General features: G+C 39.1%; 1 protein-coding gene across 11 annotated transcripts; it reads right to left on the bottom strand.

Annotated features, from left to right (window-relative positions):
- Nucleotides 1-37,124: 37,124 nt before the first annotated feature.
- Nucleotides 37,125-118,612, bottom strand: LOC108669833 (ELAV-like protein 1). Of its 11 annotated transcripts, none has more exons than XM_018157253.2 (9): nt 114,536-114,658; nt 107,617-107,702; nt 75,133-75,371; nt 54,160-54,204; nt 52,019-52,122; nt 51,483-51,636; nt 50,563-50,821; nt 48,539-48,625; nt 37,125-45,067 (listed from the first exon to the last, which is right to left on the bottom strand). In XM_018157253.2, exons 2-9 carry the CDS (start codon nt 107,652-107,654, stop codon nt 44,743-44,745), a joined length of 1,251 nt encoding a protein of 416 aa, XP_018012742.1. In that variant the 5' UTR covers nt 107,655-107,702; nt 114,536-114,658; the 3' UTR covers nt 37,125-44,742. The 11 variants fall into 11 exon arrangements, with proteins under 11 accessions (XP_018012742.1, XP_018012741.1, XP_018012738.1 ...); XM_018157252.2 differs by having other exon boundaries at nt 48,533-48,625; XM_018157249.2 differs by having other exon boundaries at nt 37,125-45,085; nt 48,533-48,625.
- Nucleotides 118,613-144,179: the final 25,567 nt, after the last annotated feature.

The raw sequence follows: 144,179 nt of genomic DNA on the forward strand, positions 1-144,179 counted from the left end.
GACTCTTAGCTCAATTATAAAATAGTTCATGAATCCAGCCACTTGTGATCTTTGAATATGTGATATTTGATCTGCCACCTTACGAATCGACAGCCAGTTTTTTCATCATTTATGACACATGTTCATGAATCCGGCCACTTACGATTTTTAAATATGTGATATTTGATCTGCCACCTTACGAATCGACAGCCAGTTTTTTCATCATTTATGACACATAATACGCGCACTCGACATTCGGATTTAGCTAGCGAAGGATATGGTTAGGTGCTAGATATAATTTGATTTAGAACTAATGGAATCAGAATTGCAATAGGTAGAACATTGGATCCGAATAGTGGCTTGACTTTTTACTCCGTTGTTCGAAGCTGTGGTAGTAACATTCAACAATTATTATCTGAACATCATACACATTAATGGACTTGTAGCATAGTTGGTATTTCTCCTAACTTCACCTGTTTCTTCCGATCTGATAATGTCAATATCGATGTTCTGTTGTTTTCAGTGTACAACCGTCAGGCAGAACGTTATTTTATGTCCATGTATGCGGAGTCTGCTTATTGTGTAGATTCAATTATTTCGTACCTCTTTTTTTGTATGTTGAAACGCTTCGTCAAGGGTGGGTGAGCTAGGTTCATTTTTTATGTCTTTTTGGTGCATTTAAATTTAAATATAGTGGAGAATTATTGACCTAATGTTCTGCAGCACTTTGATCCTGCTTTTGTTGTATTCAGATATTTAGGGCCGTATTCAATATGCCTTTCAAGTGGGAGGAGTTTACGTTTCACTCTATGAATTTTCCTATTGGATAAAGTCAATCTTCAATTACTTATCAGCAATTCACGCTGTTCTTCAAGAAATACGGTTGAACTCTCTGGCATATCATGGGCTGGAAGCGACGTGGGATGACCGTGACAATATTCGTTGAGCTCTCTTTAACATCAAGAAGGTGCTATAGGTTTTGTGTTTTAGCTCTTGCGCAGCAGAGTGTTTCAGGAAGGAGTGTTGATACTTTAATGTATGGTGCTATCATTATATCATATCTATCATTGAATATATATTTCGTTAATATAAATATTCGGGAAGTTGTATTCATTGCTCATTAACTACTGTACCTACTGTAACTGCAGTAATGTAACAAACAAACTGCTTATCTTCTTCTATACAAGTAAGGATATGTAATAGTTGGTTGCTTCATCTGTTAATATCAAGCCAGACTTGACGAAATCAGCTTTTTTCATGATTTCGGAATTAAACAATTAAAAAAAATTTCTGGTGTTGTTCCGCACTGCAAAATCCGCAATACAAACATGAATGTCTTTATGTAAAAAATCTGTGCACAACTAAAGTTATTGCGACAGTTATACCTGTTCATTAAATGCTCGTGCATCTAATTTTATTGTTTGTCGCATCTCATGTTGCTCTAATTAATTCTGTTTAATTATACTTGATTGGTGTATTATCAGATATTATTAATTAGAGAATGATGGGATATTTGCTAAGCGATTACGATACAACTAGCCTATCAGACGGCTTATTTAGCTGAATGCACTTTAGATTGCAAGTAAATTCTAAATATGTGAATAATCAAGACGAGACGTTAGACTTCTTGATCCCCAGCCGAAACGTTTACCAGGCCCGAATTTTCCAATAAAACTTAAAGCCACTTACGTGAAAATCTGCATAACTTTTGAATAATTTTGTCTATATTTAAATAAATTCAAAGTTTGGAAACATTCTGCGATAAATGGATGGCGTCGAAAAGGGTATATATGAAATTGAACTTCAATCCGGCAGAGTGGAAATCCTAGTCCATCATAATATTGATGACATTGATCCGGCGCGGAGAGCTTTGGGAATGCGTTTCGAATTATTGCCATAGAAATATGAGAGGATTATTCACACCGAGGACTCCGTTAAATTATTATTTTTGAAACGTCAATTATTTTAGAAAATTTGATCGTAAGCGAGATGTTTTAAAAGAAGAAAGATGAAAATGATTATCTTGAAAATTTATTATGAAGAAACTTTAAGATCTTCACTGTCTTAAAACGATTTTTGATTTCTTTCGAACAGATAAATGGGAAATATTTGCATTCGAAAAATCGAACTGTTAAAAAGCCCGAAGACTGAAAGTCTTACGGTTCTGAAATCATTGGAGTTAGCATAACCCTCCAAGCCCAAAACCCGACTAATCAGATGATGGATTCGTGGGAGTTTTAAGAGCGGCGTTAGCACATAGTTTAAAAAAATCATGTCTCGTCTTTTCTCATTTAACGCCTCTCAATCTTTAAAAGATTATTTAATAGTTACCTTTCAATAGTTTCCTTATTCACAGATATCACTTCACACATATTAGTAACATTCAAAAGATATATTATTCGTAAAATGATCACTTAAATAAAGACTCTTGGTCTAAGACCTTTGGAGTCGCCGTGCAATGGGCTACAAAGGTCTGAACGATTTTAGACGTTATATAAATGAACGAAAAAATATTTATTAGAAAAAGTAGGTGTATATGTACGGTTATTTACATATTCATTTGATTTTGTAATGAATTTAATAATGTCCTTTGTCATTACTCGGTAAAGTTTCTATGCCTTTTTCAAATGAGTATTTTACTTGTGCCTAATTAGGTACAGGGTACTGCATATTTGCATTGTTTTCATTAAGGTAAGCAGGCCAAAAAATCAACACCAACTCAAAATAAAGGAAATATGATAATAATTACATCCAGTCAACCATTTTACATCAGCAATTTTGAACACGGCTCAACTAATTAAATCGTTAACCTACTTTATTCCCCTAAATTAATGACTATATGAGGATATTTAACATATATTGCACGAGCATCATTATCGGCGTGGAACAGCACAGAAAAATTATCTTTAATCAGCGCGAGCTTTATTATTTCTGAACTGAAATTTTCCTAAACTTTTACTCCATAACAAAGAAAGCTGCACCGTTACGAACACAAATAACTTTCAAGAATGCACCGTGACATTGATCCCCAGGTTCGTCACCAGCTGATCCACAGTGCATACACGATAATATTGTCACCGTACTCGGACTCCAGTAATCGGATTTCTACAATTACACTTATCGTCTATCTAAAAATTAGTCGAAATTTGTACGAATTTGACAAATTCTTCCCACTTGTCAATGTAAATGCCTTCGCGGCTTTCATTCCAGATGATTTTCACTTTATGAAGCAATATATTATATCATAATGACAAACCAACTAAGCTCAGTGAACCCTACCGTCGAAAGCGTGGTGTGTAAAGCGTACAATAGAAATAAAAGATTTATTAGAAGAATAAAAACCTTTCCGCTGTCACGAGGCTGCCATAAATTTTGTCAATGTACATAAACAAAATACTTTGGCACAGAAGCATGCGCAAGTTCGGCTTCAGTTTCTAATCTAGCTGGAGTATATAGCCTCCATTTACATAGAGACTGGCATATTTCGATTCACTGTAGCAGCGGTAGCCAACAAACTTTATGCCATTCACGAACTGGTCTCAGAGCGTAAGCTTGTCTAAATTACGGCCCAGAGGTGTTCTAAAATATTTAAGAAAATACAAGACTCTTGAGAAAGCTTGGTGTATATATTAGAGAAATCTATCGATTTGACAGTCTCCCCACAACACGATCCCTAGCTAGCACTGTAAAGACCGTTTGCCACGCTACCATTTGGCATGCGGGAAATCTTGTTTGTTATTTCATATGCCTAAGAACATGCTGATATTTACACTGATGAAATAATAGTTCACTTGAGCAACCTAAATGCATGTATGCAAATTAGTTTTAGTAAATAATAATTGTTGTAACTTCAAGAGCCATTCTCTATGACGTCACTGCCGCCGTATAAGTGTAGATCGAATAATTGTATTATGGGGCATTGAAGTTTCTGTGAAATTTTTCTATTGCAACAGGTAAAATTGTCGGCTGTCACAAATAAAGCAAAGATATTTAAATTGAAGCCTGGAAGAAATATATCATCTTATATAATGTTCAAAAATAGTCAGATGAGCACCAAGCGTCATCATTAGAATAAACACAGCTAATCAAAATAAAGGTCTTCCAAAAGGAAGCACGCATTTTGACGAAATTCAAATATGAAATCCATTAACGAAGTTAATGGATTTGCAGAAAAATTCTTGTTAAAGGTGCAGAAAAATTCTTGATCGAAATAAATCTTGCAAAAGGAGAGGACGCTCAAGCCCGTGAAAGTGTATTTCACTCATACTTTTCAGAGATGATACGAGAAGCAGTTAGAAAGCATTTGATGACCTACGATGATTAGAAAACTTAATTTTAATAGTTCGCGATGACTACCGCGGAAAAAGGGAACGATTAAAATATCGTCATTGTCTCATAAGAAATCACGGCGATCTAAGACGACCGACAATTATTGACCAAGCACTTACATTTTCCCACTGAAAATCATTTGATTTTTAACAATTGGTGAAATTCCGTTGCAAATTTCCATAAATTAGAAATGATTTGCGTGCATGAAAATTTTTGTTAATAAAACCTAATTGTATAATACATAAAACTACACTTGAACTATACAATAACGTTTGTGGAATTAGATACTAATGCTGAGTCGAAAACATGAAAACCTTTTAAAAATTCTTGATCGAGTTAAATCTTGCAAGGGGAAAGGACTGCTCAAGCCCGTGAAAATGTATTTTCACTCATACTTTTCAGAGATGATACGAGCAGCAGTTAGAAAGCTTTAGATGACCTACGATGATTAGAAAACTTAATTTTAATAGTTCGCGATGACTACCGCGGAAAAAGGGAACGATTAAAAAAATTGTCATTGTCTCATAAGAAATAACCGCGATCTAAGACGACCGACAATTATTGACCAAGCACTGACTTTTCCCCACTGAGAATCATTTGATTTTTAACAATCGGTGAAATTCCGTTGCAAATTTCCATAAATTAGAAATGATTTGCGTGCATGAAAATTTTTGTTAATAAAACCTAATTGTATAATACATAAAACTTCACTTGAACTATACAATAACGTTTGTGGAATTAGATACTAATGCTGAGTCGAAAACATGAAAACCTTTTTATATTTTGAACACAGTTTGAGAGGAATCCTGGGTGATTATTTACAAACAAATTCTCATCTGTCTTAATGACAGCTGAGAATAAAAAAATGACTATAACAGCTAAAGTTAAATTTTAAACTTAAAGCTAATTTTTTTTAAATTAAATTGGAAAAATTTTTCAGAATATATGAGCAAATTAGACATGTAATGTAAAATTTGACCGATAAAAATAATACTCATCGAGGAAATATGATCATATATTTTCGACACCTGCGAATTTTCCTTAAATTTAAAAATTAAGAACGACAAAACTTCGGTAAGTTACCCTGTAGATGGGCTGCATATATGCTTAATCTTCTTAAGCTCAAGTCATAAATTAATAACACGACATTCAATTAAGATTTATAGGAAGAGCTCGTACAGCTCCGCCCAGCAACCGACATGCCCGCGGGACACAGAGCTTTCGAAATTCGACGTCGAAATTTCCTGAATAAAATATTCGTTTGTATTGAATTTGGCTGGGAGACTCCGAGGTCGACTCAATTATGATTACTTGTTATTCGGGGAAGCTTGAATTTAAGACTTCCAAATCGCTGCCGGGCAACTGCAATATTCAGAGGCAATTATTGGGAGCTTCAACGGAGTTGAGATTTAGTCCGAGCGGTGAAGCGACACGGAAATGAAGCGAGCGCCGTGCTAAGCGTGGACTGTGATTTGGTGCAGAATTTAAAGTTCGTGTACTCAATTTAAATTATAAATGAATTCGATGCTCGACTATGAGCGTCGTTTTCAATTACTTACCAATTAATATGCAATGCTTTTGTAAACAATAGATGTTTTTCCTTGATCCACATGTACAAAGGCAATTGAACAACACACAAACACAATTAAAAGCCGACCAACATACATCACAAGATTTTTTACTCATGTTCATTCATAGTTCCGCAAAAATAACTCAATATGTCGCCACACAAAACGATTACCCTCACGTGCTAGTGTACTGTAAAAGTTTTAAATTAAGAGGTTTTGGGGCCGAGAGTCGTCAACTTAGTGGGCAACATAATTTTCATTCCCAAGACGAATCCTATGATATACCAGTTATATACAAATTATATATACCAATTAATAAAATCACTTATGAGAGCAGATTATTATTTGAAATTGATGCTAGTAAAATATATGCATTTACATTTGAGAATAACGATGGGAGCCCGTTTAATGCTAAAAAATTAGTGAGCTTACCCAGTCAATCAGGTCTTGATCGATCGATGAAGATTAGGGCGGATCGCTGAAGAAATTACTGCAGATTCTTGCTCGATCGACATGGGCAAACCTCCATTTGGAGTGGGCAACGGAGAGGGCAATGTCGCGGGGCGCAACGACGATTATTGAGGAATTTTCTATGCAGATTCGGCGAAGATCGTCGAAGTTTCTGCACCTGATAACTTGTTGAATCGAATAATCTGCGCCGATCGATGTCGAATCTACACTAGCTGAAGTCGAATCTGCATTAATCAATGTCGAATCATCATTGATCTTCGTCGAATCTACATTAATCGATGTCTAATCCATAAAATTTTTTTTCTCTCTCTCCGAGATCATCGACACGTTACCGTTCACTATGACATGTCAGATTTTATGGTCTTTGCTGTCGAACATTTGCATCGTATATATCAATTACAACCTCACAAATTCAATTACTAATGATATAGAGAAGTTACAAGTAATTCACAGCTAAGTTCTCTTACCGGATAAATGTCGACTGCAGCTCCGAGATTCGAACGCGGGAAATTCGCGTCCAAGTTTATGCCTCAGCCCACCTGACCACCAAGACACCTTACCACAGCGAGCTCTATCAACTACATACTGTAACTACGAAACGAATGGCTTGCAATCGTCAGGTAAATAGAGGAATAGCCACATTTGTGGTGAAACTGTTTAAAGATTATTCATTTATATATATTTTAGAGGAATGAACGCAGTTTCTATTCAATCGATAAAATAACATTACTCGTATTGTAAAGGAGACAAGCACTATTTCTCTTGCCACTTTTTATTATTTTCGGGCAATCGAAATGCCGTTACTTCTATATTTCGTAAATTTATTTCCAAGTAAGTTCTCTAGTTTATATAAATTTTGTATTAGAGCTGATTAATTTACTTCGAAATTTATTTCTCAATTATTTATTCCTTCAAATCAGCCTCGTTGAAAAACTGATGCAAATTTGGCATGATTAATAGAACACGCTAGAGCAGCTGTAAGAAAATGTTTTGAATATGAACTTTGAAGAAGTTTATGATGGGATCTTTTTAAATAAAAATATTGTTAAGCTTTGAAGCAGTTTATTTATACGACTGTCAGTCGATAGCAGGAGATTTATATCATGCATGTAAAAAACGTTTTCTTTACACTCACGTTAGAAAAAAAAAATTTTAAGGCAAACTAATCTATATCTCCTGAACATTATTAAGGTCAAGGTAACCTTAAGGCTTAAACGTTCCTCTTTGCGGAAGCGTTCAAACTTGGAAAGCTAGTAAAACACTTACGTATTTCAAAGTATTGAAATAATTACGTGGTATAATAATCGTAACTGACATCAGAAATCTACCCGACATAGCGCACTCTATCTATTGAACTAGATTGAACGCAATTTTGAATAAAATTCTAACTGGTAATCATAAATTAAAGTGCATATCAATTTCCGATCAATTATTCTATTAGATTGAAGAGCCAACCGACATGTTTTCGCATGAATTTTTCGGTTTGCTCTTTAAAGTTGCCCACACTCAGATACTTCGATCTGCAACGATAAACCCACAGTCGATAGTTCGCCATGCATCTGCATAGATTATACAAGGAAATTCGACTTCTAAATCTTCGAGTGGTCGGATCACCCGCGATATGCAGTAACCCACACTAATCGACATCGTTGCCCACATTGGTGATTGACTGGGTAGTTGTTGATTGGCTTTATTAACTTGACCTTCAATATGCTTAGAAAATTTCAACTCATTGTCGATATTAACTCCTAAATCCTTTTCCGTTGTCGACTTCGACATCATCACTCTGTCGTTGCAACCGTGTCTTCTCATACTGTAATCTTGCTGTTCATTATTCTTGCCAAGGTGGATAACTTTACATTTGTCAGCGTTAAAACGCAGCTGCCACTTATCAGCCCAGTCAACCAGCCTGTCAAGATCTCCTTGCAACTGTACTTTTTGCGACGTATTCATAGATCATCACTATAGCCCTCCTGTCTCCTCATCGCACTTAAGTTCATCACTATATGTCTCCCGTTACTGTATTTTATCACAATAGTCCCCGTCAATAGGTCATCACGCTAGTCCGTTACTATCCCCATTACTAAGGGTAATGGGGAGTTACTCTAGTTCATCACTCTATGCCCCATCACTCTAGTTCATCACTCTATGCCCCATCACTCTAGTTCATCACTCTATGCCCCTTCACTCTAGTTCATCACTCTATGCCCCCCATCACTCTAGTTAATCACTCTATGCCCTCCATCACTCTAGTTCATCACTCTATGCCCCCATCTCTATATAGTTCATCACTCGATCTATGGCCTCATCTCTACAGTTCATCCCTCTATGCCCCCATCACTCTAGTACATCACTCTATGCCCTCTATCACTCTAGTTCATCACTCTATGCCCCCATCTCCCCCATCACTCTAGTTCATCACTCTATACCCCCCATCACTCTAGTACATCACTCTATGCCCCCCATCACTATAGTTCATCACTCTATGCCCCCATCACTCTAGTTCATCACTCTAGTTCATCACTCTATGCCCCCATCACTCTAGTTCATCACTCTATGCCCCATCACTCTAGTTCATCACTCTATGTCCCCCATCACTCTATGTCCCCCATCACTCTAGTACATCACTCTATGCCCCCCATCACTATAGTTCATCACTCTATGCCCCCATCACTCTAGTTCATCACTCTATGCCCCATCACTCTTGTTCATCACTCTATGTCCCCCATCACTCTAGTTCATCACTCTATACCCCTATCACTCTAGTTCAACACTCTATGCCCCTCCATCACTCTAGTTCATCACTCTATGCCCCCATCACTCTAGTTCATCACTCTATGCCTCCCATCACTCTAGTTCATCGCTCTATGCCCCTCATCACTCTAGTTCATCACTCTATGCCCCCATCACTCTAGTTCATCACTCTATGCCCCCCATCACTCTAGTTCATCACTCTATGCCCCCCATCACTCTAGTTCATCACTCTATGCCCCCATCACTCTAGTTCATCACTCTGCAGAAGCTAAGCCGACGCACGGGCCGGTCGTCACGCGCGGCGCAGCGCTGGGTCCGCCTGAAGACCGTCTCCCGGCCCCCGCCGGGCAAGTCAATATTGACCATTAAACTTGCCTCGATGGGCTCACGATATTAAATCCATTGATATAATTCCCGTAAGTTGATAGCTCTGGCTCAGAGAGATAGAGGAGCTGTAGATACGTCAAGACTCGTTCCATTGCGACCGGTAAATGGGGTTTTTATTTAATCAAAGTTGAAAGGGTATTACATTTCAAGAGTAATAATTAAAAGTCCCTTGTTTTCGTTTAATTTTCAGGTAGCATTAAAGCTATTTTAGATCACGTGAAAAGTAGAACATTACTGCTGTGTATTTTTACTTTTGATTTCGGTTTGTTATGCATCGCCGATTATACCCCCTAGTTTAAAATGATTCTGCTATTTCAACTTCGAGGCTTCTAAGCTTCTATCAATTATTAGTTGTTACAACAGTTCTCTAGTCCCTGATCTATATTCCTTCCATATTATTCATATTTCAGACTCCATTTAGTTTCAAAAGTTTTCTTTCCTTGTATTCTCTGGTCTCGACCAACTTGCCCAACTCAGCAGGCCCCAACTATTTTGCTCTTAATCACCCAAAAGTTTTTCAATCGCGCCCTTTTTACAACCAGCGCCATATCATCGCTGCTCGTCAAGCAGGCTACGCCTCACTAAAACAGACTTATTGCAGGCTACGGCGCGTGGACCTTCGTCCTGCTTTCTGACTGCTGCATGTCCTGCAGGCTACGGCGCTGCGAACCGCTGTGTTACAAGCTACGGCGCAGCAAACCGCTGCGTTACAAGCTACGGCGCATACGGCGCTGCGAACCGCTGTGTTACAAGCTACGGCGCTGCGAACCGCTGTGTTACAAGCTACGACGCTGCGAACCGCTGTGTTACAAGCTACGGCGCTGCGAACCGCTGTGATACAAGCTACGGCCCTGCGAACCGCTGTGTTGCCTCCTACGGCGCTGCGAACCGCTGTGTTGCAAGCTATACGGCACTGCGAACCGCTGTGTTGCCTTCTACGGCGCTGCGAACCGATGTCTTGCATTTTACGGCCCTGCAAACCGCTGTCTTGCCTTTTACGGCACTGCGAAATGCTGTCTTGCATTTTACGGCCCTGCGAACAGCTGTCTTGCCTTATACGGCCCTGCGAACCGTTGTCTTGCCTTTTACGGCACTGCGAACCGCTGTGTTGCCTTTCACGGCCCTGCGAACCGCTGTGTTGCCTTCTACGGGCCCTGCGAACCGCGTTGTTGCAAACTATACGGCACTGCCAACCGCTGTGTTACAAGCTACGGCGCTGCGAACCGCTGTGTTGCAGGTTACGGTTTTGCGGGCAGCCATCCAACAAAATACGGCATGGTTGAACGTTGCCCTGAAAGATATACGGTTCAGCGAACAGTTTTCCCTGTAGACTACAGATTTGTAAGTTTTCTCCTGCAAGATACGTCCAGGTAAGTCTTCGTTCTGTAGGCCGCAGCCCCGCGAACCGCTGTCCGCTGTTACCCTGCATGTTATGGCTAATCATGCAGACTTAATGCTGGGCTTAGTGATCCTGCTTCCTGAAATCTTGATGTTCATACGGAAGGTTTTTATGCAACTTGCACCCTGTCTTTATGCAACTTGCACCCCCCTGATTGCTCATCCCTCATCACTCCAGCTAGTGGTAGAATTTAGCTGCTCAGTGTATTTTCAGAGTGTACCTCTTTAGCCCCCTGCAGTACATACTACAAATAGATTTTTTCACAACAATTTCACTCGTGTACTTATTTTACAATGAAAATATATCTAAATGCCTCACATATTTATATCAATTTTTCAAGAGGCACGGAAACAGATTGCGCTCATTAACCGAGAGTCAGTGTCCAAATATCCAGTATTGGGAAATTTTTTGGCGCAAGTTACTGGTGCTAAAAATGCATCGCGTGAATGTCTTGAAGCGAAGTTCTCCCATCAGCGTTTGTGGCTGAGTCGTACGGCTATGTAGGAAGTTTTCCAACGTATGTTGTAGTCGCTTTCCGAGTTGCTGTAATGTGACTGTACAATATCGTTGAAACGCTCAATTTTCTCTCATTTATTGTAAGAAAATTTCTAATGTCTAATAATTCTTCTAATGACAGACTTCTGTTCAGGTCCTAAAATTTTTCTAATCAATTTCATTGTTGGTCTTTCTTGCAAAAAAATGTAAATTAAATATGAAGGTACCCTCAATCCAAATTATTTTTCAAGGGAAGCCTTATTCGTGGTACGGCATCTCATACAGAGTAAAAGTTTGGCGTTGAGTCACAAATGGAAAACTATAAGCTAAATCCTCCTAGGAAAATGTATTCGATTTTACTTTTCTAGTTCTTGGTAAAAGCATCGAGAAACATTTAAGGTGATTCAACTAAATCTAGTTTCGTTCACAATCTCCCAATTTGAGACGCGAAAAGAAAGTAACTGACTCTAGTTGAACTTGCGATCATCTAAATCTTTGGGATTATTATCTTATCTTAAACCCTAGGATTTTGTTCGCCAAAGAATTTTTGGAAATTTTGGTTCTAATCAAGCTGCAAACGAGCGTCGCCGGCCCGCTAGGCCGTACAGACTTGTCGTTCTGAAGACATTGTCGATATCGGCACGCCGTGGCAGAGGCGTTATGACATTTCCGATACAGAGGCTCTCGCGCGCACCCATCGACTTGCATGGCACAGCCAAGCGCCCCATTGTTGTCTTTACATTGTTTTCTTTACGGCAACAATTGCAGGAATCTTCCTGTCCGAGCTAACATTCGAATCGAATCAATGCAACCAGAAACAGCTTACGATCCGACACAAAAGTATAGATAGAAATCTGTATGTGTTTAACTTCGAGATGATAATCTTGAATTTTCTATGTGATAAGCAAAAATATATTTTCAATGCATGCATGCAATCTAAGAAAGGTATGCTTTCATACTAATCTCAGACAGACGTTATCGGCTAAGTTGATCGTTGTTTCGACAAATTATGTGCAGGAAACTGACAGATTAAACGGATAGCTTATTTATATTCAGTTTAGGCTTGATGAATCTTATTTAATTAGCATTTCATGCATAACTAAACTTACAGAACATGACGTAGGTTTGCCACAGATTCACGCGAGAGCGTCATTGACTACGCATTTTGAACGTCGAAGATCGCCCAAGGAGCTGAATGATTGCAGCTAATATATCCCTTTAGAGTTATTCATCATAGTTACTTATGTTAAATTACTAATGATTTTTCTTTTGTTCCGTGTTTAATGATCTGCGGTTTCTTTGATCTTTACTGACTTTATTCAATGATTTATCTGATTCGGTTCTATGACAGCTTAACGTAATTTTATTCATTCAATGACTCAGTGACTCATGCGGTGTCATTTAACTTACAGTTGCCTGACTTTTTATCATGACATTTTATTATTGAAATGTCAAATTTACCCGTAAAAGTTTTTTCACTCGCTTCAAGATTTGAACTCTAGTACGTTTCTACGATTTACAAACCTCTATACGCACTAGTCTACAGTGCATGTAAAATTCTATTCGTAAGAAACTTATTGACTTGGAACGCATGATCCTGCATAATACAATTATCTTTGTGCCACGCCTGAACATCAGAAGGAGACTGATGGATCTATTCGAGTGTCATTGACACGTGAGATCGATTATTGACCAACGTGTGTCTCAACATAGACGTCGCCGCCCCTCAAGCCCAGACGCTGGTCTCGCCTCAGTGATCACAAGCCAGCATCTCTTGACACGATCTCTTCCTGATGTTTGCTTCAATTAACTTATCTCGAACAACAACGTACGATTTATCGATTCACGTATCGATCATAATAGCGTAATTGAACGATCGCGCATCGGTAATGCATGTAATAACGTACCGATTTATCAGTGCGAATAACATAGAAGGTATTCAGAAGGGGGTGTGAATATTGATAGTAATAAATTTTATGCATTGTTCTCCTTGGATGAATATGCAGGTTGGTCTGATATGGTTAAGATAAAGATATGGAAGTTGAACGACACGACGCTGAAAAATGTGATATCTCATCTAGATAAAGTAAAAAATGCAGAGAAAATAAAATATTAGAATGAAACTGAAATCAAGTATTAAATTAAAAACCAATCCATAATTTAAGAAATAAAGATATTTCGTCGATAGCATGGCCGCGGTCATTCGGAATTTTACCAGAAATTCAACGCTGATCGAAAATTATAAATGTTGTAATCGTAAACCAAATCCGATAAGCTGACTTATTTTAAAACCCGTCTGTCCAAATTGATTTAGAACCTCGTAATTATTGTTGAGGATCAGGCTTTCGAAAGCTCGAGTCCCTCAGAAAAGGGGACGAATAAGGGGGCTGGTGGTAAGTTAGATACGAAGTCTGGTGTTAGCTTTATGAGGTCGCTGTTTTGCTGATGTGGCTATCCTAAATTCCAATCAACTGCAGTTCCTTTTTCTTCATTGGCGTTTCCAAATCGTAAGTGCGAACCTGATGTCCAAATAACCCAGTATTAAGAAATAATATTAATTTATGGTGATGATGGCTGTGATGACACTTATGAGTCAGGCCACGGCTGAGTGAATCCGAATTCTCGGGAATTATTAAAAGTTTGTTGATAACTGCAGATTTCATGTGTATTTTGTTATAAATATTTCAAGCCAGTGATTGATTATGTGACAGAATTTATTTGAGTAAATTGACGTAACATTAATATGTAGTCACCAAAAAGTAGACATGAAGTGCTTGACTTTGCGTAATCGATTAATCTATTCAAAGCCAGGTTGTTGGTCGGAATATGACCGACAATATTAACGACAAATTACGAAAAAACCTTGAACCCGATGGGGTTCAACTGCCGGATACTCGGGCGACTGGTAAATAAATCTCACGGTTGCATACCAGCGGAGCACACTCATATAGCGTACTTCAACGGTGTAAATAGTGAACGAACGACCGGTGGGACAAATTGTGGGACAATTTCTGGGACAAATTGTTCTCTGCTACAATGCACACGATTTTTTACTAATTAACAAACTGTCATGGTTCGTTCAACAACGCATCGACTTATGCCACTACGAACCGTTCACTTTAATTGTACTTCCAACAACTCTAAGGCCTCAGCAGCAATGAATTAGTCACGGCAACAGGGCTTCGGTCTCTACCACAAGATTCAAAATTCCTTGTTATGATTTTTTAACGACTGTCTGAAGTCGAAAGAATTAATGCAAACCTAAATTAGCAAATTTTGAAAGCATTCATTGAAGTGGGCTAGCAGTCGTTACTACACTCGAATTACAGATTGCGGGCGGCAATTACTTATTCATTTCAAGTACGGCGAGTGATTTGGAAAAATAAATTGAAATATAAGTGCGATATAACTTCAAATATCTTGAAAGTTCAGAGGATTATTAAATGCTGGTTGCCGTGATCTAGAGAATAAATGCAACGAATTTCATGAAAAAATCGTGTCCGAGGGTAATTTTATCGACATAAAACTTAGGTCTTTTATAGACATAGACATATAGGCGCACAACTTGTATGGTTGCCGCAGATCGCATTTCACCAAGTTAGCCTCCATGATTTGATGAAATCAAAATGTTGGCTTCTGAGAATAAGGCCGGAGAGGAGGCGAGCGCGTGCTATACAAAACCTACAAATTTTCTCTATAGAAAATAAAGTGAAAAACTTCTGCTCAACTGCAGGCGAGTTCTGAGGAAATAAATTTTCCAGTTATTTTTTAACAGACTCGGAATTCATTTTAATTTGTGCACCAAGTTTGCTTTAGGAAAATAGCTATAGAGAAAAAGCGGCTTGTTCCTATATAGTTTTTTCCAGAAATGTACAAATATTTGTTCAGCCCAGGATGTTGCTTCGTTGTATAGTTGACTTAACAAAGCTAGAAAACCACATATTAAATCCTTACGTGCATGATACGTCCAGAATTTTAGTCGGTCATTTGGTTGCATTTTTGCTATTGAATGCGATTGCCGAGAACAAGTGCAATTGAGCCCGAGCATTCAAATTTATAATTTAAATGAGCATGCCGGAGTGTGTTGAAAGTTTTGAGTTTTGAACATGCCATGTGCACATTCTCGGAATTATAAAAGGCTTACTGATAAGCCCCTTCAATCGAATTTGAAAGTGCTACTGCACTTCCAAATGCATGTTGCGCATTGCATTGCAAGTTTGCAATGCAATGAGCATACCGAAGCGTACTGAAAACTCGGGGGGGATCACAACATATGGGCATCACATGACCATATGTTCTTCACAAGCGCGAGCGCACATGCAATCCAGGCGCGAAAACCACACTTCATCACTCACATCTTCCAGTTCCAAGATCATAGCTTCTCTGTGGCTCTTGCATTTGGCGAGCAAAGAGTGACACGACGAGCGTATTTCTCTAATTTTAGCGAGGTTAGCGCACATCATTTGCCGGGTATTGCTGCTTTAGGTGCAATATTGTGGCGGGCCAGAGAAGGCTTTGTGTTGGACCCTTTCTCTAGACCACAGAGTCAGTATTTATGGGACACAGATCTGCAGGATCAGCTTCTTCTCGAGGCGGATGTTGGCTGCACATGCCACAGCCTTTGTCTCCGGAGACGCGCCGTTGCCTCCTCTATATCGCGTACGTTTTACGTTTCCCTGTTTTACGTTCATGGCTTCTTTTCAAGCCAAGGGCACTCAGAGAATGGTATAAATTCATGTTCTGGACGGATCTTGAAAGTATTATATCACTAGTTCACTTATCTCAAAAATTAATCCAAAAGTTTCATATTAATGAAAAATGTGGTAAATTCTTGCTTCCTCAAATTAGGAGTAATTGCCTTGGTGATTTGTTGCTATTAATAGGTTGATAGTACAAAGATTCATTATTTTACTTAGACATTCTTTAGCTTCAGTTCAGAAACTATGTCCCAATTTTTCAAGATTTTATTAATGAAAATAAAATACTATTGGATTGTTGACTTGCATGTATTATTGATCAATAGTCACAAAATAGGATCGTTCTTCAGGTATGAGGATGTTATTCCTGTCCTGATGCGATCCTCACTGCTTAATGAGTAGCAGTGCGCTGTGCATACGCACATTAGTGGACGTCTCCATAACATTATATTTGCTTAACACCGTATAATAACCTAAATTCTATTATACACCTTCACGCTGAACAGTGCGACGTTTCTGTGTCCCAGAAAGATGTTGCGTCTTGTGCTTCAACTCTGGTGACTCAGATTTGAGGATATAAGAATTTCTGGAGATTTTTTGAATCTTGCCGTAATCTTGGCATTATCTTAAAAACATTTATATTTCTTATCCTCTTGAAATTGTTAATTGATCAGATTTTACGCCGCTAATACGTTTTTTATTCTTAAATCTATTTATTTAATTAAATATTTTGGCTAATTAATTCTTCTGTTCAACACTAGTTTGTGACGTCGCATTCTTCCTCCACTAAAATGAGGCCACATTTGATTACATCAGCAATTGATAGTATATCTCGACACAATAAGTATCGTGGATACGCGCCTGTAAAGCTTCTATACATTTACTGCATCATGCTTACTAACAAACAAACACACCAAAAATCGAAAATATATATAGAATAGTAAATGAGATGAAAAACAAGTCGATTTCAAGTTATCTTACATTCTTAAATCTGGTCGTCAGATATGATGAATTTCACATAAATAAGAGAAACCATGAATCTAAATTAATTTTGTAGCAAAACTTTTTGTTCTTCAAGCACAGCATCTTTATAGCTAAGCACTCATCATTTTAGATGCACTTAAAGCGAATGATTTATTAATTTTATACTTATAAAATGTGCTTTTTACTTTGAGCCTCGTTACAGCATTGTGTTAGCCGCTTTAATGCAGTTCCTACAACGCATTCTCATCATTTACCAGAAGCGATTTCTAAGAAACGCTTTTATCAAATCTTGCCCGAGACTTCCCTTATTTAAATATCGTGTTTTTAACCAGTGAGCAAAATCCAATTATGAAAGTCTTGTTAGTGTTACAATAAATTAATTTTCATACTCAGTAAACTGACATCAGAACGAGATAAAAGAAATATAAATTGGCTGAGCAATTAAAATATTTATTTCCCGTAATTAAGATATGCGTTTTCTAAAAATATCACTCAACTGTGGTAAGGACGATGACCAATTATTCATTTTCACTAAATTTTATCTTTCTCAATAACAAATAATTTTACTGTTTGTGGGATGGAGTGGATTTTTAGAATTTGTAATAAATTTTATTTATGTATTTACTATTCTGGAATCTTTTTATTTAAAGTGGAATATGTAAAAAAAAGAAATGAATTCAACTATAAATTTAAATCGATGCTTAAATTGAACGCTGGAAAAAGTTGTATTCACAAATAGTCGTAAAAAATATTTTGATGAATATTTTTGACCAAAAATAAATTATGTAATCGACAGAAATCAATATAATAACTTCACCTTAATTTTATTAGTTGATTGAACATGCATTGTGATCCTAAAGATGTTTTTTCCGTAGTTTTCCAGAAAGTTATTTATTATTTTCCATTGAAGATGTGATTTAGTTGATATTAAGTTCAAATTAATAAATATTATGCGAGAATTGAGGTATATTATATTGAATTTTCTTCAATCAGTTTTTTACGATCATATCTTGGATTCTTTTTTTGAATACCTTGATATATTAGACAACTTCATATTTTTAGGTATGCAAACGTGTCTATAACAATATCCTTCTATTCCTATATTCTGGTACTTTTAAATTTTTACAATCACTGGATTCTAATGATAGGTTCACAAAGTGAATGAATTTAATTTAAGAAGCATTCAAACCAATCCGTAATCCAAATGTTCATATAGCCATTGTAAATATCTTCATTGTGTTGTGCTATTTATTTACTAAAACTTTCATCCATATTAATCAAGTGACACCGCAAACATTCTACAGTTTTTTTGTTACTGCGTGGAATTCTTGAGAAACAAATGAAATCTAACATTAACACTTTTTAAATGTTGCCCAGCCCGTTACACAAATGGACCGTTGCTTGTCGCAGCGCAAATGCCATGAATTTTGCGTAAGAGATTTCGAGGCAAAGCAGAAAAGTTGAGGCGAGTTACGGTTAGGTGGCGTAGAGTGGCTGTGATCAGGACACCTCGGCAAACAGACGCTGTTAGCGAACAAACAGAGCTGTTTGTCGCTCTATACGGTAAACAATGCTCTCTCTAAACCCTTCCTGCTTCGTCGCGTCAATGGAATCTTTACTCATGATGACTAATTACACTCAAGTTTTGCCGTATCATGCACATTATATTTAGGTAAAAAAATTTTATTGTTAAAAGAGATTTGAGTTTTATTGTTGAAAGAGTTTTGAAAGGAATAATTTATATTATATCTTTTTAAGGCTCGGATTTTTTAAGTTAATTCATTATGGATGACCATGGAATAATAATAACAATAACGCATAAGTGTTTTTTTAGACGTGAACATCATTCACTCATTTGTTTACTACGTGAAATTTGCCTGCGCTAACACTCATTTATTTCTATTAATCGTGCAATAATATCTATCATGATTATAAGTACCCTATAATTTTTCCTCGTGATAATATTTTATCCCTGATAGTTATAATTTTCTGTCTCACAGAATTGTGAATGATTAATTTACATATCACTACTGTAGTCCATCATCAGGCGTTCCAAATGTAGTCCATCATGAGGCGTTCCAAATGCTAGCAAGTCTACGGATAATGATTCCACTATTTCAATACCTCCAGATCCCCAGCCATCTCTCATTGTTCAGAGGACATGCACAAGAATCAATGGTAAAAGCCACCAACTTATCGTCCGTTAATAATTTGAATGCATTTGGCATTGATTTAACGAATGGATTGAGAGCTCTTGACTCTGAGATGATCTCAGGTTTAAAGGGCCCTTGGAAATCAGCCAGAGTTCGTTATTGCGAGCTACAACAAGCGCTCAGCCTGGCTAATGTTGGGACTTTTAAGTCCCCTTTTATACTACAATTTTTTACTTGCTTTGCAGCCTTTGAATTTTAGACAAATATCAATGAAAATCTAATTAAAAGCAGAGCGTCAATGGGATGCTTGACCATCCGTCATGGTAAAAGTAAATTGATACGCTCACATATTTAGTTGGTAAGTAGCTATCAATCATAGGCTAACGTGTATGAGGCGAGAACAGCAAATTCGTCCCGCGTTGTTTGGTAATAGTAGATTAAATAGGCATACGTTTAATATTTTCATTAAACTTGTTGCGAAAGATTTTACAACAGAATGATTTATAAACCGAAGATAATGCGTGTTTAATATTCGAAACAAATAACATTCTAAATTAAAAATCACTCCGCTCATGAATGAGAATTATTGTCTGTGAGGGAGAAAAGGGGTAAACCAAGAAAGGCTGTACATGGGCCAGCAAGGAGTGCAAAGGGTTGGTATCATAATTGATCTTGTAATAAAGCATTGTTTGCAGACAAGCATCGCATGGTCTTAAATGTGTTGCTCAGGGTAGCGGCACGTTCAAATACGCACGCGAGGGTAGCTTTGGAGTTGGTTAGCTTGAAATTGAAATCTCTAGATTTTGGTTCATTAATCTGAAACATTTAATACACGAGATAGCGTATTGTGTTGTAGAGGCGAATGGGAGTTGGGCATTATTAATGCATTATAATGACCTGGTCAAGGTTGGCCTTCGTCGTATTGAAGCAATAGGTCCAACTGGGCTTAGAAAGCATGAGTATATATTTAACAACAGTTCTTCAGGCCTGGATTTGAGCTGTGAGTGTTGGAATGAAATGTCCATTTTAAGACCCCTATGCTGAAAACGCAGTGTCGGTCAGTTGAAGCTGCACAGACGAGAGTACTGCACAGCGTTGTCAAGTTTAGGGGTGAATGTTCACTAGCGTGAGAATTACACCGCACCGGCCAGTTGTAGGTGCGCAGTTGCCAGTGTATCAACGCGGAGGCCAGTTGTAGGTGCGCAGTTGCCAGTGTATCAACGCGGAAGGTGCGCAGTTGACAGTGTAGTACCGCACCGGCCAGTTGTAGGTGCGCAGTTGCCAGTGTAGTACCGCACCAGCCAGTTGTAGGTGCGCAGTTGTCAGTGTAGTACCGCACCAGCCAGTTGCAGGTGCGCAGTTTTCAGTGTAGTACCGCACCAGCCAGTTGTAGGTGCGCAGTTATCAGTGTAGTACCGCACCTGCCAGTTGCAGGTGCGCAGTTGTCAGTGTAGTACCGCACCGGCCAGTTGTAGGTGCGCAGTTGCCAGTGTAGTACCGCACCAGCCAGTTGTAGGTGCGCAGTTGTCAGCGTAGTATCGCACCAGCCAGTTGTAGGTGCGCAGTTATCAGGGTAGTACCGCACCTGACAGTTGTAGGTGCGCAGTTGTCAGTGTAGTACCACACCAGCCAGTTGTAGGTGCACAAGCAGAAGTGTTGCACTGCGCCCGCCGGAGTAATCAATGCAGTAATGCGTTGCAGGAGGCAAGTAACCAGCTTCGGTATTAGCGGCGCCCGTTTGGCAGGATTGCCTCGTGTCGAGCTGCCCATTTTCCCGCCTAAAATGCCTCGGTGGAGCCTTGTTCGTGCGCCCTTGTTGTGATGTGGTGACGCTGTTGTGTGGTGATGCCTTTGGGTTGGGATGCTCTAGAGTCTAGATAGTCAATAGTCATGTTCATGGGTTGTTACACAGGCGATCTGTGATGCTTTTGAGCTTGCATGCTGGTAAGCCATGATTTGGTGATGCAATAGTGATGTGATGCCCAAATGCTGTAAAGATTTGCACCTCTGAGTCTGAATTGCTGTTCTTCTTGTGTTTGTAGGTGATGCAGTTGTTCTGTAAAGAAGAGTCTGTTTAGTAATAATACTATGGGGGTTGTGATAGTGCAGGTTAAAGACGTTGTGCTGAGGTGGTGCCGTTCTGCTATGGTGTTCTTTGCTGTGATGCATGTACATATGCTTGAGAAATGCGCTTCGTACTAGATTCCGTATGGTATTATGGAGTTTTATGTGATGGGAACCCACCTAAGTATGTCATGGATGACTACTAACTCCTGAATGGGTGTACTCAATACTCAATTGCATTGAGTATCCCCCCCCCCAAAAAAAAAAATATATCCCCAAAATTAGCAAAATAATTTTCATTGAATTTTTACTATTTTTTATTCCAGCAACGTTGTTAAGCAAAGGGGTTTACAGCAAGAGGCGAAAGGATTTAGCCCAAATTGAGGACAGAACGCGCACGGTGTGAATCGTATGATACGAGTATGTGGCCGCTCGTGATCAATTAATGAGTGAATACGAAATAGCAATAAGTCATTTTAAATTTAAGGCCATCACTTTGTGTCTATCCCAATCTTCACATTAGGCACACTGCTCAGAAACAGTACACCTTTGCGAAATCGGGGGGAAGGAAAGGTCGCTTACAATTAGGATTTCCCGCTAAATAGACATGTCACGTCACGCACGTCGGTTACAGACTTACAGTTGCGTTAGCACGTCGGTTACGGTCGCTACTCGCTAGGTCGGCCGAGTTTTGAAGAGGAGCACGCCTATGTGTTCTTTTCTGTCGGCGTTGCTCTGCCGTTTTGCTGTTTGTACCAGTAAGCCACATCGTGAATTTTACTTGTCATAGCTTCTAATAATTCTCTTACTGTGCCAATATTTAAGCTCGTATTACTTTGGGATGGCGGGGAATTCCAAGTTGTGGATGTGATTTAGATTTACGTTGCCTTAGTTCCTGAATTCCAAGGTGCGGTAAGGTCTGACGTTTTCTTGTCCTTCTTGCTTACAGTTCAGTAGGGCACGTTCGTAGTTCGTACTACGCTAGTCTTTAGTCGATTTGCGTCTGGTGTGAGCTCGATCGAGATGAGCCAACTAGAACAGCTTGAAGTTTGGTTGCCGCGTCAACTGTGTGCCGAGCGTATACATGCAAGATTGCATGAAAGCTAATTGATCAGGTGCAAGCTTGCACACTGATTCTGTTTGACAGTAATCACCAATATACTTTGTTGCAATCAGCTTTTTGTCCTGAACTGGTATTTACCAAGCTATCGGTCCACTTGCATGATGTTTATTCACAAGCCATTGACTACGTAAATACTTTGGTTATTTTAAAAAGTTGAGGGAAGCAAATAATGCTCATTGGTTTTGTTCTATATTCTTTTCAAATAATGAAAGCGCATTTTTAATCATCGAACGTAGTTTAATTTAATGCAATTTATTTTAAATAATTAAAAAATTGGAGAAAATACCTATGAAAATATACTAGAATAAAATTTTCTTCTCACTGTTCTCAGACTCATGGTTTGTAAGTTGTAAGCTCAAAACTGCTGCGGTCCTGCGGATTTAATTATTTAACTTTGCATGTGGTTAATTAAAAAAATTTATTTACTATATTAAGAAAACTCCACGATCTGAAAAGGTCGCCGATTCAGTATTTTTTTTTAAACTGAGACACCAGTCAGCGCTTCTGTGAACAATGAAAGGAAACGCAACTCATTGGAATCACGGAATGCACAACTAATCTACCGGTAGCTGTGAGAGGAACTTAATTAGAAGAGATCTTTCTCAATGTTGAAGAAGCACCGTTCTGGAAAATTAAAAAATTCATGTTTTAATAGCCAGGAGGAAACCACTAACCAGCAATGTAGAGTTTGTGGACTACTGAAGTCCACATTTCTTGCTCCCTGTGTTGCTTAGTCAGTTAGCCACATGTATTGTTTCCTAAGAGTCTAAGACCACTTTTTAATCTTTTCACTAAGACCACAATCGTCTAATTCAAGTTATGGGGGGTGCCTGTTCAGGCTGCTCTGTTGTCTGTTTCTGCTAACTGAAAGATTTTGACCTTCGCAGCAGAGTTGACAGTTGGTGGCCAGAGAAAGAGGCCAAACCAGCTCAAAAAAGCTGAAAAAGTAAAAGTAAATATTTTTTACAATTAGTAAAATTTCAATTTACAGTGCAAAAATATAATTTATACGTCTTCTTTTGATTTGAAAATAGCTTTTGCATATAAGAATTCTGATTACATTGGTCATTTTACTAAGGAAGAGGTGCAGAAGCAAGTTGCTTGCTTCGATCACTCACCTAGATAGTCACTAACCGAGTTGTATTAATTGTATTAACATAGAATGTATTGAGCTCCAATCTGCATGCCAATCATTATGTTCACTCCAAATCTCCAATCATAATGTTCACTTGTTCAAACAAGTGAACATTATTGTCAAAGTATTATGCATTGTTTGGACTCGGAGGATTACCTTAATGCTCAAGCTTATTGCAATCAGCAAGCATGATAGGAAAATTCAAACTTTTTCTGGAAATATTGGGCCTTCAAAGAGACATATTCTGGATCTTGGTAATTTGAAATCTTAAAACTTAGTATTGCAGTCTTATCAACAATTGTATAAGAGATAACCTGGCAAGGCAAAATTCTAAGAATGGTCCTTCATGTTATTCGAGATCAATTTAGACTTGCGATCTATTTCTCCTGAATTTCAAAATATTCTTTGAGTAATGAGAAAAAAGCTGTTTTATATTTTAGACTCCATATGATGTGCATATATGTTCATATATGTATTAACTTTCCTAAATTCTACTTTGAGCACTTGAAACTTGCATCTTTTCCACGCCGGCTTCAGGCTGTTGTTAGTTGTGATTTGTGACCCATAAGTGAATCGTTGAATAAGTAATTAAAGTTGGAGAATTAGTAAGTGTGGATTGAAGCTATTCAAAAGATGATAAAAGTAGGTAGGCTTTACTTCCTAGAAAGTGTTCCCATATCAACTTCTTCCCATTCATTGTTTCATATTGCAAGATTTAGAAATTTGGACATGCTGCTGATAGGTGTCAGCAATGAATGAGTGTTGTTAGCTGCGATTGGGGCCCATAATTTTTTGGAGTAGGTAAACAGTTGGGTCACTGGGTGGCGGGTGCATACCTATAAATCCTATATTGATTTTCTTGTTCCTAAAACAGCCAACTTTCTTGACTGCCATCGTCTCCCACAGAATGTGATGCGTTTGGCTTGGAAATATGTGGATCGCATAGTCGAGAGATAGATAGTTGAAACTTGATTGTTTCGGGACTGATTGTTTCAGCACTTGATTGTAATCAACGACGGTCTTCGAGCCAAACCCATTGATTACAGACGGGTAATCGGTCGTTACGTGTACTTGAGCGAGTTTTGATAGTACGACATCAGAGGCCAACTTTGAAGGAAATACATCGCATTATCCACAAATGAACAATTTCTATCTAGATCTTGCCGTCGAGTTCAGCGACAATTGGGGGTCGACGACGCCATGTAGTCCTGCAGCCAATGTTACTACCGACTTGAGACTGTGTATAAATTTAGCATTTCTTGCCTCATTACTTCTTTTACAATACGGTTTTCATCTGTCGTAACCCTCTGGAGTTGTTTAACATTAATTTTAACTCCTATTTTTCTTCATTAATTCTTTGTGAAGTGACGCTCGTCTGATTATTTTACAATAATACTTAGTTTTAAATTTCGCCCCGTTACGCATTGTATTTTGAACAGAACGGAAACCTCTAGACGACGGAAACATCTAGATTATTAGGGAGTCGAAATCTCAATTATTGTCCATTTGAGTGCCACACAGTTTCGGTGTATGTGGCGCTTGGGTCCGTTCGCCATTTTGTATCGGCACGGACGTATGTCCTAACCATAAGACACTCGTTAATTTATCTCAATAAGAATTTTTCTCTGCAATGCTGGGCTACATGACTAGCAATGATTAGTTGTGGCTGCTACAGTGCTGCAAAACTATGGTGGAACTTCCACATGAGCTGCAAGTGAGCAGGTGTTGACTGGGTAGTTGATTAGAGTGGTGTGAGTAGAATCCGGCGTAAATTGTCTGCTATTACGTCCAGTCACGTTGAAGGGTAGACGAGTCAGCGACCGTAAAAACTAATTCTACACTTTCCTTTCGATTTTTTGGTGAGATTTGCATTTGATTGGATTACTTATTCGAATGAAGCTGGCCTATTTTTACAAATAAGTGAATTATTCTTTTGATATCAATAAAAAAAACGTCGATGGGACTGGCTTCAGCAACATCCTTTTACGTCTAAAATTGTATTTTCAAACTATAGCTTCCGTGCATGTACAAACGCCCCCGTCAGAGGAGCTTGTGACACGTGTCAGGTGATCGATCTCTGAAGTATTTTTAGTGACAATTCGTCAAAGTAAATTTGCAGCGTTGGAATTTTCACTGTTCCCATTACCACGTTTTACTGGTTTTCGTTTTCAGAGCTGTTAAAACAGTTAGGTACTAATTAAACCCAGTTCAAGCAAGGGGCTTTATGGACTAGTTTCCAGTGCTCCTATAAGAATAAATAAGAAAGAGAAGAATTTGCAGCGTTTGTAAATCGATGCTAGCTCATACTATTCATGTGAATTTTAAGAATGTAGGGGAAAAAACAAATTATTTTTAGTCTCTTCTGTTGCCCGTGCACACGCGTCTAAGTTTGTACCTCGAGTTTTTTATGAAATTAAAAGTATCTTTTTCCTTTTCAGCATGCATTACCACAAAATTTTTCGTCTGTTGATTGTATCATTGTCAAGTGCGACGTATGTCTCAGAAGCTTCCAAGTAGCTAGAAGCCGTTGAGTAGAACGGTATGAAACAGTGAGAGCAGCGTTTAATCACCTGTTATAGACAGTATGACAATGTGATGGTGAATTTCGAGCAACTTGCAACTGTTTTCAACTATTATTTGGGACCGGGGTCAGAATCCAGACAGTTTGCAACTAGTGTGGAATCTGCGTGAAAAAGCTTCTCGGTGGGAGGCACAGCCTCTAAACTCGGCATGCTTTGGGCCAGATCCATTAAACGTAAAAGGCTTAGTGGCGGCCTTGTCCTGTGAGGCACGGAAGCTCATTACAGACCCCCTAATTAATAGGCTTATTGCTAAAGGCAAGTAAGGAAGCCGAGAAAAAGACGCACCCACTGAACCGTGACGCTGCTGCTCCACGGCAGCCTCCTCGTTGAGGAGCCGGACATATGGTTTCGTGATCTTGATGATACGAATTTATATACTCGTACATAAATTTTCGCCTATGTATCCTTCACTAAATTTGTCTTGCTCCGAAGCTAGCGGTCATCCTGTGTAAAATATGCAAGATGATTCCCTTCAGCGCCAAAGATTTTCTTCACACTACAACTTAAGATCGGTTTCTTATTGTCATTTCATCCTAGAATAAAATAAATTTTGGAGAACGGTTTTTTCGAGGCATGTTTTGGTTTCATTTCTTATCCAAGACTTTTGTGGAGGAGGAGCATGGGCTGATCCTGAGGTGTCGCGAGAACGATGCATGGATTTGTTGTGGATTTGTAGGTTCCGACGAAGGATTTTCCGTGAGCAGCAAGCCAAACAGATTTGTGGGCTTCAAACGCACTCTGAAGCTCGGGCCGAAGGAAATGAGGACAAGATGAAGCCAATAGGCGAGGCGGGATGTAATTTTAAGCGAGGCTTTGGGCCAGGCTCGACGCTCGTTCCCGCAAATGCCTTCTGGTCGACACAAATTGAGATGCGAGCAGCAATCGCCGTGCACTTCCTGCTGCCGTAACAAGAGTTCAGCTTCAACTGGACGCTAACCACAAAACTTGCAACAGGGTTGACTTTTCCACTCGCATGCATAATGAACGAACTTCTCATGTGAAACTTTCTGTACAGTGCGCGAGCAGCTAGGAAACGTTTGAAAGAAAAGCGAGCACATTTTTTCATGCCTGCTTAAATTTTTAGATTTTTGACGTTTACCTGTCGTTTATATTCAAGTCTGATATATCATTACATCGAATACTAACTTCTCGGCAGAGAAATTTGAAAGCTACTCTGAAATTATTCGCTACGTTCGCAATACCATACTATTTATGCTTTAATTGTTAAGCTTATTAGGGAGCAGTAAATCTTGATCTCGTGCGCAGTTGAGTGGAAAAATTCATAATACTTCTATGATCTTCCATTGAAGTGCGATTTTCCACTCATCCCGTCGGACACGTAGATAGTCTGAGGAACGGTTTTATTCTGAAATGATTTACTTGATTGTTTCAGTACTTTATGGTTTCATCACTGGATTGTTTCATTACTGGATTGTTTCAGTACTTGATTGTTTCAGTACTTGATTGTTTCGGTACTTGATTGTTTCAGTGCTTGATTGTTTCGGTACTTGATTGTTTCAGTGCTTGATTGTTTCAGTACTTGATTGTTTCAGTACTTGATTGTTTCATTACTTGATTGTTTCAGCATTTGATTGTTTTAGTACTTGATTGTTTCGGTACCTGATTGTTTCAGCATTTGTTTGAGTCCTTGATTGTTTCAGTGCTTGATTGTTTCAGTGCTTGATTGTTTCCGTGCTTGATTGTTTCAGTACTTGATTGTTTCGGTACTTGATTGTTTCAGTACTTGATTGTTTCAGCACTCGATTGTTTCAGCACTTGATTGTTTCAGCACTTGATTGTTTCAGCACATGATTGTTTCAGCGCTTGATTGTTTCAGCGCTTGATTGTTTCAGCGCTTGATTGTTTCAGCGCTTGATTGTTTCAGCGCTTGATTGTTTCAGCGCTTGATTGTTTCAGCACTTGATTGTTTCAGCACTTGATTGTTTCAGCACTTGATTGTTTCAGCACTTGATTGTTTCAGCGCTTAATTGTTTCAGCACTTAAATGTTTCAGCACTTCATTGTCGATTATTTCAATTGAACCTAATACTTTACCTAATTTTTTTTATAATTTAGTGGGTACACTCGCTTCTTCTTATCGAATATGTTTTTTTTTGGATGATACGTTTAATTGCTCATTATTGAAGTAGATGAACAAATGTAATCAGCGTGAACAATTCTTTTATTTTAAATACTTTTTCATAGGGACGTGCGGTTTAGCTGGAATACCGTTCCTAAAATGTTCTTTGTTCCTTATTTCCGTTAGTTGCTTTGTGAGGCTTCTAATAGCGTATTTTATTAAAAAGCTTTTGTTGGAGGGTTCACAGAGGTTCGTTCCTTCCCTCCTCTCTCCCCCACCGAGCCATGGTAGCTCTTATGGCCATTGACCGACTCATTTATTGGAGGAAATACAAGAGAAACAAAAGCACGGCCTGCGTACGCGGGAAAAACCAAAACAGCCGCTCGAGGCTTTTGTTTGTGAGGGGCCCTCGGATAGAGCCGCTCTTCAGGACCTCTATTGTCCTTCCCTTGTAAATTGCACGTAGTCTTCCAATGACTTCTTTTCTTCAGCGAGCCAAACAGGAATTTTTTTAGTCTACCGAGAGATCAAAGATAGCCAAAGTGAAGAAACCCACTGCTGACAGCGTAATTCGAGAAGAATTCTCAAAAACTTCGGATTGTTCTGCTCGCTCTATAGACATCGGTCACTCGATTTATCAGGATGTTTTATTCGAGTGTGTTATTCGAGTATTATTCATTTATAGAATGTTTTTACTCTAGTCACTTTCTGTTCCCTGTCGACTTATCCCATCATCATTATACGTTATTGTTCTATTGAGAGTATAATACCGCCTGAGTCACCTGTGAAGATTTTTAGCTTGTTTGGGCATTCACAAAGAAGCATTTTGTATTTTTTTTTTCTTCAAATTTTCAATGTTCTCTTGTTTCTTAATTTTGTGTGCTTCTATGTGAATAAAGAGTAAAGAATATATGTACTAAAGACATTAAGTGAAATATCCGTTCTTACCCATTGCTCTCCTGTGCTTTTGATTTTTTGCTGTATTTTATTTAAATCAACAAGGAAACGTGAGATTAATAATGCTCAACACTACAACGTAACCTGCATTACTTAGACAAATATATGTTTTATATCATCGATTGTCTTCGGTCATGCTCCCTAATCAAGTTTGTTTCGTTTGTTTTCTTAATAACTTTCAGTATGCTTACGTTATTCACACATAATTTTGTAATAAAGCTGAATACTTGGTAATTTCTAAATGAAATACACGGCATCTTATTTTGTTTTTGCCCAGGATAGTCTTGTTTAAACATTCTTAATTAAATTTAAATTGACTTTCCTAACGAAGTCCAGAAGATAAGCGTCGCCTTGCCAGTATGTAACAATAGTTAAACTAGAGCTTCAATTACTCCATCATCGATCGTTATTATGATTATTATAATGAAGAATTGGTCGGTATTTAAGTTCAGAAAACCGAAAATCATGCAGGACCACTTGGCTGCACAATTATCCCATAGAGTACCGAGTTTCTTATAATTCTTTCATCCATTCAAAATGATGGATCTCACCTCTTGAAATTAATTGCGCTAAAATCATATAATTCATCCGATTATTCTTTATAATATTTGCAGCATCATTCAAAATATTTGTTGCGAAACTCTCAGAATTTTTCCTAATTATCCGCTTTGTTGATATAAAATTTAAAGATATTTAATTGTGCTTCACATGCCCAAATTAGTTACACTTGTTTCGCATAAGAATATTTGACTTTTTAACCTGTAAGAAAAGACGCGCATGTGTCTAGTCGTTCGTTGAGCCATGTTTCTGTGTCCACAAGTCATGTCTATTCTCCCATAGAACGCTCTACTTATTTTAGAACTTTGCCCAAGAAGCTGCCTAGTCCAGTCGACCCTCAAATTTCAAGCTTTACGACTTTAATTTCGGAACGCCAGTAAATTTGCCCGCTTGCTCTTGGCTACCTGACCGGGACGCCTCACGAGGCGCACTTGTACTTTAGTTCAAGTGACTCGACTCACCGAACTTGGGGCGCAGGCTCCGTAGAATTTAGCTTTTCCTCCTCTTGCTCAGGACATTTAATGACCACACGGAAAATTATGTTTATGATTTTGCTATTATGTAATTTTAGGGCGGTTTGGGTAATTTTTGTTGCCGTAATATTTGTCTAATTGTCAACTGATAGTTTCGTTGCATAATTTAACGTATCCAAAAATTTAGATGAGTAATGATTTAATTTTTAAGCCAATTCAGTGACTCTGTTTTCATTAATTGGACGTTTCATTTCATTGTTTGACCATTTTTTTAGAAGACCGTGTATGCATATCAAAAAACAACAATTTTTTGTCCTCTTTGAGGGAAAAAAATCAAGTAAGTTAGACTTTCCAGGTCTGTTCTCCTTCATAATAACCCGAACTTTATTATTTTGTTAACTTGAAGTTTTGGGACTTTAAATAGAAAGAAAAAGTTCGTCTTGAGCATCTCGACTAATTTCCCCGGCACATTAAAGAAACTTGAGCCGCTTTGACAATGCAAAAACTTCTATGAAAAATTGATAACTTCAGAAGGCTGGCTCCAGTTTTAAAGCTTCGGGTAAAAAAACTTCTCAGAGTTGAAGAAAACAAAAAATGTCGACCTAAATGCGGTCTTTTTATTTTGCTTCCTCGCTTAACGAGCCGTGGAAGATGGATTAAAAAGACACACGTCTGTCCTTTCAGAGTTCCATTTTATCGCTGCCCTCTTTTAAGCTATCCTCGCTATTGTTCTGACTGCCGTCAAATGGCATTTGTTTCAAGAGGTATTTTAGCATAACATCCATAACGCTAATTTTCCTATTTTTTCAGGTTTGCATGTTTAACACGTTCCGTATTATTTAAAAATCAGGATTTCTTGATATAGTCTTTCAACTTTATCTCTTCTAATGTAAAAAAATGTTGAATTTTATTGATGGGATTCGATTACGTCATCTATAATGATGGTTATTTTTCAGGGAAATCGTTAACGCAGCTCCCACTTTTCTCTCGAAGTACATTCTAGACAACCTCAGCTGTCAGCGTTCTGCTTTAGAATATCAATCAATCAAGGTGCTAAGCGTTGATTGACTACAATGGGAATATCCATCTGATGTCAATTCAGAGATTAAAATTGCTCTCAGAATAAATGTAAAACGTGTCAGTGCAGCTTCTAGTGCTCTCGTCCGCTAAAAACGCAGGTAGAGATAAGTGGCCACTATTTCAAATAATGTGCATTAGCGGCAACTATGATACGTATAGAAAGGCTATTTACTGATAATTTTAATAACATTAAAAAGTGTTGGAACAGGAACATCGAATAGAATTGCAAGAGCTGGCATGCTGCATTCCGCTCTACAGAAAGCTCCAGCAGTCTGCATCTCATAGCATTAACAAGAGCTGCAGCAGTTCGCATACCGCATTCCACAGCACTAGCAAGAGCTGCTGCAGTTCGCATACCGCATTCCACAGCATTAGCAAGAACTGCAGCAGTACGTATACCGCATTCCACAGCACTAGCAAGAGCTGCTGCAGTTCGCATACCGCAACCCGCAGCAGTAGCAGGAGCTGCTGCAGCAGCAAACGCCGCGGCAGCTGCAGCATTAGCAGGAGCTGCTGCAGCAGCAAACGCCGCGGCAGCTGCAGCATTAGCAGGAGCTGCTGCAGCAGCAAACGCCGCGGCAGCTACAGCATTAGCTAGAGCAGCATCAGCAATTAGGAAGAGCCAGTCTGCCGTGTTCAAGTTACGACCAATAATCCAATTTGTTTGAATTAAGTGAGCCCGTGCAAGCAGCCTCGCCGTGACCTCTCAGCTGTAAACGACGTCAGACTCTGCAAGGCCTTAGACTCTGCTCACCTTCCCTGCAGATGGTCATGTCTAATACATATATATTAGATTTTTCAAACTTCGATTGTATTTTTTGCTATCTTACTGGCAAAGAATTTTGTGTCGCATGAATGTACTTTACAGGTTTTTTCATTTTATATGTATGTGGAAATGTCACATAAAATTGGGTCAAATAGCGATTTTCCCGCAGTGAGTAATAACATAGTTAAATACAGGAGAAGGCACAGAGATATTATTAAATTTAACCTTCAATTCTCGACAACGGCATTTTGGATACCGAGTAGAGCTCTAGTGCACTGGCTGACTGGCTGTTGTGCTGGTTAAGTAGGGTAAGGTATGCATTTCTCGCTCATGATCTTTATTTACCATTACCCATAATAATGACCCTTTGACATTTTATTTGCACACAAAAAATAGCCGAGATTTCTGACAAAAAATTTGAAGTTTTGGATTTTAACTTGAAATATATTATCTTTTTCATTTCGAATTTAATATTCAGGTTAGAACTACACTTGGAAAATAGTATATCAGATGACGCGAGTTGAGATGTCATGTTGGCAGTTGAGAGCTTTAATCGAAAACGCATGAGCAATTAAAACAAATTACAAGCAACCCTCGTGAGACTTGCGCCTTTCCGGTGAAGACGTCGCTGCTTCGGCCGTCCGTCAATGGAAGCAATTATTGCCAGGCCTTCTAAGCTCGTGGATAACAATCTGGTGAGAGGCGTGGCTACAGCTTTCCCCAAGCTGCTGATATATCCTTCATATTTGCCATTGCTCACGTTGGCCTTGCAGCGTAGCTTTGGACTTGCCACGGCTAGAGCCTTGGACTTGGTACTATCCTAATACTTGGACTTGCTGTCGAGTCTTGGACGAGCTACAGTTGGAGTTTAACGCAGCTTAAAGCTTTGGACTTCATGCAGCTCAAGCTTCAAAATAATATTCCTGCTGCAATTGCCTAGGAATTCATGCAGCGCCAGAGCCTGTGCCTGGCTTCAAGACTGGGGCTGGAAGCCTTTTAATATCTTACTTTCTACTGCTAGAGACTAGAGCGTTGGACTTTTTGTCGCTGAAGTAGGTATTTGACTTGCTGTGGCTTTGGACCTGGTGCTGATAGTTTCGAAAAACTCCCTGGTTCTCTTAAAAATGTGTTTGCTGTATAAATGTGTTTGCTGTCAATATTTCAAATTCTATTTGAAATTTGCTAAGAATATGCTGAAGAGTGTTACGTGTGATGTCATTCTGCTGTTCAGTATAGTTCGGTTTCCAAATTGTTAATAAATAATGGAAACTTAAATAATTAAAATATGCGTTTGCCGACTAACAAAGCATGATTCTTCTTTCCTGCGCGTTACGATGGTCAAATTTCGTTTATATTCATGCGAATAAATAAATTCGATTCCAGCCCACAGAAGTCTAAAAGAATGAAAAAATATGGATTTAGACTCGGAGCTTTGGCAAGTTTACTCTCGACAGTTAATACCGAAGACTCCATTCGATGTCCAGCCCGGAGCTCATTTATTCCGAGCTAATGCGGAGATATACGATTGAATGTCAGTTTATCAATCGTTGTCAGTGTTTGTATTAGGCAATGCAGTCAGTGCAACTGCAGTTCTCTCCCTCGCGCACAGAGCCGCGGCAAGGCGGCGCTCTCAGCATTGCATTAGTTGGGTGTTTGCAGAGCGTTCTGCCGGCATCACCAGAGAGCTCTTCAATCTGGTCAGCCAATTCACTAACTCATGAGGGATTTAGGCTTGAATGCAATTCACGTCATAAGTCACTGTATTCAGCTTTACCAGAGACCTCGTATGTGAACGCTAAACGACGGCTCTTCCATTTTCGTAGAAAGAAAAACCTGAACTCTATTCTCGACGACAGCGAGTCGAGGGCTGCTCTATTATTTTAAAAGCTACAAACACGGAGATAAGGCACGTGCTGCCTCGTCAGATTGAAGGACGCTTACATCGTTGGACTCCTATTAAGAGCGGACCTCAGTCGGTAGTTCAGCGCCAATAAACGGATGCGCTGCAAGGGCGGCGTGATGAAACGCGGGTGAGAGTCTTGAGTTTCAATATATAAGTGAAATATTCGTTGATGCCAACGTAGACTTCAATTACATTTTCTCTAGCGGATTTTCGTGGTTAACTATTGCAAATGAAGATTCAAATTTTCGGCTCCCTTTATTCAACGGAAATATTGTGTAATTATTTGGGGGCTAATATTAATGAACCGATCGATCAAAACCAATATTTAGAAGCATCATTCCATGCATGATTAATCATCCCCTAGACGTATGTTTTTTTTCCTTGCATTGGTTGCTTGTGATGTAGTAGCCGGGATTTGATTTTTTTATGCTAGGCTGTAGAGTATTTTAAGTATCGTATTGAGCGATTTTCATAGAACTTTGACACCTTTTTGACATGTTCTTTCTCTCGATACCTTTTGAGAAAAATCATGTTTCTTAATCGCGAATTGTAATTTTTTCATTACGTGCATAGCTAATATACAAGCCAACACCCCTGCATCATCACGCCTTGTACTGATAACTGGAGAACGAGCAGCCATTCACACGCTTTTAAACTTTATAAAACGCTTATGCTAACGGTTTTACAAACTACATTCGACAGTGAATAAATGTTGATGCTAGACACTTGTGGTTGTTCTCAGTGACAAGGGTGCTTAGGTAAACGACAAAGTGACTGTGTTCTCCAGGTGACAATGGAATAATGACTAAGCAGATATTCCTAAAATTCTGCAGCGTAAATATTCGCTAGTCTTCTGACAACGAATCTAACCTCGCAGACTGCAAATTAATTTTTTTGGCTAAAATGTTGAACGATAGAGGGCCGGTGTTTTCTTGCCATTGGCATGAAAGCAAGATCGCCTCATACCCTCCCCATTCCGGCAATATTGCGATATCCTGAAGTTAACGCAAGGAAATCTGAATTTTATTGCTAGATATTATCATTTGGGATCTGATTTGGATACAATACCGTTTGGCGTCTCAGTGTTGAGAGAACATCACGTGTTATGCAAATCAGTTCTGTTCGCTGGATAGCAGCATGGTTGCTATTCTCGTCGACTCAGTGGTGAAAGAGTGCTGAGAGTTGCGCTGATCATTTTATTCGGTGATAAGCTTCATGACTGCGGTCTTCTTCGGGTCTCGGTGGCGCAAAAAGCAGTGTTACGCAATTAGGCTCTTTTCGAGTATCATGGTTGATATTGTCGTTCTCTAAATGACCGCTGTGAATACTCAAGTAACTTTATAAAATCCACCTTAATTACAAACTCTCGCGCTGTATAATTCAACAGTACTCTTGGATATAATTTTCAACGCAAATTGATGAAGCGAATGAGCTTTATGAATTGGGCCATGCACCATGCAAATTGGTGCAAGTGAAGTAAGAAACTTCCGACTAATTTTCTTGATACGAAAAAATTGCTGGAACTATCAAGGATTCCACTTGGCTTTCAAAACCCCTTTTTGTTTTTAGCTAAATGCATCAACAACGTAACGTTGGTAAGAGGAAACTCGAAATTAACGTAGTTATCTCTACTGGTAGCTTATGCGTAAACGCCCACTTCAGTTACAGTAAAAATGACGTCTGGACCACAGAAAGCGTTTCGTGTTCTAAGTTTTGTAAAAATTGTTCTGCGAGACTTCCGTGCTAGGTTGGGTGTTTATGCTCCTACATCATTAAGCTCGCAACGTATGAACAACGATGGATGACCCGAGAAATCGCATAAAAGAGGACTTTTCAACTCAAGCTGATCACTACTCACTAGACTAGAGCGTGGGACGAGCTTTACAACGTAAACATATGCTGTGCATCTGATGATCGATACCCTGAACACTTTTGAATAGGTATGAGAAACGCGAGTTTCCCCTTGAGACATGAAATTAGTACTTGTTTATATGTATGTTCATTAGTGTTCAAAATACAGTTATGTTGATTTGAACGATTAATTTTAATATACAGTGCATTGAAGGTTTTTCCGAACTTGTTTATCCTTCCGACTCGGGGGCAGTGATACGAAGATTAGTCTGAAGTAGGTACGCCCAAATGGTGTGAGCGTGGCGTCGACTGGAGACCAAGAAGAGTCGAGCACAGGAAGACAGTTTAACACGATGATTTTGGAAGAAAGACAAAGTTAGATTTGGCAACAATTTATTGGAATGTCTCGTCAAAATACGGTAGTTTGAAATGCTGAGCTATCACAATTTTATAGTACCAGGAATGTTATCTTTATCACAGTTTAATGCGTGGACTGAAACTTCACCATTGCAAGGTCAAAATAACTACAGTTTAGATTGTAATGTCTGCGTACGAAGTTATAAATGAGAAGAGAAAAAATTTAACTTATCCAAAAATGTAAGCAAACTAGTATGAAAGGTAACCGATGTTCAAAAAAGTATACTGCAATCGAAATGTGCTACGAAACCAACAAATGCGTCATCCATGCGGTTATACCAAGTGCTCTACCCAATTATAAAAAAGCATTGAATAACCCAGAAAATTTCCACTTTCAGTACGACTTCGGTGTCGTTTTCAGCAAGTTTTTCTGCAAAATCTTGTCGATTTAAATTATCGGAAATGTACCAGATAGTAAATCGTGGTCCACCTCATCTTTCGATTCGTTGGCATTAATTTAGTGTAGTGAGTCGACGGTCAATTGCAGATATAAACAATTTAATCAAGGATTTTGATCCCATGAAAGAGCAATGAACTTCTTAAGTGTCTCGCAAGTTATACTTAAAATGGATTTGATAATTTGAGCTGATTCTCATTAAAACTATCGAGAGACCACATAAGTGAATAGATGGCAAATTTCCAACAGCAAAGTAAAAGCGATGCCGTATAAACTGAAGAACAGTAAGCATGAACGCAATTTTTTAATGAACGTTAAAACGAGTATCTAAAATAAATACGTTCATGTGTTATAAATTAGGAAGATAGATAAATTATATCCGAATAGTGGTTACGAAACTCATCATAAACCGTCGAACGGAATTCATCACAAAGTTCAACTTATTTGGTTCGATTAAAATATACGAAAATTGCATAGAACAACAAAAGTAACTCAAAACTTGAAGTGGTTAGTAAAACGAATATTAAACATATCTTGCAATAATTTATTGTATAAGGTTTCAACATGGAAAAGTACAAATATTGCAATACAACCAAAACTACCTTCGGAAACAACAAGACTTCTCTGCATCGCTGGTGTACAAAAATTGATCAGGAGCAACGCTAAGTCGAGGGTGAGTACAATAGTAGGGACACATGACAGACGAGGGGAGACCGCTGCATCCCAATAGCAAGGGGATTTAGTGAGGGAATCGATCAGTGTCGGAACAACGTCACCCAGAATTAACCCTTCCATCGTTTTTTCATTCCCTTGAGAGCAAGCAGTGCACTTCTAGAAAGTACTGCGTTTGTGCGACCGGGAGCATGAACGTCTTCGTAACGCTCGCACTATTGAGCTTCCTTGCCCGTATGTGCGTAACGACGACAACAGGAAAAAATGAGGTTAGAGGCACCAGGGACGCTAAGTTCCGACACTGGCCAAAGTGGTTAGGACTTGGTGCGCACTGATGGTGATCATCGTACCGAGCGATGAAGGGTCCGATTATAGCCTTACGAGGATCGAGTGGTTCCCATAGCAACACACACGCATCGTTTCAGTTTTTCTCCAAGCAATATAGGGTACTTTTGGACTTCGCGCTCTGATCAACTTTTTCTAAATATTTTCGGGTCTTGACCGAGAACTCGCTTGCTGATAGGGCCAAAATAAGCAAATAGCACGAGTACGCACACGGCGAGTATGAAGAATCAACTAAAAGATCCTAAATTTGTCGCCAGCTATATCAAGAACACCAGTGAACCGTAATGGGAGTTTATGCTGCTGAGTGTTGACAAAAGCTCTGTAGTGTTCAATCAATCTGTGTCAATATTCACTGTAAATTGCAAGTTTTTACCGGTTACATCATCAAATCATTGGCGAAGATCAATTGATTCACCTAAGCTCAATATCGGTTCGATTCACTGGTGAATGAATAGTTGGGTTGAAGAGATCTCACGACACGCAGTAAGGTATCATTGATAGCGATCCTTAAAGTGAATCGACATGATCTCAACAAGAGAGCCAAAAGGTGGAGGCTGGTACTTGAAAAGCAAGTGCCTCACTCCATCTGATGACCATCCTTTTACCTAACAAATGAGAACGGGCGCCAGATACAAAGGTCCGGCATGTACCACGAAAAAAGCACAAGATAAAGAGACGGGGCATCGACCAGGCGCTGAACCAAATGAGATAGAAGAGGCAAGGCTGCTAGGATTATCTGTAGCTACACAAAATGCCAATCATCCATATAATCTACAAGAGAGCGCTAACCTAAGATAGTGCCTCCGACTAGAACTGGGTAATCCAACACAAATGCACGACACAAGAAAAACTCATAGCTAACCAGTTATTAAGAAGGACACAAGCATTAGAAGCATAGTATTACACCTGATAAAAGACAAATAACCCAAGTTAATGGGACAGAAGTAAAGGCAGTCCAGCTATGGTGCCACAGTAAGATGATAGCAATGGTGGTAGGCTCTAGCACTCAACTAATCCTCGACTAACCCAACACAAAGTACTCCACAATTGTATCTATGATGGTCAGTCTCAATAGACTGATTCGATGGATGAGAGTGAATTGCAACTTTACATTCTCTTGGCTGTCGGTAAGAGAATCGCCTATCTCATTTCTCATAGTGCGTTGAAAATAAGTTATCAGCGCGCACAAACACCGAACGAATAGTAAATGAAAGAGACTGATGCCTCAGCACTTAGTAAGGTAAACAAGCAAACATATACTAATTATACATTAAATACAAGATTAATATTCTACGGTAAATTAGAGAAGCGCTGATGCTATATGCCTCAATACAAGATTACTCTAAATAATCATAATGATAATTACCAAGATAAAAGACTTACGTGCTAGAGACATCTGGAGACGAAATACCAAGAGGTGCAATCTTCCCTCCTCATGCCACTTCTCCAGCTCACGAAATGCGGAGATTTCTTACACCCGCGGCGATTTTTCGAGTCCCGTGCTCTTAATCTGGAATTGCTTTTCGTAGAGCAACGACGGAAGAGTACAAGCGCCTTTAGGAGTAGTTAAGCGAAGATATTTTGGCCTATCTCCAGATAGAATCGAAATGGCAATAACATTAATTGCTATCAACATTAAAAGAATCAGCTACTGCAGATGTACTAGACCTCAGTACCTTGAGCTGGAGTAGTTGCAAGAAGACTCTTACGCCAGGGACGAATAAAGACTGGAAACCATAAGTTACAGACAAGCGGGCAGCTTAGGAGCAGTAACGACGGCGGCAGCAGCAGCAGCAGCAGCACTAAATCAATGCATATGCATGCTCGAAACCAATAAATCGGCCATACCAAGTTCAAGAGAGCATTGGAAGAATTCCTGACTAAATTGGTCCTATACAGTCAGTCCTCTTACTATATATAGATCATCGAATGCTTCTGAGATAAATTATAATGCAACTACAGGAGCGTGGACTAGTAACAAGCCAGAAACTTTAAAGAACGAGTTCCGGGCTTGCTTACATTACGAGTATTAGCAGGTAGATGACGGTAAGTCATGCTTCGTTCAATGAACAGATATGAGAATCATACAAGGCATAACAGCTAATGGATTGAGCACTAATATTGCACGAATGTTTGCAAGCAGGCGCGAGTTAGTCAAAGAATATTAGATGGTGTAAATGATGCGGCTAGAGAGAGAGAGCAGACTTCGCTACCGCTGTCGCCGTTGACACCGCGTACTACTGCAGTAGCCAGGATAGAGCAAGGCGGCGTTAGAAAGAAGATGAGGATTTAACCTATAGGCTACAACACACAAACCGGAGAAAAGTTTACATTACATATACAATAAATAGAAGTGACACACGGAACAGCATGGCGCGAGGAGAGAAGAACTTGATTTAAAAAATTCTCAATGGAGCATTTAAAGCTCTGGACAAGGTTTACCGTTTTAATTTTGTCATTTATGTGCTGCTCTCCTCGTCACACGCCTTCCTCTCAGAATAATAGGAATAACAATATTCAAAACTAGACCTGAATAATATACAAGATGACAAAGAGACAATAATACATTAGAAATTACGTACGTACGATGCTAGACACGAGGTGATCCCTTGAACCCATCGGCTTTCGTTTCATAACCAGCGAGTGAGGTGCTGCCGCGTCAGCTGGCGCATCGTTTGGGCAGGAGTCAAAGTACAAAAATTCAGAACTCAGAATCTTGGCAAGGGGTGCATGTCGATTAAAAGAGTTTGCTACCGAATTTACATTTTCCTTGAAATGGTTGACATTGGGTTCAATTTTGGCTGCTTGACTTTCGAGCATCCGTAGTTGAATGAGTGTGTTCTACTTGATCCCCAGCAACATACAAATATGGATGACGACACATACACACCTTCGTAGAGACCATCTCACTCTCATGCAGATAATTAACTTTATTTCAAAATTGTATTCCCAACCAGCATCTGTTGCTCCGAGCATTTTACACAAGAGAAAGTCGAGCAGTTTGATACGGTGCTGGAGTGAGATGACCTCGACGTGGCGCCTAAAACAGACACTGCACAGCTGAGTCATGACCACTACAAGCAAATTTGCATCCATTATTAATGAGTTTTTCTTAAGAGCAAATACAACCGTAAACGGTGAGTATCATTTGTCGAGATCATTATCGTACGAGTGAACCAAACGACGAATTTGTCTTCGCGCCGGTATTAACATAACTCGGTCCGACGACAGAATTAGGCATTTATGAACTTGCTGCTCCCAGTCAATTGATTTACCAGAAGAAAAATCAAACTACAGAAGTGACTAACGCTCAATCAGTAGAAGAATTAGAGTGATAATAGTTAGAAGAGGCGTGACGTAACTTACACTAACCAAACGACTGGACTCAACGGAGGTCTAGCAACTACAGTACAATTAATTTGATGCAGAGATAGGACTTAATCAAACATTCCCTTATTTTTCAAAGCTTTCTTTGCGCGCGTATCAAACAAAAATGACATGACGTCTCAGAAAAAATTTATATCCTTTCCATTACAGAAGCCCCTAAAGCTAAATAGATAGTATATTGAAAGCATAGCAGAATTTCGATTAGCTTCTACGCATGGCAACGAACTAGCAAGAGAATACTGATCGGCCAGGCCACACTAGTTGATAAGGTACCTTCCACCAGTCAGTGAACTGGACCTCTCTTGAAGTCGACTTAACTAGAGTGCTTTGTGACGCAATCGACCGGAATGTTTGGAGACGGTCTGCAGCAGAAACATCACCAAGAGATTTATCATTCATAATTAGTTATACATAACAAGTAGCACAAGATTCAACATTAGTCTACTTCGTTGATTCATTCATAGTAGGGCGGGAAGGGAGACAGGGAAGAGGTAGGGACAGCAGCAGATCCTCACAGGGTCTTTAAAAGTCTCTTAGAAAAAATACCATCACGCACACTGGGTGTTGGATTTTAACGGCTCTAAACAATACACTTCTCATCGAACGCGACACTCTCATAAAGAATCCAGACGCTTCTCACTTTGTGCTACGTTTATACACATCCCTGTGATCGATAAAGAAATTCAATAGAGAAAATTTATTTTGAAACAGGACTCAAAAAATGGCTTGTCTAATCTACTGCCGTAATTACTCATGCCTTTTTTACTATTATAGCTGAACTACTATAACTTTTCAGAAAGTCAATAGAATGTCTACAATGAGTTACTTGCGACTAATGTAGTTGGAGCCGACTGAGGTAACTCGCATCTTGAAGTTCAACATAGTGGTCATAAATGGCTCTTTTCAAATAGGCTAAACTTGAAATATAGATAGCTCTCATCTCATTCGAGTAACACTAGCATTCAATTTAAGTACAAACATTTCAAGAAATACCAGTGAACATCTTTGGTTGGCATTCTTTAAGTATAAGAAGGTTTAATATTGCCTCCCGGTACCCCCAGTTTACTCAAGGATAGCCAGTGTGGGTCGGTAGGCAAACTCTGCCTAGAGAATCTCGATGGACACACGTCCGTTCCTGGCCCTACGGAGAGAGCACATTCAGGGGACTTATGAATGGAGTGTGCCGGGCTGTAACGGGTGCTCTGGCAAATATTGTTCAACACTAAACCTTCTACCTGCGTACGGACGTCATCTAGTACATCGTACTCTAAATGATCGCGGCTCATCAACTCGTTATCCTACATCATGACAGAAACTTGATCTGTTTGTGAAGACAGTTGCGTTCAGACATTAAGTGAATCGTTTGGTTTTAGATTCAGTAGCAAATCTGAAGAACAGCTGCATTTTTATGTTCCAATACGGAGGTAGAAAGTTCAACATTTCATTCGAAATCGACAACACTGCCAGCTACTTACTCTTAACTTACATATCAATTGATGCAGGAATGTTAAGTAGGGGTTCTTTATCTAAATTTCTGTACAAAAATAGATACATTTATCAAGATATCTTTAGGTTTGCATGGAAGTTTTTCTTATCGCTTACCATGATAGCAACTTACACGTGGTTGCAACCTTCCCTAGAAACAACACCATTAGAAAACCCTTCTTTATTTTCCAGATCAGTTTGTGACATAGCCGCTTAGTGACTCTGAGTTGGTATGTGTTTGTTATGAGATTCTTCTTCAAAACCCCTAACAATAATAAAACATAACACTAACCATCAACTAAACATATAGACATTAAATGACCGACAGGCTACTCTCTCATTCTCTCTCGTAATCGGATGTCAGAAGCGCCTTTGCCTGCGTGCGGTGAACTTATCGATTCCACCATCGGAAACAAATCCAGATTCGTCTGCTGCCTTCAAAGAGCTGTTGAATAGACTGCCATTTCTTCCATCTTACACACTATGATATAATATCGTCTAGGAGCTTGCGCTCAACTCTTCTCTTCCACAGTTCCACATTTCTTTTGTGCCCCAAAATCCGAGGGGATGTGGGTATTACAGGCTGTCAGACTTGGCTAGGTTAAGCGCAACAAGACAGAAACTTAACGACTGATTATCCGAGGGTGCAATTCTAGTCAAACTTGATGACTTAAGGAGAGAACAAGAGAGCAGGTTGTTGCGGCTCTCTCATCCTCATCTATTGTATAGCAAGAAAATTAGCATGCCAAAGCATAATGTCAATAAACGAAGAAGCAAAAATGACATCGCTATCATCAATTAACGTAATTAGTCAGCAATGAAACAAAATTAAAGGAACTGAAAAAAACTGCAAAGTAAAGAAACAAAAACTTTTATTTGTTAAGTATGAATAACATAAAAGTCTCGTTAATACAAGGAAAAGAAAAATGCTTCCGATGAAGAAATCATATCAAACTACTTAGAAAAAAGGAATAACACGTAAATGAATAAACTTAAATGCATCTAGAACTAAGAACTCATAATTCTATGACTGAAATGAAGACTAGAAAAATACTTCCGTATCACAAGCGAAACAAATTAAAGAAAAATCGAAAAATGTGTCCCTAAAACATCTAATAGGGAGCAGTATTCAAGAGCCATTTTAATAGCGAAAAAATACAACCACACGGAAAAGTGTGTTCACTATAATGACAATAAAACACATCAACCATCGCATTAAATACAAGATAAATACGTACGAAGAAATAAAACCATGACTTAGAGACGAATATCTTCCAAGTCACAACGCGAATAAACGCATCGATGGTTCAGAGGGGGTACATTGGACACCAGGGCGTCGCATCGATGCCACGGGAGAAGCAACGTAGCGGTTGCTCGCTGCTGCTGCTGCGACTCTCGACGCGTCACTTCACACTACTGAAATACTCACAAAATAGACAAGTCCATTGTGAAGATCTTCATGAAGGTGCTGATGGCGAGACCATATCTCGTCTTCGCCATGGAAGGGACAAGGCTCCTTCAGAGGTTAACAGACACTGAGGCAACAGGCCCATAGTTAACAGCCTAGCCATGACTGCGCGGAATCAAAATGAGTCAAGCAACATGGACGTAACCAATTCAAAAACTAGATTGGTATTTTAGCATTCTTTTGATGATTTACAAATGTTGATCTAACGAATACCAGACAAAATTTCGCAGTTGGAAACTATGTTGACCTGGTTATTTTTTAGCCTAAAGTTGTCAGACCTGAGAGCCATCAGGCATTTCCTTGATACCTTAGTGCGTAAAATTGAACAAGTTGGAGAAGGTTGACAAGTCGCAGTAGCCGCAGCAATAGCAGCGTCTTGTCACTGAGTTACAACCGTCGGCATAGGAGGTGAAGAGCAGCCTGTTATGTTAATATTTTAGTTTCGTGCTTCTCTAACTCCAAGTAGACGCTTTCAATATTAGCAGGTATATTACCATACTTCGTTTGCATTCTCGATTGGTCTAAATATACATATATTCGGATAGATGTAAGGAAAAGATGGACCGACCAGCAAGAAAAGTTGGCCAGGCAAGAAAAAACAAGAAGATAGAAAAGAATAGGGAACGTTAGACTGGTGGCCATTTGGATGGATCGTATCACCCATCAGAAGTAATGAGGATGAAGCTTATGTCCAAGTGGTCACCAGTTGACTAGCGTGGCTCAGTAGTGGTTACACCCCTATACATAAGGATGGAGGTCACGGAGGAGCAGCTGTAGCAGCACCTTAGCTTTTGTGTTTGTTGGTCTTGAACGACACTTGCAGGACTCTGTTGCCAAGTGTGTAGCCATTCAGAGACTGGATTGCAACGACTGCCTCATCATAATTGGTCATGGTGACGAAGCCAAAGCCCTTGCATTTGTTTGTTTGCAGGTCCCTGATGACTTTAACGTTTTGCACGGCACCGAACGGCCCGAAGAGCTGCCACAGAATGTTCTCTTCAGTCTCGGGAGCGAGGTTGTACACGAAGAGACACCAGCCCGAGCCGCTGAGCGCAGAGCCGGGCAGAAGCTGGTTGCCCAGGAGATTCTCGCCAGTGCCAGGCGAATACCTGTGGGGAACGCCGTCCCTGATCAGGCCAAGTAATAACAAGTTAGTTTAAAAAGCAACTACTGCAATGCCGCAACGAAGCAGAAGCTATGGCGACAGGAGCATAGCAAAGACAAGGCAGTTATCACAGAACACTCAAGCCAAATCACACACAACACTCGTAAAACATCATCTTATATGTTCTCAATGGGAAGGTGAAAAATTTCTCACACATACGATTGTAGTACTCAAACGGTGGGTGGAGATACGAATATTAATTGGTTAAGTAAGGGGAATATTTATACACATGAAGGACAAGTTGGGTTTGCACGATTTTAGAGACGATAGATAGTAATTAGAACATATATTTTAGGCAGATGCCAGGAGAGGGATGTGCAGAAAACGAATTCCGCTAGATAATATATACACCGGTGAGGATTTTACACTGATTATTGGTGACTGCATTGAGATTGGAAAAGAGTGAAATTGATTTTAATACTTGCTGGGTTACGTATAACAACAATGACTATAAAATCTGTGCATCAGAAAAATTTTAGACGCACCACTTGCCGACAGAAATGTATTGAGAAATATTTTCATCGATTCAAAACGGCAGTAGAAAAAGATCGCAAGTAGTAATCCGTATCAATTTAGCAGCCTTAGACATTTTATATTGCCCATCAATCATTCAGGAGTTCATTCACACTAAACTGTTAGAAAAGCCGAATTATTCAAGCAGCACTATAGATATTGAACACCATGCTGCTAGAGCAATGAAGAACCTACTGGCATGAAGTAGTACCACGAGTCTCGTATAGAATTGCTAGGAACAAGAGAATCATAACGCTAAGAACAATAATTCTCTGGAGCAATAGAGCGGCAACATAACAACGAGATGAAAGTGAAAGACACAGCAGTTGCGAAGACACTAAATGCCAGCATCGATACACTTCAATATTGTATATGTACTACATCACATCCACGAGTTTCAACATACATACTATCATGCTATTGGCCACTGAGTGTCTCATAAGAGATATTAATATGCAAATACAAATCTCATTCTGCCTTCGACGAGTTAGTGACTATCCGATTAGAGATAGCTAAAAAATCACAGGCATCGGAGATTCGCCAAAGACTTAGCTTCAGCACTAGAGTTATATATTCAAGTCATCTTCGTGACTGGACCATGATAATAATATGCAACTAGATATATTCCGTACAGCAAGAACCAAGGTGATTGCAGTTGAAAATACTGCTCCTACGACACACTGCAAGAAACATAACCTCTGGCATAAGTATTTTTTTCGACCCTCAAAGCCATTTAGTTAGCTATTTTCTAGTAGGAGGGTGTCAAGTGATCAGTTCGACGATACGGGTCATAATTCGCAAACTGAATAACAACATTAACACGCTCGGGTATTAGTGCTGAAGGCACTGAACGCCTATCAATCTCGAATGAAGAACAACACTATTTTGAGCGCACAAAGTTTAGTTATTATTAGTCATAACCACCACTTCAATTAAGTCACTTCAAACAAAATTTAAAATAAGAACAGCATGCAAAGTAGCAACTCAACTAGGAATGACCAAATCATGCAACACAAGCCACCAATCACAGTCATAAAAGTAGCTAATTATAATTATGAAATAAGTAACAAGGAAGCTTAATACGACTAATAAAATCTTCGAGAGGAGCTAGTGAATAATAGATTTTGTTTACTTAATCGTCGAAACGAATTATTCTGCATCACTTCAAAGATGTGGGTAATTCTTCGCCGCTTGTTTGAATGTTATAAGGCATATGACGCGACTGATAGCGTCACGCTTTCTGTGTGACCTTTTGACCAAATTATGGTTATTCAGCGTTCAAAGCGATACACACAATTAGTACCTACTGACAAGGTAAGGATTTCAAGTTAATCGTGTCAAATACGAAAGATCTGTGGCTTGTTAGTAGCTCAACATGAATAAACTTTTCTCACTTTAGAAGTTTAACATGTTCAGGCACAAAATGTACCGGTAATGAATAACATTGAACGAGAAGAAACAAAAAGGGAGTTCTTGAAATTATTTCAGAGCCAAAGTGTTCCTATAATTTTAAAACCAAACGTACAAGAGTGAGTAACCCTATAATTTTCTAAATTAAACTTGAATTTTGTTAGAAATCAAAAACCGAAAAGATAGTTGAGGCGCTTGGGTGATAATGAAAATTGCATGTAAGGCGTTTGTTAACAATTTTCCTCACACTCGGCAGACTGGGGCACACAAACTGGAGAGGTTAAGTCAAGAATTTAGCGCAAGAGGAAGCGATTTATTTACATATTATTTAGACGATAGGTGTCAACAATGGCGCACGTATCAGGGCGACAAGTGTGCATGAGGTTACGAGGAAAACGGTTGGCTTGATAAATGGATGTTTCAACGAAGATACTAAAATATGTGTTTGAACTTCCTATTTGAATTGTAATCATAGTCAATGGTCCAGGGAACATATAACAACTTCTAACGAATTCTATGCGTGGGTAAGTTCCTGAGTCGAGGTTGTGATGGGTATTAGTCAAGATTTCTTTCCTTCCGAATAGGCAGTGACAAATCTGAACATAGAAGCTATCTCAAGCAGAAAACGGCAGGAAGTCATCAGATACGAGCACACGACAAGGCCAATACATGAAGCAATACTCTTTTGTGCATGGGGAAACCACTTCGTTCATTAAACCACGGTTGGTTCAACATCAAGCGCTCTGCTCGCCTCAGAATATCTGATACATAAAAAATATATTTCGATAAGTGAATATATATCATCACATGAAAACCACCGTTAAAAAAGCGAATAATTTTTACTAGTTCATCTGAAACAAGACGCGCCCAATCAAGATATAGGAAAAAAGAGCGTCCAAAAATGACTTTTTCGAATACAAAGTGAAACAGAAAATGCATGAAAGAATCACGCGCTTTAATCGAAGGATTATTTCTCTTCACGATCAATCGAAACAAAAGAGGTACAGAAATTGTAAGGCGTAGCAGGTATACTTGAAGCCAGCACTCGTCAAGGGAGGACAGTCATCGTCAGTCATCAATGATACTAGAATCGTAGGTAAGAGTGGAGAATGAGGTGAATCTTCGATACATGTTGTTAGCAAGCAATGCATATTGACGAAATAAGAGGAGCTAATTCACAAAACTGTAGAGAAGGCAAACCTACGAGCGACAAGAAGAAATCGCAAATATTGAAAAGAATTAAAAATAAGAAACGACTGATATTAGAAAAATGTATAAAATCATATTAGTGAGAGATATACAAAACGGCTTGATTTTATATCGTCAAGTAAGCTTGTGTTAAAACCCTGGTGTATGCACGCACACGAAACAAGTGCTATTGATGAATGCTCGAGATGATAATGTTAGTGTACGAGTGTGTTGTAGTTCCATGATAGGATAATGTATATAGAGTGAAGCCAACCTTTTTTGCCTTTGGGAAACTTACACTAACTTGCTTTTCAAATCAGTGGTGACATTGGTCGGCTCCTCAGGCACAGAATCTATGGTTTTCACTTGAGGGAACACCATGGTTGAGTGTCTGAAAGAAACGAGTAAGCATACGATGTGGTTGGTTCACTTTTTGAGCCTTTTTTTTCTCCTGGTTTCGTAAAAACTAATGGAGAAAACAAAATAACTAATTCAAAATAAAACGAGAAAAATAAGACTTTCAATATAACTGATCACATTAATATGATAGGTTCGCTACGAAATCCCTAGAAGAGACAAGATAAAGTAGCTCAGAAAAATCAAGTTAATAACATAAAGTGACTTCACAAACTATATCTCAGAAGGCTTAAAATCATGAGTAGTATGTCATAGGAAAAACATAATTGAACAACAAGACTAAGATCAGCGACCACTTTTTTCCTTTATTCATTAAACATATTTGTAAAAACAAAGATTGACAACAGATACGGTACTGTAGCTTGCAAAGGAGCAAGCAATTTTAATTTTAAACTTCATACTGTGCTTTTCCCCAAAAAAAGTCGGTTGTAATTAGAAATGTGGAATAATAAAGAAAGCACAACTCATGAAGGCATCAAAGGTGTACATATCAATGATACAATTATAATAACACTAATAATCATAATAATAATAACAATAATAGCAACATTAATAACGATAATAATCATAATATAGAAGAGGCAAGTGGCAACTCTTATCCCATCACTCCAAGTGAAGAGCAAGTGATAGCAAATCAAGTTAATTTATAGATTGGAGAAACAAAAATTGAACGAATCCGGAGTCAACATTAATACAAAATAAATTGTTTACGACAAGATCAACTTGCCACAACAGCTATTGAAAAAAACTAAAAGAAAAAATGAATTAGCGATGACATGGGCACCAAGAAAAGTTGCAGGGTATATAATTACGATACCTCATACAAAATAAAAATAAATGATAGCATTGAGAATCAAACAAATATTCACATAAGAATAACAGGAGGAGTGGCTGCCCGCCCTTCTTTATCATCAAATATGAGCTGTGCACACAATAGCGGCCAGCAGTGCAGATCAAAGTGATCCCGTTGAAGTAAGGCGCCTAATATCATCCGTACACGAGCACTAGCTGTACCGAGTTTCAAACTGAGTCCAGTGAACTCGTTCATTCTTGGATTTTAGAAAAAAATCTGATCTCTACTAAGTATGGGAAGTTGAATAGTAAGTGACTAAATTCGACTTTGTGAAGTTACAACGTTCGATAATCAACGTTGATAGTCAAAAGGTTGTTGAGGGACGAAAGTAAGCGGCTTAAAGCGTCTCATTCTGTACACGCGCAGAATTCGGGGCTATGTAATAAATGCCAACATGTCATTATTCGTAACGCAATGTATAGGTTCAATATCTCTGATTAAGATGGCAAATTTTGTAAGTAGGGAAATAAATTCCAATGATATTACATTCTTCGGCGAGAAACTGAACTGGTAATCAATACGGATTTTTTTAATTCAGTCGACAACGAAATAAATAAAAAAAAAACGAAATACCGATGAACAAAAGTGGCAAAGAAACACATGTATGTCTCAAGGGATAAGTCATGATGCAATATAGAGGAAATGAAAAGGAAAAAATAATCAAACAGGTTAAGATGACCTTAATGAAGTGGTGATGATGGCCATTTTTCAAAGCCTGAAGATCAATTAAAAGGCTCTCGTATTGTCGAATGACCATACGTGATCATTTTGCGAGACCGGTGACGGATAACGATTTTGTGGCCTAATTTAGACCTTAAGTCGCATCAGCCGGGAAGAAATTGCGAACCAACAAGGCGCATATGACCGTTTCGAGATTACCGACGCGGTCAACGATGGTGGGAAGTTCATAAGATTAAGAAAGAAGAACTGCATGATCTGTATACCGACACAAAGCAACCTACAAACCCATAAGTCACTAGATCATAAACTATATAGGCGGCGAAATGAACCCTAAAATAACCGGTACAGTGCACAAGATGGAATGGAATAGCATTCACCTGGTTAGCGGCGACAGCGGAATGTAGCGGAACCTGCCCGCTGGATGATGAATTGGTCCTCCGAAGCGTCGAGCCAGGGGGGAGAGGTAAGCTGCCAAGGGAGGTACTCCCGTCTTGCTGTTGTTCGAAGGATTGTTGGCAAACTTGACAGTGATGGGTTCGCTCGCTCCCTCAGGGATTGACCCGTTCAGTTTTTGGATAGCGCGATCTGCCTCCACGCGCTGGTCGAAGCGGATGAATCCAACTCCCTTGCTCAGTCCTGCCGAGCCAGTGAGGCAACGAACCATCATTCCTTCAGTTCAACATGTTAACACAAAAACACTCTTCGGAGCATTTTGAGGTAACTGAAGTAACGATTCTTGCTAGATAAAAATATAAAAAGTTAAGAAAAATATGAATAATGTTTTTGAGCCAAAGAAGAGAACGACTGGCTCAAATGAACGTTACGTCGTGCCAGCGGTCACCATTAGTTATTTTCTGTCATCAACCGTCCTGTGCACGGAGATCGCTCGAGCTCAAACAATTGCTGTGACTTTTTTATACGTATATATGTTTTCAAATAAATATTTATAATCGCGTTGTAATAGTTTGATTTATATAACCGTTTAAAAAGCTACGTTGTGCAACGTCTGTTGGGATTACTACTGATACGGAGAGATTGTCCTAACCGCTTAAACCGGAAAATTTGTCATCGGTCCTAGATGGCTTGTTGCCACACGAGATGAAAACCTTCCAACTCGTCACAGAAAAATTCATGATCAACGTTACCCGACACTTCGCGATATTCAGACTAAAACATTCTTGCTATTCAAATGGAAAAGTAATGAAAAAATATATTAAGCGGACTTGGCCAATTAATTCCAAATAAACAAAACCGCTCGCTCAGATACAATTACGAACAAACAACGAATAATTCTGACCAGTGATGTTGTCACAGAGGATGCGCGATGTGATGATAGATCCGAATGCGCGGAACATGTTCTCCAGATCCTGCTGAGTCATGCTCTTGGGTAGCCCCGACACGTAGAGGTTTGCCCCCTTGATGGCCTCGCTGCTGGGTCGCGCGTACGACACCTGGTCATAGACCCCACAAGAGTATAGACTACATTATTTGTATGAATCTTTGGTGGCCTGTAATTAATAATATGAACAGCTGTGACGCAAGAAGTTCGAGCTAAATTCATACCATAATTAATTTAAATGTTTTATTATTATTAATTTGCTAGTTACTTTAACTATCGTGAGAATATTCAATAATCATAATATCGAGTAAAATTTCTATAAAAAGGTTTGAAAAATGAGATACTACGTTAACGAATTCAGAATGTAAAAAATAATTCGACAAATTCCAGCTAGCGTAAAATCCAAGAAGGAAGACAGAAATTCTTCAGAAGATTAAAGTTGGATAACTCCATGCAAGCTGGAATTCTTAGAAAAGACATCAGAAATACGGTACCTTGATTGTCTTGTTCTGCAAACGCAAGCCATTGAGCTGACTGATGGCTCGCTCAGCGTCGTCCGTACGTACGTAGTTCACGAAGCCGTAGCCCAGGCTCTGACCTGAAGCAAGAGCGAGACACGTTTCAGTATTAAACGCTCACTATAGACGATGAAAATGACGCGCCTCTACTATACACTGTGATGTTATACCATCACAAGACCTCTACTGTAAGCGGCGATGGTGACGCGCCTTCACTGTACAATGTACATTGTAACGATGTTATGACCTCACAGGACCTCTACTGTAAACGGTGATAGTGACGTGCCTTCATTATACACTGTAATGTTGTGATATCATGCGACTGTAATATTGCAGGCTCAATCTCAGTACAAGACGCAGCCACTATTCATGTACAATAAGAGGTACTTTTCTGAGTAATTATTTTCAAATCATTCACGGATTTACTCGCGCAGTAAACTCAGCTGGTGAGAGTGAGGAACAATGTATGCCCATCATCAGTTAACTTAGCGATTCGTGATATTTGTTTTAAGAAATTATTAAGGATACAACAGCTAAGAAATTGGTCACTTATAAGCGGTGTTACGAGGTATACGTTCCGGTATCGAAGGCATCTTTGCAATGGTTGTGTACAGTGAAGTCATAACAAGATAAGTTTAACAAACGGCACAGACAGCAACCATTTCCATAAAAGGCAAACGCACTGCAATTTTAAATGTACTCGACGTCATAAAATTTTATAGAAATTTCATCATTTCGAAAAAATTTAGAAATGATAAAAAACGTAACTCATATTTTCAGGATGAAGCAGAACATCGCCAAATAAATCTGACAAGAGAAATTTCTAACTAAATGAGAATGCGATTGAATAAAGAACACAAAAAATATGAGTAATGATCACTGAACACAGAAGATAGCATACATATAAATAGCCTAAATTATCTGTTCGCCCGCAAATAATTAGAAAATGACGTAATAAGAAACGACCATGACAAATCACAATCATGAAAAATAATATAATATTTCAACAAAACTGCTGATTTCATAAAGATATCCATAGCAGAACATAACTACGATGCAAAAATTTGAACTCGTTTCAACATGGGGGCGCTTGTGACGATATACTTGGGAAAAATCATACAACTCATCAAGTTTCTCCGCTTGGAAATTCATCTCATGGAATGCAAGTATATTTGTATATCATGAACTCAAAGAACGATGAGACAGTAACTTTGGTGATTGAAAGCACATATTCCGGTTTAAAATGTGACGAGCCCTGATTATGAGACATGCGCAGGAGTAACTCTGCAAAATCAGATCAATAAGAAATGAAATCTCAATACTTCAAAGGAAAAGCTGCCTGTACCGAAACACTGCTCAAAAAATATACCTATATTATTTGAAAACTGAATACTGTGAGCAACAAGGAATAAACGAACGGGTCCGCATAATATATTCTCAGAGTCCGGTGTTGTCAACCAAAGAAAATAAATACGTTCAGATGGAATAATAGCTACAAACGGACAACTTGGTACAACTTAGTAGTGAACTATTGAATTTACACGAAGAAACAGCGAACCACAAGCTAATTGCTCATGATTAAGAAATTAACGTTACAATTGCCGCCTCAATTACGGGCTTGTGCATTTAATAGAAAGAGTAGTGGGCTCGTTTGCAAAGGAAAATTACGACAATCAATGTATGAATGATCAGGTATTACTGAAAATAAAAATTATTGTTTCATTCGCTTTGTTTCATCAATGAAATGCAGTTATTTGAACTGCATAAAAAGGTTCTCATTGGTTTATTAAAGTCACGTCAGTTGAGCACGCACATATAATTCAAAACAAAGCTTTCACTCGAGATGGTTAAAATAGGCGCAAGTATAGTTTGCCGCGGGAACGGGGTTAGTTTGATGACCAACATCGAATTCTTATATAGTTGATTTTTACGTCAAAGGGATAAGCACGGAGCAACCATATTAAAGGAACTAACATCAGCTCGCATGTGATCGACATGAGACTTCTCGGGTTAAAAGGGTCGAATTTTGATGAGTGAGGTTAGAAGGTTTGAATATGCATTAGCTATGTAAATGTGAGCGATATTAACAAATTATGGGAAATGAATTGGTCACGAACCTGAGCCACGGTATCCCGGCATGCCCGCGCTAACATCCTCGCCACCTAGCGGACATATTACAAACTAAATACACTTTAATTTGATGTTCTTCTATCTTTACAAGGCAAACAGCATTAGCAATCGTATGGCACGAGTTAACTCAACACCCAGTAACGTTATTGATTGAACAAGCACGATCATTTTTAATAATGTCTTCTACAGACCTTTTGAATAATTGTGAAAAATTCGCAAAATGATATTGAGTTTATCTGAAATGTCATCAAAATCTTTTATACGAGCAAATTGCAGAATTTTCTGCATGAGCAAGTTATTCGTTATGATCTTTCAACCATCCGAAGAACCGATATGAACGTAAGTAAAACTACAAACATACGAAAACTCGAGCAAGTCTTCCTAGATCTGATATTTTTTTTTATCTTTGCATTTGCAATAAAAAAATGATAATGATTGAATGCATGCCCCTTAGGACACACGTTTCACAAAAATGAAAAGCATAGATAAGGTTTATGTAAGCTTATCATTGCCACAATAATTCAGAACACAAATATTCTTTCGACATTCTAATTATTGTAGAAAAATTCTACCTCAACGTCAAATGGGTATAAAATTAAGGAAGGTTTAGTAAGCATGAAACGAGGGAGTGCGAATTTATGGTTATTCAAGAATTCAGCTCAAGTTAATTAGGACAATAAATGTTAGTTAGCAAATGAAATCCCAATTTTGATATGAATTGCATTCATGGAAACACATGAAAAATATCTCAATAATTCGAAATTATATAAAAAAAATCACGGTAACTAATGTGTAAAAACAATAATGATCGAATTGAACATAGTAAAGAGAATAAATCACTATTCGTGAAAACCGATAGAAGGAAGGTAAAAATACCAATTAGTATTTAAATTAAAAAAAAAACGTGAAAGCATCTCATTATTTGACTCAAGGAGAACAGGTGGTCGTTGGGAATGAAGACATGACTATCATAAGCAGTAGCACAAGAACCAAGCGTAGCATGAATAAGAACAAGCATGGGTAAACGCATGGAAAATAAATATATAGAATTAGAAGTATTATAACTACGAAGAAATGCAGTACGAAAAAGACAAGCGCTGCCGTGCATCAAATAACCTCTGTTGAACATGGGTCATTACACGAGTCACCAGCGACCACTTGATTCGAACTCTGCCTTTGACTCAATGTAATTAAAAGTCTCAGTTCACACACAGGAGATCCGTTGCACGCCAGCAATGACTCATCGTCATGAGAGGCTACACTTCAAATTTGTAAGTCTTATAGTCTAGAAATACTTAGCCGAGACGATGTTCCCGCATCACTCAGCACCCACCTGTAACCAAATAAAATACCGATCAGAACAATTTAAAGCTTCTATTTAGACGCTAATTTTCAGTCTGAAACACAACATTCAATACAGAATAGATTAAATTATTGTTAGCGAGTTGATATAAATTTTACAAAGTTCAATAATTTTACAGCAAAATTAGACAAGCGAAACTAGAATTGCTAGGAAAGAAATTGCATGAAAAATCCTAGATACATGAACTATGAAAGCAGTTAGGTTAATAAATGTAATCCGGATGCAAAACTATGCCCGAAAAAAATTGCGACCCTTATACAGGAATGGAGGTATAAATAGAAGCCTGACATGTATTGAAAGCATGAGTACATCCCGCTCCAGAGCCAATGCCTTCTCAGGCTAATGAGGCGAAGAGTCTAAATGTACGGTAGGGCAGTGAGACATGGGATGTCATTACCGTAGACTTCCTCGCATTGAATTTTCAAGATAAACTCGAGCTGCACGTTATCGAATCTATGGAGTCGTTACCGCGGACTGATATCACTATCGTTGCTAATTGCACAGCAGCGATAAATAAAAACAATTCAGCCCTTGATAAATAAAAACAATTTACATCATAATGTAATTATGCGGAATATCATGAAGAACCTAAAACGTTTATTTCCGTGCTAACTCTGCCTATAGGGATATTAGCATAACTACGAATGTCCAAATTTAGCTACAAACTGACAAACTGCGCTGGAACTGTCGAGGTTGCGCACTATTTGGAAAAGCCAAGCGGATGAATGAAATAAGAAATTTCAGAACTATAATGCACAGTGAATCGAAAATTGTCTTTCTGGGGAGGCGACAGACCAACCCTCATGAATGCCGAGCGTTGCCTCGGTGACGTGTGCCGGGCAGGTCTGACAGACGGTAAAAGGAAGCGAGTGTCAAACTGCCATTGCTTTATTGGCGGGAAGTTAACAGGTGGCTCGTACATGACAGCTGGGCGACACGCCGCGTCTCACAGCCCTCAACACCCATCATGCTTTCAGGCTCGACATCGCCTACACCTGCTCCCTCCCCCCCCCCCCCTATCCCATACACACAACTTGCTTGAACTAACAACACTGCGATAAATTAGTGGGGTATTGACAAAAAATGATTACACAGCATGCGCAAAAGTGTGGCACTATGTTATGTCCCTTCGCATGGCACAATGAAATCAGAATGGCCCACAGAAAAAAAATTAATATGTGAAAAAAGGGCATCTCGTTTCCTCATCTTGAACCCCCAGATTGAGGCACTAAAATACGTCTAACATTGCGATCAGATTTATTTCATAAAAAATTTCACCCACAAACTTTATTTTCGATATGTTTGTTGTTCGTAACTGACGCTCGTTTAATAATCACGGCCTGCATGAGGTTTTGTCAATACTTGTGATTGTTAAAAATTGTGGTTGCTAAGAGAGGCGAACAAAAATTACCCAAATGTGAACATTTCCGCGGATATGAACATTCCTACGGACTGGAATATCACCTCTAACGGAGGTATTTAAATTAGTGCCTAGAGGACGCAGCACGACAGTTAATCTCACACACGAGAGCAACAATAACGGCATGGCAGTCGTAGGTACAGCTGAAGGGAGGCATGCAGCTGCAGCGTTATATAGGCAGGCTGCCAAGGTTGCATCAGACAAGCTAACACGATTCAGTACAACTGATGCCGCAGATTCACGGTATTTACATGCCGCATATTCACGGTATTTACAGCCATTTCTACAATTACAGTCTACCGCGCCGGAGATAGGAAGCCTGTCATAAACGAGAAAAAGTCAACGTTATAAAACAGAATTTAATAATTCGATTTTTCAGGTGAGCAACCTGATAGACCGAACGTATTCAGATTATAACATAAATTATAGTTGTGTAACATTTCAAAGTAAATTACCAAAAGAGCGACATAAACTCGCACAAAACTAGGGACGTGTGAAGAAGCATAATAAACAAAGAAAAGACAACGCAGCTTCACACATCCCACGTGTCAATACTTTGAAAGGAGAATAGCACACGAACGGCTCTTACGTGTCAAGCAAATAAATCAGCTACGGTACTATGGGAATACGATATTATTTGTTCTGTAAAATGTTTTGACAGTTGAATTGTGATATCACTTCTTATCTCCCTACCCGATTTCATTACGTTTTTGTGGAGCCAATAAATGAGGTATTACGTGAATAAATGGTTTATCGTTCACCTTGATGACGGCGCGTGGGTAATTATACTATAAGCTAGTCATCTCATCACTCAATCACGAGTAAAAAAATTAGTATAAATGAACGATGGTCTTGAACGCGGTAGCAAGTTTTATTTCCGATGATAGTACCATCCTATCATTCCTGAAATATAATCGCCGAATAAAGGACGAGATCGACGTCATGTAAGTTCCAGAATAAGCGAGCGAGTTGCCTGAGTGTGGCACTTGGGAGCGCTAATGTGCTTGTTCTCGCAACAAGCACTATAAGCAAGCGTGCTCAGGCACCAAGTTCCCTAGTTTCCAGCACGAAAAGAAGCAAAGCAAGAACAAGAGTTGCCAAGCGAGCAAGAGACGAGCAACTCTTGAGTGGAAGGAAGATATTAAAGGGCTGGTGTTCCGACGGAGGAAGCGGCAGCAGGAAGTTCGGCACTCACGAGTAACACAAGGCGAGCAATAGGCGAGCCGAGAAAGCAGATCTCAGTACCATTGTGCCGCCGAGTTATCGGTCGCTGACGGAACAAGCGCCAGATAATGTCTTTAATTCCAGCACGAATGCACCATAGAAGAGGAAGACCACAGAGGCTGTTGCCTCAGACGAGCGCTATCTTGGATACCATCAGCAGAATATCATCAGCTCTAGGAAATGCGAGCGACGCGAGATGAGCGGCAGTTTAGTCGTCACAGTGCTTATGATGGAGAAGTTGTGGCGTAAAGCCAATGTGCGCGTGGCTCAGCCAGCAATCATAAATGTTACAAGAAAGCGTGTATTAGATAGAGCTGAGGGAATAAGGCAGATAAGCTAAAGATAAATAAATATTCTCATTAGCACACGGATGATTGAGAGTTTTTCACGGAAGAATGTAATACAAGCCTCGATAATTCTATGATAATATTTCAGGAAAGATAGAATTTGCGTACGTATTCATTTGTAATTACATGCAAAGAAAAAACACTAAACCAAGAAACTAATATGTAGTCAGTATACAACATAACTGATAACAAGAGCAGCAGGAAAGATAAACGAAGCAGCAAAGATGAGCAATGAAATCAAGCCTGGCAATATTTCAGGAGCCCGAAGCAGCTGTCGTTATTCTGACATGAGCAATAAAACGGACCACACGGAGTTTGTGTTGAGCGTAAACACGTCATTGGGCCGCAGAATCGGACCGTTGCTCTCGGACAATCTGCTGACCCAGCGGTCGCCCGCATCGCGGTTATGTAGAAACTGATAAATGTCCAACAATCGCGGCGGTTCCTCATATCAAAAATATTCTACATTTTTTGAAACCTCGAAATCAACATATACGTCAAGACTAAGGCAGATTTTATTTGGAATGAGCCCAATCAATTTTCTGCGAGCAGAAGGCCTATAAATGCATGTTATAAATTCGTGCCGCACCTTCGATGACCCAAAAATGACCATTAGTTACCTATTCGCTGATTAATTGTGCTTAAAATATTTTGTGTTGAAGGATAGATTGTCCAGATAACATAAGCATAATGGCTGTGTGACGCAGAACTGACTGTAAAATATACACAGTAAAAGACAAAATGTAGTGTCCACATTAACTGAGCTAAGTGCTCGGTTTAGTGTCTGGACGAGTCACTACAGCCCCTGTCAGTGTTGGCCATCCCATTGAAAGACAAGCATGATATAGTGATTAAGAATAAGCCAATTATTTGGTTCTAAATGCACACAAGTGCATCTTACGTCACATATCCACTTTCAACGGATTTCAAAGCAAAATGCATATTCTTTGTAGTTAGATGTTATCGTGATTTATTATAAGTGAAAATTGACAACATATTCAAGACGCTAAGAATTTTAATCGATAATCTCATTGTTTTAATAGTTTCAAAAATCACACGAGTGAGCAAGTGATTATTCGAGAATATTCAAATAAACCATGACATACCATACTAGCTATGCAGTAGTGAGATTGTCTAAAAGCTCTGAACAAAAGTGATAAAATTTCAAGTTTAAACACAGAACACTCGAATAGATTCATACCAATTTGAGAATGACAAATTGCCTAACAAAATCAATTTCCTCCAAATATACAGGATAAAAGAGAACATTTGAATATTGTCGAGAGTATATTTTGAATGGCAAAGACATTTCTTGCCGCGGATTTACATAGACTGAAAAACGCAGGACACAGTGGATCGAATATAAGCACAACGATAAAAAAATAGGCGCCCAACAACAAAACATGACTGACGTTCGCGACAGCGGCATCCGAAGAGCAACAAAAAAGGACGACAGTTAAGCGCATATTTTTCCATTTTATTGAAATCTGTCGTGCAAAATTCTGGAAGCAAGTGTCTTACAGCAAGCGATATCCTCACCCTCCCTCCAAAAAAAAAAAAAAAATTAGCAATGATGCCAGTCAAGGCGCCACGACGTTGCAAAGTATCATTCAGGTTGACACGGAATTTTGATAAAAATAATGCAACGCTGCCTTCCTGAATATCAGGTTGCCACGCAAAATTAACCATTGAAAGTGTCATTGTCTTAGCAATCTCATAATGCAATAGACACAGGTCAGCGACTAAAATATATCAGTACCGATATCAAAATTCTGTGGTAATAGTTTCTGATTGTGATGCATACAATAAAATTCGGCATATTGTGATTCACATAAAAATGGGGGATTTATGCACTGAAATTGGACAGAATATACGATTCAGACTGGTATTCTCGTCCGTTACATAACATGAATAATACACAAGCTAAAAAATACACAGACTTCCCGGTAAAATCGTATGTATACAAGAAACTCGGCAAAAAGAAAACGGATACCATTCTTAACTTGCGTGCTCGTGACTCCTGCATTGATGATACGTCTAGGTTTCAAGTGAACTGCTCTAAGCTTACTTTTGAACCTACATGTAAATGTATTTACAGTGATTTTATTTGTATAGTAGTATCCACAATGATGCAATGTAGATAGATTTATTCACAGTGATGAAATGTAGCTATTATGTATCCACAATGCTACAAAAAATTTTCAAACGTATGGCCTCTGGACGGGAGTTTATGAACGGACGAGACATACGATGTCTGCAAGCTGCAGCAAAAACTAGAGAGAGGCGAGGCCCAGAATAGCAGCTCAAGGGAGGAGCGTGGGAGACAACACTCACTCAGATCATGCAAATAATTTGCATAACTAATGTTGATGAAAGTGTCCCGCTTGATGTGCTCTATAGCTCATGTAACAATAAGTTACGGATAATACGGTTTGAAGGCAAGAGTGAAGTTATGTGACGGATGAAGCAAAGAAGTTCCAACTTTGATGAACACTAACGAAAGCAGGAACACAGACAATTTTGAAGAATTATCGCATAAATGCAATAAATCTATATTATTTAAAAAATTCGACACTAAAAAGTTATAAATGCATTAAATTCGAGCAAGGACAGATAAACGATAAGTGATCCCAAGCGAAATTCGTATCACAGTTGGGCGCTAGATTATAAATGAAATTTAAACGCAGTTTCACTTAAACTATGCCACGGAATGACTCTGAACTGAACTAAATAAAGCCTGAACATGCACTGTATAATAAAGGTTCGGAATATTTCTAAGTTCATGCAGCGCAGCTATCAGAGAAGAGGAAATTCGGTTGTGATGATTATATACCGCATGAATCACAATTGCATTTTGTGAAGGCATAATGCATAAGGAGAAAATCGGCAATCGAAGAAACTGTTTAGCTCATACGGAGCAGAAATGCGGTTGTTATAAAATTCATACTGCGCGTCTAACAATGCTGTTGAGATATAGCTTCCAGCTGTCACGATTATGAATTTATTTCCTCTACATACGAGAACGCTCAAGACACGAAAAATAAAGGATAGTAATCAGTATTAAAGTCGAGTTGTCTCATCATAAGAGAAATAGATTGCACTCAAGATGACTTTATTTATTTCCAGATATGGTGGAAGACACATGCTCGAATGCTTACATTTCCATTCAAGACAATTTCCAGGTCCATGTCATCTACAATTTTCTCAGCACAAATCGACTCCCATCCGCTTCCTATATGCAATAAATTCTCTAGTACCATTCTACATCATTTTTTTCTTGCCCGGGAAATCTTATACATTGTACAGGTTCTCAGTGAAAATTTACAGACGCGTCAGCTTCTGATTTGGAGTACCAGAAGCTGGGGCGACTCTAAATTTTATTACAGTGAAAATTTACAGACGCGGCAGCTTCTGATTTGGAGTACCAGAAGCTGGGGCGACTCTAAATTTTGTTAGGATTTCTAGAGGACGATGCTGCCCCGCGTCGGTTGGATACGACAACAAGAGTGGCGTTCAGGACATCCCAACAAATTGAGACTGACTTCAATGGGTCGTAGGAAGCAGTCGATGGATTAGACTACACGCCCGGGACACTCCCGACACATCAAATAAGGAATATCTTCAGCGAATGGATCCCGCGCGGGATCTTCCTCAGAGTCCCAGCCCAACATCTAATTCCTAAAATGGAGATGCCGGCGAAAAGAATATTATATATACAAGTCCTCTCGTCGGGATTATTCGCTGGAAGAAATGCTTGGTCGATGGAAAAGAAAGGCTCATCTTTGACGTATTAAGATGCTATTGCAGAAAACTGACAATTGTCGAGGAAATTTATACGAAAGGGAAAGTAAATTAAATCTCGCTTTCCACGCAACTTCAAGAGTAGCGGAATACGCGGGCTGAAATTTTCGGTGTGAGAAAAATACTGTTAATTCTAAGCTAACTTCTTCATAGATAACTAAGAAAAATTAAATAGATAACGCCCCTCAAACTAAAACGATGAAAAAAAAATTCCAAGAATCAGATCTAGATATAGACTAAGAGTAGTATAGCATGTAGCAAATTATTGAACGATATATTTATACCGTACGCGAATGGTCCACAATTTCATTCCACGCGGGAACCATGACCTCAAGACCGCTCGTGAAGTGATGCATGATAGGCCAGAAGAAAGACGAGCTCTTAAAGATCTTTGAGTGTCGCAGGGCTGCCGACAAGACGAGGGAGGCGAAGGGGATATTAATGGCGCAGTCAGCAGTTATTATGGCACAAGAGAAGTCGGACAGCTCATTTGCATGGGGTGATGGCGAGGCGCCCCACCATCATATTCCCAAGCATTAGGCCGTGGATGAGCTGCAGTGCGCTATCCAACTCCCGCAAAAGGGCATCCTGGATGCAGAAGAGTGATCGAACCCCGGCCTGTTCGGCCGTGATTTTTGTCGCACACAGCGAACAAAAAATAAGCCTATTTCGGTAATACTCATCTGAATACTGATGGAGAATTGTGATACTACAATATCTACGAAGGATACACTAATCTGGAATGAATCATGATGAAACAGTAGCAGATATTTAAAAGACCATCTTGACATGGCCGTCGTGGCAACACAAATAAAGTCACATTAAGAAGTCATAAAAACGCAACTGGCGCATCCTGAGTCGTAAAAATTCACTTTGGTCTTCCATAGAGGCTCGTTAAATAAGCAACGATCATGCAGTCAGGGACAAAATCAGCGTCGACGATTCAAGTCCTAGCTTGGACTGAAATTAATACAAGAAAGAGAAGGTCTAAACTTGAGGATGAGACACGGAGCTTCCAGATCTTCCTCGTGTCATAAAGAGAACAGGATGAACGTAGGAAGGCTATCCCTTGTCAGGAGTGAGCGAAGTTGTGGTTCATAAGAACGGTCGAGGCGTTCTCGTGATGCTGGCGTTTCTGTAATATTCTCCAACAGGCGGGAGTTGCTCTTAGTAATTGCGCAGTTCGAGTTGGTAATTGTGCTTAGTTGCTAGTCATTACGAGGTAGGTGCAATGACTGAGTCGGGTTAACAGAGCGTGTGCCGCGTATAGTTCGAGTCGAGAGAAATCGCTTGCACCTAAGTTAAGAAACACATTTCAGTTTATCTGTAGGTTAATTAAGATATCAAGTAGATTGATTCTGTCGCCCAAAGCATTCGCTAAATAATTATTTTTCGCCGGCGACTAGATGTAACACACTTACAAAGCAAACAGGACGACAACTTTGTCGCTTCGTATACTGTAACGTGTGCAAGCGTCTTTATTGTTAAATAACTGAACCTTCCCATTCTTATTTCAAATAATTCTGGAGCTCAGGAGAGAAATAAGAGTACATTTTATCTATGCAAAGACAAAAATGAACAGTATCAACTATCTGTTCAGAACTCGGGCCAGTAATCCTCTAACGATGCCTGAAGGTAACGTGGTAATAGACACGAGACTCGCTGCACGTACTGGGGTAGGCAAGTCTTTCATGAACCAAGATCCAGCAGTCGATTAAGAGTGTCAGTGGAGCGAGTAGCGAGGCAATGCTCAAGGCACCGCGCTTCTCGTATGAAACAGGGCCGTAGGCACGACAGAGCAGAAATTCGAAGTAAACTGACGCAGCAGAACGAAACTAGGTTCCGGCCCTGCTAATGGATGCCTAGGAATGCTCCAGGGATTAAGCGGGAACAACGAGCCCAAGCTCTTACTTGACTAATGTGTGTAGCTTTATTTGTAACCTGACTGCGTCGGCAAACAGGTTTCTAAGAAATTCACGCAAATCACTACAGAAACGACCGAAGCAAAGCCATCGCCACTGAGATTACAAATGCATTTAATCAAAAGGAATGATGGCCGTTTTATAACTCGCATTTTTTGAGTAGATAAATTTTATCTACCAATAAACAAATCATGACATTATTAAAATATTTCAATGAATTTAATGCACGCGCAAAAAAACGAAGTTCGTAACACCTAGACGTTTAATTCCCTCAATATAATGAATGCAATGACGTTGTGACTGAACAGAAAAAATTTCAGTAGTGATTGTAAGCCCGGTGGCAGAACTGAAGGCATTATAAGAGCTGGAGGCAACGTGATGTAACAGATTTCATCGTCATGCCAAACCACAGGCGCAAGCATCCTGGAATGTAAGGGAGATTCAGTGGCGTCGAGCGGAAATGAGGAGATCTAGAGGCGCTCTAAGAAGAAAACTTTACAACTCGCACGCAACGGCTCGGAATTATATGTGCCAGGTATAGTGATGTCGACTTTAATATGCACAGTTTTGACGAATAATAATTTAGTCTCCAGGGTGCATCACATACGTACGTCATGGTATTATCAGACCACTACATAACTAAGCGGCATATTGGCTTGGAATTTCAATACATTTTCGAACAAAGTGCTACAGCGATACCTCCATTGCCCATTAGATCAATGCTCAGAGCACCGAAAAAAATAATAATGAAAAACGAGAATCAAGGAGCGCGAAAACTTTCCGACGAAATTTCTACAGATTATTTCATAAAAAATTACACCATTTATGCATTGTGAATTTGTGATCATAAACTCAATGAATCTAAGACATAAATCGAGATAAGTAAACGTGGAAACATCAATGGACTTTAAAGTGAAGCGCAAGATCTCTGTCGCACTGTTCTCGCGTAATAAACTTGTACACGAGTGAATATAGCGTCTTCAAGCTATTTCTAGTAGCATGCTTGAGGCCGCAACAAATAAACCAATAACAACCAAACCACTCATAGACCTTTATGCATATTAAAAGAGCGATAGTTTATGCGGACAATTTTAGAACCCAGGTCGTGTTACAAGTTGATCAACAGATATGTTCGCATATTTACACGCAGTTCAGGCAACGATAACAGTATGAACGGAACTACCTATTGAAAACGTCTAATATTTATAGAATATTAACGATTTTGTCAGCAGTTATTGTCGGAATGCAACCCCAAGAGGAATGACGCATTACTCGTACCGAAAGCAAATCAGGAACATCACGAAAGTCAAAATTGCTATCTGAGATGGCACATCAAGTTGGTAGCCGTTACTTTTTTGCGGGCAAGTTTTAATAAATAAAATTTGAAGTAGAGCTTAAAATTATCTTATTTCTCTAAGTTTGTTCAAAGAGCATCGTTATTCCGTATTCATCAATCACCATTCATATGCTTAGCTGGTATTACGCGACAACACCAGGACACCTTACGGCTAAAAATAAATAGGAAGTGAAACCAAACATTAAGAATAGCGCATCATCATTTCTCCAAGCACGTGGGTAGGAAGATCTAATCATAAAATTTCAGAAACTTCAAAACTGTGATAAGAGACGCCACAACTCAAATGCCAACTCCCCAGTTTGCGTCATAAAACAGCTTATTTTTCGGCGAATAAAAAGTATACTTCGTAATAAATTTAGCAATTCATAGTCATGAAGCTAAGCAAAGATAAAATATGAGCTGATGCGGTATCGGTAAGGGTTATACTTTTTCGATGCTTGTAAGTGATTGAGTAATGGTTTGAAGTAGTTTAAAAGAAGACCGTTTTTAATTTTCCATTTAATTCAAATGGAGTAGAGACGCGAAAGACGAGTGGCAGTACCGGCAGTAATGAGGCAACGCCGGAAGCTTCGTTTCAGTGGCGAGTGAAGCGCTGTTGCCCACCATATAAAGCAGCATAAATGGGAGCAAAAGTAGGTCGTAGAACAGCCAAGTGGGTCAGGTAACGAGCACTCGAACGTAACAAAATAAAGCACTGGAATCATTGCACGAATACCGCCGATAAAAGTAACCGAATGAACTATTGGACTGACTCTCGCTGCAATAAAAGTCTCAGGATTGGGCACGGTTTGCTAAAGCTCCAGTATGATCAGCATTGCAGCGATGCCTGCGCCGTTTTTCATCAGCTTAAGGCTCTCTTAGTACCTGTCCCGGTGCGATCAGGTTAATAGCCAAGCCTCGAATGGTGGCATTTACAGAGGCGGAACTTCTTTCCCCGAAAACATTAATGTTACTATAACGTGGCTTCAAAGAAGCTCGAGATCCCGACATTTGTAAATACCGCCTATATCCGATAGTATTTAGTCTAAAGATAATTTACAACACAAAAATTAAGCTGTGTTTTCTGTATGAATATCCTCCGTGCAATTTATTGATATCAGTATAGAAAAATCACCATACGAGTGGGAACCATGGCGATCATTATAATAGTGCCTAATCCATAACCAAACTGGGATGATTTTCAAACCGAGGCAACACTGTATTACGGAAAAGCTGTAACACGATCCCACTAAATTCATCCTAAATTCGCTGAACACGTGCTAGAAGGATGGTCTTGCTGCTGGCTGCTGAGGAACTAACCCTCAAATATCGAGTACGTGCATCCTTCCAAGCTGATTTGACGGCGACTCTAAATATGTTTTTTTTTTTCTGACATACTGAAAACCACTAATGAATGCTAGTCGAAGACAATATAATCAACAATGTAAAAGCCTTCAATTAACCATGATGTGATTCCTGTAATGCAGGAGTCAAAAATGTTTTACGGCGCGGACTTTGGAGCACGAGATGACGTCGCACGCTTTTTATTCAGGCCGAAGAAGAGTGTATATGGGGCGGCCGTAATGGGAGGATTTAAGAAGGCTTTGAAGTGGCGTCGTAGTGTCGTCGACTGCTCACGCCTCTTCGCGAGTTTTTTATTCCAGCAGAGGCAGGAGTAATGCGAGGCTTTAGTGAGGGTCATTGTGGGCTTTACGAGAGGTGCTGCTGCCGCCGCTGCCACGTCTCAAGAACCACAACTGCGGCAACACCAGCGGCTGATGACACTTTGTACATGCCGATGGTTTTCCTCAAAATGCGCGTTAAAATACAACACTGCTCTTACACGCTACTCATGCATTTATTTAATGACATCAGCAGTGAATACAATGCTAATGGAGCCATTTCTTCACATTTATTTAAGAGAGTCAGTCGTACGGGTCAGCAATTTCATGTGAAATTAGTATAAGGTCACAACTCTGAGGTTGCAGTTCACGTAAGTAGGTTGTTTGGTTTCTGTATCTCGGAAATATCCATACCTAGGATACATACAACAATGGCTAACAGAATTAAGCTGTAGCCGCAGCAACGATGTAGCGATTGTTGCAATTTTTTTTAGCGCATTTCCTCATTTATGGAAAAAATGCACTATTGTGCTCGCCATGTCAGTCTGTTCGTCCTTGACTTCACGTTTTCGTCGACGAGAAAATGCGCTCGCTGTCACTCACTGCAGTGAGTACTGAGTTATATATTTTTTGTATCCGCTGCACTACAGACTACAATTGTACCGACGAGGTAACAGTGCAGCAGCTCAACAGTAGTAATGTAGAGGCAAAAGCAGCGGTCGAGAAAAGCGCTCTAGGGATGCAAATTAGGATGTAGGAAGCTCGCGGCGCTGGCACGAGCTGATGCATACAGAGGAGATGCAGCGCTAGCAAAGCGTCCACATTACAGCGAGTCTCGGCTTCCGTACACCAACACACACTGCAACTCATCAACAAAATGCTGCTTCAAACTCGTCCTTTTTCAAGAGTGCCACAAGTTTACTATTTCCATCTTTTCAGTTTTTTTTTTTTTTTGAACCGTCAAAAAGGGCCGTGATGGTTTCGCGTACCATAAAATTTGCACAAATCGACTCCTTTGAATTCGACGAGTCTTTGGGTTCAGAAGAAAACGGGTAAAAATAAATTATAGGCCGAATAACAAGAACATATCTCAAATCGTAAAGAATGAAGATGTCGTTCTTTCTTATAAAATCACTTCAGGTTGCCACCCAGCACGCAAAAACCGATAAAAATTTTTCGAAGCATTTATATGCCTTCATATATTTTACTTGATGCCATACGCAAAACTAAGTCGTAAAAATAAAAAAATAAGGCGGTGATAGAAATAAATTCTGGCATCACCAACTATGGGATCCGATTGTTTAAATCGCCAATTAGTCATAATTTGAAGGAAAATGTCAGCGAAATTTATCATAACTTCATTGAAAACGCTTCGGTGACCAGTGGCGTTTTTTATTAACACAACTATAGGCAGATAACTATTAACGATTTTCTTTCTTATCCGCTCGAAATCTCCAGCTGAGATTATCACGAAACTATGCCGTCTATTGATGATCATTTAGGCTTCTATCTCAATTGTGTAAATACAGGTATCATGATTCGGATTATGTGTCTTTTCTTAACTTGTTCAATAAGTACCCTTGACCCTAATAAACTCTTGTGTCATGAAAATAGTCCCTCAGTCGGTATTATTTAAGGTACAACGGACAGCATTTAGGTTGTTATGCTGCGGATGCAGCAGGCACGAGAGAACCCGTACGTCAATGCGTTATGGTCTTGTACGTCAACGCGTTATAGAGCGTCATGCGCGCGTACTTCGAGGGTGTCTTGAAATGTCAAACTTGAGTGACAGGAACGCGCCCCTGACATTTGTGACAGCCACGCGCAGTCATCCGAGATATCAGGCAACACCTGACGTAATGAGCGGTTATGTGCTTGTAGAACTTAAATTATGCAGCGTTTTGATTTGCTTATCATTTTTTAAGTATCTTCATCCTGAACAGAATTTTCGTTTAGGAAATGACGAAAAAACGTGCAGCAACAGATAAAATTGACAAGCCTACGTACAGAAATAAGAGAAGAGTCTCACCTCACTTGACACTGTCAAGGGAAGTAGTTGAATATTTTTCTGTGGCGTTTGACATTATTACGGAACAGTAAATAAAATCAGGACCAAGAAAATGGCTAAAAACAAATAACAATTTTCACATTTTTAAAATCTATTATTTGCCATATTTTCTAACAATGAATGTTTCAAACAGAAATTGAGGTTTAGGGTGGTGTCGAAGTAGAGGGTAACCCTTCCGAGCCACCTCAGAGTCAACAGCAAGAGGCAACGCAGGATTACGAGGGCCTTCAATCAACAAGCCAAACTAATTGATTGAGATCCAACGTGATAATTGCAATGATGGCAGCCACGACAGACTAGCACATGCAATTTGACTTCACTGTCACCAGTAGAATGCAGTTCTCTGTGAGGAACTAGCGATTACGTTAGCAGCGTCAGACAAAGAGACGAAAGAAATCAATTTTAAACTAGAAAATCAAGAGCCCAAGATGAAGTTACTTTCGTTGAAAATAGTAGGGAGGTTTCAAAAGTTACGATAAATTCTTCACCATAATATACTAGACGCAGTTACTAATAGATTTACGTAAAAAACATGAAACCCGAGAGGTTAGTAGGTTCAGAAATTAACGGAATCATGTTTGTGATCGAATACGTGGTTTAGAACTGAGCTTGGAAGAACAATCGTGAGCAAGTGAATTTGAAACTAGAGTTCACACGAAAATGGCGAAAAATTCGAGAATGGTCTTGTGGATATTTGCGGCTAATCATCAGGGAAAAAATAATTTTCGTATCTCGTAAAATTAAATAGGTTTATGCATAAAATGCGAGAAGCAACCTAGTCGAGGACGGACGACGAATCATGCCGCTGTGCAATAGAGAATAGCACTCAAGAGCCACTACTGCGCAATAAGAGCTGGAAAAACGATAACACGCCGAGTTCTCCCTCGGCAAAGAGAAAACTTTGACGAGACGTCTAGGGCAACTCGTAAAAAATTTCGTTAAAAAGAATCTGAAAACGAAAGAAGGTGCAAACGGACGGCAAGTCTTTACCAGGATATCGATCCGCGACACGTGCCACACGTTCACGTAGTAGCGCGTGCCGCACATTCACGTAGCAGCGCGTGCCGCACGTTCACGTAGCAGCGCGTGCCACACGTTCACGTAGCAGCGCGTGCCGCACGTTCACGTAGCAGCGCGTGTCGCACGTTCACGTAGCAGCGCGTGTCGACGCGAGCCGCACGTTCACGTAGCAGCGCGTGTCGCACGTTCACGTAGCAGCGCGTGTCGCACGTTCACGTAGCAGCGCGTGTCGAACGTTCACGTGGCTGCGACGCATGGCACACGATCACGTAGCAGCGCGTGATGCACGTTCACGTAGAAGCAACACACAGTTCAAAGTTCACATAAAAATGCACGTTCACGTAGTAGCAAACGTTTGAGAGGCTGAGCGTGATGCACGTTAGTTTGGCACACATACAAGTAAATGCGCTTGGTGAACGATCGTAAAGCTGCGCGTGGTGTTGGTTCGATAAGCGGCAGGTGGCGAGCTTTCACGTATCTGTGCATGCCACTCATTTCTACAATGCCAATTCGATCAACAATATGTTGCAATGGCTAGCGTAGCACTAACATACAACACTGGATACTAATATTTGAATATCCTTTATATCATCTTACGCAGTAACGATTAGGAATGAAGCAACTCATTTGGTATATAAATGATGTAAAACACTGTTGTTCAATGAGAATAATGAGAGTCTGAGTGCATCCATTAAAACACTAACTACAGAAGTTGAGTAAGGAAGGAACAAAAAATAAAACTTCAAGACTAGGCCGCCAGAACTCGTCGTCACTCTTCCTCGCTCTGATAAGTTCACATAGTTCACTCGGAGTTAAAAACAATTAGGTGACCGCCAGTTTGAGAGTTTCTCTTATAGTGAAGACGGTAATCGAATCAGCACAATACTTGCTAACATGTTGTCATTAAAACTAGATTACTAAAAGGAACTTGAGCAAGGAGGGAATTGGATATGAAAAATAAATTATTAACGAACTCGGAACAGATTGACCTGTGGAGAGACCAGCTCAGGTCTAAATTGGAGCTCCAAGTTGGAGAGGCACGAGACAAGACGAGCAATTTAGAGGCGAGGGCAAGCGGCCTACGACCGAGGGAAGGTCCTCAGAGAACTTGCAGGGTAACATTAGCTAGCTGAGAGGGTAGGCGACGGTGAGCCTCACGGCAAGAGGGAGAGGGAGATTGGCAACGAGTGAGAAGAGAGAAAGAGAAAGGAAGACTTCAGTGCGGTCGTCATGACAACCTGGTGAAGCGGTACACGCAACATCTGCAGACGCTGAGCTCGCTGCAGCCGTCGCTACTTCCCGAGCCTCCATCGTGATTATGCCAAAATTAACCTCTAAATGCACACAGAAATGTGAAGGAGATATTTCAACACAAATCTACGTAAAGAAGGGCGTTATTTAATTACATTCTCGAATACAAATTTTGCTTTCATCATGTGTTTTTAGTTCATGATGGGCACTAATAAACAATAGGTATACAGTCAGGATAGTGGATACTGGATACTGTATCTTTTGCAGTAATTCCATCAAACTAAACGATGAGATTATTTGAGTACACCCGTTGGATCCAAGGCAATTATTCGCAAAAAAAACAAAGTTTTGCTTGATGCATGACTTATTACGAGCCCATTAAGTGCTCGACAATTATCTGCAGTGGAGCACAGTTATCGAAGAAGCCTAATTTCAATCAACGCCATAACTTAGCTTCGTCCGGTCATTGCAAATATTTTGAACGGGCCATGAAAAATTCCAGTAATTCTAGTCACCCGCGGCGAAATGTTAATAACAGCGTGCCACGTAGCTATGCACGTTGATCAACACGGCGCAACCAGAATTTGCTTCCTCACAATTTCGGTTCGAAAGTCCGCAAGACAAGTAGAAATACGAAACGTTCATTTTCGAAAAATTATCTATGATAATTTTCCATTAGTTCTTTTAATGACAGCGCGGTGCGGATAACGCCATAATAATACGCTGCGTTGTTACTAATAGACAAAAATCGATGCTAAACTTGACTATCATTGCGCATGATTTCAAGATACGCCGACGACGAAGGAATGATCGCAAATTGAAAAAACTTCATCATCTATGAACCTAGGACCCTTCGATGTTATCGAGGAAGAATTCAAAGCGAGCTTCGTCGTCGCTAAAAATATAGAGGCATGTTGCGGAGGAAGATGGCTGGAGAGGGGCGACGGCAATCGATAAATTGGGGGTTTTCTGCAATGAGCACAACGGTCGAGACTAATCTCCAATGAAACTCCAGCGATCGATTCATGGCTTTGTTCTGTGCAGCGCCAGATGGACTCCTGAGCCGGCATATAAGAATCCTTGCTTCGCAGCGCATTATTGAAAAAAATGCGTAAAGTTATATAAAAAAATGCGTAAAGTTACGCAGAAGATCGGATATTTCTTAGAAGGTAATCGTGAATCATGGCGCAAAATTTTGTCTGTAATTTCTCTGGACCAAGAATGTCACGCTGCTGGTATTAATAATCTATCAATACATGGAAATGCCACCAGTTCAATTCAGTATCGATGGCGATGCCAGCAGGTTCCCAATAAAATCGGCTCCATCGCATGAGCTATTCGATGGAGGTAACATGAGCATATCAGTAGTTTTAAATACAGCTCTAACGGCAATAAAAGTTGAAAAATATACTTTAAAGATGACAGTTTTAGCGGAGAGGGACGTTCGACGGCTGTAACGCCATGACTTAAAATCATAATGTAGCTCCGTAGTCCGATATTTTACTGGTTACGGAGAGGTTCTCAAATAAAATGGCCTTGAACATTTCATTGCATGAAAGCCTCTGTCACTTGATTTTATCATAGAATTTAAGCCACATTAAGATGAAGGTAATAGATACTGATTGGTTAGAAAATATTCCAGGAATAAGCACGATCAGAGTGGCTGATAATATCTGGACCAAACTTCGGGTCAAAGCTCGTTGGTGGTTAATAGAAAATGTGAGCAACGTTTGAGCAAGAAAATTTGAGTCGTTGTCCAGCATACAGGCTTAAGGGGGATTAAATGTTGAGTTTATTTTTTAGCAGAAATTCCGAAAGATGAATTAATAATGTGGGAAAGAAATCCGCAATACAGGCACGCGAGAAATCAAACAGCAGGGCAAATAATAGAGGAAAATTAGAGATCAATAGTAAAGGGGGAATAAGGGATCGATAGTAAAGGGAAGCGAGGGATCAATAATAGAGTGGACCATATATAAGAGGAGCGCCGGTCGATATCACAGCAACTAAGCTCGCCATCACATCGCTGCGCGCACGGCGGTCGATAACCGGCGACACCTCACGCACACACGCGCCGCTCTCACCCTCTGTCTCCTGAGGAAATGCGGCCTAGCATCACACTGACTTTCATCCTTTAATGCAAGTTTTGCGGTAGACCACAGCCTAATTGTCATCAACATTTTTCTTATTGTCCCTCTCAATTTGGCAGATTGAACTTTTTAAGGATTTGAAAGTTGAAATGTGAAGTTTCCTATGGATATTTATTATAAAATTAAGACGCTTAGAAGAAATACCGGACTTATTTTTGAATACTAAGTGAGGGAAACAATGACGCCAGACAACGTCTTCCTAAATGCATCCAAGCTACAAATGGGGAAAGGGAGGGGGTGGGGGCAGAGGAGGGGGCGAACGGAGGGCTTGTGCGTGTACAAATTGTTTTCAGTTTTTGCTTAGTCGGTACCTTGTAGTGCGCAATAGAGCGTGTAGTGAATTTCGGCGTCAAAGAAGTCTAATAATAATAACCGACAAAGAATATATGTGACCAGGTTCAAAAGGCTATTTGATATTAAAAAATCACAACAGTAATAGCAAGTTAGGAGGGAAAATTCCAGTGCAGCTCGGAATTTCTGACGTAGCATAGTCGGACCAGTTCTCTCCTGTGCGTGGATGCTTTGTAAAAACCACGAAATCATCAATTTGCACATTCAGAGAATCAACAAGCTTGAGAAAATATAAGCATGATATTTCGGGCATCATTTGAACATTTCAAATCTAAATAATAAACAGGAGACGGGCGGACAGAGATGACGACCGCACCGAGTAACACTGTTCTAGCGAGGCCCGAGTGTGTGCCCTCACCGTCACAGGGATCTCAAGACAGTAGCTCAGCTCGCCAATCTGCTAATGCAGGAGCCGGCAGAACAGCACGCACCTTACGACTACCGGCCTCCGTCGTCCCTTGTGGTTTCGATCATTTTCTTGCGCGTTCCTTAATGCCTAAACCTCGGTTACACGACAAAATCCGAAATGCATACCAGATACAGTGGGACAGAATGCTGAAGGAACGCATAAATCGGGTAGCATGATCTACTAAAAAAAAGCCACTGGTTGATCATTGAATGTTCTCGTAAAAAAAACGAAAAATACTTGCGGGTTCTTGCGCATTCAATTTGCAGGCTGAAACTCATGGAACCGGGAAATCTGCTTGAAGTCCCGAAGCTATACGATGCTGTAAGTTTTTCCTGTCAATTGCTGGTCGTAACGCAAACTTCAATTCGAAATGGACGTTCTTACGTATAATCTCATGTGTTTTAAAGAATAAAATTTGAAATAATTTGTAGCACAATGTAAGCACAGAAAACTTACCTGCCTTCATGCTAAGTAAACCAACGAATCAATGGACAGCGATGAAAACAACATACACATTTGTACGTTTTTAAAATTTCCTAAAGGTAGAAAATTATTGGTATACAAATCTGGCATCGAAAAATTTTCATATGAAATGGGAATTGCCTTATTAAAATATGAAATCGATGGGTTATAAATTTGAATTGTAATAACTATTAAGAGTAAAGTAGTTTCTCACCTGTTACTTTATCCTTGATGAGTTTGCATGACTCGAGCTCGCCTATGGATGAGAAGAGGGACCTGATTTCCTCCTGGGTCATGCTCTGGGGCAGGTAGTTGACGATGAGGTTGGTTTTGCTTTCTTCAACCATGCCGGACTGCGATGAGTTTGACGATGCCGTGCCGTTCTGTGCAGGAGCGCAACTGTCCATACCATTCATCATTCCGGACATCCACGATTCCACGCTCACCTTCAAGCTGAAACAATAAAGGATTAATAGCTGTTAGAAAAAGATATGGATCAACGAATAAAATTTTGGTTAATTATGATTTGTAGCAGCACATAATGTGATGAGAGTAGTAATTATTAACCTGTAAGGAACGAAACAAACCAAAGAGTCTGGCCTGATTGCATAACTGGTTAATCTCTACAATAACTGGTTAATCTTTGTCAGCTGAGTCGACCTCCCATTCGCAAAATCTATTTCATCAATAGAAATCGGAATGCTTAGAAACGTTCACATGAAATGAGGTGCAAATAATCCAATTAAGTAACCTCGTCCGGTAACAACAGCATCAGCTCTTCAAAGTAGTATTATATTTAGCAACCGACATCAAGTTAAATTTTACCTTTTTTTTAAATTTTATTGCACGGTTCTAATCAATGAACTCGTTAATTATACGGTTTTTTAAATTAAACAAAATCACTTAAAATTCAAAACCTTTAAAACCGTACATTGAGCAAAGTTTGAAAATTTAAAAGATTTTCGAATAATGAAAAATGACCGAGTCACAGGATACCAATTGTGTAACAACTGTAAATTTGCTGAACAATTGCACATTTGATTTATAAAAATTGCTAAAAATTCCAATTAAGTCTAATAAAATGCCTCCATCTGATGTAAAAAGATTCCATCATTTTACTAGGTAATCAAACCAAAATCAACTGACAAACAGGTCGGAGTCATTTAAAAAAGATGTTTAATAATTTTAATGCAAAACTTGTTACAAGCAATCAGGAATTCGTGGGCGTAGAGCGAGATAGGACTGAGTTCGTACAGAGGTGAAGCAGGTGCATCCGATATTCCAACAGGTGTTCTGAACACGTGCTGCAGCGGCCGAGGCGAGTGCAAATGTGAGTACCACGACTGAACGATGGAATATCGTTTCTTGTGCCACATAAACTACACATCAGCAGCAATTTCAAGACAGAAGAATTGGCTTATGAAACAAAAAATGTAACTACAGCCCTGGTAAGCATAAGCAAATGACTTCTGATAACTTGGCTCGCTTTATCAAATTCCGAACAACGACTCAGCAGCTCAGGCGTGTAGGACAAGCGATGAAATCGTTCAGATTAATCGCGACAACCTGATTAAATCGCAGACGAGTAAAATCAATAGGAAACACCCAGCTTTATGCAAAGACAACTAAGCAAATCAACTCTCTTAATTCGCACGTATTTTGCTTATTGAAATCGTTTTGGAAACAAATCAACAAAACAAGTCCAGCCTAAGACACAATAAGTACAGGTTGTGTAGGCCACAGCTTGAGCAGGGGTAACATACGCTGCTAAGTGACCAGCAGCAGCTGGGCTCTGCAGGATGTACCCAACACAAGGCTTAGGAATACTCTAGATTCTAGAAGGTAAGAGACCGCACCTCCGTCTACGGATACAATAAATTGATCAACGTTGTTCACAACTTATTGTATTGTTGTTATTAATAGCGCTGTACGAAATATACTATACTGCAACTTAATCGTGGTAGAATAGTTGGTGTGCTGTAAGGTTGAATAGGGATCGAAGCTGTCAGGAAAATAATAGCATTAAGAGCCTTTGATGTCGGGGGAATTGGAGATGACAAAGTGGATTTTTATTGGAAAAGTTCGTTATTCTCTCTACCTCTTCAAGTCGCAAGCCTCCTATATCAACTATCAACTTTATTAACAGAATTGAGCAAGAAATTTAATGCAAGATCTAAGATACAAGCTAAAATTTAAAATGTTTGTCTGATAATTCAACACTGAAGAACGTATTTCCCATCAGCATTAGACGTTTTATTGACGAGCGGGAAGTAAAGTGCGATGCCTTCATAGTGCCCAATCAACGATCTTTTTTACATGCAAACAAAGAAAAATTAATAACTGTGGTCAACCTTTACACAAGAAGATTGATAAATAAAATTGATCGGAACCCCCACCAATGACATTCAAGAAACTCGAGTGAAACGAACAGCTACCGAACACACCGATTGACGTTGAATTCGAATGAGCACTGGTTCACTGTAGATCACATTTGAAATACACGACACAACCAACAGGTTTCATTTGCAACGTAAATGCAGCTCCTGAAAGTGTGACAGGAAACGCCGACGCTGCCTAAACCTCTGCAGCAAACGGCTTTTAGCTCGTATCGAGATCAAATATAATGTTAAACGTACTGAATAGAAAGATAAAATTAAATCAAAAGAATACAGAGCAAAGGAAGGTAGTAAGTTTTTCTAGAAAATTAAATCGTGACTGCACCAAATTTTTCGGATCCAGGGTCAGTAATCTAATAATTTCAAAAGTTCGCATAAAATGGTTGAATAAACTTCATAATCGTCATATTGATAACGTGCGCACTATCTGGAAATTCAAAGTTTTTAAGCAGCACCAAGAAATGTTTGTTGATACGGTCGACTGACCACAATAAAAAACTAACCACAAACTTGAAATATTCAAAAAGCAAGTCCTAACAGCAAAGAGGCAAAATTGACTTTTATAGCTCGGGTTCAGTACGGCTCCTTTTTTAACATGGAGTTTTTTGCCAGAGTTCTATCGATCAAAGTGTCCATGGGTTGATAGAACCGTCCATTACAGGGTCTATCCCTAAGTCTACTTCTATCTTCGGACTAAGATCAAAGCTTCGCCTAATGGACTGATTGACAAGGCTTGACAATAGGAGGCAGCGCAAAAGGATTCACTTTACAAATAACTTAGCGATTTTGAAGAAAAAAGATGTTTCCAAAAACAAGCTACGCTTAGAAATGGATGGACGATCCAATATTACAAATAGCATCGGTTCATTTTCGCCATTTGTTTCTAATAAGAGATTAAGTTACTACTTAACATAATTGAAAATACCATTTCTTTTTCTTAACCGAGATTTAAAAAAATTTAAAAACGAAGAGACGTCAAGTACCTTCACCATATCTTCACTGAAACAGTTTTGAGTCCAACTCCATCTCAATTCTGAAAATTTAGGAAACTATTATAAAATAATACTTTTTTAATGTTTTTCTTTTGGTTCAGACCGAAGCTGCACCTTTCCTCTAACTCAAGAGGTTACGTTTCGAAGTTTTGATTGAGCAAGTGGATACAGATATTTAGGTATATTATATTCTACTATTATACTATATTATATATTATTATATTACATATTATACATGTAGATATATAATGTACCTATCACCGTTCGAACAATTCCACTCTGCGCAAAGCCTTACATAGTGCGCGTCAATATTCAACGCGAATTCACATAGCGAGAACAGAGACGGCTCAAGTCGTTGTGGCCATATTAATAATGAGCGGGTACTATATAGGTACTAGGAATGAGCGCATTCGAACTTTAGACGTGGTAATCCATTTAACATGAAACTCTTTTTCTGCGGATGTATTAAACACATAAGTTACTTTTCGAGACTAAAGGACTGGTTACTAGGAGATACCGAGAGAAGACCAAGCATAGCAGTAACACAATAACATCTGCCGGCAAATAAGTGAAAAAGAACGTCAAGTCGTGACTCATGTACGAGCCTTTTAAAAACTGGTTCCCACCTAACTGTATCATTAATATTTTCATATAGTTACCGTGAAAAAAAATTATTTATAAGTCTGAGGACTTGACACGCGGCGCAAGTGAGGAACCTCAATGTTTCCAGACTTTATATCAGATCGATCACCGGCGCCCACATACGCGGCTTCATCACACCCTCTCCGCACTCTGCAGCTGCTGACAGCTGTACGAATGCCTTGTAGAATCTGTACAAATGAGCTGCAGCAGCTAGCAAGTGTACAAATACGCTGTAGCAGCTAGCAGGCTAGCAGCTAAACAAATACGCTGTACCAGCTGTACTGGTCTGCTGAGTAGCTGCTATAGCAATTGTATGGTTCGTTACGAGTAACTTGCAACTGCTATAAAGGTGAGTCTACATGCCCATACGAGCGAAGTTCTAAGTATTCCAGAGGTTACTCTGTAATCACAAACGAAAGCATATTGGCGAACGCCAACAAAATTAAGGGGAGCGTCTGGGGGTAAAAGTCGCTACTTTTTACTCTTCCGGTTTTTATGCTCATCTTAAAGCTTACTTTCTGCCACATCGAACAGTACTAGAACCATCTCTGCACGTTGATTTATGCGTTCACGACAGATCCCGAAAGGGGGAGGGTGGTGGGGTCCCTTCACAAAATCCTATGGAGATAATTACGGCTAATATAAGCTCTAAAAATGTATATACACATAATATAAGCTCTATAAATGTGCTGTCGCTGGACCTACAGCTCAGTTCCCGACAGATATCATGCGGAGAGGTGCTGATAAAGTTGTCCTCTGCACTGCTGACTGACTTTGAAGTAAGCTCACGCTTACTTTGGGTATCTAAGCTACGTTACATGCCTTTACATAGCGCGCCACGGTTTTCCGCCTCTACTGAACAATTTGAAAACATGAAAACCTCTCTCACGCCAAACCTATCTCCTCCTACGGTTTTAAAGCTACATCAATGAGACATATACCATTCGATTCGCAAAGAAAAGATCTACAAATCGCTGGTTGCGTTTTTCTAATTTCGTTATAGTTTGGATTTTATTTTTTAAAAAGGGGGGTGTAGGGGGGGGGTAAAATCGAAAAATTTCCGAAAAATGTACAACAAATGCCCCCACACCCACAAAATTGAGAAATTAAAAAAACGTGTACAGCTAATTATAGATATGGTCTTTACGCATCGAATGATATGTGTCTTGATGTTGTAGCTTGAAAATCCTAGGAGGAGATAAATTTCTACGGTACCCCCTTTTTTGGCCGTTTTTTAAGAATTTCCCGTTTTTTTCATTTTTTTCGAAAAATTCACACGAACAAAAATTTCTTAGAATTCTGTTTTACATATGTGTACCAAGTTTCAGAATGATCCGTCTGTAAATAGCAGAGATAAATTTTACCCCAGACGCTCCCCTTAACAATAGGCTTCACTCGACAATATTAGCACATACAATTATAACTCAATTATAAGTAACTCAATTATATCAGAAGTCGCCATCGGTAGTGATCTCTGAAATCAGAAGAACGGAAACCAACCATCTAAATTGGCGAATCTTTGCAGACAAGAATGGCAGGTGGAAGCGCTGCATTTTATATCGGGATACACAAGACCAGAAATTTGTGATCAACAAAATATTATATAGCTCAGACTGCCAAAAAAATCATTATTCACGGCATAATAATGACAAATAACGGAGTAAATAATGTGACAGAAAATGACAGACGCGTGACAGATAACGGGGTAAAACAGCCAAGACGAGTCAGTTGGTATCACCCGCATTAAAACGCTACTGACAATGATTATAAAGAGGAAGAAAAATCAGCAATAAGATTATCCTAAGTAAAGCCTAGTTTGACAAGAGTGAAGAAAATAATTAAGGAATCTTCTCGAGTTCTTGTAAATGTAAAGCGTATGGGGAGCATCACTAATTACTTATTATCGTACTAGATTGACGAATAATACACAAGATTTGTAGCAGCAATAGCGAAGTCTCCGTCTTATTGAGCCGTGAAAAAAAACACAATAATACCGTGTGTTAAAAACGGCGTACAAGTAAGAGTAATCATCAGAAAGTTGATTAAATTTTCGCACAAATGATTGATATTATTAATGCCAGTACTTCTTTGGCATCAAGTCGATATGAATCAAGGTTGAAGTTAAGTGTAAAGCGACGAAGAATAAATTTCCTGAAAGACATCTCATGAATGATGTAAACAAGCTCGTATTCGATACCGTTCGTTCACACGCATGGTTAATTTGCAAACCTAATATTAAAAATGCAAAATAATCAATCAGAAATTATTGGGAGACACACGAAGGTGTAACAGCCATTATTATCAGTGGTCACGTCATGAGATGCTGTCAGTTATTTACGAGAATTACCCGTTATGCATGTTACAACATGATAAATTAATGGGCCGTCTCAGGTTTTCATCAGAGATAAAAAGAATTAAATACGATTTATTTCTCTACGATACAGTGCGAATATTAGAGCATGTCGACCCTTGGTCTGCCTGATATTCATCGACTTCAGAATTATTAAGAATTACCAGAATCAATTTTCTCCGACACAACGACATGCATGTCCGTGAAACGATCACCCCATGTCCAGTCTAGTACTTCTGTTCACGAAGCGTTATATTCGAATTAAGACGAGCTTGCATATAGTAATTATATATACATAGTAAATAGTAATTTCGGTACAATCACAAAATAAGATGCAGCTCGTCAACTGTAATCGGTTCCTTCCACAAAAAAATATAACTCAGTACTCATTGCAGTGAGTGACAGAGAGCGCATTTTCTCGTCGACGAAAACGTGGTCACGGACGGACGGACTGACAGACAGACGGACGGACATGACGAGCACAATAGCGTCTTTTTTCCGTCAATGAGAAAATGCGCTAAAAATTGAGGAAAACAATGAACCATCATTCCGCGATCAAAATAAAGTTTGTAATGGTGAGGCCAACTTAAAAACTTACATGAAAACATCATTGAACAAAATTTCTTTGCTCAACAGACGCATGATCGACTTTCACTTAATTTCCCTGGCATGCGCATAAAGATGTCATGAGATGTAATGTAAAGTCCAATAACCGTGAAACGTAACTTATTACGAGCGATATGCTGATGGAAATTCTGTTCTTTACATCATGGATGGCACGTTAGAATAAATAAAATGCTAATTTTAGAATTACGATGATTAAAATTACGCTGATTATAAGGAACAGTTATAAAGATTCCGCTTCGGCAGACGCATGCCACATACCCAGGCGTAAGGAGCAGTTATTTATAGTCTAAGTTTTATAGCCCACAATAAATGAGAAACATGTTCATTCACAGATAAATTATTAGTTCAAGTAAGGCCAATAAGAGAAACGACTTAATCACTTGACCTCTGCAGTCTTGTGGTCACAGAGATAACACCAAAGAGGATTTGGGTGACGAAATAAGAAGAAACCTGTCGAGTTAAAGATCAGTTTATGATGTCACTTGGAACCTTATATTTGAACTTTCCAATCCCACAAAAAACTTGATTCGTTAGAAAAAGAAAAAAAGCAATAATAAAATCGCCAATAAGGAATATTCTCTGGCCTTCAATGAAACGTGTATTATTCAATTACGTGCACTAATAAGCTAAATAGTCGCAACAAAACTGATGGCAGCGTATGAATTTTAATAATATTCGTCAAATTTTCATTTCCATAATTGAATGTGACCATGAGCAATTCAGCGACGCGAATGTGTTGAGAAATATTGTGACAAGCTGACGACAAGATGAAGACTTTTCTGAGACGAGATTGAAAAAGGTTTAGCGAAATCCTAATTTGGCGAAAGCTGCGTCTATAGCGAGCGGTAGCGGCATAAGAAACAAGATAGTCCATTAAACCTGAGCGATGAATATTCTAATATTGTCCATTAAACCATTAATGAAATGAATATTCTAATAACGTGGCGATTCAACAAACCAATAATTGAAAGATAACGAAATTCAGTGCTCAAAATATTTAACTAGATTACAACTAAGCTATTGACGAGGGAAAGTATTTTGAAAGCAAAATTCAAGTATCATGAACCACGTGTGAAGGACCAGCACAACAACCATTAAACACGTGTGAAGAACCGACATGGCTATCATGGACCACGTTAAGAACCAGGGCAGATACACTGAATTGCAACTTTGCGAATGCAGCTTCCATGGATTACAAGCAGAACCTTAACGAGTATTGCGACTCATTTGATAACGCAACAAATATCTGTCTATTCGAGAGTAAATCGATAGTGACCGGTATTAAAGACGAACGAAAACGAAAATTAAAGAAAGACGAACGAAAACGAAAATAGTACAATATAACCAAACTTAAATTCCGTTGTATTATTCATGTTATGCATTTGAATTCGTTACAGACCAAATGACGGACCAAACGTGAGAACCGCGCGGGAATAAGAAAAACTGGGTTCAAAATGGCGGATAAAATGCTCATTTGTCGATACATAATATAATCACTATCAAATTTCCCAAGGTAATTCGTGACAAACTAAACAGCTAATTTAATTCACGTACTGAAATTCATAAGGAGACATAACCACGTGTCCAAATTGAAGAGTGGAAATAAAAATCGCAGAGTCAGCAGGCAAACCCAGGCAGCTTCATTCTAATTACGTTCATTTTATTAACACTGATTAGGCATTAGGGCCCAGGAACAACAATGTATATCGACAGCAGATGAAGGATTTTGTGAGTGCACAATTTTACTACCCAGACACATGTATATATAAATAAGCTGACTCAGTCAAAAATATTAAAACACGAGACAAAAATATTCAAATTAAATCGGCACGCGTGTCAAGCGTTTCGAGAGAAACTAAATACCGATATTGCACAAAATAAATAAATTGTCAGCAAACGTTTTTATATTAATGTATAATAATGAAATACCTAACTTGGGACATTTTTATTTTTAAACGATTCAATTAGAGTTGTGTGGAGGCGAAACCGCAAGGAAAAACATCCAAATTAGAATATCAATTTACTCGCGACTTATTAACGTAATGAAATTAAGATCAATGGCGATCAAAATTATATAGACGCAAATTAACAATAATTATACTTAGAAAAAAATCCAGAGTCTTAAAACATGAAAGGGTTTTTCATAAGAATACTCGTAGAAAAACACTGAATGAGATATAGTAGGACATGCAAGGAAAATAAAAGCAGAACTGCTTAAGATAACTGAAGTCTTCTCACCTGCAGATAAGTCAAACGAAGGCCGAGCTAGCAAGTAAATATATTGCACAGATTCTGAGCGGCGGCTGGTGAAGCAACTATTAGCAGCCGTCCAGAGGTCAGTACTCAACGGTAATAGAGCTGTGTAAAGAATGATGCTGCATCTATTGAAATGGTCAACGGACTTTCACTGAGATTAATAAAAACAACTGGAAAAAAGGAAAAAAGTCTTAAAAGTAAAAAAAAATCAAGACAAATCAGAAACTAGGTGCGTAAAAGTAGCTAGAAATAGGGACCAGGCAAAGTGGTAAGTTTGGATCCCTTCAAGTGGAATGCGTTTTTTCCTTCGTAAATTCTTGTGCAAGTACTGTAATTTAGGCGGAAACGAAATAAATGCAAGTAATAGTTTACGATGCTCAATTGAGAATATCCTATTGCAAATTTAAAGTTGGGTGAGAGTAACTAAATATGATTGTGAGACGACCGTAACGAGACGGGATGTTTGTGTATCGAGCCCGCAATAGATAGATAATTCTCGAACTCGTTACCAGCTTTCTCCTCCCTTACTTCAAACTATTGGGAAAATGTGAGAGACAAATATTTAACGAAAATCGCTTCATAAGGTGGCGCGTCGGAAACAATTTCGCTGTCTAAGCCAACTAAAGCGGTGTTTTCATCAAGGGAATTATCGAGAAAGGGGAGCGACGAAGCCAGAATGAGCCGAGTCCCAAGTTAACAAAGTTTGGCGTCGAGATCACGAAGACGAGGAGACTGGAGCCAGAGAGCGTCACGTCAGATTACACCGGCACTCCGCCAAATACTAAGACCCATGAGCGAACGCGAGGACCGCCGCCGCTTCTCCACCTCCACTGATGCCGCCACCGCTTCTCCGCCTCCACTGCGCCTCCAAGCGATGCACCGTGCAGCGTTTACTTACGTACGCACGCATGCTACAACCGCTCCCCCCATGGTCGCGTGCGCACATGTGCACCGCACCTCAGCTGCCGCGTCTCACGAGTCCAGGGCCCCCATAAAAGCTTTCCTCAGACTCCAGCCCAGACCAGAGAATTTGGCTGGAGCTTCAAGCGACACTTCATTTCATGAGAACAATCATCGACTGAACGCGTTTTGTGTATTAATTTAGTGTTATGCAGAGTCGCGTTTCGAAGTAATTCTGCTATAAAAAGTTGAATAACTTATTAATTTAATCAGCCACTACGGCGCCCAAAAGAGCAGCTGAAATACAGATTACAGAAATACAGAATGATTACTCGTTCGATTACCAATGATTACTCGTTTGTAGAAAAAGTTGTTATCCAGTGAACAAAACTTAGAAACTTAGCATGACCTCTGACAATGATAATACTTCTAGTGTTAATAATATAAGAATGTTAGCATAAATTTCAGTTCTGGTTATGGCTAAGTAACCGAAGCATGAGCGGGTAATTTAACCAACGCGTTGGACGGCTAAACAGAGTATTGGACGGGTAACTCAAGTATTGGACGGGGAACCCAAGTTTTGGACGGGGAACTCAAGTATTGAACGGGTAACTCAAGTATTGGACGGGTAACTCAAGTATTGGAAGGGGAACCCAAGTTTTGGACGGGTAACTCAAGTATTGGACGGGGAACCCAAGTTTTGGACGGAGAACCCAAGTATTGGACGGGTAACTTAAGCATTGGACGGGGAATCCAAGTATTGGACGGGTAACCCAAGTATTGGACGGGTAACCCAAGTATTGGACGCGTAACCATAGCGTTTGAGAGGTAACGAAAGCGTGGAGTGGGGGCGGGTAACCATAGCGTGGGGTGGGTAACCAAAGCTTGGGGCGGGTAACCAAAGCGTGGGGCGGTATCACAGGTACACCAGACAGCGCCAGCACGCGTCGACGGTAAGCATATTTCAGAGCACAGTTTGTTTACGCGGAACGACTGCGCGTGTTTACGGTCTGCGCTGCCTCCCGTCTGTTGCTATTTCCTTCTGAACGCCTGAGTTTTTCCTTACAATTCTCTTGAAGCTCGAAAGAATACTTCTGTTTATTAGTACATGCCAAAATTTCCAAAATGGATCTCAAAATATTCGCAAGAGATACGAATACATTTGCATGATGTTACGAGTGAAATTATTTCACGTGAAGGAACATAAAAATAATCGCGATTATGATCATCCAATAATCTTGATTCTATTATAAATAATAGAATCAAGAGCCCAAAACAGGAGGAGAGTTCAGAAGGAAGGCATGCCAAATCCACGACGCGATACGGTGGTCGAACGCGAAATGGTGGCATCAGAGCACATTATCTGGACCTATCCCATGAAAATTATTACTACGAAAACAGATGCGTGCAGAAATGCTGCGTGCTGTAGGGACTGCAGGCGCTAAACAAACACTGTAAAAAAACATGAACAGTAAGCACTGCACACTCTGGTGGCACTGGGAGAGGCAGCACCAAATGCACTGCAGCGAAGGCGTCGCAGGCTGCGGCAGCGCTGCTCAAGCGGGCGAAGACAATGCGGACAAATGACTGCCGCACCAACAACACAAATCCCCACGTCGTCTCCAGACTTCCACAACAACAGCCTTCGCATCCCACTCACAAAACTGAGAATTCAGATCAGTACAGACCACAAGAGTTGGGCCACGTAGTCATTAGCTACCGAATTTACCCTAGCATGAATACCGCAAAGATTTTCGCCTTGACTAGATGGGTAAGCTAATTTAAGTTATTTGAAACCTATTAGGCGTTCTTGAATTAAGAGTATCATCACTATCAACGGAAGAATCAGGTTCTTTACGAATTATCAAAGTAAATTGCTAAGAAACCCATGAATATCGTTGTTCTTAGTAATTAATTAAACATAGAAACCTGGAAAAATCGTGAAACGTCCCGCAGTTCGTTCAAGAGTCACAGAGCGTTGATGTGTCATCAGCGCAATGACACACAGGAACGGCCGATGAAGAAGCGGAGCGGAACGGGGCGCCCGACTCTATTGGCTATATAAGAGTCCACGTCAGCGGATCAATATAAACGCCTCAACGACCACGCTGTGAGCGAGGGTATAATCAGTGATATGTGCGGCAAATCCCAAGGCCGAGAGTTATGCCTCTCCAAATGACACAAAGCAAATTTACGAGCCAGAGCTAGCAGCGCTCAGCTTTACGACTGAGTGAATACTGCCCTATACTGCGGCACAGTTTACGATCTGTTTGAAGGCAACACCGATCACTTAGATAACAACTCAATATGACAGTTTAAGCAAGTCTTAACGTTTAAATCTGTCATAAATCATATCAATATCAAGTTTTGAAGTTCCGAAGTGAAGCAGTGAGTGGCTGGCACGGAACACAACATCGCAAAAAAAAAAAAACTTTCATGACGACAGGCCCTGAGACGAGGAAAAAAGACCAGCTGTATGCCGTAAGGAAACAAACTCACGGCATTTCAATCAATTGCATGAATTTGGTAGCCTAAATAATCGATTCCAACTTGCCTATTCTAACATAATATTTTTTTTTAGAACAGTAGCGGATGGACCAACAGTAGCGGATGGACCAGTAGCAGTTCTCAATGATGCTTCAGATAGAACAGAGAAAGCAGTTGAAATGTCTTTAAAGACGCGATAAAAATGTTGATTTTAACGAAAAATAATACGATAAAAATTTAACCGACATTTGATGGGCGAAAAGCTGAAACGATGAAGGTGCTTAAATTTTACGAAAATAATCATCACTGTGGTAAAAAAAATGTATTAAGAAGTAAAAATAGCTAACTACTACATTGTGTAACCGAGAAATATTTATTTTAGGGATACACTATTTAGTAGAAACGAAACATATCTGCCATATCGAATGAACATTACTCGCGAGCCTTAAAACATGTTATGATGAGTGACGTCTGAAGAGCCCACACAGAAAACCAACTGTTGGTGTTGGATTAGATTAAAACCGTTGCACGGCTGAGACTGGATTATCTAGACTGGAGCCTGAGGCATCCACGTGGATACTGATGAATCCACAGGGAGGCAGAATCATCTACTGGGCAACATAAACATACTGGGGGAGACATGCATACAGAGGGAGACAATAGCATATTGAAGGAGACAGAGGCATGCAGAAAGAGAACGAAGCCAATTTCGGGCACAGGCGACAGCGCCATTGAAGCAGGGAGTGTATATCAAAGAGTGGTGCGCGAGATGCAATTCAGCGATTAAGCTCATAATATGAGAGTGTAATGGAGCAGTGATGCGTGGCGGCAGCTGCTGGAGCTACACGCACGTACACAGAGCAACCCTCTTCTTAAATCAAACTCGGTTCAGTCGTTGCAAATCGTATTCGTTGGCCAAGTAAATTTTTGTGGAAATTTGGATTCGTGTAAAATTTTTCGCAAGAAATAACGCACATGTGATTATTTTCGAGCCATCTTTGAGGCAAAAATCCCAGTAGAAGGATTGGATTAACAATAGATGAAAACCAGAATTCTAAATTCATAAATAATGTTCACAGCGTCATTGAAGCAGGGGCTGTGGTGACGACTTTACGCGTAAAAACAAAACTAAGCGTTGACGAAAAACATAGCTTGACATGCGCATGAACTTGTACCCTTAGTAACACGAGATTGCGCGTTAAAAAATTACTCTCGGATTAAAGTAGCAAAAGAAACAACTAAACTAGGAAGGAGACCACGACCACAAGAACTTCTGGAAGTCAAGCGGCAAAGCTCCTGCGTTGCCAAGGCCACAATAACAGCCGGAGATCTCCTAAAGAAAGCAACGTCGCACGATGAGCCCACAAAAAGTCGATATAGCTTTAGGGGAGGACAGGCCCGACGGGCTCAAGAAGAAGGTAGGGGCTCCGTACAGCCCCCGAGGGAGACGTCAACCAGGCTAGATCTTGCGAATACTGTAGGTTTTGTTCAACGCAATCTAAACGGATTGTTGTGCTACACTCAATCTATAGATTGTTTGCCTGAGTCCTAACAGAAATTTGTTTGGCAATAGAAATTTATCGGAAAGTGACTTCACTGTTTACTTGTTATCTCAATCTTGAGATAAACCAGACCGCTGTTCAACAGTGGAGTCGATTTGTCTGCTTAGTGAGAGGAAATTTGAACGTAGCTTCACTATTGAATTCACTGAAAGAAAATGATGACATCGGAATAGTTCCGTATTCAACTGCCAGTTCACACAACATGTCATCGTGAGTGATGGGAGAGAGGAGTATTAAATGTCTGCAAATAAATGTTTATGGCGGCATTTTTAAAGCTTCACGAAATAGCTCAACACACAGAAAAAACAAGCGTAGTGTATAAAGGCATCTAAACGGTAAAAATAAATTTAACGGTTGGCAGTTGAGGCTAGTAGAAAACCAGGGTAACAATCAAATTCGGGTATGAAGCGAACACAACTCGGAGCTTACGGTCTCAAACGCCAGAACTTTCTCTAGCCCGGAGGAAATAAAACCCAGAGTTATTGTCGTCCTACAATAACCGATGACCAGACGAGCACTACAATAGAAAGCTCCAGTCATGAACCTTCAATTCAATTGTTAGTTCATCGTCGGAATTGAGAGTCAGCGCGTCGTATCAGAGTGCAGAGCATCGAGGACGGTTGCTTTCGTTTTCTCATGAATTCTATTATTTCCAATAGCGATAAATTTAAATGACATTTCATTCTATTAAATATATGTGGTGCATTACTTGGACTGGGTACCATTTTTCTTACTCGACATACACAATTTTCTCGAACACACGAAATATTACTTCCAATTCTCCTAGTACTAATTCGCCCTCACATCAATTATAACGTTCTTAACATTAATCGTGAAATTAATTATCTTTTCAGGTTTTTTTCTAACCAAGAAAATACTAGTCACGATTCATTCAGTAGATTTGCGTCATCTTTCCAATTAATCTCAAAATCATAATACGTACTCGCAAAATCATATTCAAGTGTGAGTTTGACCAGTAACTAATACCTGCAACGCTGTAAGTGTTGTTTACTTTACTTGAACAATTTCAAGCGTGGGGTAATCAAGCTGTCATTCACGCATCAATCTTAATGCTTCGTAACACGACTCAAATTCAAACACTAAATTTCTGGGAACTTAGTTCATCTTACAAATTATACCGGCAAAGCTATGGATAAAAAGCACCAACTCAGCACTCTTTTTTTTAACGCACCATGGCTAGGAAATACCAAACGGCCAGGATTACTGAGCTGGAGTCACCCTCCTGTTGGACATTTAAATCGATCGCGCTTTGAGCCAGGCTCCAATCAGCTGTTATATGTAAACCAACAGCTGCTGCAGAGCAACGACCGACGCAAAAGCAGCATCAGCGACAACTGAAACAACAGCAGTATTGGCAACAGAATCGGGTAACGGTAGTAGCAGGTAGTATAAGGCATATCAGTAACAAAAGCAACTGTTGCGAAAACAGCAACCGTAGTAAAACGAGAGACATCAATGCAAGTATTCGCAATGATAGCAGCATCAGCAACAACAATAACAAAAAGAGTCCAGTAACAGCCATAGCAGCATAACTGAAGCAGTGGCAGCAGTTACTGCACAGTATCATCAGTATCATAAACAGTAGCAGCGCCAGCAGCAGGCCTGAGAGACACGAGGACGACGGCTATGCTAGCAATGCTCTCTCGCTCTCGCCACCAAATCAATATGACGGCTCCACCACACACAAAATGAAGGTTCGCGAGCCTACGCGCGTCAAATGAAACCAATTTTGTGAAGCAGCAACGACGGACTTGCATGCAACACATTGCTGGGATGCAGAGGGGTGCGGTAAAAACAATAAACTTGGGGTGAAACACGCATCTAGACTGTTCAAAATGATGGGATGTAGATTGCACAATGGCCGGTCATAGCCGAAAACAGCAGGATGAACATCCACTATGGCGCGTGACGTCATTGTGAACCTACATGAACGTAATAAACGTGTGATGCAACGACACGTTTTTCACTTTTTTCTTATTCTTTAGCCAAGAGCCAAGAATTATGCGCTAAAGTTTAACTAGTGTAAAATGCATAAAAAAACGGGAACTGGCTTCATGGATTAAAATGATTTACAATAATTGGTGGATTGATAAGCAATTTCACAATTGTAGAATATCGAATAGAGCAAGAGCAGGCGATGGAGTTATTCGTCGTTCACCTCAATTTAAATGTGGTTTCACATAATAAACATTTATAAAAAAAGGCCTATAAAGTCATGAAAAAGGCCTTATCAAGAATTTTTTATTCTAAAATTTGCGTTGTAATCAAGTTACGCTTTAAAGGATTTTTTTACCATTACACTATATAACGACATTTATATGTATTATCCAGCATATTGTAGTGCTACCCCACCCAAAGCACGTTTCAAATACCTGATTCAAATCTAAAACAAAACAATCATCGGCCAACTGTGACTGGTTCAGAGATCGCACCTCTGACGTGAGGGGGGCGTACGCAGGCCGTAGACGAGGCTAGACGCGCCACCGGAATAGACGAAGATATACAGTTTATGTGAGCGAGCAGCAGCTGCACGCATCACTTCACGTGTCAAAAACACTAATATGTTGCTTCACCCCAGGTAAAGTTTTACTCCTTCAAAAGTTTTATCTCTGCTAATTTCTATCTAAATAGTCCTAATCACAAGTTCAATTTATCTATTTAGATTACAAACAATTGGGTGTTGATTATTTGCAATGGTGTTCATTATTTGCAATAATTTTTTTTGCGAGAAAAACGTCTCTGCAGCTTACTTGGTATAATTGCAAGTAAAGCAAACACTATCAATAACAATTAGAACGATTCATTTTATCCAGTTACAAAGGAAGCAATATTTCATACTAACAAAATTTTCGATACAGCAGTAGCCGTATAATCGCCAAACCAAAAAACAATTCACTGTTTGACTTATTATCAAAATTTGACGCAATTTAGGTCTTGTAACAACAGAAATTCACCCGAACGAAAAACTTTTCACTGGCATTAAATAAAGGCAAACACTTCGACAAAATACTGACATTCAGTAATATCAAATTATGAGGAATCGTGCGGCTTTAACGATTAGCTAAACGCAAAAGAAGAAGATTCAATTATCAGAAATATTCTTTATTCGAGAGTTAAGCGGGCATTGCACGCGTTTGTACAACACGGCTTGCGTAACTAAGAACAAGTGACAGGTAATCAAGCTGATTAGGCACATAAGCTTTGGCTGAAAAGACAAAACCTGGTGGTGTACGAAATAATAAACATGAATTAAATATGAATCCAAGTTATTTATTCCTTTCTTCAATCTGACCAACAAAAACTCGTTTATAAAACTCAATGGAAACCCGAAACGATGTCGACAGAATTTGCAAGGGAATCTGTAGCCGCGAGGACGATCGCAAACACGCATGGAGGAAAAGAGCATCATGAATTAAGCAGCGGCACAGGATGGCTCCCGAGCGCCAGCTCTGCTGAATAATCGAAAGCAACAGAAGCTCGTGGCGACTGCTGTGAAAGGTTGCATCAAAGGTCAGCGAGACCTATAACCGTAGCGAAAATTCTCTGAGTCATACCAGCGGTGGATGATAGACTCCACAATGACGGTTGCCTCTACAATTCAACTATAACTATCATTCGGATAGCAATTAAAAAAAGCCCCGATTCATTAACCTAGCGCGAAAATCTAGCGACACGCGAACACAAGTCAAGAATATTTAGAGACCGCAACTCCAGAGTCTCTGGAGTTGCACGCTGCAACCTGATCGCTATGCGGTCTGACGCGCCCGGTATCCTCGGTCTCTAGTCATGTGATGCGCTTGCACTGAAGGCCTTGATAAGCGATTGACAGCTTGGGAAGCTGCCCGTCCACATCAATACTGCGCTGACAATGCAATGCAGCCATGGGCTTCAGCAGATGCATGCAGTGGCTGTCTGTCCATCTCAATGTAACGTTGACACGGCAAAGCAATTAAAAGCGCTCGAAGCGTAAACTACATAAATGCATTCAGCACTCGGCATTAAATAAGGAAACCCAAGGGAGAGCCGCTGCTTGATGCAGAGCACTGAATCACTAAGCCCCTAATCCTGGTATCAATGCAACAAAATCCCGAAGAGGGAAGGGTAAAGACAGCACGAAGTGTAGCACAGTGTAACAAGAGAGGACGACCCCAGGCACAATGGCACAAAAACCGCTGCGTCCTGCAACCGGTAGAAGGGAGTGGAGATTCAGCAGCCGGCGTCAATGGAAGGGTGCAGAGAACAAATTCAAATTGCTTTGCAGTCTTTCTGCATGCAAGTATCCTTCTGGCAAGTTTTGTTCTTGGCTTTTCAAACCATAACAATGGCACAATATGATCAATTTGCGATCATAGTGTTGTTCCTTGTTTAGCTGTGACAAATTTTTAAATTTATTAACATGGACAAAAAGCATATTCTTCACTCATTTTGTGCTTTGATGGCCAAATGGATACGATTTAATCGGCATACGCTTCTGTAAATACGAGACAAAACTAGCAAAGAATGCAGTTCAATACAAATTTGAATTTTACACGTATCATGAAATCTGTCGGCTGCAATATTTTACTTAAATCTGCAATGCCAGTGCCAAGAAGCACAAAATTAAACTAAGTAAAATTTAATTTTGAATTTAAAAATTATTATTATTAATATTAGAAATTATTAATTAAATTTCTTTCGCCTCGACATTCGAGGTGAAAGCAACCAATTTTGATGAAGCTTCAAGACGAAAACGAGTGACATATGGAGGGAACTTATTTCAAATCTTGAGCGAATAAGGCTGCAAATTTTAAACCAAAGTGGCAAGGAAATAGAATCAAGTCTTATGAGATAAAAAAAATCTAACTTCTTGAGAATCCGTCCTCAAAATATTTCACCACAAAACGGCAGTGCGAACGACTCAACAAGAGTTGGGAGCAGAAATGACAGTAGACAAAACGGGACACTGTAAACGATAGGAGCAAGAATGGAGGAGAGATCCAATAAAACGAAACAGTAAACAGGAGAAGGAATGAACGGAATATAATGTCCCTCGCTGCGACAAGACCGGTCGTTAGAGAACGTTAGCAGCAGCTGCTTACGCAGTCGCGTCCGCCCAATTAGCGAGGATTCGCACAGAGGGTGCAGCGCTTAGCAACGGCGTGGCCAACCCGTAACATGAAGCTCTCTATACAGCGAATTTTTAAAGAACCACATGTACAATTTAGTACCGATACAATAAACGGTTTCTTGATTCTTCTAGGCCTCCTAGGGTTCACACCTCACCAACAGCAAAATCTTTAGAATTCACAGACGAAAGCCGATAGATTACAGATGGAGAAGTAGGTGTGAACACTAAATTTTGATCCAAATAATCAATCTACCAATGAAGATTATTCAAATCTTCACATCAATCGTCCACTAATAACGGACGCGTTGACCGCTAGAAACTAAGGTTGATTTGAAATGAAAAAATTCCATGACGTTCAACCATTACAGAGATAAGAATCTTCCAAACAAACTGTTGAATAACATTTTCGAAAGGCGAATGGACCAATTTAATTTCTACACACAAAAACTTACGAGTAGAGAAAAGCAATAAGAAAATGTATTTCAACATTAGGGAGACTAATAAGTGCTTCTTTTGCGGCGTAGGGCCCGCCATAGGACGATATGAGGTTATCGAACTTCTGATCCAGCGCGTCAATTCCAATGAGAAGGCGTGGCGCGTGCGCGAACCCTGCGAATGACGGCCAGCTGTCGAAGACGTCATGCAACAGCACTGAATTGCCCACACATGGGAACTACAGCTGGATTGCCCACACATGGGAACTACAGCTGGATTGCCCACACATGGGAGCTACAGCTGAATTGCCCACACATGGGAGCTACAGCTGAATTGCCCACACATGGGAACTACAGCTGGATTGCCTGCACATGGGAACTACAGCTGAATTGCCCGCACATGGAACTTACAGCTGGATTGCTTACACATGAAAGTTACAGCTGGATTGTCCATACATGGGAACTCCAGCTGGATTGTCCATACATGGGAACTCCAGCTGGATTGCCCACACATGGGAACTACAGCTGGATTGTCCACACATGAGAGCTACAGCTGGATTGTCCATACATGGTAAATACAGCAGATTCGTTCATAAATAGTAAGTTATGCTGGATTACCAGCACACGGTAATCGCAGCCAGATTTCCCACTACGGCATCCGCACTACAGCTTATTTGTCCAAGTGCGGAAACCATGATAGTCTAAAATATTCTGGCATGGAAACTACAGCGGAATAACGAAAACGCGGCAACCAGACTGGATTCTATACACACCGCCAGCACTGCTTGAAAATTTATGCACGGCAGCAACAGCTGGAATAATGACTAGCGACAACCGCGTCTGGATTCAAACTCGTGTGTTTCCAACTGGGTAGCGTGAGGTAGCGGGATTAAGTACTTGTATCATCGCAGTTAGATAATTCGCTTATGAAAACATCAGCTGACGCTAATAAAATGTTCATAGCAAGGACGATACATTACGTCGTCTCCTCTTGCCTCTCCCGGCCGCAGAAGCGTGCGCCTAAACATTCATTCAAAACTTTACCAAGTTCAATGAGGGGAAAAAAAGTGCATTATACAAACTACAATAATGAATTTATTGAATTATATATAGCAGGCTGAATTTCAAGCCCATTGTAACAGTGCACCAAAATTAGTTATTTTTCAAGTTAACGGAAATCCGTCAAAATCGGTGAGGATTTTGAAGCATATTATTTATCATATGGTTTTCTCTACACAAACTCAAAGCTTTAGGTGCACATTCGAAATTTTCTGGAATGTGTAGATACTAATAGAAAGTATATTTACTTGGCAAAATTCCCATTGCGTGAATTTTATGCAAAATTTCCATTGCGTGAATCGAATTCTTACTGCGTGAAGTGAATTTCCGTTGCGTGTAGTATATTTACTACGTGGAGTCAATCCTAACCGTTTAGATACAAATTGAAGTAAATCTAATGACATGAAATAAATTCAGACCATGTAAAGTAGACTGTGGCAAAACCAAGTTAATTTCGATCGTGCGATTTAAATTTTAAAATTCTGAACAAGCAGCAAATTCTGATCTGTTGGGGTGAAGTTTGTTCGTGATCGCCCGCCTGGGAAACGCTTACACATCAACGTGTAGTCTTCTGAAGTGAGAAAATGCAGCAACCACTGGTGTAGGTTTCTAGAAAGCGACAGAATTGTAGACTAAATATCAACATAAATGTTCAGCAAATTTGTTTATCTCATCGCAATGACTTCGAATGTAGACAAGGATAACGTGTAACGACAAACTAACGTCAAGCAGCGACCTACCACCAGTGCAATGGCCGACGACAAATCGCCCTGGATTTCGATCAGAGTTACGTGGACGCGAGGCACGAGTTCTCGTGCACAATCGATCGGAGTCCCGCTAACGTCGCCTGTGTGAACATTTGTGTTGAGCGCCAGACGCAGGCTTGGGCGACGAACGGTGAAATAGGGCGGCAACTCACGCACGAAACTAGTTTAGTTTCAACTATATAATATATTTTTTGGTATTGGAGCAGGTTTAAATTTCGCCATGAAGAGTGATGGACACTCGCAGAAAACGTGTGGGAAAAACTGTTCACCAAATGAAAATGAAGGAAGGAAAAAATATCAACAGTAAGATCGATCATTATAACCAATAATAGGAGGAAATAAATGCGGAAAAAAGACGTGAACAAGTCCATAGATGAACAATAATCGACTTCATGATATACCATTAGAGTACTATGATGAGTTACTGTCATCAAACTCGACGACTAAGCTTCCCCAAAGAACAACTGGACCTTCTTCTATGCATGGCAAAAAAACGCTACAAAACGCACGGATATCGCCATTCAGGGCAGGATGGTAGAAGGGTTGGGTGGGCAGCTGATAATGACGCCAACTGTAGACCAGGTGGCCAGGGTTGTCGAGCAATGAGTGCAATGACCCCGCGCCTTCAATAACAAGCCTTGCTGAGGCCAATTGTAGATAATAAGCAAACACAAATAGCGCAAAAAAAGAAGGCCTCGATACATCTAAATATAATATATATCCTTGTCATTCAGTATCAGACGCTACCCTATGTTATACATCTTATTGGGAACGCATCATAATAGTTAAAAATTTTCATCGAGCGCGCCGATCCTGGTTCACTAACACCGCAGGTACAGCGGAAACTCTGCCGCCAGAACACGCACACGACGCTCGCAGTGGTTCCATACTTCGTCCGCACGTCTCGTATGCTCGGTTAATACAGATATACGTTGCTAACGTCACATGTAGACAGATTTTCGAGCTCTGCAGCGAGTTACGTCGTATTTGCATCAGCTTGTAAAAAATCTTTCACATGTAAATTAAATATAATTGCGTCCAAGCATTTGTACCACCATAACAACCAGGCAAAATCTAAGCAAGACCAAGTATTTAACACTATTTATGGTAGAAAAGCTCGGCCAGTAGTAATAAGGTTTTAGTGCAATAACTTGGGCCAATTGTGTTGTCTCAGTCAATCCAAAAACACATAATCGGAGTTTTGAGTAAAAATACAATTTTGAATCCCGACACGTAAGCAGGAATGGGTTTAATGATTAACTACAAATATAAGGTTACCGCGTTCAATATAATTTATTCAATTTAAATTGGAGCCTTAAAGATCCGTCACCTACACAGTCAAAAATATATACAATTTGACTCACAAGAACAAAGATCAAGCTAGAACCACATCCTGGGGAACCACATCCTGAAGAACCACATTCTGATGAATCACATTCTGAAGAACCACATTCTGAAGAACCACATTCTGAAGAACCACATTCTGATGAACCACATTCTGAAGAACCACATTCTGATGAACCACATTCTGAAGAACCACATTCTGATGAACCACATTCTGAAGAACCACATTCTGAAGAACCACATTCTGAAGAACCACATTCTGAAGAATAATGAACACATCTTGAAGAACGATTCTCTCTGAAGGCTATCCATGTGCTTAAACGTGGCCGTTACAACGGTTCTCAGTGACAGCTTTACAGGCAGGCATGCTTATTTCACAAAATGATTTTGTTCGCCAGCATTTCATTTGGCTAAACCTTCCGACAGAAAAATGTGAAAGTTAGTATGATGTGTATATTTTTATCGAATACAGCGTAAGGTGTCTCTAAATATGAATATACTGTAAATCGACTCGTTAGAAATTTTAGTTTATTTGGTTCTCTGTTAGCATGAACATAGAACAATATTTAGAATTTCTGTCAAGATACACGTTAACTACAACGCGAAAACCAAGAAGGGCTTCATTAGAGTTAGGCGATGGTTACGTGGAAGCGAGTCAGGAACTCCTGCAATGCAAGTCGTGTGTTGTTCCGAGGTTAAGCAATCAATGCCGTCCATATCCCTACTGAAATGCCTTGGTCCAGCCTCAATCAGACGTGTTCTAAATTCTTTACAGGTCAGTACCTAATGTAAGGCGAGAGAATGATTGATTTACAATAAAAAAAATCATTACTAGTAACCATTACTCCATGGTTGTCAGATAAATATTCCGAGTGTTGTTCACGAACACTAGTTATCGCAAATTAGATGTCGTCAGCGGTATACATCTGTTTATTAAAGAGTATTACTCAGCTAAGATAAACTGGCATTGTTAGAAGCAGTGGCTGAGGGCAGCAGCAGCAACGACAGCAGCAGCAGCAGCAGCAGCAGCAGCAGAGTCGGTGCAGTAATTGCGGCGAGCTGGTCGATCAAGGAGCAGTGGCGCTTCTACAGGGCAGTCATTACGTCGGTCAGGCGGGGTACACTGTACCAGCAGAGCAGTGACAGGCGAGGGCAGGGTAGTGACAGGCGAGGGCAGGGCAGTGACAGGCGAGGGCAGGGTAGTGACAGGCGAGGGCAGGGCAGTGACAGGCGAGGGCAGGGTAGTTACAGGCGAGGGCAGGGCAGTGACAGGCGAGGGCAGGGTAGTTACAGGCGAGGGCAGGGCAGTGACAGGCGAGGGGAGTGTAGTAAACGAGGGCAGAGTAGTGACTGCAGCGAGGGCAATGTAGTGATTGCGGCGTTGGCACTGCATGTAGTAAGTGCCCGGTAGTTAAGGCTCTAAGCTGGCAAGTAAAGCTATGAATCTAGCAGTAAAACCCTAAGTCTCCAGACACACGAGCTTCATTGGAAGAGCAAGTCGTTCCTCGCACACTGCAATGCACATCTGATCAATAGTACACAAATATACATTAAAAATCAGATTTCAATCAGAGCATCATTATTCATGATGACCAATTCTGTAACTTCCTATGTAGCATTAGAGTCTCCGGTGGTGAAGTCCTTAGATGGATAACGAGAGTTGTGCTGGTGCGGGATGACGATATCATTTTTGAAGGCCAGCTCCATTGTTAATGAAACCAGTACGCAAATACGCGTACTTCCTAAATTTTCAATAAGTAACTTTGGACGGAATGAATGAAAACATCTCCCCCAAGGATCCATTCAATAAAAATTTTTAATCGATATCATCAATAGGTCGGCCCCTTCATTATAATTAATTGGAACGAAGTGTCAGCCAAATGCAAACGTTTAATTACGATCGATTGCCTCATAGATTAAAGATTTTGTCCCAGGAATAGTTTGCAATGAAAAATAAGATTTATACGTGCATCTCACATACTATATTGAAAATTATACCACTGGAGAAAAAATTTCCAGAGAACAGCCCTGAATGCGTTTCGAAATAAAAAAAAAAGCAGCAAAAAGCCTCGGCCTGCAGAGGCCCACCTGGTGAAGCATAACTACAGTACGTTAATGAAGGCCGTCCTCGTTTTATATGTGCAGGCAAGCATTAAGACTCGACTCAGTCATCAGAGCGTCAAAAGGAACGCTATAACGTAGCTGAAATATGACAATGCTCCCTGCAAAAATCAACGCATTACAGCGACAATGGGCCAGTCAGTGGCCCATTCAAGCCATTACTTTATGGGCCACTAAAATGAATCAAAGCTTTCCTCAATAGCCCATAGGGCTTTAAAAAATCCGGGATCACGTCGGAGCAGCTCTATCCTGTTCGACTAGGACGACGTAATGAGATCCACAGCTCTATGCATGTCCGAATACTAAGTTTAATTGTCGACTTAGACTGCGATGTTACAGAAGCGAAGTCATGTTTACTGGAATTATGCTTTAAAAGGAAATTTAGCTCGATTTCAAAGTTGATATGATTGTGCCTTAAATATACTCACGTCGCGATAGATGCAAAATAAATCGGGGCTCAGCAAACGATTAGTCGAACAGCGCCCTATGGTGCAAGAAAGCTAATAAAAGAAGCAAAAATACGAACACTCGTTCGCGTCGTAGCCTTTAGTATCATGATCCAAGCTACTGAAATGGCCACGAATTCACCAGTTAATCGCTGAATTACAAGACGTAACCTGGGAGTAATCCGAGCCATAATATTGAGCAAAAAAAATATCTAAAATAAAGTTGATACAAGCGTGTACCGGCAGGATTGAGGTCGTAGTATAGAGCAGAAAATAACAAGAGTTTAGTTGATGACGTGTATAGGCAGTAATTTGGGCAGCGTTGTCGGGCTATTAGGGAGGGCGGCTGATGCCACGGGACAGACGCAAAGGGGTTGCGCAACTGCCAGCCAAGTGCGCCCTTGCATTACCAGGATTAAACCAAGGGATAACGGTACGACGCTGTAGCCTCTCATTGTTGTTCTTTAGCTCAAGATTAAACGTATTATGTTACTACTGCAACTCCAAGACGGATATTAAAAAAATTGCTGACATCAACAGAAGTACTATTTATACCATCATTCCATTAACAGCCAATTGCAGACGAGAAATCGACATGGACGATCACGCTGAAATTTCACGGGCATGCATTTTCGATTTGGCTGAAATAGGCTTATGTGATCTCCAGAGAAACTAACTACGAAATTATTTTATTCAAACAAGAACCCAACATATTCGCCATATTGACAATTTTTTTTTTAAATCTAGTTATCTGAGCCAGAAGTGATAAACAGTACGAGATTCGTCATTGGAAATGAAGCCTGTCATTTCATGGAAGACAGAACAAGATGTTAATTACAAGCATTTACTGCAGCATTTAATATACATTATTTACCAAGGTCTTTAATCTAGAAGTTGAGGAGACATGTAAGACTTGATTAGAATTCGATTTCACACTTTTCAGTTCAACTTGAAGCAACACGAAAAGACGGAATATACACGCTAAATTTAGAAGCCCTCTTATTCATCATGGTAGTAAGCCTATGGAAGGAAGCTTCACGTGCTATGTTAGCTATGTTCAACGCGCTCTATTACGTTATCTCTGCTTAAATCGTGAAATTCGGTTCATATGAATAGGTGGGCATAGTACAATACCTATCAATCATGTGTAGAAACAAATAGACATTAGATCTCGCCAGTTTCCGCCATTCGTAACAGACTACCCAGGAAATGGGAAGCGTATATATCCTATTACTCGCCAGCATTCATTACGTACAATCGTGAACATTACTATCAGCTTGTCACGTTATCCATCTTTCGTGGAGGCATTTTTTATACGAGAATAAACTGTTAAGTTTCCCGTCATTCGCGACGGTAATACATGTGGATTAATATCCACGTTTCACGTCATTCGTAACGCATTAGTAACGGCCCATATGTCAATAAATATTCACGTTTCACGTCATTTGTAACGCATTCGTAAGGGCCTACATGTGAATAAATATTCACATTTCACGTCATTCCTACGTTTCCCGCATTCATAACTAGTTAGTGAAAACGTGGAGCAGCGCGTCTTATTCGCAGCCACTCGAAACGGCCACGGCACAAACTCACGCGGGCCGACTGCGCACCCCGGTTCAAGGGAGCTCGAGGCACGTGCTTCGGCATACTGATTTTTTCTAACTCCGTCCTATCTCGTTAAAACTTTAGCCGGCACTTTCGACAGGCCGTCGAGATCGACGGTCGTCCAAAATGCAACCAGAATTTTATAAGAGGACGCGCAGTAGAATAAATTTAAACCAAGTTCGCGAACAGGATTTTCTAGAAGATACTTCACCGAAACTACTTCAGAATCGTTGAATGCTTGCACACGTGAACATTTACACTCATATAGTGAGGTGGCTGTTGCTGAAACGATGAATAATATACCAAAAATATCAAGATAATATGCCATTTTTTCGATTTTCTCTGTAAGACATATACGCACGTACGGGAGATTTCAAAGCTTTTTTTGTTCGACGCAGGTTATATCAATCACCAAATCTATAAAACGCAACAGGAGTACATCGTTCTACTTTGACAACGATATCTATAGCAAAATTTATAGAGCCCGGCAACACTTGCAACAATTTCAAGAGTAGAAACCCATTTCAATAGTAGAAACCCGTTTCAATAGTAGAAAAACGTTTCTACCCACTACTGAACTCGCGATCGTTGCCAGCTGACATAAGAGCCGTGATTTAAAAAAAAAAAGTCATGGATTCAGCGTGCCATGAGCGCTGCTGAATTAAACAAAAGAAGGGCGGTAGTGGCCGGGTCTATATGGGAGCTTCAGGAAGCTCTGGTCGACCTTTGCATGTTCAATGGCGAGGAAAGAAGCCAGTCGATACCTTTTGCGCTAGTCGTTCTCTAGGCTGACTGTTGGCCGACCCACCTACACCACCACGCAATTTTCTTCCCGCACCATAGATTTTCTGGGTCAACTACCCATTTGTCGTGCTTCATTCCTGGTAAAATGCTACGACCGAACAATTTTACTAACACGAACACACAAGTGCGCTCTTCTATTACGATTGCAGCGCTTGCTGTACACACATGGTTGAGTTCAAGGTAGAACATCTTAAACCAAAAAATAAAAATAAGACTTTCAATTCTAAATATACTCGTATATTTAACCGTCGAGTTTGATTAACATTTTTTACCACACATACAGCATTCGCACCCATCACATACATGAGCGGGTATTTTCTTCATAAGAGCTCACAAAGCGAAAGCCATAAAACCTGCGGTTTACGCGTCCCCCATACAAGCAGCAGTAATTGTTATCCCGAACAATAGAATTCAATGTGTTAGCAACCAAACATTGTAGCGCAGGTAATTGATTTCTATTAGTGTCGCGGTAGACAGGATACGGAGGGCCACCGCTTCAGAGACGAGCGAGAACTTCACCTTCACGGCCACGCGCTACCGGGTCTCGCGAGGACGCTGCTACCGGGTCTCGCGAGGACGCTGCTACCGGGTCTCGCGAGGACGCTGCTACCGAGTCTCGCGAGAACGTTACCGGGTCTCAACAAGTTCCCAGCCGTTCTGATCTCAGGGATAGATTAGTACGTGTAATGGGCGTCCTTCGAACAATCCCGACGAAAACATGATAAATTATAGCGTTTATTCAAACAGAATTGCATAATTAAAAAATTTGGTGAGAATTAACTTCAAACTATATCCATAAACCATGAATCGCTTGATATGTCCTTAATTACAAATGCACAAAATCAACTAAGGATTTAAAGCCAAAGACGGTGCAAAGTAAATGCATCACATTTTTATGGAGAACTTACCAAAAAACGAGCTCATACGCAAGTTAAAAACAACAATACAAGTAGGTATAATCAACATAATATACATTTAAAAATTACTTTTTAAAGACAACACTTCCAAAGAATCCAGTTTCTCCAATCTTACAGATGATGTACAATGAATTTCTCATCTAATTTTCGAAAATTAAAAAAATTTATTTTTCAATTTTTTAATATATATAAATTTTTTTAATATATAAATTTTTTCAAAATTATTTATTCTGTTAATTGATTCATGCATTGCCTCTGACTTCACACAAGTGTGCAAAATTTCAGATCAATTAAACAGGTAAAAGTGTGTCAAATATCAGTTATAAGATTTGTAGCTGACAAAATTATTTTTTCAATATTTTTAATATTAAAAAAAAAAATAAATTTTAAAAATAATTTATTTTGGCATTTGATTTATGCATTGTCTCCAACTTTAAACAAGTGTGCAAAATTTCAGATCAATAGTATAAGTAGAAGTGTATTGAATTTCAATTACAAGATTTGTAGCAGACAGACAGACAAACAAGAAGTGAAGTTAAAGAGAAGTGCTGTAAAAATAACAAGGCGGCCGCGGACCGGCAAACCTCTAAGGAAGAAAGCCTGTCGGGTTAAAGTTAATGAGTAAACAAATCAAATAATTAAGGTTTTGAATACTTATAAGAAGCCGAGTCACAAGTTTACCGGTTACTTTAGACGTATAGAGATCGCAATTCACACACGTGCTAGTAGGTACTAGGCTACGATAGTCTAGCGATCGCAATTCACACACGTGCTGCCACGGCAAACCCAACTGACTTCTTCTTCTTGTTACTTCTTATAGGAGCACTGGAAACTGGTCCATTTAGCCCCTTACCTAAACAGTTTTTGGTTTACGCCTAACTATCATATAACCTGATGCACGATGCTGTTGCTTGCTTCTCGCCGCTGGTAGTGTTGCAGGGGAGGTCGAGCTGGGATTGTGCCCAGGAAAACGTCCAGTTGTCTCTTGAAGGTCTCCAGGGTGAACTTCCCTCTCTTAGATCCTTTGGTAGGACGTTAAACAGCTTTGGCCCTGCCACGGAAAGTGATCCTTCCCGCAGGGATTGAAATCTGACTGCGGATCTGTTACGTAGTGGGGGGATCTTGCAGTCTCCCCCTTCTCTCGTTGTGATATATCTCAATCCTGAAGGTCTCGCTCTCGAAGTTTGGCACCATTCCGGTTATCATTTTCCATGTGTACAGAATGACATACCTCTCCCGTCTCCTCTGCAGTGAGTACAGACCCAGTCGCTGTAACCTCTCCCAGAAGTTAAACTTCTCCATCCCTCTGATCCTGGAAGTAAAGGTTCGTTGGACTCCTTCCAGTTGCAGTATTGCGCCTAGTGCGAACGGAGTCCAGAGCTGGCAGCAGTATTCAAGGATAGGTATTACAAGGGCTCTGAAGAGTGTGATCATCGGTTCCGCTTCTCTCGTTCTGAACATCCGCCAGATCCACCCCATCTGTCGTCTACCTCTTGCGGTTATTGCGATATGTGATCACCAAAATTGACCTGATTGTTCATCAACACTCCTATTTCGCGAACGAGTCGCTTCTCTTCGATTTCCGAGTTGTCAGGTGCCAGGTAGCGGTGATCCATTCCAGCTCTTCCCGATCATCTGTACCTCAGAACCTCAAACTTGGTCCCGTTGAACTGCATGTTGTTCACTTGGGCCCAGTCATATATTGCAGAGAGGTCTTCTTGCAACCTCTCACTGTCCGTCCTGTCCGTTATGGTCATTAGTATCCTGGTGTCGTCCGCGAATGACGATGCAGTGGCGTGGTTCACTGCTACATGTATGTTGGCGATGTGGATGAGGAAGAGGATTTGGCCGAGTACCGTTCCCTGTGGTACTACATGCGTGTAGGTGACGGCATCACGAATGACATTTTCTAGGAATACTTTTAGCACACCACGAGTCTCTTTATAAATGAGACCCGAAATACGCTTGACGCCACCACGACGAGCCAGCCGACGAATGGCGGGCTTGGTGATACCCTGGATGTTATCACGTAAAACCTTGCGATGCCTCTTGGCCCTTTCCGAGTCCTTTACCTCCCTTTCCGCGACCAGTCATCGTATCTGATAGATACTAGAGTCGAAATGACTAAATGTGATGACTACTAAATGTAATCATCACAGATGTCATACTAATTATAGAAAAGCTTCTGTGCTAATTTAACGCTTCCAAAAATGACATTAATAGAGGATTTAAGAGTTACTAAGACCTTTTAAATGGCATTTGATTTGTAATTTCCACTTTACATGATTAAAATGAGACAACTGGGAAGAATTAAGTAAAAATAATTGAAGTAATTACCCGTCTCGTATAGGGCTTCTGAGCGATGTCCAACGTAATGAATAACAGACCGAATTCAACACAGGTATCAAAAGTAAGTTCATCAACAAAATTAACGCGAATGCAACACTGAAAAGCACACAAAGATATTAACAGCACAGAGAGAAATCAAGTAAAATTTTCGTGTCATATAAATAATGGTGGTATGAATTATAACAATGCGGATAATCATAATTATCAAGACAGTTAAAACAATAATAAAGGTGAACACAATAATGCGAGTGTGAGGCTGTTTGGGCATTGGAGCCGAGACCTTTATTTTGACTTAAATTACAACCAATACAAGTTTCAACATACTGCGCTGTTAGCTATCAGGCCATCAAGGGTTTCTCGTTTTTATATTGTGTTAAGCACCAAATGAGAGGTTGAGATGAAAGCAACATATCACGAGGCTTCGATATCAAGAAGCATCCTAAGTTTTTATATACTTTCAGGAATTGGCTAAGTCACCTGCCGTTAATTCTCTCCAAAATCCCTAAAATAAATTGAAGTTTCAATTCCAAATGGAATTAGGCCTGGCAATCATCCAAAAACAATAACCGAACTGATTGGAATCGACGATGGAAGGTAGCCATAAAGTTTTTGCTATCCATTGATTGCGAGTAGGAAAATGTTTATACAATTAATTTCAAACAAACTATGATCCTAACTTCAGACGAGAAAATCCAAACGCTTTTTTACTTAATTAAAATGGAAAGGTTTTATATATTTATTCATTTATTCTGTTTTTTTACCTAACATCATGCCCAATAATTTTGAGGGTAGAAAAAAAGAGTTAACAGACCTTGAGCTTGCAACCTAAACATATCAAAAGTAAGCAAATGAAGGAGAAACTTGACACCAGGAGTGTTTTTGAAATCCTGATAAAGAGAAGCCTTATACAAAGCAAATCATGCAAAGAAGAGAACTGAACAATGGTAATAAAAAGTTAGTGCTGTGTGCAGGCAGCCTTAGGCATCAATTTTTTATCAGCCTTTCCCTTACAAAGAGAGGAAGAGCCACCAGGGTTTAGAGAGAGATGATCAAGACGAAGCTGTTGGTGAGATAATAAAAAGTCTAAGCAAACAGCAATTCATTGTCTGGCACCGTTTCAAGGAAGAAATGCATTTTTGCTTTCCGGCTAACTTGTATGTGAGAATTGATAGCCGCTTAAAAAAAGTTCACTGTTTGGTTAAGTCGGCGTTCAAATGAACCTTGACCGTAGGCCTTCCATAAAAATGACTGAATGTCTTAATAATCAATTTACATGTTCTTGATTGACCGTTACAACTGATATATACAAACGCTATTCACAATTCTAGTCATAGAAGAAACAACCATCAACCAGAAATAACAGCTACCCTCGAAGAGCGGATGGATCGCTAGCACTGAAGTTTCGTATTTTTAAATAGATCCCTCTGATTTAATTACAAAGTACTGAGTGGAGGAAATGTATATATACATGATGACAAAAGGGCTGCGGTGGGTGAAGGGCATCTCACTCACCCTGCACCCCCAGCACCACTGAAGGTCGCAGCTCGCATGCCCCAAACAGCCTTCCTCACACTTCAACTTTCTCACGCTCAGCCTCACTGCACGTACAAGACACCAACGTTAGTTAACTTCAAACTAAGAAACAATTTCTTACTTTAATGTTTTTAGAGTTCGGCTACTGGCAATAACAGCTGAAATCTGCATAGAAAAATCAACTACCTAATGCAAGTACTTGAACACATGAATATGGAACTCGCGTGGTATGAGGATGTCGAAAATTTAACAATGGGCAATAGAGATACATATCACGAGGTTTAGGAAATAAGTGTTAGAAAGCAGGATAAAATACATCACTGGATATGAGCGCGTTCCACAGAAAGTTCCCTAATTGTAAAGGAAGTAGAGTAGAACGCTAGGGCATAAAGCAAAACTGTTCAAAATAAAATGATAAGCATTACCGATGCTCAGACTAGACTCATCAATAGTGTAACTAACTCTCGTATATGGACAGCAACAGTAGTAACATGGATGCAAACACGCCGCGAAAAAAGGCACAAAAATGAAAGAAATAGAAAACTATCCTCGACATCAACAGCAACAACGCGGCGCGAGCAAGAGCGACGATGAGAAGAGCGACTAGCGTTGCCACGGCAGCGGCGGCCGAATTGCAGAAGCGTGGCCGGCGCGGCGGTGGCGTCACCGCTGGACTGACGCGCTGAGACGCGCTAAGAACTGACACGCCAGCCGACATTCAGAGCGCTGATTGCTTCTTGAATGTGCCCAATTAGTACATTTTTGCGAGAATTTGGAGATTATAATGAGCACAATCAGCATATCTGTACGTGCATTAGGAAGCTAAATGAGCGAAATTTGTACATTCGGACGTCGAATGAGCCTGATTAGAACAAAGTGTTCGAAGCGATTTCCAGGTTAAATGAGCCCAATCAATATATGTGTGCGTGCACGTGAAGGTTAAACGAGTCTGATTAGTGCAATGAGCGTGTGTTAAGAATTTAGATAAGCCCAATTAAATATACATACGTTCGGAGTTCAAATGAGCTGCAGTAAGTATATGTGCATTCGTGCGAGCGTTTGGAGGTTAAACATACGTTGCGAGGTCAAATGCACTTACATTGGGAAATTGATAGGGGCGCATACATCAGGATTTTTCTCAATTCGTAAGTTGAAGGTGACGAAATAAAAGTTTAGTTTTGCATTTGAAGGAGTGAATTGCTTCATTTGCGAGGTCGTGCATAAATTTGGAGGTCAAATGTGTCCTATCAACCAATTCCTGAACATTTCAAGATACCTACATTAGTTATGAACAAGTCAACACAAATTTGAAAATTTAAGACATAATTCGAAGTCATGCAGATGTAGTTGTTGGTGAAACGCGCTCTATCAACCGAAACATTCTTGGAGAATTGTTATTTCATTGCACTTAATTACCGCAGGGCCAATTTGGACAAATTGTCCCAAGTCCAATAGAATAGTGTCCATGAGTATAAAAGCAGGAAATAATTATCATCCTAAATGATCAAAACACTGCGCTCATGACAAATAACATAGAACGACAAAAAAGTGCGGCACTGTCATTATACAGGTAATTTTAGTGACCTAACTTTGACGGTAGTGCGATTTTTGACCTGACTTCAACAGTGACCGTAACCTTCTACGCGGCTACGGCCTTTGAGGTGTGCCAAGAGAAAACTCCTTTCACTCACATCTGACCAATCACAATCTTCAATGCTCGTCTTACATACTCATCACAATATGAACAGGAGCAGCAAAAATGATATACAGATTACGGTGGTAGTTCGATACTAAGTCAATGTGTACTGCAAACTCGAAGTTTTTAAGCGCCGATTAGTTGAGATTCATCATGTCGCAGTTAGTTTCGAACATCAGGCCCAGGTTCCTTGACTTTATCATCAGGCAGCAATTTAGTCTGCTCTGATCAAGATATTTAATCCCTGAAACGATCGAGAAACCCACTCCCACAATTCTGGCCAAAATAACTTCAAACTGACGCTGTGTCGACAATAAAAAGAAAAAACTCTTGCAAATCTACATTTTATACGGAACATCCATAATACTATCTTTTTAAATTTAACGGGAACAAACATTCATTTCTAAAATATATTTTGTCATTTTCAAGACAAAAATCTCATTTTACTAACCTAATCCAACCCAGTCCCACTGAAACTAAAATGGCATTCCCCGGTAATACCCCAACACGATCAGTATCAAGGATACGCACCAAAACAGTCTCATGTATTTCCGGTGCCAGGCTTCAACAACAGACGAAAATACAAGGTTTTACAAATACATGACTGATCATTACAAAGTGAACCAAGTCATATTATTGGGTCAGTTTAATAAATTGCATTTTCAAGTTAGAGATCATACCTAATGTTATCGTTGTTATTAATTAATATATACATACAAATCGATCGTAGTAGCGAACTATTGATGATGAAATGAGTATTTAGGGCCCAAGTGTGAACGCATTTACAGAGGCCGAAGGGTGAGTTCCCAGGAGCCTTCGACATAACAATCCATACATTACGCGAGGCAGTGACGGAAGAATAGAAGGAAGGGTGGCGCAAGCCAGGAGAAAGGTCCAATAACATCATATGAAAGGGTGAAACTATGTACCAAACAACTGGAGGAGTGGAGGACAAACACGCCACGGAGTAAAGTGATTCAAGTGTCGTGGCATCCGCAGTGTCGGTGCATCTATCGCTCATCAATACATTTTAAATTTGATGTATTTGGATTCGAACAAAAACCCTAAAACAGGTTGGAATACTGAAGTTGGAGCAACTAGACCCTGTCATGAGAAAACCCGCTGCACTGTTTATATTTCTTGTACCTTGCTAGCAACCCACCATCGCTAATGATATCAAACATATGCCCGTGCCATCTCAGAATTTCGTTTGAGATCAAATATTTCTTTCAACGAATCTACTGTCCATTCAAGCACGTTAACGAGGAGCTACTCTAGATATTGTGCGTGAAAAGTAGTAACTCAACCACAACCAAGTGACATTTACCCGCAGAGCCAAGTTCAACTACCTTAGATTGGGAGTTGCTATTTAGAGGTTTATACACTCTTGGGCAATGGGACAGATAATCGAGATTCAACATTATAATGGACTGTACATCTCGGATACCGCAATACAACGCAGATTTATCAATGCAGTGCCTGAGAAAACTCTTTAAATAGTAACTGAAACGCGATGTTACCATACAATTGCTACAATTACACGCGCTTAGCAAATTAGAAGCACACGGATCCAAGGCTCTGTCTCATATAGTAACAACTGAAGCATCAATGATGAGGTAATCATATCAAGACTTGTGTTCCTATGCATGTTATTGTAGCGCAGTTTTGAATATTATTGATATAGCAGATATCATAGTAATCAACGCGGAACCGAACACGTTATTCAAAAACATTTCATTTCAGAAAATTTCAGAAACAAAATTTAACGCCAAAAAACTTCCTCATTTCCTGACCGTTTTAACCGACGTAAAAATATTCAGAGCTTGAAAGCGCTTGAATCGTATTTCAGCGCATAAAAAACTATTTTCAGGACAGCTGGTGATGGCAGGACTTGAGTGCAGCAGAGACCTTGTGCTTCACGTGCACATATCGACCGGCAGCACCGAACACAGAATCTTCATGTATGCGTCATTATCGACCAAGCTGGTCCGCGTCTCTCCCCTTATACGCAGCTCCAGCCTTCATACGATTCCAATAGAAGCTTTTGCATACATATTATTCCGTCTTCCGATACGTTAAATATTCGCCAGCGACCAAAAGGTGTAATATTTACCAGCATCTGTCAAGATGTATATACATCTGCACAGTTCCACTACCAATTTTCATACGTTGGTTCGTCAATGTAAACCGACTCAACCGCTGGTCGCGCGCTTCACCGCAGCTGGCCGAGCGCTTCGCCGCAGCTGGCCGAGCGCTTCGCCGCAGCTGGCCGAGCGCTTCGCCGCAGATGACTGTGCGTTTGATGCGATGTGTAATTAAACGAAGATTGAAAATCAGAGTAAATGGTAATCATCAAAATTAGCCATTTATTTAAACTTTAAAGTATTAAGGTATAATAGCGTACTGAACTATTGTGATAAAAAATAATTGCAAGAAGAGGATAACGCCGACATTATATTAAATGACAGACGAATTCAATTGACGAAAGCTATGCGAATCGTAAAAAAGTATTAGCTTAAATTTACACATTTGAAATGAGGTTGAAATGAAACGTGAAGAGCAAAAAAAAATTGGTAGCAAAGCTATACGTCAAGAATAAAAAAAAAAAACTTCTCAAAATGTCGACAGCAAACAATATATTTGAATGTCAGACCTTGCGTTTGCAAATGTTTGGCAGTACAGATGCAAAGCTTTAACAAATGAAACGCTGCGTAGATAAAAGTTACAGCGGAAACAAATCAAATGTAGCCCATCTATTTCTTTTTTACCTGCATAACGTAAAGTGTAACGACCAAAAGCAGTTCGTGGCGACTGCGAACAAAATGCGCGTCGACCGTAATAAGGAGTCGTAGTGTTATCACTATAAATTATAATTGGTCATTAAGGGTATTGAGGAAGGAAACGAGAATTCCAAGCGCATCCCCGTGATCGCAGCGCCCGATCAATACACGCCAATGCAAATAATCAAGCGAGACCTCGTGGGGAATAGCGTTCTTGGGGTAGCGGCAGCTTTGTTTGGGCTTCACGGTCCAGCAATTACAGCACCAATAAAACGAGAGAACATTAAGGCCGGAAACTATCATTCGGAAATGATAAAAAACAAAGGTGAAGTTTGTTGATAAATTTTGACCTTATTTTGTCAAAGGTAAAACTGAGTGCAATATTAAGGATCAAAGATTGTACATTTATGAACTCCACTACCCAAGAATTAATATGTAAAATACATTGTTTTTAACCCTACCAAGTAGAATTGAATCAAGATTTATTACTCACTGTACTTGAATATGACAAAATTCGCAACTTTATGTACTTTTATTCTATTAAAAAAAAGTAATTGCAGATTAATGACTTGATGTCAATGATCAATGGGCAAGATCAATGTCCCAATGTGGGATAGGGCAATAACAGTTTAGGGACACATACTGAAGATACTGTACACATGTGTATGAATGTGAAAGATCAATGACTTGATGTGGGCCAATGCTATAAGAGATTCAAGACATCTTGTGTATGAATGTGACCAGTATGGAATTCTAGGAAAGGTGGTTCATTAATTTTGAATGGATGCAGCTTAGTAACTGCTTCAGTTTCAAGATATAAACTGGAAATGAAAGAAAAGTATCTAGTTGAAAACATTTAGATCTAATATAATATATGCACTTGTTCATATATTAATAATATTACCCCTCCATAATTCTACACTGATAATTTGAATGATTGATGGCTTGATATGGGATAAATAATTAGGTATATACTGGATGTCTATGGAGGTGACCTGAAATCAATGACTTAATGTCAATAAATGTTACTTAGATTTAAGACAAGTTCCTAAAATGTAAAGAGATTTTCAATTTAATATCTGCAGATGTTACCATACATGCCATTAAAAAAGATGGCACAATTAAAAAACAAATAAATTATTAAGGAAAATTAAGCAACAAAGAATTTTTCTCAGTCATAGTTAACAGGGATGGTGAAATAGTAATACCAAAAAAAGCTTCCAATAGTGATGCAAATCTTTATTAACTTGTTAAAATCACTCCTAATGTTAGATAAGCATAAGCTCAACTGAATTAGTTATGGATTGACCTCATGAGAGCAAATTTAAATTTAAACCTGTAAAATATAAGAAAAATTATTCTCAAAGAGAACTAAATATCAATCCAATGAAGTCAGAGAACAAACTCAGCTCTCAACATATAAAACAACCATGATTGAGGGAGTTGAGTGTTATCTTCAACAATTAAATTAATCATGAATGGATAAGGAATGCCCAAACTTCAATAATTAGAGACCTTGAGTCAATTCAAGCTCAAGGTATTTCTTTTCATATGAACTTCTGACGTAGTGGCTGCCCGCCACATGTGATGTACATCCTCCGTCCACCTCTGTTGAAAAAGGCTACCTAACTACTGAAAACTGAAAAGTAACTGCGGTTGGCACTAGGCATAGCACCCAATACTGAAATAGCGAATAGCGATAACTATGCACTTAAACCGGCTGAGTTGACACACTAAAGTTTGGTTGGTAAATAATAAAGAATTAGAAGTTGGCAATAAAAAGAAATAGTCACTGAATAATGAGCAACTGCAGTTTTCATATCAGTCAGGCCAGGGAAACACGCCGCTGCAGCGTCAAGCTACCAGACTCCAGAGTAGTACCAGTATCTGTTGCGCGCGCTGCTCCGCCAACCAGGTAAAGTGTAGCGGCTGAAGACTCAGATCAAAATACTGCCAGAACTTACAATGTACGTGAAAGTAGTGGCCGCAGAATTCTACTTGATGGAATTTAACTAGAAAAATGTACTCTCGCATAAAAAATCTGAGACATCAATCTATGAAAGCTCCGTCCGAACGTTGTCAATGCGCACGCATCCAGGTGAAGCCGCCAGCAGCATCAGGTCGGCTTGGAATCGGAAGGTAAACTGAGTAGTAACACATTTCAACAATGAGCGGTTTATAACAAGCAGCTGCACATTGCTGTCATTCTTGAAAGAAAGATTGACTTACATAATTGAACATGCAGTTGAAATGTAGAAATTACTCAATGTTAAGTCATATAAGGCAAAAAATCAAGAACACTTCTTTCAAATACCACCCGATGCAACTCCCACGTTGGTGGCAATCAATACGCCCCTCTCCCGCGCTCTAGGTTTTCACAGCCATGCTAAGCTATCTTATAAGTAAACGTTTCAAGACTTACCGAACTGGTTGTAGTTTCTAAGCAAGGTTGACAAACTGGATACAACCTACAACTGATCAACTCAGGAGTCGAAAAACCGAGGGTTAACACAGGAGAAATGGGAACGCACTTCTACACTTGTTCCACGCTCCAACTAAAATGAGCCGCAGCGTCTAGAACTGCGAATTTAAAACTAGGAATAGCCAAAAACGCTAATAAGTTCAGCGTGTAAACAAAAGAAAGTCGCCCACCTTTAGACTTTATGTTATATATCTTGTATGATAGATGAAGAATTAAGGATCAAACTTTCATAAGGCAGAATTATTTTTTTCCATGCAATTAATTTGTTGTTTAAAGCATTTTCTCAGGAGATACAAGATCATAATAATGAGAAGTTACAAGAGGAATTCCTACAAAATTATCTAACGAGTTCTTTCTCGAACAATGTGATGATTTTATTGAAGAGCTCAGGAGCAACTAGTTCTCAGCGCGCAGGTCAGAAAGCGGAGGAGCGGTCGATAGGCGAGTGCTGGAACAAGCGCTGATTTTGAACGAGCTTCGGAACGTCTCGCCTTGCACTGCCGTGGACGCCATCGCGCTGCCATAGAATCTAAGAAAATTTTCTGGATGTATAGAAAACCGGCGAGCCGTTTTAATTGCGAAATATCATCTTGCTTTGAACCGCTATTACAAATTTAAGACATTTACCCTATCTAGATTGTGCAAGAGCCACACTTGTAAGCGAGCCATAGAAAAATGATATGAAGATATCGTAACGTTTTTTGAACGAAAATTGCAATGAAACCGGAGTTGAAATTTTATGATATCGCGTGAACACAGTTGTGGGGAATCGTATTGTTTTGTGTAATTTTACCATCAATAGAACTGGAACCCTGAAGACAAATATGGGATTAGCTTAGTCGTTCGTTCCCCGCTAACAGACGCAGGATTTATAAAATAGAACAAACGTTATAGAATAACTCTGTCCCTCGTACAAAATTAGGCAAAGTTCATCCCTTTTTAAAAATTTAGGACGTATTTATTCTATATTTACTGAAAGTGACCCCTGAAGGTTAACAGTCAGCCTAGCTAAACCATGTTTCTCAATTGGCTTCTTGGAAGGCCACTCGGTATTTCATTAATATCCTCCACGGATGTCTTTCATCACTATTTTAGCTTCCACTCACTAAAACTTAAATTTTTAAAACTGATATCTGAAATTGGCACCCACATTAATCAGTATAACAATTATAAAATAGGCGATGCTCTTGCTGTACTGACGGCTGACAAAATAAAGTAAGAATAGCCGGCCTTAGTTTATTTAGAATTTTAGATCATAGTTGAACTAGTATAAGGTTGACCCACGAGAAGCTCATTGTTGCGGATGTAGCTTGTTGTTCGCCTGTGACGTCACTGATCTCAGTAACGTCACAGGCATTAACCTTTCACTGAAATGCAATCAAACAAGTCAACCAATCCGTCATGGGAATGATAGGATTGTTTACGTTTCTCGATCTCAGTGACGTAGCAAGGAAGCCGAACTGAAGACGGAAATCCTCGTGGGACAACCTTATATAGTTCGACCATGTCGAATCACATTCCGAGTCTAGCTCATTTTACCATTTATAGTCCAATGCCAAATTATGATATTGATTCCTAGTGACAAGGTACCCTTATTTAAATAAGATATAATGAAAATGTGAAGTCCAACTAATATGGTGATGGATTTTGAAAGTGTCTAATATTGCTGAATCATAGTTGAACTATATAAGGTTGACCCACGAGGATTTCGGTCTTTCAGTTCAGCTTTCTTGTTACGTCACTGAGATCGAGAAACGTAAAATTACATCATTTCCACGACGGATTGGTCGTCTGGTTTGATCGCATTTTGGTGAATGGTTAATGTCTGTGGCGTCAATGAGATCAGTGACGCCACAATTGAACAACAAACTGCATCCGCAAAAATTAGCTTGTCGTGGGTTAGGTCAACCTTATACTAGTTCAACCATGGTGATTCGACTTGACTCCTTGTGATAGCGTTTAACGGGGAATTTTTGGATAAAAAACTAATTTCGATCTTATGTCGTCTGAAAAATCAACATTCGTAGCGGCTTTCCAACACAGTCACGGTAAATAGATCACATTCACGTTCACAATAAATCGTAGTAAACTACACCAAGGAACATTACCAATAACCTGTCAACATCGAAACGAACATTGAAATGCATAGTAATCTCGCATGACACCCGGCAGCGGGCATGGCATTCCAAACGTTCCCGACTAACTGTGAGGTCCGAGTGGGCGCTATGTCAATGTCACTACGTCGCCGCAGCACTTGCGTCGCCGGTCTTCAGTACGATCAGATATTGTTTTAACAAAATGCAACGCAGCTTAACACAAACCAAAAAAGAATCTTACTCATTTTGAGGTTATCAAACCCTACAAATAGTAGTTCTGATTAGTATTATACGGTGTAGTGACAAGCGGTAAGGTTACGAGCAGAATCTGCTGAGAGTCGCCTAATGTTTCATTGACTGTAATTATAAGGCAATGGAAGTTCTACTGTATACCCCAGGCACACGGCTAGTAGTACACATCTACACTTCACGATTTACTTACGGCTCTTAGATCTAGAAACGGAATAGGACGCGTTCATTTCGAGGATTTGGATTAGTGACGCCCGTGATCGGATTAATGGTACGAGCTTCAAAATCGGCGTTGCGATTGATGAGATTCATTGAAGAACTGTGAGTGGTTTGACAACTAATCTTACTCGAAACGTCTATTTGCGCAATAACCTAACGGACTTATAAATTCCATCTATATTTGGATTCGACACATTTCAAACTGCAGTCCCTTTGCACTCCAAAACTTAGAATGAAAAATAATCTATGTTCAAATAAATGCATCAAATGATAAATGCCATTACAAACTCGATTGAGTTCTGTATTCAATTTTAATATATTTAAGGAAAACTGTGATCCATCTATCAGCCTGACCTCATCCAGCCACGTCGCATAACCGAAAGATCAAACCAGCCTACAGCCTTTAAACTATAACACGAGATGCATGAATTTAGGAGAAGAATAAATAATATAATCGAAGAATATACTTTTTCACAATCATCTCGAGTCTAGACTAATTACGCCGTACGTCGTACCTACACTCATTAGAATTATTAGGTCATGTTATACAAATAGTGACACTTTCTGCACGAAAAAACAATACGCCCTTTTGCCAACGGCAAGCTTGGTCAGGGTGACACACACAGGGTAAAATATGCATCACTATTTTCACCAAGTCCCGCTGATTTCACTAAGTATACAATTACGGAGGACAATCACGAGGAGAGATTTTTCCACACTGAGGAAGATGTAGCCTTACGAACACTAAGTAGGATCTAACATTTTACAAATCTTGAGCATGAACAGGACACTCCTGTTCGTGCTCAAGATTTCTAGAGGGGTCTCAAATTAACCAGTGCTCATAACATATAGAAAAGGCCATCAAACAAATCTATCAGTCTGGAGAGAATGACACTACATTCCCACAACTAATAATAGTCTGGAGTGGATGACATCACAACCAATCACTGCCTGAATATCGACATGAATCCGCTAAATAATGGCAAACTTTATGCACTATCCTAGAATTCCAGCCTGCAGGGAACACCAGAGTGGCTGGACAAAGTGTAGAAGCAGAAATAAACTACAATAAAGCACTACAGTCTAAGGAAGTATTCGTATAAAAGTCTGAAAATGCTAATGCCTGAAAATTAGGTACTACTTGGTTAATTGACAGTTACCAAAAAAAGTTCTAGGATGACCCTTTAGATATCCGTTTCTACTGTGAGCTGAACTCTTAAAGAACTACCAGCGAATGGAGTATAAAGATGCTGAAACGTATGATCGAAAACTTAAAATTTGTTCAATGTTCATTCCCTGACAAAAATATCAAGGTATTCATCATATTCGTCTAAGAATAGAATGTGCAAGTGCATGTCCTCACCTTACTTATATATCATAAAAGATCCTGTAAATCTTCCCTCGAGTATCGTAGGGCTTCTCTTGATAAGTTATCGATCAGAAACGTCTTTCAAATCGAGCGGTCAAATATGGACAACACAGATAACAATTATTAGACTTAGCCAGTCGGTCGATCAGGCCAAATTGGCGGCCGGGTGCGGCAGTTTTCGATCAAAACTTCCGAAAATGCGCATGTCTTACGTGGATGCTTCTAATTGGCTTATCTGTATGTCTGTTGCCAGGTTTATTTAAGGGGAAGTCGCTAGAATTTCCATTTATACCATTGCGTGGAAATTAATTCCAGACAATTACATTTAGGCAATTAGTTAAAAAAATTCGAAAGTTTTAAAAAGAAACTTTCGAAATGAGTGATGTTGATTTGGAATCGAGAAATTTTTTTGGTATTTATTTTAGAGTTACAACATTGCACCTTCGTTTGAAGCTTCTTGAAATCAATCAAAACGATCACGGTTACATCACAGTCCGTGATACAATGTCACTCATTATTCTACTGATCAAAGCTCAGCTTTTGTAAGCATGAGCCCACTAATGTAGTTAGGAACATTTACTTATAACTCTCGTAGGTGCAACTGCTGCCAGATTTTCTCCGTACTGAATTAAAAAGGAAAAAAACTCGCATTTCTAGCAGGTGTGTCATGTATAGCTGCTGTATCACGCCACATTACGCGAGTGTAATCGGAAATTTTCCGTGTCGCGTAAAGAACTTGCACCTACCCAAGCAGTCATTTCCCATATGAATTTTCTAATTCCGCAAGGAATCACGGGAAATGTTTCAGATTACGAAGCCACCCTGCATTATAAATAGAAGTGCGTACAGTTACAACGCTAACTGCATCCAAATTAAGAGAGTTATGTTATGCAGCTGAAATAATTATATTTTTTACAGTTTTCATATAAAACGAGGAGGACAAAAATTGAATACCGCTCGTCGCGATGAAATGTGCAAAACTCTGCGCAGTAAATCGTTTTCTTATGGATTGCTGATGGCGCGAGAACCATGCGCGATACAGTTCAATGAATGCTAGCCGTAAATTACTGATTGTTAACAGCCAAAGTATCGATCCCTGTTTACTGTCAATTACCAATACATAAATTATCTGATGAATACCTGAGATGATGTCATCATTAATATTTAAAAATGCTTCAGTGAACTATTCACCACAACAAAAATAAAATTAATTTCCAACTCAATAAATAATGAATAACTTGGTAGGACATTATTTAGTAAAAATTTGATATGATTTGTTGATTATTAGAATTATTCCTATATTTGTTGTTCGATTTATCACTCAAAATTTTTACTGGAAATTTTGAATAATCTGAAATTTGATGCACATCTTTGATGCTGTAAAATAATTTAAATTGGAATATTTGCAAAGTACTTGAACATAATTCTAAATATAGCTTCAATGGCTGTAATCTGATGTATTTTGGATAACGGTATTTCGTAGTACATCATGTGGAAAATCCTCTCGTATGAATTTCGTGAGAAGCCGTGATTGCATTAACTGTTAAAGTTTACGCCGTGTGGACCTTTTTCTCCAAATTTTCGTAAAAATATTCCGGTCGAATTCGAACAGCAATGAGATTTGCATTTACACAAGCAATGGTAATAATATTTAATATTATTAATAATAACTTTTAATATTTACTTATGGGTAATTTGGCCAAATTGGCGATGACTTTCGATTTCAAGGTTTATTTTTATAGGCTCGGGCAGCATTCAAAATTAATTTTAAAAAATAGTTTAATTGACACAAGTTTCCTCAGTAAAAGATTTTGCATCTTGCATCTCATTAATTTTCACAGTTTGCCGGCTAATAATTAAGCGGGTTTTATTACGAACCTCGTTGACTTTTTGCCGCTCAAAATATTCGTTAGAATAAGTTTAAGCTAAAATCTCCCAGCAACATAAATACATATTGCCAAGTTATTATAAATTGATAAAATTATATTAAAATTAGTACATCATAAAACTAAGCTCTGTAATTCCATCGTAATAATTATAAAGAATGTAGATTATAATTATAATAATAAATTATAATTATTGACTTCGTTCATCGTTGTGAAACTCTCAATAATTATTGAGAGTTTCACAACGACGAACGAAGTTCGTTGAAGCTAGTCAAGTCTCTTGTCGAAGAATAATGCATATTTTCACCACCCACATATTTATATGCACGAACAAAGTATTTCCTTTATTAAAATCATAAATCTTGTACAAGTTTCTAAACGTAACAACGTTTTATAGCCTCCCAGATTGTCATTTCCCTATTAAAAACCGGAGGCAGAATTTTCGCCGGTGGCCGTACGTCATACGCCCATAAACCACCCATACACTTGAACAGCCCATCCCTCACCCCCATTTTTTAACCCTCTCAATAAATATTCGCTTGTCCTGCAAAGTGCGTAGCACAAAGCACTTCCATTCGCTGTCGTCTTTCATTTGACGGCGGATTAGATTCTCCATGTTCATAAAATTCAAGTGCGAGCAACAAAAGCCTTGCAAGAATAAGAATTTTTGTCGGCAACTTAATAAAGGAAGTGTGGGGCTGCAGACTGAGACCTCCGTGGCTATATATAGGCTGGGTATTACAATAAAACAGGCATTTGTCTTTTTATAACGCTTGGTCATGGTCTATTATTAATTCTTTGTATTGGTCTTCCTATAATTTAATTTTTTTCTTTACTCATTATGAGAGTTTAAGTACTAAAATCATTCTACGTCTTGGTCAAGTTTGCACTTCCACTACTCAGTCTTCCAATATACTGTATTAATAACTAGCTTCACTAACCATCACGGTCACGATCTTATAACAGTTTCATACGTCGCTTTAATACCCATACGGGTCACGGTCTTTTAATATAGCTTTCTACGCCGCTTTAATGATCTTTCGGGTCACGGTCTTCTGATAGTTTCATACGTCGTTTTAATAATCATACGCGGGTCGCGGTCTTTTAGTAGCTTCCTACACCGCTTTAATGTTCTTTCGGGTCACGGTCTTCTGATAATTTCATACGTCGTTTTAATAATCTAACGCGGGTCACTGTCTTCTGATAATTTCATACGTCGCTTTAATAATCTAACGCGGGTCACTGTCTTCTGATAATTTCATACGTTGTTTTAATAATCTAACGCGGGTCACGGTCTTAGAATCATTCGAAGTCTCTTCATCGCATAATCTAATGTCTCTATGATCTTAATGATTCCACACCTAGGTCAATATTACCATATTTCGATTTTCTTCAATTTCAGTTCTCAGGCTTTTAATGATTCGTTTTATTTTTCTCAAAGCTATTTAAGGCCTTCGTCTTTCAGCGTCTCGGTTTTCCCTTTTCATGGGTCATTGTCGTTTAATAATACCAGGGCTCGATCAGCTTATAATTTCAAGTTTAGGTCTTCTTAAAAATTCAAGGCTGGTCTTCTAATAATGTCAAGTCTTGGTCTTCTAATAATGTCAAGTCTTGGCCTTCTAATAATGTCAAGTCTTGGTCTTCTTATAAATTTGAGTCTTGGTCTTCGTAAAAATTCAAGGCTGGTCATCTAATAATTTCAAGTCTTGGTCTTCTAATAATGTCAAGTCTTGATCTTCTTATACTTTACGACTCGATCGTCTAATAATTTCGGGCCAAGTCTTGTAATTCGAAGCTCGAGGTAATTTTTTAGATTACAGGCTGGTACGTGACGTCATAAGCAGGCTCGGTGCCTCATTATCTGGTATCCGTCAAGTTAATCGCGCTTCTGGCAGCCTAGGCTTCTGAAAGCCCCAGCCAGGATTCAACTAAATGACTTCTAACGTGCAAAGTCAGCTAATTGTGGGAACTGACACTAATGTTGCACTGATGTGAAGAGGCGGTAATGTGAGGTTAGGTGTAAACCTCAATGTTGGTTTTATATGTTAAAACTACTATAGATTGACCGTTTCACTGCTGCTTCAAGTGGCGACTGTGTTACGATCCCAAAGGTTTGGTCATACGCATACTTACAAACAAACATTATACAAACATTTGTGTATGTATTACTCATTTTAGATTGACTACCACGATATTGCTTTTATTTCGGATTCTCATGACACAGAGCGGTCACCACAAAGAATGTTGCTGAGGCCATTCACTTGCTCAGGCTTGAGGTCAATAAGCCTCGCAATATAAGGATTCTTAAGTCGACGCCTCGTCGTTGTATAGTCAAGTCTCACACGCATGCGTGCCGCATTGATCGCACTTAGTAATTGCGCGCAATGGCGACGCTGAACCAAGCAATCTGAGAATATTAGCGTTATGGCGTCGTTATTGCACTCGCGCCATAGCGTCGAGCTTCAACGTTCTCTCCACTTAGCGTCCGTTCCGGCGCTCTGACGCTGGCAAAACGCAGGCTCAGCACTTATGGAGTCGCTCGTTATATAGAACTGAACTCAGAGTTCAGTTGTGATATTCGTCGCGACAAATCAAAATTCTAAATGCTCTCCGTCTGTCGTTGTGAAAAGTGCATAAGATTCTAGAATTCCTACCCTATAGTGATTGAAATATATAATCAATTTGACAATTTTCGTGCTCTTTCATACTAGCATGTCCAAAAAATTATTTAAAAAAATTGTTCATTACTATAAAATGATTTAAATTATTATTTTACAACTCAAGCATTAACTACATGTGGCGTAAATTTATATTGAAACTTAGCTTTCTTATATTGTTAGCTTTCGTAAATTTTCACAAAATCGCGGAATATCATCGTGTGATGTTATAAATTAATTCATTTAACAGAGCAATTAAATTTTGCAAAAATACATCTATTTCAAAGGATTTTTCATCCATTAATGATAGGTGAAATTCAGATAAATTGTACCCATAACCACATATAAGCACGGAACACCACCGATTACTTCAAACTACTCGGCAGCGTCTTGCGTGACTTCTGACATGGCCCGCTTACGCTGAGTCGTCTAATTGAAGGCCTCATGTGAACCCTGCGTTGATATCCAGGGAAGTATGTAGTGTACGAATTGTGCATGGGTTCTGGCATTTAAATGCATGTATTACACTAAATAGTGTAATATGTGCATTACACTACTATATATTACACTATTTGTATAGCAGGGCAGAAGCTGTTTCTATGAAGATTTTCTTAAAGAGGAACACAGGCTTTTTACGTTTATGAAACCTTCTAATGCAACTGAACCTACTATAAAGGTTTTCTTATAATATTTATTATACATTTAACATTAGTGCATCTGCTCTGCCATTCGAAACATCATTCTTTGCTGAGATTTTCTTCTAGCCTTGATCTGAATTCTTTTAATAACATAGCAAGCATAGCCATCATCAAATTAACATTAAGCTTTTCATGTAATCAACAACATTGAACTCTAGTTAAACATCACAGACTTGCAAGTTAAATTGCTCCGCGCGAGACAGTGAAATGTGAAAAGATTTACCGCAGACATTTTTGCTCGCACTCTAAATCCTGCATTTGTTTGAAATGTTTTCAACAAAAATATTCATACAATTTTCTGCTGAAATTTATGTTTATATATAACACTATCAAATTATTGAAAATTCAATTGCAAATTCTAGCAAAGTATAATACGCATGAGTTACTCTATCGAATAAATATTGAATTAAGTAATCGATTGACAAAAACATAACAACAGAAATTGTTTACTGTAAATAATAATTCAAATCATATTTTTTACAGGGTATTGGTGATATTAGCTCTTGATTGCACTTTTATGCAGTGGTCGCCATTATTGTATTCTCATTGGCAGACAATTTTGTATTGCAGGATAATTCTTGAAATCCTAAAATGCTGATGCAAGAATTTCTTCCCAAGGTATTTAATTGGCACACGAAGTTAATCGTATTGTGAGCGTAATAACAAAGAGAATCATGAGGGTCTCATAAATGCATAAAAAATTCATCATTAAAATTGGTAATGGACATGTAGCAACATGTACTACTGTCATTGAGTATACATTTCGAGTTTTGGAGGCTAAACGGCTGATGCTACTGTTGTTACTACGAAGTTCCTACGAGACTTTCGTACACACTTTAGCGTCACATTACTCGCGCATACACGTTATCATTGTATGTTATGCAACCTTGTATACACACTTTTCTCCTACATATTTAACATTCATATCCACAATATCATTCAATAAAAACTTTCTCTAAAAATACTACCTTCATGTGCACGTTTCCCACACACACAAAAATCAATTTCACAACACGCAACGTTATTTATTATAACTTCACATTCGTTCTACTTTACCTCGTCATCAACATTGTTCACTCGTAAGCCTCTAATACACGATATCCAACTACACACGATACCGACTAATACACGATAGCCTTCTACTCATGATACCCTTTGTATACACGATAGCCTTCTACTCATGATACCCTTGTATACACGATACCCTCTAATACACGATACCCTTCTACTCATGGAACCCTTGTATACTCATTACCCGCTCATACACGATATCCTCCTAAATATGAGGCCTTGGATGCGTGCTAATTAAATACATACGGTGCCTCAGTAAAACTAAAATCCTACATTCCCATTGCTTTTTCAATCTGGAACTTTATTGCATTCTGCCAAATGCATGTAAAAATCAAAGGATAAAGATACACCAAACAAAAATTTATTCATGGCTGAGACTATCCCCGGGTTGAATTAAAGTTTCGTTTCACGAAATATTAATCCTCCCTTAAAACTGAGTCCAATACGAGGGCAAAAATACGGTGGTTGAGTGCAGGCTGCTGATACGCGTGTGCCTCGCAGGTGGGCATTGTGATGCTTATAATTACCCTAAGAAAAATTACCCTGGATCATGCAAGGCATTTATACGCGGACTGCGGCGAGTCTTTCACGCTGTTGTCCGCTGCAGAGACATCGATGATATCGATTATTACAATTACGAGTTGGCTTTAATGTTAGACATATTTTTATTTTATTATTTAGAAAAAAAATGATTTCATGAGCTGGAGGTGCAGTCGATAACTGCAAATTATAAGTCGGACATTTTTAGATGTGTATTGAAGGAATTGAATACTATTGGATTTTAATTCTTTCTGACAAAGGATAATAATGAATATTAACATGAGTTGAGGAAAAACTGTCAATTGCCCTGCTGGTTTAGGTATATCAATGAATATACATTGAGGCTTTCACTAAATTACAATTCGAAAATGTGAGTGAGTAAAATGTGATTTTTAAATTAAAACGTTTGTAAGAGTGCTTATAATATATAATGAAAAAAAGGTTAAATAAAAAAAATAATCCAAAAACATTTATAAATGCAAATTTGACATCCCAATCTGTAAATTCTCCAAATTTCGGTTATTACTTGCAAAGTTGGAGAGCTTTTCGATCTGTTGTAACGTTAGTTTAATAGTCAATTAATTCAATTTTTCATTTATGCAACATATTGAGGCCAGGTGACCACGTGCACCCTGTAGTCATCTAAACATAGAATTAAAAATAACAATAAAATATGCATCAGAAATCGATTCTCTCACTGAATGATGTAATGATTCTCTTCTTACCCAGCTGATTCTTGCGGTTGAAGGGAATTAATGAGGTAATGATTCTCTCTTCACTTAGTTAATTCTTGCAGGGGCAGTGTTGGAAGAATGATTCTTTCTTACTTGGTAACTCGTGCGGAGCAGTGAATAATGTAATGATTCTCTTTTACTTATTTGCCCCTTATACGAGGCAATGAATGATCTATTGATTCTCTCTTTACCCAGCAGATTCTTAAGGGTAGTGAATGATGTAATGATTCTCTTTTTAGGTAGGTGATTCTTGAGATGCAGTGAATGACGTAATTATTCTTTCTTTTCGTGCAGCGATTCTGGCCAGGCAGTGAAGGATATAATGAGGCTATAGCGTGCGTGCGGGCTCATGCTATGTCTGAGGTAGAGTGTACGGTTCTCCTCAGTAGTGAGTGTGTAGATAACATAGCAACCTAGCCATTATAACGTGATTTAGAGGGGAACTCTAACAGACACTATCTTATACTCTGCTTTTTAACTGATCATACTTCCTGACCTGGGACTTGACCTGGTACCAGATCAAATGTCATGACCTGAGACCTGATGAAACTATCTAACCCGGAAACTGTTGAAGCGACCTGACATGGGACTTTACTTGGGGCTTGGGCAAATTTCATGATCTGAAACTTTAAAAAATGACCTGACCTAGGACCTGTTAATTAGCACGATAAAACCTTGGACCAGTTAGCACGATCAAACCTGAGACCTGATGAACTGTTGAAACGACCTGACATTTGATTTAACATGAGGCTTGGTCAAATTTCATGACCTGAAACTTGATAAAATGACCTGACCTGGGGCCTGTTAGCACGATCAAACATGGGACTTGATGAAGCAACCTGACCTGGGACTTATTGAAATGACCAGACTGGGTGGATAGTTTCTAGTACTCGGACATTGACATTAGGTCGTCGAGGTTTGTGTTTATGATGCCTCACAATCGACCGTGGCACTTATAACATCGTAATCACTATAATTCCAGAGACAGGCCCAACTGAGGCACTCTATCGATCGATATGCAAGCTACGTTATTTCAGCTTCATAGCAACTGCATTCTTTTAGGGTCACTCGTGTGCCAATGATTTTATTTTAGGTGATGAGACGAGGTGAGGAATGAATGATTTTAACAATAATTATAATAATAATTGTATTTTGCATATTAAATGATAAATTTTTTAAAAATTCTCGCTTGGAAATAACATTTTGACGAGTTGTTTATTTCTAGAGCATAATGGTGTTTATGAACATTGCAACTTCCATTTCAGGAGCAACAGATTATATCTTGCTATGTGTAAGAATTGACCCGTACGCGTATGAAGTAGGAATTCAGCACCAGACGGACGAAGTAGGAATGCTTCCTACATGCATGAAAATAATAATTCAGCTCCATACGTATGAAGTGGGAATGCTGCCCCACACGCATGAAAATAGGAATTCAGCAACACACGTACGAAGTAGGAATGCTTCCCTACACGTATGAAAATAGGAATACAGCATATATTATAGTATATTATATTATTGATGTAACCGTCATAGGACCATGGTTTGATGATAATCTATTATTAAGAAGCGAAAATAAGTTTCCAACCATAATTTTATCACGTATAAATTAATGAATGAATTGTAATGAAAATTGTTGACAGTAACAATTTTTGCTATTGGTTCACACTTTTATTGACCACAATGCGTAAGTTGCACCTTGCACCTTAAGTTAAATCATTTCGCATGAAGCTTGTCATTAAACTTCAAAGTGCTGCGAATCAGGGGATTTAGACTTGAATGAATGTTGAAAATTATGCTGAAAATTATCATAAGGCAGATTTACCGGAAATTTCTAATTTTGATCGCTTCCGCACTACCGCACATGTTTTTTTTATGAAACAAACTGGTTAAACCTGGATGCATCGCTGGAATGAATCGAATTTGTTATGTATGACTAAAAAAATGTTATTCAGATGGGTTGCATTGAAATAGCATGGTTCGGAGCTGGGACCCAAGCCTGCAATCTATGCATGCTTGCATGCATTGCATATGCATTCCGTTCGATATTTTCTCTTTCATGATATTTTATTCTCTGTCTCTTCACTATTTTTACGTAAAATTTAATAATTATACTTGCATGACAACAATCGTCTCTAAACATTCTCGGATGATTTTTCCCCCGAGAGGTATTTCCCAGTGTAAAATTTTTGTTTTGCACTCCATGCTTCATCTGCTTATTGCACGGTGGGTGACTCGATCTGTTATATTTGGGTAAAATATTAATAAATTCGGTTACTTGTATGTTTATTCTAGGGTTAACATCAATTAATTGTTTATATGTTGAAGAAAACATTTTCGTGTTTGCCGACATTTATCTGGCAAATGTTCCAATGCTATATGAATGCTGTGTTGAATTATATTTTAGCGAAATTCATTAGCCCTTTATGTATTTTTTACATATCTTATTTTAAGTTGAACATTGATGAACTTGTATTTAATATTTTATTCACTTTTCCAACAGAATTATTATTTTACGCTTTAGGTCTCCTTCATTTGCATAAAAAAATCGTGACTAATCACTAAATTCATTTCCAAGTAATAAAATGACAAATTCGACGCGGTTTTCGATGATTGTTGTTATGGAGGGTTTTCTTTCTTGAATTATCAACAACGAAACTGAAGAATAAACATAAATAACAACATAGCCACGAAGGCTGACTTCCTGTAACAGAACAATAACGAGGAAGGCAGACTTCCGGTACCTGAACAATAGGTATCTATGAAGGCAGCATTCCTTCATCAGAACAATAACGATGAAGGCAGATTTCCTGTAAAAGATACTCTCTATTTCTGCAGCCGAAGTCTCAGGGAAGTCTCCGGATCGGAAAACATGAACAGAAAGACTCGTCTATCCTAGTCTTTTCTTGCATATATCGCGTACAACATTAGCTTCATTGACAGCGTGTCTCTCACAGCAAATATATCGCGAGCGATTCTAGCGCTGCCCCGCGTTGCCGATGCTCGCATACAAAGAATATTTGTTTGATGCCGTCAACTCTTCATTATAGTTCGTATCTTGTGGATTTGGTTAATTAAAAGATTTGATAATGATTGTGTATGGCAAAGTAAGATATTATGAATTATATAATCACATTTCTTTAGAAACGATGATAATCGTTGTTTATTCAAATTTTATTGTACTCTGATCAGATATTTAAATAGTGTTCAATGATTCTCTGGTTTCCGATAGTAATACAAAAATTTCAGATCGTTCGCCCATCACGGAATCACCCTTCGCATCTGTAGCTCGAACTTATGGTCATTTTAAAACAAACAAACGAGGTTTATAAATGCAAGAAGCCATGAGCTGCAGACTAAGATGCTTAGAATTCTCCTAGATAAGAAATCTCACGAATTTCTCAGATCTCTGTATTATCTATGGCTGTTGCTAAATGCTTTTGTGCTTTTTTTCATCACAATCTAAATGTTAACTGATTTTTCTTCCAGTCGAAAAAATTTATCGACATGTTGAGCTTACGGCATCGATTGTCATTTAACGATTACTTCTGCTTGTGGTATCGATGATTTTTTGCATGGAAAAGCTTTTAAATAATGGCTGGGGATAGAAGCTGGCGCGTGTGCACGGTAGCCACCCCATAGTGTTATCAGATTCACCCTCCGGTTGGTGACTCCAGATCGATACTTGGTTGGTGAAAACCTGGGACCCCGGGACGCGCGTCGGCACACTTCGATCGCTCGGGTGGGGCGTGTGTGAGTGTGCAAATGCCATAACATTTGAGACTCAGTGCAAATCATCTATTATTTAATACCTCTTTCTTGTGTATACTGGAAAATGACAAGCTTTCATATCTGAATTCGTGGTAATAATGCGATAATACTTACGCTTCGTTTGGTACGTGGGCAATGGGTTTCATATAATGCAGCAATATTTTGTCGATACGTACACTCGCACTAGAACTTTCCATTAACTAGTATCCATATTCTAATCTAGGTTAGTCATTCTAAAATTGATTAAACATTCCAACAATATCTTATATATAAAAATGTATAAGGCCTCGGAGATATTTACTTTTGTAATTTGGATCATTAACGATTATAAAGAACATTTCATAAAAATCGGCTTAACCTTTTCATTTCATCTTCAACATAATGAAGATTATGTAATTTTCCGTGCGTTTCGTTCCCGCTTTTAATTCACTATTCCCCTCATCCATGTGTGCTACCCTTCCTTATATAACATTTGAATGTAAAGTCTGTTGCTGCTGCAGCTTCATCAGCATTCGGCATTCATTTAGAATGCAGGGGAACGAACCCTTCCCCGTCGCTCGCGTCGGTTCGATCGTCAATATTTCCGAAAAGCTTTTGTTTGTACCGAAGCTGCAGCAGCCGATACTGCCAAGCTCTCTGAAAAATAAATAGAGCTCCTATGACTGAAATAAAGACCAACTCGACTAAAAAATGCGTTGAATTTCCTGGGTTTAGCTTTGGTGAAGGCTGGGATTTACGTACGAATATAAGCTATCTGAACTTTGGTAAGAAGTATGGAGCATAGGCAATAACTATGTTATAGTCTGTTAAACAATGCTGCATTCAGCAGTACTTATAAATACAAATTTTAACTCAATTTCATACAATACAAAAATGTACAATTCTGATTCCTTGGGGGAACTCACGCTGAAACCTGTTGTGTGCTGCCGTTTCCGGCATTTTTTTACCAGCAGATATTTGCATTCCAAAAACTTCCGACTGACGTAGTCAAAACATACCTCAACTGTAAATTTTTCAACACCAACAGTAAAGGAGAACATCAACTGTAAAAGAAGCGAGGAAAGATGAGTGCAAAATAGTTTGGAAATGATACTGGCCTGATAATGGGGTTTCTTCTTACAGCAGACCTCACTTTTGCATACGGGACTTAATGAATGTGTCAAAAAAATTACCCTCCAGGAATATGATTAGGTGGTCGAAATTTTTATTGATCAGTGTTCGAAACAGGGCACGAGGGTAGGGCACGAGGGTAGGGCACGAATCAGTTATAGGTAAATATCAACGTAATGAATGACATGAATAGTAAATATATTAATGTATTTATTTTATATATTATGTACAATAAATACACTGCAAAATTTTGAAACTTAGACGATATTTAAAAGAAGTGAAGTAATGCAGAGAGAAATTGATGTTATCAATGTGAACAAGGAGGAAGTAGTAATTTGAAATTAAAAATAATTTTAATGAGACAATTTTGCATAAGGGCGCTTGTTGGTTAATTATTTACGGGATAAGAATAATATTTTGATTAGTTCTCTAATGACGAAAGCAATAATGAAGGAAATGTGCACGCAATTAAGATCAGTAAAATGAAAGTAATTTTAATAACAGTATCGATTTCTACAAGATGTTAGATTTATGTATATAGTTTATATAAACATTTCTCTCTATATGTCCTCTATAGAGATCCCTGGTTTTTATTACAAAGGCGTAATAACGATATTAAAAATTATGAACTGAAATAAAGGAATCAAGAACGCTAGGGAAAAGGAAAGTGAGGCGAGAAGAGGGAGTGGGAGCGTCAGCTGCAGCTGTTGTGGGAGCGCCGGCGTGAGGGGAGTGGCGAGGGATTAGGGATAATGGAACGGGCTCCTGAGGGACGGCGGTATGGCGAGCAGGAGATGAAGGAATGGAATGAGGGATGAGGGAGGCTGTGGAGGACAGGGATGAGGGATGAGGAAAGCAGATGAGGAAAGGAATGAGGGATTGGGAAGGTAGACGAGGACAGGAATGAGGGATGGAGAAGGGAGGTGAAGGGTTTGAAAAGAAGGAGTGCTTCGTTAAAAAAGACTTCAAGGTGGGAAACTCTACGGATTTTACCGTGACATTTTAAAGAGATTTGCATCAAGATCGAAAATCATCGGAATTTAATTTGAAATCTGAATTTAGGATGAAATTTATATGAATTTAGATCGAATTTATATAAAAAATTAGATCAAAATACATCTGAATTTAGATCGGAAATCATCTGAATTAGGTTAAAATTCATTACAGAATGGGGGAACATTTTTTATTATATATAATTATCGATGTAGTGATGGATGGTTTATAGAGTGATGGTTTAAATGGTATGAATGACGAAAGGTATGATGGTTTACTTATTAGGAAAGCTATACTATGAAGGTTTTATGCGGTAATATTCTATGTAGATTCTATGTAATGAACTTATGCATTATTTATAGCTCAAAGGAGTTGGATTTTATAGATGAAATGATTAGGCTTCTACGAAGTGATTAGTCTGTTGAGATTTATTAACGGAATGAATGATCATCAACGGAGTAATATTTATCAAAAATTTATCGTGAATCTACGGAGAATGTTTTATTCTTGAGTTGTGATTATAGATGCTATATTTATGGCGTTTTGTTCTCCTGGTTCATTGTAATGAATAAATAGGAAATGAATAGTAAATGAATAGCAACGGTTCGTTGACGGTAATTGGTTCAACCATTGAACAATATTTAGTTCAATAAAGGTGATGGATACCTAATCGTTCGTCAGTGTAACAGTGTTTAATATACATAAAAAATGTAACTCAGTACTCACTGCAGTGAGTGACAGAGAGCGCATTTTCTCGTCGACGAAAACGTGAAGTCACGGAGGGATAGACGGACGGACGGACATGACGAGCACAATAGGGCATTTTTTCACAAATGAGAAAATGCGCTAAAAAGAGATAATGTTTCTTAACTGAAATGGTGGTTAAACCCTGCGGCCATTTTTTGCGTATAAATGCCGCAATATAGGCGTGGTTTGCGTATAAATAAAAATATTTATGTCTTACCTGATGTACTAATAATAATTTATTAGTATAATTAGGAAAGAATTTTTCATTTAAGCACATTTCATTAAAAATAATATTGGTTTTGCTTAAAATTTCCCTTCAATTTTATTTCTCTAGGAACACAACCATACTAACTACTGTTCGATATAATAATTGTAAAATTTCACCAAAAGAAAAGTTTTCTAAAAATTTGCGACGATTTTTGCTCAACGTTGAGCATCTTCAGGAAAATGCAATCAAATGCAGCTAAGATTAAAGTAGGATGTTGAGATGATGGCTGCTGAGAAATAAATGATTGAAGGAATAGTCGGCGGCTGCGAGATAAACAGTGTACAGTCGGGATGCAAATTTTCCAACTATGAAGTTTCAGGATTGCTCAGTATCCGGTTATTTATTTGGCTGTTTAGAAATGGCTTGTTTCGTAATATAAAAATTGCTTACATTATTTGTAATCTGTTAAAATCTGTTTCGAGGAGTAGGATTATATTGTTATGGCGGTGTTACAAGTTCATCGTGTGTATGGATGGTGTGAAGGTTTTCGCTTTTTGGTGAAATTTCAAAATGATTACAATTAACAGTAGTTCGTATGCTTATATAGGTGCTTAGAAAAGTTTAATTGTAAGAAATTTTAAGCAAAACCGACATAATTTTTAAATAATAATGTTTATAAATGACTTGATGGTTTATCGCCAACATTGAGTATAATTTCGTCGACCTATTTACCCCTTATGTTTATTGAGTGTATTGCCCACCTGGAACTCACTTACGTTACGAAATTTATTACATAACGTAAATTACGTAATAAGTTAAGAGTTATTATGAAATTCCTCGTAGGAAAACGTTGCAGTAACTGCACTAATTGCCGCTGCTAATAAACGCTTGGCGTTCACGTACATTTTGTTTGCGTGGTCAATAGTTCGTGCGTTTTTAACCCTCGCCACGCATCGATCGTGACACGACGTTCGTGACTCAGCGCAGTCACGCATGCGATTATGCGGGCGCCGTGTAGACGGCTTACGTGGACCACGCATGCCTCAAATCTCTGGGATTTTCTGAAGTTGGATTTACCAGTTAATGCTGAATTACTGACCTCAGAGGTTTCAGTTCAAAGAGGGTTATTAGAAAAAAATAAATAACGGGGATATTTTTATCATATGATAAATTAAGGACCTGCTGACAATTGCAAAGTTTGCACTGACAGTCGCAGTCCAAGCAACGAAAGTTTGGCTAATATCGTTTCACTTACAATTTAATTTATGTTATATATTTTTACACCAAATCAGCAAATCAGGTAAACGCAAGTAAGGAAACCCTGAAATATTTTGAAAATAATACAAAGATTAAATTATACTTTTTTATGTCGCTATTTGATTGTGGTGACAACATCAATACAAATTGCGAATATTTTTATGGGTTGCCTGGTTTTGAATTGCAGGATTCAAGAAATTCACTAAACTGGTTATCTAAACTCAAACATAAATTTCTCAACTATCATGATCACTAAATTAAAAAACCACTACGTTTCAATGACGCACATTTCAAATAAAATTTAGATTTATTCAACTCAAGTTGTAGCAAAATTTCCGCAAGCAGCACATTTCAACACATTATTTACGATAGCCTCATTGAAGCACAAAACAAACTTTCGAACAAACAAAATTATCCTGTCATTATCTTGCTATTTCTATAATCTTATTATTAGTTTGCTATGTCATTATCTTGCTATTACTATTATCTTATTATCAGTATGCTATGTCATTATCTTGCTATTACTATTATCTTATTATTAGTATGCTATGTCATTATCTTGCTATTTCTATAATCTTATTATTAGTATGCTATGTCATTATCTTGCTATTACTATTATCTTATTATTAGTATGCTATGTCATTATCTTGCTATTACTATGACCACGTGGGGCAGTAACCCCTGCAGTAATAACCCCCGATGAGACGCTCAGTCATAACATTGATCGGTAGGCCTGATGTTGTATACGCAGTACAGTCGCGGCTGCCTTGAATCGATTGTCTTCTGCCATATTAGCGACAGGTAGTTTATCTTACAATTAATCTAATCCAGTTGCCTTTAAAGTCTACAGCGAATAAATTGTTCAGTGTTATTAATAGTGACATATTTTTCTTATGCTGACTTTAAAGAGAGAATATTAAGATTAAATTTTATGTTCAGAATAAATAATAAAATAATTAATTATTATAATTAATAATTTATGAATTTTGAAGAATTTATGTAGATATATTTTATTGTGATGATCATTGCACAAGTGCTGGGATTGGTTTACACAAGATGAGATCCTACAAGAGATTCTGCGAAACTTGTTTGTTGTGCATTATAGTATATGACCAAGCGAATAATTTGAAATAATAATAATATTTTAATTTTAACATCAATCGTTGAATATTCAAAGTGGAGAGATAATCCATCACGAACGTGCTAATCGCATTTGAAGTCACAAGTGAATCCTCGGATCAGTTGTAATTAATGTACTTCCATAAAATTATTTATTTAGAAATAGTATATACACCATATATCTTACACTGTATCATCAAGGCGGGTATCCGTACCACAATACAACGATCTATTACTGGTTTATATGAATTTAGAGGACTTTAATAGGCATCGTATCTATGCCTTCATATGCATATTTTTAACCGAAATAAATAAGTCGTCCGTGCGATGTTGCCGGATCGATCCAGGAGTGCAGAATAGTAAAACCTTCGTAGGATCATTAGGTGGAGCCACCGCCGTCAACAGAAAGTCCTCCGAGGTCCTGACCGGACTCCTACTCATACACACTCAGTCAACCTCCGTTCTGTTCTTTAAGAGCCCAGTGGACTCGGCATCAACGCGCTCAGCCGCGATAGTCGCTACGGAGTTTTTTTTAACTATTTAGAACTGCAATAACTCCCCTCATAAATAAGATACAAGTCCCAAATTTGGAATGCTGTCCGGGCTAATTATTTCCAATACGCAGGCATTAAGATAAATTATGTAAACTTTATGTAAAGCTCGATGTTTGGTCGCCTTTGTTCTCCTGCCTGCGTTCGTTGAAACACGATAAGTGTGATGTATATCGTTGGTTAATTATTACGGACACGTTAAAGTCTCCAATTATGCCCAGTTGAGACAGGCCCTGTAACAGGACTAGCGATTGAAATACTGGATTTCGGTTTCGTTTTCATCTAGAACGTAAATTGGGATTTTCAATTTATTCGACAAAACTATGTGGACTCGTCAGATTCCTACGTAGAAAACTGGCATTATAATGGTGGTTGGCTTCTGCCATCACTCCGTAGTATTTCTCTGCAGCTCATTATTCCAGAGTAGACATTTCAGGCATCTCATTATTCCAGAGTAGACATCTTAATATAGGCCTGATTTAATCGTAGAAATAATGAATGTTGCCCGTAAATTTAGTCATTAATTTGATATATCAAGCTGAAGAAAAAGAGCAATTACTTAAAATTTTCAACGAAAAATTTTGCAATATCTTCAAGGTAAAGTTTGAGTTTATACTTTCATACCCTGAATTATTGAAATTGACGTAAATTAAATTTGCCTTACTGATTAATCGTAAGAAATTTAAAAGTAATAAAAGTTCTTATAATTATATAAAACCATTCATATTTGAAAAAACTTTTCGGTTTTTACAAACTTTCTGGACTCTAAATCTTCTACAAGTTGCTCTCAAAAACCGTCTTAATTTGAGTTGATAAACACGCCATTTGCTTCCTTCACGGTACAAATAAGGCAGTGTTGTGGAGAACGCAACGCCTAGGCACATCAAAGGTCCCTTTAGAGTCTATTTTATCTCTCGCAAGAGTCGAATTATCTTTACAGCTTTCCGTAAATACATTCATCCAGCCCAATAAAACGAGACCTTGGGGGCAATTTTGTAGTTTCTTCCTGGAAGTCCGGCTTCAAATTAACTCTACGGAACGCCTAGCGCCATCTTTCATCGAGGTTCTGAAACACATGCTTTTAAGGAGACTCGTACAGGAACTACAACTACAGGAGGAAAAGATGGCGGGACGTGTGTGTTAAGTAAATGTGGAATCTGGAGGCTCAAGGCAGAAATAATGCTTTAATATCATCTTTTGTGAGCACAAAATTCAAGAATTATTAATTTCGACATTGACGAAAGTAAATTGTTTTTTCCATGTAACAAAAACCGGAATGGTATGATTTTGTTTTCACGATTTGAATGAGTAATTCTGAAAGATTTACTTTCGACGATTTTTTAAATTTACTGTTCTTGAAATAAAATAAAATTACTTAGCATTAAATAATCTCGTGAGATCAAAGAAATTAATATATTTTCAAATGGACACCAAACATTTGCTCCGAGAATCATCGGTATAAAATTGGTAAGTCTCTCGGTCCAGTTCGATGTTTAATAGAAGCGACATAGAAGAGGCGCTTCCAGCGAAACAGGAATGGCGTCGTTAAGATTGTTATCGCAGCAGCGGCAACGCATCGATAACTGCAACGAGCAGCTGCCCTGACGCATGGCCTGTTAGCTGCCGGCGTATCAAGTGTTCAGACGAACGTTTGATAACGTGACACGCACAGGAAACGTTTAGTGACTCATGGCCTACTTGATGCGTACTGCATGGACTGTTCAGACGAATGTTTGATAACGAAACACGCACAGAAAACGTTTAGTGACTCATGGCCTGCTTAATGCGTACTGCATTGAGTGTTTAGAGTTTAGACGAACGTTTGATAATGTGACACGCACAGGAAACGTTTAGTGATTCATGGCCTACTTGATGTGTTCTGCATTGAGTGTTCAGACGAACGTTTGATAATGTGACACGCACAGGAAACGTTTAGTGATTCATGGCCTGCTTGATGTGTTCTGCATTGAGTGTTCAGACGAATGTTTGATAACGCATCACGCACAGGAAACGTTTAGTGACTCATGGCCTGTTACCACCTCATATCAGAGCACCGGTCATGAATTACTTGAGTCTTACGCCTCATGCCTCACCAATGTAGGCTTGGTTGTGAACTAGTGTAACTAACCACAAGCGAACAACGTGTGTTACGGACTACTTTCGCCGTGGTTTTCAAGACGGAAGCTCTGCTCATGCAGCCCTTATAGTTGCGGAGTTGCGAAAGGGTAGAATTTGAGCGTGTTGGCTAATGCAGTTGCCGTGCTAATCGAGTTGGCCTCATTAGAGCAGAATTGCTTCAGACAATTTCGTTCGCAATTAACTCATCAGGCCAATGAAGCCTATTTATAGGAAGGCCGGACCAGCATCATTAACGAGGCTGGCGTCCATCTTCAAACGAGGTGATGTGGTGTGGCTGCCATGTTGTTTCAGCAACCGTCGTTTGTGACAACGTATTAGGTTTTTTATTATTTCAATATGGAACAATTGTGCATGAGCGGATTGCTTCAACGAACGTAAATTAATTTGGAGAAAATGTATGGAATACTAACTATAGGCATGAAATCCATTTTTATAAGGTATTATTCAATATAAACAACATGGGATTGTGAGAGAAAAATTTAATTCGTAAAGAACATAATGCTTGCACACCCGATCGAAATCAGTTTCTGGTCAGAATCGCCTCTCCGACTTTATAGTCGCCTCAGAGTATGACTAGGGTTGGCCGAGCCAAGTCACCCCGAGCTAGTAAGCTGCCGAAGCGGACATGGAGAAGCTGATTTACGTGCTCTCCGAATCATAGGCGGCCATAATGCAGGGTCGCTTACGCCTCTAAATTTTGTTAGGGTAAAGCCTCCACATAATGTGGAATAAACGAGTCACTGGCTAAATACTAAGCAAACCAAGTGATCTTGAACCGCACTATCAAAGACTATTTATTTTCAAGCTAAACCTACCAATTACAGTATAGACGAGATTTTGGCCGCTAAGTGTACTTAGGCCGCTAAATAGTTATGATTGAAAGAGTCTGGTTAGTGGGCCGCTGTGGTCATTGTCACCAACCATCGCTCATCATCATTAAATCAGAGCAGGGCGCAGCCAGTAATGGCGATCTATTCCGGTGCGGTTGCGTTGGGTTGCGTTGTTTTCCGGCATCATAGGAAGCTAGCACGCAATGCGGCCGTTTTGGCAGCCGGGCCCAGAGTTATATCTCTTCTTAGAGCCCAGGAATGATGACGACCCTTGCTGGAATAAAAGGCTCGTCTTGATATAAACAAGACCGGGAGTAAGGGAGAGGGGCATGGTCGGGATGAGTGAGGTCCTAAGGGCCGCGAAACTACCTAACTGGTACCGAAGTCGAGGATGTGAAAATGGTTATTACCTATTATTATTATTATTATTTGTATTATTATCATTCTTATTATTATTATTATTATTAATATTATTATTATTATATTATTATTAATAATAAAGTTATGCGATATAATAATCATTATACAAATAATATTAGCGGACATGTTATTACATAACTGATATATAAAAACGTTAAATATGACCATGACAACCATGGGAATACAATCACAGTTAAAAACAATTATCAGAAGAGCCATCGCGTGTAATATGACGATCAAAATACAGGAGAAAAAGCTAGGTGATGATAGAACATCATAATTTTTCCTAATGCGAGGTTAATAAAGAATCAAATCATTTTATTACAGCAAAAATATTGTTCGAGAAACCTGAAAAATGGGTTTGTTTTTTCCCTGAATTTTCTCTTTGCTGGCTTATTATACGTACGTCTTACCTTATGAGCAATATTTCAGTTTAAATTCTTAATTGTGTACGTATTATACATTTTTTTAGTATATCAACTAATTGCAGTTTAGTTCCATTTATTTTACAGTGCCTGTCATAAATGGTGATTGAAAAGGCGTTATGTTGCTACTCTGCAACTTTTTTAACAAGTTTCCCTAACACGGCAACATAGTTTTATTATTAACTTTAGTTTAATCAGTTAAGTACAATATTCAAAGTCTCCATGTCCTACAGCAATATAGAAGCAATCTCTAGGTCAGAATTCGAATCTCAAAGTAAAATGCCGACCACACTTTGTAACACGAATCCTTTCATACATGCTCAACACACGTTCAAACTCTCTCCATGAATTCCATTTTACGATGCAAATTCAGGGTAAACGCATTCTATTCTAAGGCAAGACAGCGCATCATGTTTCTTTCTTAACTGCAGTGTTGCAGCGTCAGCCAGATGCTGTCCTATAATGCGAGTCTCCGCAAAACGTCCCTCCAACTGTGCCACAGCGACAGCAGTCAGTGTTTCGAAAGGCCAGGCCGCATCTGTTACAATTTTTGTGCGACTACAAATGGCTACATGACTTCACTTCGGATTCCTGTCTAGCATCATTTAATGCAGCAATAAATAAAGCATGCTTCCTGGTGGCTCCCCATTTACCGGCAAGACCATAATGTATTCTCCAAGTTGAGGCAGAAACTTGTAATTTATTAGCTTTGGCGGGGCAGAGAGGCACCACGAAGACTAAGTTGAACGTTACTCGGGACTTGCGGCCTTTGCATGCACTCAGAAATATGAATGTTATTTTGTTCAAATAGTGACAATATCTCTTACCCACAGAACGAGCTGGGTGATACGCCCTTATGCGGAGCCAAACTGAGTTAGGGTGACCCACACAAGAGCAGCAAGTGCGTCATCATTTGGACAACAAGCATCACATTTCCCTAAGTGTATCAGTAATAACTGGGAAAACAGCTTATCGTCGACCGTAGAGCGGCTACCGAAGTGCTGGCCGTGATTATAAACCGTGACCGTCGGGCACCGGAGTAGACTGATAAGATGTGGATATGTTCCATGTTTCAAGTCATAATGGTTGTAAAAACGAAACTGCTACCCAAACGAAATTACGAAGGAATGAGGTGATTGAGCTTTATATGTTGATACAGAATTATCAATTTTCAAGCAATATTTCTTGAATCTGTAAGATATCGGGAGAATCTTAGTGAATTTAAATATTCGGAAATGAATTTTATAAAATTAATTGAATGGGATGACAGGGAAGAAATGTTAGAGATTGTCCAAAAGTGCACATATTTCTGTATTTTGTAATTGGACTATTCGTATGCCAAGGCATATTTACCAGCTCTTCTCACTTGCAGTAGTAGTATTAAAAATTTCTGTTAGTTAAAAAATATCAGGAACAATAATTAATCGAATTTAGATCTTATGGTTGGATGTTTTGCATTCATAACGTGCGTAATAGGTTGAGTTGGACATCAAAGTTTGTTGCATATTTTCCGGGAATTTGATTATGGCAAATTTTCGTCCTCCTATACTTCTTGCAATGGGTACCTCAGTGTTTGCAAATAAATCTCTGTGATTCACGATTAATAAGCAATATAATTGTTTCAATAATTTATCAATGATTAGTGAGTAGCCGGGTCATTTATATTTCCAGTATTCAAATATAGGCTGCTCGAATAAGATCCAGTTAGGTTCATTCAGGAATAAATAATGACTGGATAACTAATTATTCTCAGGCAAATTGTACAAAACTATTCTAAAACTTTTGTTAATAAGCCAATAAACGAAAATAAAGATAAGACTTCTGAAAGTTTCTAACTTCTATGCTATTGCATTTATGTGTTTATTATTCTCCTGATTTCAGAATTTGTTCTTAAATTGTGAACGTGAACGCCCATTATGAAAAATTCACCCAGGTTTTTGTGATCATTTTATCCGACCATTTCGAGAAAGGCTCGAAGGTACTAAAGCTTCCTTCTATGACGATTGTATTATTCCCGAAGGTGTAAAGACTCCCTCAGCTGTACAAAACACAAGCGACGGAACACTAATGAAAAAACAGAGTAGCATCACGGCCGGGGTACAGCCGATATACATGCTGTAAAATCGGCCGCCTTTAAATCGTCAATTATTTTCAGCAGAGTATATAACGGCTAGAGAGCCCAAGAGGTGCGGGGAACATCAAAATAGAGCGGCGGAAGTCACGTTTCACTTCACATGAATCACTTTTTAGTGAAGGTTTTTATGAGGCCAAAACCCGACACTTTCGAGGCTGCCGAGCTAGGGAGCGATGCTCGATGAGTTGCGAGCTCGGGGCGATTGCTTGCTTTTTTGCCGCCGTGGCGACTTTACGATTGGTTAAGTCTTCATTTGACAGGCTAGACTTCGTTAACGACTTGTAAATATTAAACTTCTGGTCGTAATGACGCAGCCCCAAGATGCTTGACAAGGACGTAGAAGGCAGAAATTTGATTAATGGTACTTCAGCTAACTCTAGGAGTCGTATCCAAAAGTTTCTTCTCTTCACCAAGTACTAAATGTTGGATTAGTAGTTCATGCTTCATCGCACGAGCTTGTACAAAGTCTGGGATCTGGGAGAAAATGAATGGGAAAATATCTGCCGTCAGAACACCAAGCTTATAGTGATATCGTTCTTCATATATAGTGTTATCGTATAGTGTTATCGTCGTTCTTAAAATTTGAAGGTTTTTGATCAAGTCTTTACGACTTCAGATTGCAAATTCGGTTCTGTGATGGTATGCATAAAATTGCATATATGTATAATACTCGTATTGAATAACTAACCATATTGTCGCTGAATGTTAAGTATTAGTTAATTAAAAACTACCACAAGTTTTATTTCTAGAAGTCTGTGAAGTTTGTTAATTCTTAATTGAAATTGGTATTCAATTCGACAATAATCTATACTGATAATTTTTTATTAACTCGGATATACACGTTAAAAACAGTCACCTGCTCCTTAGAGAAGCAATTGATTTACTCATTCTATATGCTTGTGATATATGCTTGTGCTATATCACAAGCTATTAGCTTGTGCATATTATTGTTGCTATAGCATATTATTATATGCTATATTCTATATGCTTCTGTGTGTTCCTTGTCGTTTTCTCGATGGAAATGAAATGATGTTTTGGACGTAATGTTATTGTTCGGAGATTAATTGGGGAGAATATTGGTAGGAAATTGAAGGAGTGAATTCGTGCGGATGTTGATGTTTTGGCGCTCCCAACAATCTTTTGTTACTATATCAGATCACAATTTAAATATATCGAATTGAAGAGATATCGACCTCAATATACTGACAAGTTAATCACAGATCTAATGGACTGAAGTATTCAATAATTTCACTATTCTCTAGAAGGTAGCTTTTTCTGTGAGGAATGTGTTATCGCCACGATAATTGTGATGATATTTATGTAAACTTGATTCGAATTTGTTTTTTTCTCATATAAATTCGGATCGACTTGAACGTACCAGGAACACCGAGATTATCAGAGACTTTCTTAATTCCGTTTTCATCTTTTCTGGAGACATTTATGAAGCTGATTAAACTAAAATTTAAGCATCGCTGTATAATGGCATAAGAGTTCTCTAAAATTCGGTATTTCACTGCTGACGAGCGTAGGAGACGGCAATGTAGGCGGGTATGAGTCAAGCGTCTAGCTGAGAGTGAGGTAAGTTCGCACTCATAACTCCCTTATACCGTCACCCATAACTTTCTTATACCGTCACCCATAACTTTCTTATACCGTCACCCATAAATTCGATAAATAGGAAATTATAATGAGGGGTGCGCTACAGCCGTGAACTATGAGAGCCTATGAATGATAGGCAGCAGCCGTACGCTCTGGGCTCGTTCTCATGCCTGGTGTCTTCGCGGTTGTCCGTGCAGGAGAATTTATAGCTCGGTACGACCCATTAAATAAATGGCAAGCTTGCGTATCGGTTCACGGTAACTTTATTAACTCAAGTGTTACTCATGCTTGGCTGAAATGAATATTTCGGGCGTAGACTGTTTACACGGCTTATGATATTATTTTGGCAAAAATTTTCAATCCCTAGTGCGGCTGACAAGGATCATCATCTTACGTTTTGCTCGGGAAGCAATTTGTACGAATTTAGTTGTTTGAAAAATAACTGATTTGATATTAATTTTCTATAATATAGGATCGAATGAATAAGTATAAGGATGCTTTACCGTAACTTGTCCTCCTTATAATAAAGATGAGCGTTAGTTTGATGTCGTCTTAATTTAAGAAAAAGACTTGAGAGAATTTAGAAGGAGGTTAAGGCAATTTGTACTAATGTGCATGCTATATTCAAAAAGAGACTTTTCCTCTTGTAGGCTTTGACGCATTTAAGGATGCAAGATCAATTTTTAATCTCACTAGACGTTAATGGGATTGTTCTAGACACTTCTATAATTATTATAATTGAATCCCTACTTCATTGTGAAA

The sequence above is a fragment of the Hyalella azteca genome, unplaced genomic scaffold (genome assembly GCF_000764305.2).
Source record: "Hyalella azteca isolate HAZT.00-mixed unplaced genomic scaffold, Hazt_2.0.2 contig16640, whole genome shotgun sequence".
NCBI classification, from domain to species: domain Eukaryota; kingdom Metazoa; phylum Arthropoda; class Malacostraca; order Amphipoda; family Hyalellidae; genus Hyalella; species Hyalella azteca.

Coding starts and splice junctions, on each gene's coding strand:
- LOC108669833 (XM_018157249.2), bottom strand. CDS start 107,654: ATGCGAGCTGCGACCTTCAGTGGTGCTGGGGGTGCAGG. Junction 52,123..54,159: donor GCCGGGATACCGTGGCTCAG/GTTCGTGACCAA, acceptor CTCTTGCTTCAG/GTCAGAGCCTGGGCTACGGC. Junction 48,626..50,562: donor CCGCTGTCGCCGCTAACCAG/GTGAATGCTATT, acceptor CGTTTCTTTCAG/ACACTCAACCATGGTGTTCC.